The following is a 109,311-nucleotide window of genomic DNA, read 5'->3' on the forward strand; positions in this document are numbered from 1 at the left end:
ACCTATGGAGACTGTGTATAAAATCTTACACGTTCAGCCGACAAAGTGCAAACACATATTAAGAGCAAAAATATATAAGCAGATGGAAAACCAAAAGCAAATTAGAAACGAAACATTTCAATATCTGGCGCTGCATACCGAGATTTTTTTTATACCAACACAACATTATTTAGATGTGAAAATAAAGATTGATACCTTGAAGCTTTTACAACTCACAGGAACTTTCTTCCCCAATGAGACAATGAATGATAACATATGCATGGCTAAACGAACACCAGGTAGCAGTTTCACATTTTCACAGCCATAAGACAATCCATAACATGGGAAAAATTAATAACTTGTATATTAATAACTAGTTTAAAGACAAAAAGCAGAACCAAAACTTGAAGCGTGCAAAGTGCAAAAGAATACATTTTGAAATTATAGCAGCATAATTTTCTTTAGCCAAGAGAACAAGGAATACTGAGCAAGCAGCACACTTTCTTTCAAGTGGACCAAGTTGTGTTAAACTCACAGACGCAAGCTTCAAAATTACATAAAACTCTATGTCAAGTTGAGTGTTCAAGAAAATAAAAATATTTCTGGTCCAGGTCCTGGTGTTTCAAGGTTTTAATTCCAGATACAAAATCCTATAGCCATGTCTGCCCTACGTTGCATATACACAACAGGGATCTAATGTGTACCCCTGTGGGCTGGGCAGAAATGGGTTAAAAGCAAAATGTTTAAAGGGGCACAAATTAAAATAATAGCCACAAGCACACCATGAGAAGAATGGTCAAGTGGAATAGTTAGAACTTTATATTAATTTTATCCACCCAGACAGTCTCACGACCAGGATGGTCAGCGGGATACTATAAATGAGCTCAGGTATTTGTATTAGGTTTACACCAGAGAAGTGTCTGGATTGGTTCCTTCTTGACAATGATTGTGACAGCACACAAAAGAGTAAAAGAAAAACTCAAATAAACAACTTTGCATCTGAAACATTTCATGTTATATACAAATCTACACAAGTTCAGGAACAAACAAGGAAACGGCAGTTGATTCAACAACTAGTCAGTATAACTTTTGGGTATATTTCATCTACACATTTAATAATTCAGATGAGACCAGTATTATGAAAATTTACTTAATTATAAAAGAGCTTTCAAAATAGTAATAAAAAGATAATGGCACTAACCCAGCAAATGACATTATTTAAAAAAATTAGATCTACAGACTATTAACAATTTTCAAATGACCACTACAGCAGTACAGTAATTGTTTCCAATTCAAATTCCTAGAATTTCCTTTACAATTCAATATGGTTTTAGAACTATTAGATATTTTAGATATTATACATAGATATTACTATATTATACACCTATGCTATCTTTGCATGTATTAGGTCCTGGATATAAATATATACTAGCTGTTTTCTTAATTTATGATTTTTGAGCTTGGGACTTCATGATATATGAATCATGGCTTTCCTCTTTGTCAGCAGTGCCCAACAGGAAGGGAAAGCTTGCCCTTAAGGTGGGAAGCACTGGGTGGTGGCAGGGGATACAGCCCAGTCAGCACTCTGCAAACAGGTAGGAGTGATTAGTTGGGAAGAATTCCTCCGGAAAGAGGGTTGGAAAGAAGTTCCCTGCCTTCTCTCCTGCAGTTCCTGTCAGGCTTGCAGATCTCACTGAAGCTGGGGCCACTAGTCAGTCAGCAGCCACACACTTTCAGGGTGCTTAAAGAGATGACACCCACAGCTCACTGCACCCAACAGTGACTGGTAAAGACGTGCTTTCCTCTCCCTTCTTTATCACCCTGCAGTGGCAGCCATTGATTCTCAGACACCTACCGAACCAGCGGCAACAACTCTTTTTCATACTCATCATTCATAATGCATTAAGGTAACACTTTTTAATCACTGGGAGGCAGCCTTTACCATTTTCTGGAAGGAAACGAGGAGAACGTTCACGCCTGGGGATCAGGTCTGTGGAACTCTTCAATGGCCAAAAGCCACCTGTAGAAGCTCATGCCTGTCTGCCAGTTCAACATAGAGTCAGAAAAATCTCAACCACTTTAGTAACAACTATTACTAAGGACTGATAGTATATTGCCTAAGAACAGGGGTGCCCAAACCCCGGTCCTGGGGCCACTTGTGGCCCTCAAAGACTGTCAGTGCTGCCTTCAGGGTGTTCCCAGTCTCCAATGAGCCTCTGGCACTCCGGATATTTGTTGGAGCCCGCACTGGCCCAATGCAACTGCTCTCAGCATGAGGGCAACTGTTTGACCTCTCGCATGAGCTGTGGGATGAGGGCTCCCTCCACTGCTTGCTGTTTCACATCTGTGATGCAGTAGCAGCAGCAAAGGAAAGGCCTGCCTTGCTTTGTGCAAGGCCTTTTATAGGTCTTGAGCTATTGCAAGACCTTCATTCATTCATATAAGTTCATCTTTAATATATCCATTGTAAATTTATTCAAATTTTAAATGTAAATTAATTCTTTTTTCCCCCGCCCCCCAACACAGTCTCAGGGAAATGATGTAGCCTTCCTGCCAAAAACTTTGGACACCCCTGCCTTAGAATGATGACAAGATGCATCCTAAGAACAACACATTTCTACCCACAGTTTGCCTAAGTTACAAAATTACCAGAAAACTGAAGTTTGTTGGTTTGGTTATATTTCTACAAACTTAAAATTCTTTTGGTTTTGTTTTAAAAAGAAAAATTCAGATATTTGTATACAGGGGTATATAGTCCCTTATGTTCATTTGCTGTGAACTGTATCCATAGAGTAGCACTCATCTCTAAACAATTCATCTAACTCCAGCCCTTACAGAAAAATGAAATCTATTATTTTACATAAAATGTCAGAGTTTGACCGCATTGCTCAAATTGCACGGTAATGATGTTCTCTCAGAGGCATCGCCACTGAAAAACTAACTTCTAGTTGTGGAAATTTTTAGATCCCCTTCCCACACGCATTAGAATACACAGGTAGTACTCGGTTTTCTGGTGCAATTGTGAGAAGAAAACAGATTTAACACATTCCCACTGGCATGTTTATCTCAAAAAAAAGATTATATGAACAACAAGGTGGGCATCAAAAATTATGCTTGAACAACATCAGAGCCATCAGAAAATGCAGTAAGTTTGGTCCTGTGACATTCAAAGTAACGTGCACCGAATGCATAAGCAACAGTGACCTAGCATGCTCAATGGTGCATTGTACATATTTAGTGTGGACCAACATCATTTCTTTAGATATCACTGTCTTTAGACCACATCACACTGACAATGCTATTTTTGGATACGTTCAAGATGGAGAAAATTTTTTTTTTACTATACTGACAGAATCAGTTCATTTAGATGACCAGCCACAAAACTAAGACCAAATTTCAGACACTTCACATATACTTGTCCTACATTAGTGGATTGCCCAGTGAGAGTATTCCACAAGTATCATCTGTAGTGCTTCTATCTCCCAGGATGATCTACATGCCACTTTTTTTCCTACATGTAAGTTTGTGGGGGAGAGTGGATGCATAATTATATGATGCAGCCCTTAATCTCAATGTTTACTTTCTTTACTTAGCATGATTGTAAATGGTACCTCATCAAGAATTGAAAAGGGTGCTATCCAGAAAAAACGTATTTAACAGATTGACAGCACAATCCTAGGCATGTCTACTCAGAAGTAAGTCCCACTGAATTCACTGAATGGTACTTACTCCTAGGTGCTTGTATAGGATTAGCAGTCTTAGGGCCCAATCCTGATCAGTGAGTACCGGCTTACAGCTGGTATGCACTGTTGCAAACGTAACCACCAGCAAACACCAGAACTCTGCCACTGGTCACATGGACTGCTGTGTGGCGGAGAGGTAAGTGGGGGCATGGGGGGAGGTGGGGGGAGGGGGGAGGCAGGCGGAGGGTGGGGAGAGGGCAGGGAGGAGGCGTTCTGGGGGAGAGAGGGAGGTGGGACTGGTGGACCACCGACCCACACGGAGGCTCTTGATTCATTGTCGACCTTTCGATTGGCGGTGAATCAAGTAGCCCCATTGTAGGGCTACTTGCTTTGCCCGGGGGAAGGGGACGAAAGTCCCCCTCTCCCAAGGAGCTGCCAGCAGCTGCCTGGAGTGTGTAGGATGTGGCGGCAGCCATTTTTGGCGCCGCTGCAACCCCACGCACTGGGCAGCTCAAGATTGGGCTGTTAATCTGGTATACAGAGGAGGGGGAAAGACACTTTTGTTTCTTGCAGTGCTTTTGACAATTGCAGCAACACATTTTTCAGTCATCATGCACATGGGAATTACTTCCAGGTAACTGCAGCTATGCGGGTGGACCACACTGAATTAGACTTCTCAGATAAACATGTTCCTGATGACCGTCAGACATATTCTCCACAACTGTAAAGAACATGAGAGACTTGAACCTGCACGCGCCTGCCTGCATGCACCAGTAGCAAGCATGCAAAGGCTTATGTTGAACTATATATGCCTATTTACATATGAAATACAAGCACCGTTTATAGTACATTGGCTTTTGAGTTATTGCTTCCTATAAAGTTTATTGTTGGTTTTTTTGCTTAGGAAAACTCTGGCCACCTATTGAAAAATTAAGACCCAATAAAAAACCCTGAAAAGTAAAATAATTAAGTGGGACCATACCAAAGGCACAATGGCTCCCATAACACACACTGCATATATTGTCCCTAAACAACAAAGTTAGCAATATCACAAGACTACCTGCCCTGCCAATTTTGTTGTGGAAACAACCATTAACCTGAGGGATAGGGAGGGTTACTCCCCACAAGCAAACTGTAGCATTGACAATACCCTTTTAACAGTACAATGTATTTAAAGTATTAAAGTCTACACCATCCTTCAGTTTTGATGTATCTGAACATTATTACAAAAATCAATTCATCAGTCATCTTTCTTTGTAGGTTCAGCAGTTTAGCAGTTCTTAGATTTTATAACCCATTCAGCATTTGGGTTTAGCAGATACAAATCCTTCATGTAAGTATTATCGTCAAGGCAGCGTTCACCTGTTAGGAAAATACATTTATTACTACAGAAAACTACACATTGTAACAGATTTAATTTGCTATGCTACAAATGCAAAATTTGCACATGGGAGGGAAAGCTTCTAACTTAGCCTAGTGTTTGATGTAAGAACATAAGAACAGCACCATTGGATCAGGCCATAGGCCTATCTAGTGCAGCTTCCTGTATCTCACAACGACCCACCAAATGCCCCAGGGAGCACACCAGATAACAAGAGACCTGCATCCTAGCACCCTCCCTTTCATCTAGCATTCTGACATAGCCCATTTCTAAAATCAGGAGGTTGCACATACACATCATGGCTTGTAACTCATAATTCATTTTTCCTCCAGAAATTGGTCCAATTCCCTTTTTAAAGGTATCCAGGCCAGATGCTGTCACCACATACTGTTCCACAGACCAACCACACGCTGAGTAAAGAAATATTTTCTTTTGTCTGTCCTAACTCTCCCAACACTCAGTTTCAGTGGATGTCTCCTGGTTCTGGTGTTATGTGAGAGTGTAAGGAGCATCTCTCTATCCACTCTATCCTTCCCATGCATAATTTATGCTAGCTTTCCACATGCAGGAAAATTCTAACATGGAGGCACTTTAATGTGCATATTCCCCATGTGCATATCCAAGGCAATTCAAACTATACCATGTCCTTCAAAGTACAAATCAGTATCAGGCCTAGAGAGTAAATGAACTTACCAATATTTCCTCCAATTTCATATAAAAACACCTCATCTTTCTTCACAACTTGGACAGTTCCACTGTAAAAAATATGTAACAAAATGATTAGGCACAGTACCAAGTCATTTGAAATCAAAAGCCACTAGATGTGCTTAGGAAATGCTCCCCAACTCAGGAAATTGCCAGTATACTAAAATTATCTTCCCATTTCTATCATTCCCATCTGTTAACTGACTGAAATAAATAGAAACATATCATACTTCTACGGTAAGGGAAAAAGAGGAGCCATACACTACCAATGAATTACATGGAAGCAAAATTATTGGAAGGATTTTCAATATTCATGAAGTGTAATCTTTCTGTCCATCATTATATTGGGTCATATGATTTCCACCATTTGACTGCTTTACATTTCTTTAACTCTGATGCCAACAATTAAATGTTAATGCTCCATTTCATACTTCTAGCAGTGTGGTATACATCACAATCATTACTTTTATGACTTGCACAGATAATTGTGGGGGGGGGGGGGAGAAGAGGACGCTTGAGAACGCCTTCACCTGCAGAGCCTATGCTTTCTTTAGCTCTAATCCTGCCTTCAGCACTGAGATCATAAGAACATACATAAAGTGGAACTGGGGAATGGGGAGATTTTGCTGCAGAAGATACATTCACTGCTGCTCTTACAATATAGAGGTGAACGCCACAACAACAAACATGTTCAACTTCTGGAAAGGAGCAACATCTTTAAATTATGGGGAAAAAATTACGTAAACCAAGGACACCAGCACAGGGACATGACTGACAGAAGTGTTTGCCTCCTTTCTTTAACAGCTAAATGTGCAATAGAAGGAAAGTGTTTAGCTTTGAAGTACAAACACAAACCTTTTCAACTACCAGAATTTGTTTAAGCACAGCTGAGGGAACTTCTGCTTAGAACTAAAGATGCCACATTGTCTAGGTGCCCATGAAAGTTGCACAAGCATTTTACACTCAATGACATTGAAGGGAAGAATTGTCACTAACTAGCTCATTTCAAAGTTGAATGACATGATTCTTGGAATGAATGGAGAGAAGACATCTATATCTTCAACTTCTAAAGAATTAAATAAGTGGGCAGTAATTTATCAAACACATGAGAGGTCTCTATGAATCTTTGCAGGATTCCATTTTGGGATGTGAAGCAATTCTAAGACATGGCAGGCTGTACATGCATGATACTGACCTGAGCTTGCACTGTGATGAAACACTCCCATGCTGTAACCAAAATCCTACTAAAGGAGCAAATTGCTGTTCTGCTTGTGCGTGTGTGCTCCAGTTCCCTCCCCAAGAACTAGCTCCAGAAGTCTAGAGGATCCTCAAGAGCAGCTTCTGTGGACTACTGCAAGTTGGAAAAGATCAGCAGGACCCCTTCTCCTTCAAGCATTTTTGTCTCACGCAAGATCTTTGGCTCCATGCCACTTTAGACCAGGTAGCAAATGAAATATTTGTCAAAAATAAATTATAGGTGCAACCTCCATGGATTTTTTATCTCAGCAAGAATTGGGTGGGGAGAATTCAAAGTTGAACACATCTTTGCCTCCTTTGCCCTGAGCTAGTGTCTTGCTCCATTTCAAGGCAGCTCAAAACACTGCAAAAAGGCTCCGCCTCAAACAGGCAGGGAAATAGCCCTGGAGCCATGGAAGAAGTTCAGGAACAGTAAGACTCCTGGAGCCCCTGAGCCAGCAAAGAGGCTGAAGAGGGGACAGAGGGGGACCTCTGTAGCCAGAACACGTGCAGCAAGGTGGAGCGCTCTCTTTCTCTCTCTCTCTCTCTCTCTCACACACACACACACACGGGCAGGTGCAGTAGTAACAGAGGGGATTGCTTTAAAAAAAACCAGGGAGTGTTTGCTATTCTTTTGTCTGTCCTAACTCTCCCAACACTCAATTTTAGTGGATGTCCCCTGGTTCTGGTGTTTTGTGAGAGTGTAAAGAGCATCTCCCTATCCACTCTATCCTTCCCATGCATAATTTTGTATGTCTCAATCATGTCCCCCCTCAGGCGTCTCTTTTCTAGACTGAAGAGGCCCAAACGCCGTAGCCTTTCCTCATAAGGAAGGTGCCCCAGCCCAGTAATAATTTTAGTTGCTCTCTTTTGCACCTTTCCCATTTCCACTATGTCCTGTTTGAGATGTGGTGACCAGAACTGGACACAATATTCCAGGTGTGGCCTTACCATTGATTTGTACAACGGTATTATATTAGCCATTTTGTTCTCAATGCCTTTTCTAATGATCCCAAGCATAGAATTGGCTTTCTTCACTGCTGCCACACATTGGGTCGACACTTTCATTGACTTGTCCACCACCACCCCAAGATCTCTCTCCTGATCTGTCACAGACAGCTCAGAACCTAGAAGTGCATCTCAGACTAGAAAGTGCATCTTTTTCATGTTTATATGCACAAGAAAAATGTCTTCCATCTTCTTTCTTGTTTCCCACCATGTCCTTTTTCCATCAATGTCACCATTACCATCTGCACAAAATCTGTATATGAAAGCAACTAAGCTTCACAGATGGAATTCCTCAACCAGGCGACAAGTAAGGAATTAATTCCTAACTGTGTCTCAGCCAGGAATGGTCATTAGTAAAAATAAGTTTACGTGATGCACTTTTGTCTTAATGGCAGATGTAGTTAACAATTAGAAAGCCAATGATCTCTTGAGTTGAGCTGGTTATTTTTAATTGCTGCAAAATACATTGAAACAGCCACTTAAAAAATGAAGTGTTTGAGAAACAAAGAGTGAGAGAGGTTTGTACCTTTTTTGGCTGAGAAACCTGGCAACTACATCACTAGCCTTTAGTTCTTCTGTCAGCTGGATTGCCATGGAAACTTTGGAAAGATGAGGCGCTTGCACCCGTATTACTCCCTGAGGAACATCAGCCTGCAAAGTAATAATGAAATTGGAACACAGCAGCTTGCAGCTGGCTTTAAGAAGCTTCTCAAAACACAGTGCAGAATAATTAGTTTGGACAGATCACATTCGGAATACTTAAGTTAAGCATATTGTTCTACTCAGAGCACAGCCACCAATACCCATTATACAGTTTACCAAGTGCTTACAGGCTCTTATCTTTTTCACAAGGATGCAACACATTGCAGGATATGTATTCACAAAAATAACTACGATACATTATAACCAGCACGTTGAGATAGAGTTCCACCACATTATGGGATGGCACATCTGAAATACTACATTTACACATGAATAGGATTCTGTTCAGCATTGAGAAAGAACAAAAACTTGATTTTTTTTTTTTTACAATTGTGCTTAATCTATCGTAACAGCATTTCTGGATCAGTTTAATGTTTAATTTTCTATCCAAATGCGATTTTTCCTTTCAGATATACTACAGACTAATAGACCTTTTATATTACTCTTGGTTGCAAAATGCAAATAAGTGTGCTTTCTCTCAAAATTCCATGAGATATCTCGCATCAAATTATAAAGGAAATTATTTTTTACAAGATAGAGAAGCCTATCCATTTAAAATACAATACACGCTATATGACATTTTACAAAACCGTAACTTATTAGTTATAATCTTTAGGATAACCTTTATAGGTTTTCTGCATCAGCACTAACCAACCTCACCATGCTAGATTTAATAATAGAACAGAGCAAAACATAGTCCTAAAAAAGCCAGTACTATATAAAACCAATGATGGTGGCCATAACAGACTTTTTTGTTTTTTAATTAACCCATTTGTGTAAAAAAAAAAAAAAAAAAAAAAGTACAACAAAAATATTTTTGTTATTACTAGGGCTGTCATTCAAAGAAATCTTACAGCACAATCCTATGCATGTCTATTTAGAGCAAGGGTGCCCAAAGTTTTTGGCAGGAGGGCCACATCATCTCTCTGACACTGTGTTGGGTGCCGGGGGGAAAAAGAATGAATTTAATTTAAAATTTGAATAAATTTACATAAATTAATATACTAGAGGTAGAACTTATATGAATGAATGAAGATCTTGCAATAGCTCAGGGCCTATAAAAGGCCTTGAACAAAGCAAGGCTGGCCTTTCCTTCACTCCTGCTGCATCGCAGATGTGAAACATCAAGCAGTGGAGGGTGCCCTCATTCCACAGCTCACGCAAGCAGTCAAACAGTTGGCCATCACGCTGAGAGCCGTTGCGGCGGGCCAGTGTGGGCTCCAGCAATTTTCCGGAGGGCCAGAGGCTCATTGGAGACGAGGGTCTCCCTGAGGGCCACACTGGAAGTCCTCATGGGCCGCAAGTGGCCCCACGGCTGGGGTTTGGGCACCCCTGATTTAATCTCCATTGCATTCAATGGGACTTACTTCCAGGAAGATGTGGACAGGACTGTAGTCAGGCAGCCCAATCCAAAGCACTGTTAAGGCACATTCCTTCCAACTTGAGAGTTGGGGGAGGATCGGGCCTGGAATGGGGGTTGGATTGGCGGCAGCACACACTGTATCCTAACTCCCAGGTCTTGGAGCCCTACACAGCCTGCTAGAATCTGTGCCACCTAAATAGCTGGTGCAGATCTGAGTAGCCTCATAAGGCAGGCTGGGGTGTTACAAGGGTAAGGGAAAAATACCTCCTGGCCCCAAGATGACTTCCATAGAATATGGTGCAGGCCACTGCAGCCTGGCTGTACCAGCGTAACGTAGGATTGCACCCTTCGTTGTTCAAATGAACTTTACATGGATTAACCAACTAAAATCTACATAACTAAAAACAATACACTTTTGTACATAGTTCATTTGTTTGCAGGTGTGTGTGTGTGTGTGTGTGTGTGTGTGTGTGTGTGTGTGTTAGAGCAAGCACCATCTTAGAAGTGATAGTCTGTACTGCATGAGTGTGAAAGGGTAATGTCTTTAGTGTCATCTAAAGTTTTAATACGTCTTTATTGGAATGAATCCAAAGGTTCCCCTTCATCAATGGCAGATTCTCCTCTTTTGGAAGGAGAACTCCAAAAGTTAGATAATTTTTCAAATAATTAAAAATAATTTTTTTAAAAAATACATTGCTCAGTCTGCAGTGTTTTTTAATTGATTAAAAAGGTTTTAACTCTTAATCCAACCAATCCATCAACAGTTTCAGCTCTAAGGAGATGAGGAAACTGCTCAGGTATGTGAGGATTTACTGGTTTCTCCCACACTTTTAGCAGCCCCCCAAAAGCTGCTTGAGGGTTCCCTAAGCTTCTGGAGAAATATCCCTAAACAAATCTGAACTTTTGAACACACTTAAAAGGAACACTGAAATAGTGGGAAGATAGTAATATTTTAATTTAGAAGTTGCAAACTCTCCACAAGCACCCTTCATTTTAATTTCACCAGATTTGCACTGAATTTGGAGCGGTGGTGTAGACTGTTACCTAGTTATTTTGTATCAGATTTGAGGAACAATGAATGGAAGGTTCAGATTTTATGACTGAGGCTTATAATGGTAAAATATTGTTTTCCCATCACATGCTAATTAACACAGACACCATGTTTTTTATCACTTATACTGTTGTGGTGAAAATCCCTGGTCCTCCCCCCTTTTTGACCCTCTACTTTTCTGGACCTCTCCATCTCTTTTCTGATCCTTCTGTGATGCTACACTATTCTGAAGATGCCAGTTGTGTTGCCCTGTCGTTTATTTTGTCCTTTGTCTTTTTCAGCTGACTGAGTTGGCTCAAAGCCAAGGTTTATGTGAAGCCCGCCTGACTACCAAGAGCAGGGAAGTCAAAAACTAAAATGACCTGCTGTATCTAACCCCACAGGAGTTATTTAGTTTCTTGTTTTGTTGGATAATTTACCAAGACACTAGACACATTATAGGTGCAAACAACAATATGTGTAAGTTGCAATCAACCAACCTTTAGTTTAAATTGTTTAAATATGTTAGAATTAAATAGAGTTTCTCTGTGTTATTTGTTGTACAACAAGAATATATTGGTTGAAATATTGTTTTCCTATTTTATATACTATTCCTAAAATTAAACCAGATAATAAAATCAATTGACAAAGTGCCTCTTACGTTAACTCATCATTCATCTTCATGAAGTCAAAGACACTTTTAAATATTATGGGGTGATGGAACAATAGTATGACAGCAGATACCCGTTTTATTTTTTTTTACCAAAAAAGGGTGGAAAATGTTTTCCTCTGCATCTAATTCATAGGTGACAATATGATGGATTGATTATATGACATCCCTGTGTAGCATTAGAGTTCCAGAGACTTATATTCTAGTTAGAAGTTTCCCTCAAAACTCTTTTACCTTGAAATACAACTGCTCAGCTGTTAGTAGTGCTGTTAACATCTACATTGTTGTTTTAAGGCAAAGGAGATAAATCTCCTGTTGTAAGGCAAAGGATATCAATCTCCTGTTGCATCAAATTACCCTACATACTTTTTCTTGGTTCCAGAAAACACTACTACTAGTACATGGTGTCTTGGACTAATGTAACTCAGGAAAGTACTAAATCGAACACTAAATGCATCCTTGTTATCCTGTCTCACTAAAAAAGGGGGGGAGGCTGCAAGGACCTTAACCTCATTTAGGAACATGGTATCAACAGAGTTGTACACGTTCTGTATTTAAACCCTTTCTCCCCACCATAATGAAAATCACTTCTTGAAGTTAGTGTCTCTCAGGGCAAATATTGCCTCTGGTGCCAACATAGTTTACGTTCTGGGATGAACATCAGCTTTCAAGGCTCAGGATTTTTGGTGGTTTTTTTGTTTGTTTGTTTTTGGCAGTCAAGACTGCAACACAAAAAGATTTAACTTACTCTCCACACTGCAATGATTCCAATTCCAACAAATGCGGCAAATAAGTAAACACCACTGTTACTTCTACTTTGGCCCCAAGATGCCAGTGGATAACAAAGAATTTTTTTAGGCCAGTGTAATTTTACATCCCTCCACAAGATGTCTCTAAATTCATTGAGATTGTGAATATGATTTTAAGCGGATGGGCCCTGTTACACTAATTTAAAGAACTGCATTCAGAACACATTGAAGCCAAACATTTGATGTAATGTCATTCTGTGCCACATTTAAGAACATAAGAACAGCCCCACTGGATCAGGACATAGGCCCATCTGGTCCAGTTTCCTGTATCTCACAGCGGCCCACCAAATGCCCCAGGGAGCACACCCGATAACAAGAGACCTCATTCTGGTGCCCTCCAATTTGTATTATACCAAACATTTGTATTTGTAATTTGTACTATACCAAACATAATATGGTCACATTTATATAATACAATTTTAAAGCCTAATACAATGTCTAGTGCTTGCTCTAATGGAATGAATATATATTGAAATGCATGGGAGTGGATCTTAAAACAGTCCTTGTCCCACAGGAAACTCCTTGCTCCAGAGGGAAGGAAGGGTCCTTCTAGGGAAAATACTCTTTAGGATCCATCCCATGATTTAATGGAAGAATCTATATAATTTTTATCAATCAATAGTTAGTGCTGGCTTACATCATTGACATTTTTTATATCAGAAATGTTTTTGTCTTGCTTCTCATGTTTTTCTCGGTCATAAGCCATTTTTTTCAGCAATTTCTTCACAGCTTTATCCTTTTTCTCCTTTCTTTGACTTTCAGCATTTTGCTTTCTTACTTGGTTCACAAGAAATGTGGGAATCTAAGTAAACATAACATATTGTGTTAGTGGCATTAGTATCACGTCCATGAAGTAGTATAATAAAACACCGGCTTGAACCCTTCAACTGACAAAGTTATCAAATGAAAATGTCAAATGCCAAAATATATAACTGATAATAATGAAATAATCTTATTGAATCTGTCTAAAACAGTGGTTTCCAACCTGTGGTCCATGAGACCCTGAGAAGTAGTCCCCAAGGTCTCAGGAAAAAAAAAAAAGATGATCACCTTTGATTTCAGTGTCTCCCCAAGTGACCACTCCCTCACAGACCAAGGAAGTGTTGGCTGTGGTTGTAGGTAGTCTGTTCTTCACCCTCACTGGTGGTCCAGAGCTTGCTGAAGTGCCAGCTGTGGGATGGTCCATTCTCCACCCTTTCTGGTAGTTTGGAGACACTCAGCGAGATGCTTCCCCATGGACCACTGGAGAGGGCGAACAATGGACTCCCCTCCCCCCCTGCAGCTGGCATTTCCAGTATCTTGCTGAACACTCCCCATGGACTATCAAATTGAATTGTATTTTTAGTGCATGTGGTGGGGATAGAGGGGGTTGCATGTGGTCCAGGACGATTCCAATGTTTGCCTCATTGGTCCGCGGGCTCCTAAAGGTTGGGAACCACTGGAAAACATGCCCACCTTAACTCAGTGTCATTAGATATAAGACAATAGAAATGTGGCATGAAATGTAACCATTTAGAACTTATTCCATGTGGCAGGTCATACTGGTGTGGCTGACTGCCTGACACTAATTTTTTTCAGACTACCACTATCAAAAAAAAGAAGGAACACAATTGTGAATCATTGTCACTCAGTGTGCAGTTCCACATGAATAACTTGCTGCCATCTGAAAGTGTGAATAGGGGCTCAGAAGGATGAAATCAAGCTTTCAATTGTTTTTATAACATACGGAAAAACTTTTGTGGCCACCAATAGTACCAAAGCACAATAATACACCAATTAAAAAACTGCTCAAAATTAGTCATAACTAACATAAGTCCCATTAATTTCGATGGGACTTAATCATGACTTAGATAACTACCCTGTCTTTTTATGAGAAATAAGTTAAACAAAAGTAATACAAAAACTTACAGTCCATAAAAGATTTTGGTATTTAATTAAAAAGAGCATGATATTTGCTGTCCCGGCTGCCATAACAAACTCGCTTTGTTCAGTAGACTTGGAGCCCAAACCATGAAACATGAACAGATTGGGAGCCATAACCATGGCAACATTCTTTAGGGTCATTTTGTTTTTATCCCGATGATCAATTACCCTCTGAAGAAATTCAAGTAGTGCCTGAAATAAGAACACTATTAAATGAGTAGTTGTGGGCAAAAAACATACAAGACAGTGTAGAAACACCATGTTCAAATAGAGTACTTGCAAGATTATTATTGAGAAATGTGTGTACAATATGTTCCACTTCTATCTTCTGTGTTTAAACTGGACAAGTACTTTATCCCAAAAATCAAACTCAGCTTGCATTTACTTTTAGTAAAATCACAGGTAACTTCGCTAATGTGGCCAAGAGACCACATGGTTGACTAGAGCAGGCACCTGTCAAATTCTCAGGGTTTCCTATATTAATATTTTAACTCTTGTTGGAGCTTTCTTCAGTGGCTATTTTATATCTAGGAAGGCCAAATGTTGTTTGTTAAAAGTAAAGCAGTAGCGTGGGGATTTATAGGAGAGAATCAGTGGGACAGGGAGAGGCACTCAAACTTTTCTTCACCTGCTCTTCCCCAGCCAGCATTCCTAAAAATCAAACTCAGCTGATTCCAGTCAGGTATTTGTGATTGGGAATAACAGTCTGGAACCAAACTTAAGGAGAGAGTACAGGAGAGGGAGTACCAGGGGTTCATAGTGCAACAACTATATGAGTGTGAATTTAATTTAGGCCCAAATCCTACCCAACTTTGCAGCACTTGGATAGCTGTGCCAATGGGCCGTGTGCTTCATCCTGCAATTGGGAGGAGCATTCATGCAGACCTCCTCAAAGCAAGGGAATGTTTTTTCCCTTACCTCGGAGCTGTGTTGGCCTTCTGTCAGTGCTGGAAAGTGGGTTAGGATTGTTAACCCACTCAGAGTGCAATTTTACTCTGCGCTTTCCATCACTGGCATAGCCATGCCAATGGAACGTGTGCTGCATCCTGCAGTTGGCTGTCACTCAAGGAGGCCTCCTCAAAGTAAGGGAATGTTTGTTTCCTTACCTCAGAGCTGCATTGCCCTTAGGTCAGTGCTGGAAAGCACTGACATAAGGGATTAGGATTGCGCCTTCAGTTAGATTCTTAACCCTTAGTTTCTCACACACACACATTTCCTCCTGGATATGATACATCAATAACCATTTGCAGTGAAGCTTTAGAAAAACAGTCTAACCTTTAGAGTATCTCTATTTCCCTCTGGCAGAAGGAGGACCAAAAGATTCAAGGCTTGCAGCTGATGCTTCTTAGTTGGAAGTTCTATCGGTGAAATGTGCAAATGTCAGCTTTTGCATTTTCCTCAAACATATTAATATACATGAAATTTCCTTAGTGATACTGAACCAATACCATCAATATGCTACACAAGTTTCCAAAACATAAGAGTTGACATATATTCCACTTTATCTTCCTATGTCTTTTCATTACTCAGTTGATATAGGATTAATTATTTCTCAGACAATGGCTTGATTACTTTTTGCTGCTGTGTTTCAATGCAATGTTTCTTAACATAACATAGAAAGAGGAGAAATCCTTCCTGGCTGAAACTGCCATTTATGCATATGAACAGGAAAGGCATTTATGACACTCACTGAAGTGCAATGTTCTTTGCTGAGCAAACGTCTGGTATCAGTGCACAGCAAATAATCTGTGGCGCTGGATGCAGGATGGGAATTCCAAATCTCCATGGAATGTGTATACTATCAGTTAGAGCCAACACCAATAATGTTATCATCAATGTTCAGCAGGTTTGAAAACCTCTCAGTAGATGTTCCCTTAATATTGTTATTCATAACCTAGCCATCAAGGCAAAATACATGCATACTTGAAATTCTAAAACTAGAAACACAGTACGTGCCCACTAGAGCTATGACAAGGAAATCTTCACATATAATAGATACAGCTTTTCGGGTTATGATGATGTTCACATAAATTAACCACTCACCAAAAAAGAAAAGTAGCAAACTAAATAAGGGGGTGGCAGCAAAGACACCTGGTCTTAAAACTAATAAAGATACTTTATGCTCTTTGCTTTCCCCCAAACTTTGCACACTTCTACATCTTCCAGAGCTGTTCAATTCCTCAATATAACATTTCCTATAATATCAGCCAGTTACTGTATATTTTGCCATAATAGTGGAGCTTATATAATAAAATGATGGCAGTGATTTTCAATCTTTTTCATCTCACAGCATACTGACAAGATAGCAAAACCATCTGTTTTTTGGCAATTGACAAGGCATACCATGCTGTTGGGGGGGGGGCTCACATCCTCCAATAATAAATGACCCTCCTCCAAACTCCTGCAGCCACGGCACAGTGGTTGAAAATGGCTAAATTAGAAAGTACAGGCGGCACAGTTTACACTGCCACTAGTTATAAGGTGGTTTTCAATAGGCTGCATTGTTATAAGCCTACATTCTGTTGGCTGCACTTCTTCACTGTTAACTGGGTTAAATCCTATCTTATGAACCAACAGTTCAACAACAATTTGCCAAACAGTATAGGGATTGGGGCGTAAAAAGCAACCTTTATCCATCTAAGCCATTTTATGCCAATTTCTCATCTCAGGACAGCACACGCTTGATTTAAACATGGTTCCTTCTCTTCTTCTTCCTCCTCCTTCCCCTCCTCTTCCCCACAATGGTAGTTGGTGACTCTCCTGTGAGAGGGAAGGGGCACAGTTCATCTTTAAGAAGCATGGCAGGTGGTGTCGGTGATAGCTCTCCGAGCCCTTTCTTCTACTCACCACAGTGGTACGTTATGAATACATTTTCAGAAACATGCAAGGTGATGAACTATTTGCAGAGGAGTGTACAGATGTGCATAGATCAAATGTATCTGCTCCCCCAAACCCCCCCCCAGGGTACACAGCTGTTTAATTTTTCCACATCCTCAACTCTGAGGGAAAACCCATTTTCCTGAACTGTTGAATCAAGTCATGTATACTGCATGTGCTAAACATGCATATTACACAGTTGCCATCCTTAGTTTGAGTCAGAAAGAATTATGCTTACTCTGTACATTCTGGAAGGCTTTGAGATACTCCACAGTTAACAGGGGTTGAGGCAATTCTCGGATAAATAGTTTTAGAAGACTTGCTGCATCATGCTGTTTGACATGTTCCCAGTTGAAAGTACCTTCATAGAATTTTGCTTCTAGCTCTTGACAAAGACTCTGAAAGACAGTGAGGAGAAAACAGCCAGCACAGGAAGCTTTATATATTCTGTATTTTACCATATTTTCTGCTGTAATTTGAAAACTTTTAGAATAAAGCTGCTAAACTTTACCATTCAATACCTACACCAAAATACAATTTATATTAGTTTGTGTTAATCATATTTTTATAGTGTGTGCCCCTATATTGCCATCCCATTTTCATGCACTAAATATTTACATTTTCATTTCCTTCATTTGGCCAAAATATACATTTGACTTTACAATTGCAGTCTTATGCTTTCCTTCTCTTCTTAGTAACATTCAGTTGCACAAAGGGACACTCAAAGGTGCTTCTAGTAACATGTATAAATTGTTTGTGAAATCTACTTTAAATTAACTGCAATGTCTATAAAAATGAAAGTAAACAGATGTTGTAGATAATGATTATCAATTCATTCTGAGTAGCATCAAATAATGTCCTGAGTACACATGCGCAGGACTGTTCTGAAATAAATCCCACTGAGTTCAGTGCGATTTAGGGCCTAATCTTATGGGCCCATAGCTCTGGTGCTGAGCTCCAGTCCTGGTGCTAAGTGTTGTAAATGTGCTTTATGGCAGGGAGTGCTGGATCCAGGAGGAGAGAGCACCAGCACTGGGCCAACACCAATCAGCGCTGGGGGCAACATCAGAAGGACAGGCTGGTGGTGCAGCTGTTTGGGATGGGGGAAGGCGTTTGGGGGTGAGTGGCGAAATGGGGGGGCCGAGGCAGGAGGGGGTGGGACAAGCAGAGGTCTCCTCTGCAAGATCCTATCCTCCATATCAGGTTAAAAAGCGTGTTACAGACACGGAGGTTCTCAAGTCTGTACTTGAGACTGTGAAAATAGCCAGGGCAGACTTGAGTAACACCATTGCAGGGCCTGCACCCTTACTTGGGGAAAGGAAATGCACATCCCCTTCCCCCAAGGAGACCGCCGGCGACCTCTATGGGGCCGCTGAATGCAGCGGTAACCATTTCGGTGCTGCTCCACCTGGTGGCCCATGGGAGGATCAGATTGCTGCCCTTTCCCCATAAGTGCATGCAGTATTGCAGTCTAATGTGATAGATGCATTTAAATTCAATTGTTCTTGAGTCGCATTAGGCTACGTACAACTTCTCTGGCCTTAGCATGCAATTCTTCTCAGACTGCCTTATTTCATTAGAAGTATTTCATTAACTGAATAAAATTTAACATGTCTCTAAATATACAGAGATAGAGATTTGTATCACCTTCAAAACAGTCACATTTATTATTACTATTATTATTATTTTATTTTAGTAATTATACAGTACAATTATACAATTATACAGTAATTATATACCGCTTTTCAACTAAAAGTTCACAAAGCATTTTACAGAGAAAAACAAACTAATGGCTCCCTGTCCCAAAAAGGCTCACAATGCAAAAGAATACCAGCAGACAGTCACTAGAAAAGACACTGCTGGGGTGAGTCATTTCTCCCCTAGTTGTTCTTAGAGTGGCACAGACACAAAGAGCGATTGCTAAGAGTTGCTCATTTAATTTTTTAGCTTGAAAGAAGTACTTTCAGGAGTGGCTGACACATTTCTTTTTCATTAAGCAAGCCGACCACAAAATGTGAATATTCATCATTTTTAGGAAATTTGTTGCCATGGTTTCTTCAGCCTACTGCCAGCAGTCCTATTTACTTCCTACTTAGGATTTTTCTCTCCTTAGAATGATCCCAGCCAACCAAGGATCACACAATGCTACATAACCTGACAGATTTACCTACATACTGACATCACTGGGGGCCTATTCAAACTGAAAACAATTCTCTCAAAATAGGAAAGAGCCCTCACCTTTCTTTTTACAACAATCTTGCAGCAGCAACAGAAACTAGATTAAAAAGTCAACACTGATGGAATGTTTGGAAAAATCTCACATTTCAGCAGGTACGGGAAAATTTCCTCTCTACATATATACTACAGGCACATGAGTTTTGCCTCAAAGCTGCTACTGACCTCTACATTCCCCACCAGAAGAACTGCATAAACTGCACTTTTGATTTCAAAAGACTTGCGATTCAGTTCATCCATTTGACAGGGCATCAAGATCTATACGTAATAATATCTTACAACTAGCTTGTACAGAATGTTAACATACTTCTAAATTCTGTAACTGAACCTGACCTTTAAATTTTTGCTAATTGATGTGCATTTGAGGTGTGAAAGAGAATGATATGCTTTCCTTGGAAAAGCAGTAGATCCACACTCAGAGGGGGTAAGAACAAAGGTTTGTTTAGCCAGGTGGCCAACCAGAATCCAGAGGACACCACAGTGATGAAAAGTCAATACGTAGCAAGAATAGAGCAATTGTTCTGCGCTCTTTCCTTAATTTAATAAAAGGGAGAAATATGTATGCTGACACACACAAAAAGACTGCATTTTTTCAGTCAAGAAAAAACATCTAAAGCCTCAATCCTGCCACAGACTTTTACTCAAACAAATACAAGCCAAATGGTATAAAAACAATTAAAACTGTTTTGAGTAAAATATCTTACAAATGTTTCCAGAACCAAAGTTATGTTACCTTTACTCTTGCTGCAACACCAGGTATTCGAAGAAGCCCTTCTGTATCAAGCTTTCCCTCTTCTATGTAGGAAATTAGCTGTAAATAAAAATGGAATGTGTCTCAGTCTAATAAGTTACAACTAAATTGGTACAACAGTGAAAACTCGTGAGAAAAAATAGATGTGCCTCTCCATTTTACAGAGAATGCTGCATTAGTTAAGGTACTACAAGCCCCTCCAATTACAGGCACAACCTTGGAATCAAGGATACTTACATTAAGTTTGGCTGAAATCCCCAAGAGGTTAGGACAGTAGTTTGGCCAGTGGCCAACTTCCCAGAGTTGTGACCCACCTCGTCCTCCACCGTTTGTTGCAATGCACTGCAAGTCCTTCTTGAAAGGGCCCAGAGGCCTCTCCCGATCATGCCAGACCAGTGACCCACTCGAACGCCCTCCATAGGCCTCTACATGGCCCAAAGAAGCATCTGGAAGTGACTTTTGGTGAAATACGGCTTCATTAGAAGTCATTTCTGAAAGTTTTTGCAGGCCATTCAGTGCCAAATAGTGTGGGTCGCTGGCCCGGTTTCACCCAGGAGAAATTTGACCATAAGTAAGGGGTGGGAGAGCCCAACTCATGATCCATAGTGCACAAGGTCACAACCCACACTTTGGGAAACCCTGGGTTAGGCCATATCAGCCTACAACCTATCTGAGAGGTGCTATGCAAAGTGACACCACAGCAGAAGTGGCACTGCTGAAAGGGCAGCCTGCATGATAACTGGGCTCTCTTTATCTTCCGCATCCCCTGTTGCATTCCTTGTCTTCTGAGGCCTCCTTCCGTCTCCCTTTTCAGAGCCTTGGCAGAAGTGATACTTCTGCCAAGGCATCACTTTGCAGAGCACCTCTCAGGTGCAGTACTGCTAAGTTATGCCTAAGTGCTTATTACTGGCCATCATCTGCTTAATGAAATTACTTCCTGCTTAATGATGTCACATCTGCTCCTCAGCAAGTGCCATGAATATTATTAGGCACACTGTATGAAATGAGTTTGACACCCCTGATGTAGATCATTGTATCCTCTTATACAGCCAACATAAGTGAAGTATGAAATATTAAAATTAGTTCAGATCTGCTCTTCCTGAAAGAACTACTTCTAACAACAACAACAACAACAACAACATGCTACACATATCCTCAACACAGAAAAAGAGCACACATTGGAACATCAAGATATGCTTCTGTTAAGACATGGAGTGCAGAAGGAACAAGAAATGGACTGGCTATGTACACTCACCTTTTGAAAGAATAAAGGTATTCTGGTGCCTGGCATCCTCTTCTGATCTTGTTCAAGCAAAACTGTTAGTGGGACGCCGAAAAGACCAGATTCTGCATAAAGCAAAGAAACACTATTCACTCTTCCAGCTCAATGAAATAAAGACAAAATATTTTCAGAAATAACCTTTCCTCAATACATTCACATTTCTCAAGCTTCTATATAGTCAATTTAGAAAGGCAATTAAGACACCTTCAGCTCAAAGCAAACCAATTTCTCTTCCTCAATCCACAGACGGATTGTCTTGCATTTCCCGCTGTAGTTTGCAACACTCATCAATTCCCACCGTAATTTTAAAAAAGCAACAAGTTAGAAGCTCTATTTTTAAGTGTTATAATACCAACCAAATCTGACCTACTATGAAAGTTAAAAGGTCAGTGACTTCAAAGGACTTGGGAAGTCAAAAATCTGTATTTATCTGTGTATGTATCATAAAACTGTATTATCTTTATCAGATTTATTATAAATCTGTGTATTTGAAGTGCTCACTCCATCAAACTTTTTTACATTTTTTAATCTATACTAGTACTAAATCACATCAAAAACAATAGAATTTAAGTTTGCTTCAGTATTCCTGTAATTGAATATTGTTTTGTACATTTTAAAATTTCTTCCTTGCATAAAAGCAGTGGCAGCATTAAATCTGGCTAGTTTTTTTCTTTTTCTTTTTAAAGCAAATTATTCTTGAAAACACAAAGACAGACTTGCAAACCATTTAATCCTTTGTTCATTTCACCAAAAGGGTAAGGGTATTTTGATGGTTGATTGACACAGCAGTGTGGCTAAGGTCTGTATTCCCAATTCATGTCTCAGCCATAAACACACCAAGTGAAATTAGCAAGCCACTATTATCACATCCTTAGTTTTTCGTCAGTGGTATGGGACCAATATGGGTCTTACTTTATATGGCAAGGGTAAAGAGAACTTTTACATAGAAACAAGGAACTTGCAGGGACCCACTATTTCTCAGGATGAAACACAGCTTTCATTTCTCCAAAGTTGAAACAATATCTCCAATTCAAAAAGTACTGGAATAGCTTCAGTATTTGGCAGGGTGACCAGATGCAATAGAGGACAGAGTGCCTATAATGGTTAAAGGTAGAGTGCCTATACCTTTAACCATTATATAGAAAGGGGAATTTTGGCAGGTGCAGCTCAACAAGGAAGAGCTTACAAAGCTGCACCTGCCAAAATTCTCTCTTCCATACAGTGGTTATAGGCACTCTGTCCCCCTTTTTATCTGGAATCCCTGATATATGGATTCAACCATACATATCATTTCAAAAATATGAAAACATATAAATACTGTATGGAATGGGAGAGGGGGTCAAGGTTCCAGAAACCTTATGTAGCTGATTCTGCCCTGGAAGAAGTTGTTTTCTGAACTGTGAAATGAAGATAGCATTCAGAGCACTCAGTTGTACACTACAGTACACTCTTATCACTCACTATTGCTTTCAATTATTTAGCTACTGCACTGTCATCTCTGCTGAACCTTGACTGCAAGTTTTGGGCCAGGAAGTAATGTGATTAACCAGTAACATGTATCAAGCCCTTGTAAAACATTAAAGAGGTCAGAAATACAGACTACTAACAAAATGATAATATTTTCTGCAGATTGAAGCCCATTGGTTTGGATATTCTATAATTAAAAACCATTTTTTAATCTAGCTGTTGAGAATTTAGATCAATAGAGTATCTTAGTTTACATCAGTTAATATTTGTACAGTAAGTTGAACATTAGTTTAATGAAGCTTTAAAAAATGTTTTAAATAAATAAAATTGATATATTTCCAGTCTTGCACATTTTTACTAGGACTACTTGCAAAAGCTTGATCGGATAACACACACAAATTCAGTCTGGTCAGTTCTCTTAATATCCAGATATAATTGACAAGTAAAAACCAACCTTCAATGGATAAATTCAATTATGAAGCTTTAATTTACAAGTCCAAAATTGTCCCAAATTCATTCAGTCTTAGACGTCCAATAATTGATCCAATCGAAACTGTACACTTTTGCAAGTTCAGTACTGAGTTTTGGTTTGCAAGTTTGGTTTGCAAGTTTATTTTGCAGGGTGTTCACTGCATTTCACAGTGAACAGTGAATTCATATTTTATACTGGACAGTTTAAACAACATCTTAGAAACGGGCTATGTCAGATGCACCAGGATGCAGGTCTCTTGTTATCTGGTGTGCTCCCTGGGGCATTTGGTGGGCCACTCTGAGATACAGGAAGCTGGACTAGATGGGCCTATGGCCTGATCCAGTGGGGCTGTTCTTATGTTCTTATCTCAAAATAAATGTAACTTTTGGTCTCTCTCTCTTTCTCTCTCCTTCCCCTGCCCGATATGATGATCTCTAACATACATTCTACCTTCTCAGAATCATCCCAGATGCCCAAATCTATTATATCTTGGGTCTGAGGAAAGAAGTTAAGAGCTTATGCAGCAATACAAAATGTTTTACAGAAAGTAATAGTCTGAACAAAATGTTAGGTAGAAGATAACTAAGGAAGTGCAGCCATGGTATAATTTTAATTTGATGAGGAACTGATTTCGATCCGGAAATGAGACAGCCATCCACTAAAGACAAAACAAAACCCACAGTCTCAAAACTGAAGCAAAATATCATGCCAAAATAAAAACCATGAGCATCACAAAGCTGCAGTTTCCTAGAGTGCTGGTTCAAAAATAAGAGCATTGTAATTACACTGTTCTGGAACATAAATTAAAATCTTGTTGAAAGTCTTCAAGTAACATTCTGTCATTTATTACTGAAGCATAGCCTAAAAACATCATCCAGTATAGACGGCATGACACAAACAAAAATAAATTAAGGTGGAGACCTATCAAGCTCCTAAAGACTGAAGGTGGTTTAAAAGAGAAGCAAGAGAAAGTTCAAGCAGTGAAACATCAACACCAAAGAGAGACTGAAAGAATGAAGTGTAAAGGGCAAGCACAGTTGAGAGATAAAAAATAAAGCAGCCAAACAGGTTAGAAAAAAGAGTTACTGACATGTCCATAGACAAATGGTAGAAGACAAGTCACATAATGGAGACATGCACACATTCTAGTATCACTGTTTAGCTGCCTCTATAATCCATTTTCCAATCCTTTCTCTCTAGATGTTACAACCTTTCATTCTACATAGCACAATCCAGCCAGAGTTAATATAGTTAGTTTACACTGACTTTGGCAGGAGAGATTAAGCCCATACTCAACACCACCACTGAAATCTAGGGAGTGAAAAAAGTATTTCACTTAGGGTTGCACAGTGTCCATCCTAGAAGTTTACCTACATACTTGTAACTGACCAGGAAATACTCCAGAATCATTCACAATGAAATAAACCATTCACAGACTGTTGAAATCCAATGCATGTAGATGATCCCTAGATCCCGAGCAACAAACTGGGCAAAACATCCTATTATTTTTTTTAATCCTCAAAGCATATCATAGGTCCTAATTAGCTTCCCATATTGTTGCTCTTGCATACAGTATTCATGTGTAGCTAAAGTAGACCCCAAAAGCCACTGGTTGAATTAAAAAATGACACCTCAACTCAACACACACATAAGAGTATCGCTGCAGATAAAAGCAACTTACCTTTAGTTTTAATTTTAATTGTTTTTTGAGGCTTAACTTCTGCTCCAAATATATCAAAGATAGCAGTCAACTCAATCAATGCTAAAGACCGAACTTTCTTCATATCCTGAGGTGCAAGGTCCCCAATCTTTGTTGTACCTGTTTTGTTCTTTGGCAATCTGAAATCCTAATCACATAATTTAGATCATAGCATAAGATCCTAATTTTAACAAGTTACAAAAAGGCGTACATAGGTCCTGCACCTCCTGCAGTTCAGCTTACATAACTGCAAATCAGTGCAGTAGGCAAATGCTAACCACAAATTCTAAATTACCATTCAGTGGTATACAGTTCATATATCAATGTTATATGTGAAAGGTTATATATTTTGAGGGAAGTGTACATCAGAAAAAGAGACAAGATCCTTCTGGACAGGATGGAATCTCTCTTCTATTCTCCAAGACTGGTACACTTTTGAGGTTACAACTACACTGAGAATTTGCAAGTTGTTTACAGTCAGCTACCAAACTGGATGCCATAAAACACATTGGGCTGGATATTTGTAAGTTAACTAAACTTTAGGATGTGTTCTACATACTTTGCAATCGATAAAGGATTCACCTTGCTCATTGACTTTATGATATAGGTAGATGAAAATTTTTGCTGACAAGGGCTTGTTGCATCTTCCTTAGGATAAAGGAATGACAGATCAAGTATCCACCAGAGTAAATAATAAGTTAATATAGTATACAGTAACACAGTATTAATAAAAGTACTTTCAGCCCTAGAAAAGGATCCAAGGTCGTATTAATTTTTTTTTAAAAGCAAGCAGTTGAAGTGGTCAAACTGTTTCTAGACTCTACCTCTTCCAGACCAAAACATAAATAAAATTACTACATACTGAAAACTAGCATTTCAGGTTGAAGGCTAGATTAGAACTCTTCCCTGGACACCAGTTTTCTATGTGCAGAGTGTCTGAATACTCTTCTACCAACAGTCTCAAATGGTACAGCCAGGACCAGTTTTACTATCTCATCTGCTATTTGCAGAGACAAATAACAATACATAGCATTATCAGGTCTTTCTCACTACAAAAAGTCATGCACAGTTTTGCAAGTATGGAAGGAAATGTATGAAAATTGTATAATTAAAAGATGTTGGAAAGGGAAAGCAGAAATGCTTACAGGAGTCAGCGTGTCATCATCTTTGTCCCTTGCAACTTTGCCTGCTGGATTATCACTGAGGGTAGCTGCTTGTTCAGAGAAGGATATTTCCACATTGATGTCAGAGTCAGACGCTGGCACAGCATGTCTCAGGCTGCTATCACCAATATGGTGATTACATGCTGGATCTGGTGAAAAAGAAGAGGGGAAAAATTAGCCATTAAATTAAAAAAAAATACTTTTTCCATTTCCAATTCATACAAAATATGATTTATCACCACCTTCCCTTCCAAAGCAGTTTTTATGACTAAATAACAAAGATAATTTCTCTTAGTTTCAAAGGAATTGTCACTTCATGATATTCGGCCCCTTTAAAACTAAATTTCATAGGGAATTAGAAGTCTACCATGATGCCTACCTTATGTTTTCTTCCTTGAAGAACCACCTTACATTGGGTCTATAAATGCAGTTGCATGCAATGGTAAACATTTAGCTGAAGGTTGGAGATACCATTTTTGAATATACCTCTAGGCTAAAAAAAAATACCACTCCTATGCTATGCCCAGCAAAGTAGACAAAAGAGCTGGGCTAGAGCATCTAGAACCCTTAAAATATTTGTAATTTGAAGCAATAAAGTGTGATCACCTCACCCTGCTACATGAGTCAGTCTCATGCCTGAGAGCAGATGCCTGTTTTAAATACTGTAGTGTCTGAAGTATAAAGATACACCACCTTGTGAAACGGTCTTATAAATTTGACATAAGATACATGCTAGTTCCCTTCGCATGATATGACTTCAGTGCACTTTATGTCTATTTTAAACATCATACATGGCTTTAAGAAGCTGTGCAGGCCCTATAAATAACTATCTGCCAAGAAATACTTCTACTGTGCAGTCCTGACCCATCCCCTAAGGTCATTTGGGTGCCCTACTTGTGCCTGTTGCCTCTGGTAGAGGCCACATTGATGCCAGATTGATTGTGGCAACGCCTTTATTATATAACTCCCCTTCCTGTAGGCATAAGATCTGGCCCGTCTATGCATAGAGCTGATGACTAAGGGCTGAAAACTTTCCTTATCTGCAGGTTCAGAAGCCATGGATTTGAGTCACCGCAGGTTCCAAACCCACATGTTCCAGTTTTGCCTGAGAGGCTTTCAGAGGCCATGTGCCTTAGAAAGTCCCCTCAGAGGTAAAAGGCACTTCCAGTTTTCAGAAGGTGTTCCGAGATACCTCTGGATGGCAGGTGCTTTCGGTCACGTCAGGAGGACAGGTAAAGGCCCAAACGCAGAGATTCTGTTATCTGCAGATTTCGGCATCTGCAGGGGTTCTGGGAACAGGCCCCCTACAGATGCCAAGGGATAACCGCATTATTCTTTATTATTTTTATGATTAGTGCACTTACATTTCATTCCTATTTTGGCATCTTACTATTTTCTTAACACTCCATCTATTTGGAAGGAAAGGAAAGGCAGGACATAAATCATTTAAATACGTTCCCATGTACTTAGTGGGGCATAGTCTCATGTTAGTATGCACAGAATTGCAACCTTATAGTGCAAGTCTATGTATATTTACTAAGTCCCACTATGTTCAATGTGGTTCACTTCCTAGTACAAGTGTCAAGGATTGCGGCCAAGGATGCCCAACTATCACAGTGAAATGTATAGCTTTCAGTTGGCTTTTGGTTAGGTCTCTAGGTTTTTTGGCATTCCCCCAGGTCATTACAAATTATCAAACCAAACCAAATGTTTGGTTGCTGCCAGTCTACTGGTTATTGATTTATTTACTTGCTTATAGCTTTATTTTAGATTAATCATTTTAATGATTAATTTTACTATTATTTTCAAAATTATAAACTGCTATATGTATTATAATGTTTTAATTTTTGTCAGCCACTCTGAGTTACCCAACAGGGTTAAGAAAAGCAGTGGATAAAAACTCCAAGTAAATACCCTCTCTCCAAGTCATTAGAAGAGTTAACAAGTGCAGGCATGCCCCCATATCTGTGGAGGTTCCGTTCTGGAACCCCCCCCCCCAGTTACCTGAAACCATGGGTATAGGCAAAATGCCTCCCATCCTCCAGGGCTTCCCTGGGTCTCCTAATGCCTTATAAGGTATTACAAACATCACTTCCAGTTTCTCCATGAGAACAGTCACATGTTTAGAGCTGCTGAGCTCAGTCTGAGCCCAGCAGATGCTGTGAACAGATGGCCATGGCCTCTGCTGGGATCAGAGGATCTTCCAGAAGCAAGGAGAGGTCCTCTGGATGGAGTGCATGTCGAGGAGGCCTGCAGACCCAATCCGCAGATACTGAAACGACAGATACAGGGGCCACTCTGTAATGCTATCATAATGTAATTCTGAAATGGAGCGTGTGATGATTACAAGCAGATTTAAGTCCCCTCCCCCTTTTCTAAATATTAGTTAACACATTGTCAGAGATGAGTGGATTTCATTTCTATTTTTTTTTCTTTTTTTTGGCTCACTTCCTAAAGCACTCAACAATCCCCTTTTAAAGGCGTCCAGGCCAGACGCCATCACCACATCCTGTGACAAGGAGTTCCACAGACCAACCACACGCTGAGTAAAGAAATATTTTCTCTTGTCTGTTCTAACTCTCCCAACACTCAATTTTAGTGGATGTCCCCTGGTTCTGGTGTCATGTGAGAGTGTAAAGAGCATCTCTCTATCCACTCTGTCCATCCCCTGCATAATTTTGTATGTTTCAATCATGTCCCCTCTCAGGCGCCTCTTTTCTAGGCTGAAGAGGCTCAAACGGCGTAGCCTTTCCTCATAAGGAAGGTGCCCCAGCCCAGTAATCATCTTAGTCGCTCTCTTTTGCACCTTTTCCATTTCCACTATGTCTTTTTTGAGATGCAGCGACCAGAACTGGACACAATACTCCAGCTGTGGCCTTACCTTTGATTTGTACAACGGCATTATAATATTAGCCATTTTGTTCTCAATACCTTTTCTAATGATCCCAAGCACAGAATTGGCCTTCTTTACCGCCGCCATATATTGAGTCGACACTTTCATCGACCTGTCCACCACCACCCCAAGATCTCTCTCCTGATCTGTCACAGACAGCTCAGAACCCATCAGCCTATATGTGAAGTTTTGATTTTTTGCCCCAATTTGCATGACCTTACACTTACTGACATTGAAGCACATCTGCCATTTTGCTGCCCATTCTGCCAGTCTGGAGAGATCCTTCTGGAGCTCCTCACAATCACTTCTGGTCTTCACCACTTGCAAAAGTTTGGTGTTGTCTGTAAACTTTGCAACCTCACTGCTCAACCCTGTCTCCAGGTCATTTATGAAGAGGTTGAAAAGCACCGGTCCCAGGACAGATCCTTGGGGCACACCACTTTTCACCTCTCTCCATTGTGAAAATTGCCCATTGACACTCACTCTCTGTTTCCTGGCCTTCAACCAGTTCTCAATCCATGAGAGGACCTGTCCTCTAATTCCCTGACTGTGGAGTTTTTTCAGTAGCCTTTGGTGAGGGACCGTGTCAAACGCCTTCTGAAAGTCCAGATATATAATGTCTATGGGTTCTCCCGCATCCACATGCCTCTTGACCTTTTCAAAGAATTCTATAAGGTTCGTGAGCCAAGACTTACCCTGAAAGAAACCAAGCTGATTCTTCCTCAGCAAGGCTTGTTCGTCTATGTTTTTTGAGATTCTATCTTTGATGAGGCATTCCACCATCTTACCCAGTATAGATGTTAGGCTGACTGGCCTATAGTTTCCCGGGTCCCCTCTCTTTCCCTTTTTAAAGATAAGCGTGACATTTGCTATCCTCCAATCTTGAGGGACAAGCTGCATATCTTAGTCAAGAGATCAGCAACTTCATTCTTCAATTCCTTAATAACTCTTGGGTGGATGCCATCAGGGCCCGGTGACTTACTGATCTTTAATTTATCAATGAGGTCTGAAACATCTTCTCTTTTAACCTCTGAATTAATATTGCTTTTTGACCAATTGAATATATGAAAATAAGATCTTTACATAAAATCTGGCAATTAGGGGATCCATAATAATCATTCAGAAGGAATGCTGAACTGTGTTGTGCTCTGCTAGGAGCAGAGCTTTTTTTCTAATAGAACGCACCGGAACGGTGTTCCGGCACCTTTTAGATAGGACTACAATCTACTGCCTGCAGCAATCAAGATCAGGCAGGACTACAAGGAGAGAGAAGAGGCGTGTGATCTGCCCTGCAATGCTCTCCCCACGAGGTACTCAAATTCCATGGAGGGCGGTGCTTCTCATGGACACACCCATTTCCTCTCTCAGCCAATCAGAGCCCTGGGGTTTGCAGGGCGGCTGGGAGGTTGAAATTCGGCTCTAGGTTAAGGGAGGCAGGGCAGGGTGAGCCAATCACAGTGCTTTATGAGTCAGAAACGGTTGCGGGGCAACGGGACTTCCCTCAACACAGCTGCTCCTGGGACAGTCCCGCAGTGGGACAGCGGGACATCGTAGATCCCGCTTGCCCCCCCATGCCACTTTCACCCCTCTTTCCATTATACTCAGCGTAGGGACCAGCAGCCGCTGCACAGCCATGAGCAGCGAGCAGATGAGAGGAGGGTGGAGGGGGGCAGTCTTCAGAGGGACTCATCCTGCCAGCTCAGCCCCTCCCATCAGAGTCTCTGCCTCCTGCATGAGTTGCCAGCCAAGTCCTAGGCATGTCTACTCAGAAGTAAGTCCCATTAGTCAATGGGGCTTACTCCCAGGAAAGTGAGGATAGGATTGCAGCCTTAGAGCCCCATCCTATGCATACCTACTCAGAAGTAAGTCCCATTAGAGTCAATGGGGCTTACTCCCAGGAAAGTGTGGCTAGGATCACAGCTTGAAGCCCCAGTGCCCCACACTTACTGGTCAACCAGTTGCCACTGTGAACTAGCCAGCAAAACCGACCTGCTGCTAGTGTGCAAAGCTTTAGCAGCAGGTTGATATGCAGAAATCCAGCTGCTGAAGCTTACCCTGCTGATAAACACCACTGGAGTAAGAGCTGGTGGAAAAAGTTGGCAGTCTAATCCCAAGGGAACTCAGGCTACAATCCTGTCCACACTTCCCTGGGAGTAAGCCCCATTTAATATAATGGGACTTCCTTCTGAGTAGGTATGCATAGGCTTGGGCACTCAGACTACAATCCTATCCACACTTTCCTGCGAGTAAGCCCCATTGGCTATAATGGGACTTACTTCTGAGTATACATGCATAGGATAAATAAATAAAAGATTAACAAGTTATGAGTTCCTGTACTTTTTTTTTTTTTTTAAACAAAAAAAGCACTGGCTAGGAGAATCAGAATTCCTGAAGCCACAGATGTGTATATGGAAATTCCAAACATTAAGATAATGTCTGGCAGCTTCATTGTGTTCTGAACTTGCCAAAGACAGTCAGATGATGTGCATATATCCACTTCCAGTCTGAGAAATAGGAGAACTTCAAGAATAAGGAAGTTTTTGCATACAAATATTGTTAGGAATTATATCTGAAAGGCTCAAACCTGCATTCTTCATACTTTTCCCTACCCCCCCCCCATACACCAGCTCACAGTTAATCATAATTTATTACTACATCAAAACCTGGGAAAACTGATTTGCAAAAACCATCATTTACTCGCAAACCAGAATTAGAACCCACAAAGAATCTCTGAACAAACTATGATAGCATTTCACGTGAACTGGCCACTAATGTAAGTATTTTATATTGTTCTCAATTTTAAGAAAGTTTAAGTTGAAATGCTAGCCACATTTACCTGGGTGTAAGTCCCACTGTGTTCATCAACTCTGGCAAGTATGAGGATCTCAGAGATTAGACAGCCTAGCTGCTGTGCAACAATCTACAACACTGTTGTGAACGGTGGGGAATACCTGTAACAGACCTTCACAGGGAACCATTCACTTTTGTTGCCATCTCTCCTGACAAGAACTTGTTAAACTATGCTAACAACATTGCCAGCCATATTGCACAGCAAATATTCCTCGAGTTTGTTAGGGCTCAGATGACCGCGTTGGTGAGGAACTCTGAAAAGCCTGCCCAAGTGCAGAGGAAAAACTGCTGTGCTGTTATTCCTTTATTTGTTGATTAGTGTACCTATATCAACCCCTCATTGGATTGATTGAAAAGTTAATAGGAAATCTTACATAGATCATACTGCCACACAATCACATTCAGGTAAAAAAATTTAAAATATACCTGAAAGAAAAAACAGGTAATAGTTATGTACTATTTGTTCCTGGGCACAGACTAAAGAGTCACAATGCAAAATCCACAGGTGCAGAGTTTGTTTGGTTCTTTAGAGTCATTTTAAGAACTTGCATCCACAAGTTTTTTGGGCATGCTTAAAGGACCTCTCTGTATTGAAGCTCATATTAAGATTTTTATTTAGTGTATTTTCAAGGCATGAACTTCTTTTGCAATATTTCTTGTTAAACCATCTCAAAGTAAATACAACAGTACAGAAAACCTGTACATACCCTCTTCTGTTTCCTCCTGCGTTTCAGTTTTGTTTTCTGCTGTTTTTACACCATCAGTTGCCTAAAATGACAAAGTAAGACATTCTAAAACTCAACTAACTTTTGCTCCTATCCAATCTTAGAAGTTCCACAAATAAACCAGCAATTCATTGTCATCTTTATAATTTATGCCTTTGCAAAAGTATCTCACAAGTAAAAATAAAACTCATATTGAACACAGAATGCAGCGCAGTCACTAGGTACACAGAAGAGTCCCAAGAAAACTAGAAATGACCACGAAGTATAGCAATAAATCTAGTGTATGCTGCTTCATGTATACAGTATATATATATATATAGCGCTAGTGTGAGTTTCAATTAGCGTTGACGGCATAATTCAGCTTCAGAAGCAGACAAAAGTTATCTCACAGAGAACCACTTAATGAGCAAGTTTTACAAATAGTGATGGTGCCAGGGGTCAAACTTGGCAAGGTACTAGCCAAGGGCCCATGCACAACAGATGGTCCACCTGGCCAGGTCAGCTCCTGAACCCTCATTATCAGTAGCAGTTCTAGTGCCCAACACATCATAGGGGCAACCTAAGTCTAGCAATGACCTCAGTCAGCCCTCTCATTAAAATCCATGACCTATGTTCATACAGCCAGTACAATTAATAGCTGTGATTAAAACACACACACACACACACACACACACACACACACACACACACACACACCAGATCATCACACCAGTTGCGAATTATTTTAAAGGCACAATCTGTTCTAGAGTGGATGTAAAGAAGGTGTATTTTAGCAGGTGTCTCCAGAAAAGAATACTTGTTCTAGTTCTGCCATGCTGGAAACAAAACACAATTCTGATTTCATCAACAAGATGTTCAGTGTGCAAGAAACATTTTTAGTTCTTACACTATTTGAATAACCAGCAGTATTGGACTGTATCAGCAGTAGCAGATAAGCACTGTATGCACTTTTAAGCCTCCAAGTACTTCAGTTAACATAATGAAAGACTCCTGTGAAAACAGACCCTGTACCCAAACTACAAAGAAACAAATCAATGGTATTCTTTTACATGTGCTGTATTTAAAAAAATGTTAAAGAAACCATAGGCAAAGCACCTACTCCATATCTATACATTTTCCCAGCTGTGTTTTGCTCTTGCCCCACTCCATGACATTTTACGAACCTTGAGAATTTGCCCTTGCACAATATTTTCATAAATATGAAATAAATCTTTCATAGTAAAGAGATGCACAGTCTGAACCTGAAAGGTCATCAGTCTGGGAACATCCAGAAAACCCTGAACTAAGGGAGCTTTTAGATGTACTTTGTGTTTGACATTTTAGTTGTGATTACATGCTTCTTTCTGTGAATACTAGAATTGGTTTCTACAGTGCAAGGCAGCCTGCTCATTAATCCAAGGACAAGTTCACATGAGTAGGCTACTGCATCTGCAAACGTGTAACTTGCTGTTGACCCTCCTCATGTGGTTGAAAATATGTATGGAAATCCTTTTCATTTCAGTAAGTCAGCACTCCCTCCCAGTGACTGAATTATGTGAAGAGAGATGGAGAGCCTTTATTGAAACTCCCAAGTTCACTCCAGAGTCTCTTTAGTTTACCAATGGGAGGGGAAACACATGACATATAATTTGGCTTCGTATTCCAAACAGTAACTAAGGGGCTCATCACAACAGGTAGGATGCAAAGTTCCCCTAGCGCTCTAGGATGGGGTGCCAAACTCGTTTCATACAGCGAATTGAATAGCATTCATGATGCCTGCTGTGGGTCAGAAGTGACATCATCAAGCAGGTGATGACCAGAAATAAGCACTTTGCTCTCAACTAGGAACTCATTAGCTGCAAATGACAAAAGAGAAAATGCAGTTAGCCCTCGCCACCTGCAGATTTGTGACCCATGGATCTGTTTATCCATGGGGAGCATGATTCCACTTGCCTTGCTGTATTCACAGTCTGTTTTCTGCAGCACTGTGAAGGTCTCTACTGCATTCAGAATGCCAGCAGAGAACTTCAGAATGCAGTGGAGATCTTCACAATGGTAACCAAGAACAGTAGAGTTCAGTAACAGTAACAGTACAGTACATAGCTTTATAATGACCCTGGTAAACTTTAAAATGGTTTTGGGAAGCTTCTGAAGGTCTCCGATGACAATCTGACACCTAGCTAATAATAACAGAGGGTTTAATAGACAGGCTAGGTGAGAAGGGAAGCTTGCAATCTCTGGGGATGCAAACAAGAGCACGATCCCAAACCAGATCCCAAAGTTTTCAAGCAGGCCTCTGTGGCTACCAGTTCAGTAGTAGGCTTCATAGGTGCTACAGCATACCAGGTCCCGTTCTTCCCGGCCTGTACAGCAATACTCAGGTTTGCCTTTGCTCCGTCTCTTCCACAGACCTTCTCCTAGATTGTGGTTCTTTGCCTCTCCCTCTATTCGTCATATTCCCTCCTTTCCTCTCTTCCCTTCTGAATGTGTCAATATTTTCAATATGTACATTCTTTCATTCCGAATTTCCTACGCAGAAAATAAGTTTTACAGATTTGCCTATGAATTCGGTTCAGATTTTATGAAATGTTTATGAAATGCCTTCTTCACAACTGCAAGCAGTACAGAGTATTGCAAACTTCCCCATGTAGTAAAAGATCCTTATTTAACTTCTGAATCACATATCTGTGCAACTCAGCAAGTCAAAATGTCAGCTCCCCTCCATGCATTTTTAAAGAGGCACAAAAAGCTAGCGGCAAGAACACACGCCATCACACCCTGGACTCTGCTGCTTGAATTTTTCACCTCACAGTTCATGAAGGCCAGGCATGTTTTCAGAAGCCAAAGGATTCTCTTGCACAACAGTCCTTACAAAACATGCTTAAGGTCTTATTTTAATGGATAGAAAACATCCTTATGCTAGCAAATGTGGACAGTGTATTACATGCAACATACCAAACAGCTGTTACAAAATGCACTGTGTTGAGCTTATTGTTCATGTGCAGCTCACTTATTCCTAATATCCTACTTTGCTATACAGCTTTTTATAGAGTTAATCCAAACCAAAACCACAAACCAGGAACTTACTTTTTGCTCTGAATCATTTTGCTGCTTGAATATATCTCTCACATCAGGAACTTGGTATTGTTTGTTCTTCTTCCTCATGGTCTGTGTGACAGTTTCCACCCGCTTCTGTACTGCTGCAGACTGAGTACGGGTTAGCGTAGCCAAAACCACCATACTTTCTTGAGAGTCACCAGCAGCCTCTCCAAAGAGGTTTGACAAACCTGCTTCTTTTAACCACTCTTCTTCCAGTTCTCCCTCTGGTGCAGATGAAAAGAGAAAAGGATTAAAAAAGACCATCTATTCAACACTGGTGAGACAACTACACAAAAAGAAAGAAAGAAATGCTTCATACAGGTGTATAACAGGAGGAAGAAACTGACTGCAACAATTCAGTGAAAACAAAATCCACCTCCACAACTGTGCCTGTACGTCCTTTATTGTTTCCCATACAAGGCCAAAAGAATCCATAAATTTGTATGAGAGAATATAAGAGGTTTTTTTAAAAAAAGTGTAGGAGATATTTTTTCACAGTTCTGGACTCTGATGATGACAATTCACTGGAGGGGGAAGTTTGTCCTTACTTTAGTCTTCCTTCATTGCAGTTTTATAAACCTTTTCTCTAGAAGCTAGCAAGAATTATTAACTTTTAAGGGAAAGAGAGTGGGTGTGGACAAGAATTGCAAGAGATCCTGTGGAAGGTACTCTGTGCATATAAAGTCATAGTCGCTCCTGCTCTAAAATCTCCCTGCAACTCAGGACTTCTAGTGCAAGTGGCCCTTTAATGAGAAAGGAAGATACACCACACTTGAATTCCAGAGTAGCCAGGAGCTTATACAATTATCACATTTAGGATGCAATCCTATCCCCTTATGTCAGTGCTTTCCAGTACTGACATAAGGGCAATGCAGCTCTGAGTTAAGGGGAGTAAACATTCTCTCACACTGAAGAGGCCTCCATGAGTGCCACCCAACTACAGGATGCAGCACACGTCCCATTGGCACTGCTATGCCAGTGCTGGAAAGCACTGACATAAGGGGTTAGGATTGCACCCTCAGTTTGTTTGCATTCCACTTTCTCTAGTTCCAGATCTATTTTCCCTTTTCTGCTAGTGCAATTCTTCATTAGTTTAATCTAACCCAGTGATTTTCAACAACTTGCCATGGCACATTGGTGTGCCACGAATGGTCTGTAGGTACACCATTGGACTTTGGGGGAGAATCATTTATTAGTAGGGCCATTGGAGGGATGTGAGCCCTCCATCAGCACAACGATGCGTCCTGTCAATTGTCAAAAATCTGACTGTGTTCCTTGACCATTTTAGCTCCTTGTCAGTGCGCTGTGAGATGAAAAAGATTGAAAATCGCTGATCAAATCGGAGGTTATCAAGGCTTATAGAAATCTTAATGCAAGTGTGTATGTCTGTATTATGGGATTGGATTGTCTTTGCTAATGTATTCTCTATTCCTTACTGTTTTTTTCAGCAAAATGATTTCCCTATTGTTTTTAACTGGCAAAACAAAGCAGTTCCTGAAGACAAACTATACGAGGAAATAACAGGATGTCTCAATAAAATGTGCACACATTTTATAGTTTCAAATTTATTATGCTATAATTTGCACATATACTATATGTGGTGTTCACAAAAACAGTTGCTTGACACAGGTACAATTAGATCAAGTGCTCAAAATGTTCCCCATTGGCATCTATACACCAATGAAATCATTATCCAAGAGAAATGCAGACATCCACCAACGTGTATGCTGAGATTCTAGGGCCCAATCTTATCCATTTTTCCAGTGCTGATACAACTGAAATGCAGCCCTGAGTTAAGGAATCAAATGTTCCCTCACCTTGAGCAAGCCTCTATGACTGCCACCCGATCACAGGATGAAGCGCAAAGCCCATTGGCACAGCTGCATTGGAGCCGGAAAGCTTAATAGGATTGGGCCCTTTACTGTTTCAGTATTGCAGGTTTTCTACAATGATGCATGTATGAATTAGAGCTTATTAAAATGTGTGTATATTTTTTGAGACACCCTATATTTATTAGAATATAGGCCTACATTTTAATGTTCTTCATGTACTTACCATACACCTGTGGTTTTCAAACTGTCCGGGAGTTTAAAATCCACAGTAAGTCTTTGCGGGGATGGGGGGGAGGCAGCAGGGGCAGGGGGAAGGCAGCGACGCAATCACCAGGATCACGTCGCTCAGGGGGCTGCAGGGACTGGGGTGCACTCACCAGTCCCTGCAGCAGCTATCCCTGTGTGTGGGGAGCCCTGCGCGAGCGCCTGCAGAGCGCCCCAGGTCCGGGACAGGTCTGCTCTGCCTCCACAAAAGTGGAAGCGGAGCACGATTGCCCGCTTTTGTGGAGGCAGAGCAGACCTGTCCCGGACCTGACGGGGCTGCAGGGACTGGGGTACACTCACCAGTCCCTGCAGTAGCCATCCTTGTGTGCAGGGAGCCCTGCGCGGGCATCTTTCTCTGACCTGGGGAGCCCTGCAGACGCCCGCGCAGGGCTCCCTGCACACAAGGACGGCTACTGCAGGGACTGGTGAGTGCACCCCAGTCCCTGCAGCCCCGTCAGAAGGGAAAGCGGAGCGATCATGCTCTGCTTCCGGTTTTGTAGAGCAGGGCATGATCGCTCCATTTTCACTTTTCCTGACCTGAGGAGCCCTGCCGAAGGTTGCACAGGACTCCCCGCACCCCCGGGAGGCTGCAGGAGGCTTGGGCAAGCGCATCCAAGCCCCTGTAGCCCCCCTGAGCAACGCAATCCTGTGGATTGCGCCGTTGCCTTCCTCCTGTCTCCTGGCTGCCACCGCCCCTTAAGGGGGGGGCAGAGACCAGGACCCACAGGCTGGGGCGTCGTGACACCCCAGTTTGAATACCACTGCCATACACAATGAAGTTACACCAGCATCACTTATATCTAAGACAAAATTACTTTGGTGATGTTCTGTTTCAAATTCCATGATGTTAACTTAGATCTAAATCATTTTCTTCCTTTATCTGAACACCTTTATCTGAATTGCAGCATTTATTGTTTTGGTTGAAACATTATCAAACTCTAGAAGACAATCCTAGCATCTAACAGAAAGAGCAATTATCAGAAGCAAACTTTACCTTGTTCTCTAGGGCATAACCAATAAATCACCACAGCTTTAGCACTCTAAGTGGAGATGAGATATGAAAACATCCTATTCAGAACTTACTTATATGGCCAGAGTTCTGCCATTTTGGAATCCTTTTCAACTAGCTTGCATTGCTGTTTTGTACAGCAAAGATACTCTAATCTTCAAATAAAGTTCTAGATAGCATAATCTGAAAGTGATGATATCTTTGTGATTTGCTATAAATAGCTGAAGAATATGTACCAGACTGCTTCTAAGAAAACCTTTTGAAAGCAACTGCTAGATGTTGCACCACAGGTAGTATGGACTGAGCACTCACAATCATTTCTTTAGAAGAAAAAGAAGAGCCATTTCCTGTTACCACTAACAAGGCGATGGCCCTAATCCAATAACTGCAGCTTAACAACTGTAAAAATATAAGTGAAGAAAGAGGAAGAAGTTATTCCTCAGTGCAGAACAACATTTTTTTCTGCAAACACTACCCATTGCGCCATGCAAATCAAGCGAGAGAAGAAATTAAGAAAATTTATACATAGCTTTTCAACACACATATTCACAAAGTGGTTTACATCACAACATAAATAAATGGTTCCCTGCCCTGAAAAGACTCATAAACGGAAAACCAGTAGACTTGTTCAATAGGAATTTACGGACTTATTAGACCAAGTCATTACTCAATGCCCTGAAGAAGAAGAGCACACATACTGCTCAAAGAAAATCTGATTTTTTTTTTAAAGTTCTTGAAATGATGGGACATTGATACAAAAGAAGAGAAAGACTTCCACTACCACGTAGCCCTTTAATTGTAAATATTCACCCAACAAAATATGAGGATATGCAGAAACACTTTACCCACTTTTTTTTTAAGTTACAACAACAACAAACTATTAAAAGCTTTAAAACTGTTGTGAGCATGGAGAAAAGAGGAAAAAGCATACTGCCAGTAAGCAGTCATATAGCAGGCATAGATGTCCACAAAACCAGACAAATGGTTTCTAACAAATTTAACTTTGATTACCATCAGGCTCCTTCACCACAACCTCTTGTTCTCGATTGCTGTTGCTGGCTTCGTGGATGTTTTCAATTTCTTTCCAGTAGTCATCCAAGGATAATTCATCAAGTGAGTCCTGTGAACCTGAACGGTTGTAAGGGGGCTTCCCTGAAGGCTTCTTTGAATTATCATGGTTCATTGAATATTGACCAGATCTTCGACTGCAAGATTTACACACCAAAAAGCAAGACTTAATAATGCAAAGCATCATTTACACAGATAGAAATAAAACCAATAAAGAAATGCAGGTCAGGTGGTCATAGTGAAAAACATTGTGTCACATTTATTTATTTTAAATTTTAAAAACTGCAACAATTTCTTGAATTTTAAGCACCACTAAAATTTGTATGGACTTGCACTCTGGAAAGAAGGGATAGGGGTCCAATTCCTTAAAATCTGGTTTTGCCTTTTGCTTTACTTTCTATTCATTTAATCAAAATTGAAGTTCAATCAATGTTCATAGAGGAAAGAGAATTTCATTTTCCCAGGGCTGACCAATAATTGAATAATATATCACTTTGTAGATGCATTTAGAGAATATGAATACACTCTCATGGGACGTGCTGAAACAAACAAACAAAAAAAAACAAGTTGCATATGGTGGAGTTAGCAAGCCAATTCTGGTGATCAAATCTGAGGCAGGGATTTAGTGTATGTAGTCCCCACTAAAGAATGTAACTTTTTAATGACCCTTATTAAAACTTGGCAGAAGATCAGTTGGAAGTTTCATTAATGTCTTGAATTTTGACTCTGGATTTTTGAGGAAAAAATGCACCATCTTTCTTATGTAAATGCCATTTCCATGTTACATTTCTGTTCTCCATAGACTTTTACATTCACCACTATCAATATAATTTAAGTATTATTTCAGATTTCTAGGCATGAGTAATGAACTTCAGGCATCAAGCTAATCACATACCTGAAATGTTTGCAACCTCCGTTCAAGCAGAACCATCAAGGACACAAAAAATCAGAGTTAAGCACTTCCAATGAAAATGCTTAACTCCAATTAGATTGTGCCCTAGACACATCACTAATTGTATATTGTATTATTGAGAATTCTGTTTTCTGTTTACATTGAGGTGCACTATCAACATCTCCTTAGCTTCATGAGTGCTACTTTTAAGTGAATTGCTCCTGAACAGTGTTCGTGACCAATCCATCTGAACAATGTTATACTGTTCCCATCTATATGCTCCAATATATAGATAGATTTCATGACAAGGCCACCAATTAGCTCCAACATTATAAATTACCTTTTTTGTATATATCTTTTATCTATAGGGAGTAAGTTACCAGCAATACATAATTCTATAAAGGTAATTTTTAAGACTGATACAAGAAATCTTTGGAGAAAGATTTTTTGCAGGTTTTTCCTACTTAGGGAAAATATCATTTTTTTCCTTACATAGTAAAACACTGCAGAGAAATGTGAATCCTTCATGTCACTGAAGGATAAGACAAGCAATCTTTCTGCACACACAAAGGAGTTGTAGGACTAAGGTTTCATGTGAGAGAAAAAGTAATGTTTGAAATTAAAGTGATTCTAAGAAACACTCAGAAGCCACATGACACACATCCTTGGTACTGTTTTCAGCACAAGCACTGAACCTCCAAGAAAACTGGGAGATCACACACTGTTGTGACTTGTTCCTTTGCCATTTCACATTGTGAAATAAAGGCACACCATTATGCTCCATTTACAGAACACATTTTTTTAATGTTCTCAGAATTATGGCTTTACAACAAGGCACACCTAGTAACTCAAGTATGATTGGATAAAATGTCACACATTTGGATTTGACATTTATCCACCAATAAAGCCAGAGGTCACATGAAAGAAATGCTGCAAAAGAGCACTGTCAAGCAAGCATGGTATACAATTTTGCATCTCCTAGTATGCCTACATCATATTTGCATCCCCTCTTGCAAAGCAGGAGTGCCAGTTGAACATGCAAATATAACATGCGTTTCGCATCTTGGACCCACGTTAAAAATGTGATGTGCAGATTCTATGTACATTGATATTGCTGTCAAAAATCAGCTTTTTTCCCCTCAGAGCTTCATCAGTTTATTATATATTTTGTTTCCTGGATTTTTGTTACTAATATAGAAGATGAAAATAGAGAATTATACAACAGCAAAATTAGCAAGCTCTACAAACGGCAATTCAGCTACATCACAGCAAAAGCAAAAACATGTTTATTAGAACAAACATTTTTATTGCTCAGATTAATTATAAAAGCTATAGGTTAAAATTATTCCTCCCATATGACATTTAGGAATTTAAAAAAAGATAACACAGAATAATCATCTTACAAGATAACAAAAACAAAAACCCAGAGATTGATCATACAGTCAAACCAGGGGTATCAAACAAAAGGCCAGCAGGCCAGATTTGGCCCATGGAGGTCTTATACAACCCACGTGATAATTGGGCTAACCCAGCACTGCACTTTCAGTAGTGCCATTTCTGCTGAGACTTTGGGTGGGAGAGACAGAAGGAAGCCTCAGAAGGCAAGAAACCCTAGGGGAGAGGGCCCGACCAAGTGGGGTGAAAGAGGGAGAAGCACAGCAGCTGAAACGTTGGCACACATGATAACTGGCCTCTCCCAGTTCTTGAAAATATGATCAAGATTTGCATATTAAGTCTTCTGCCATTTGAAACTAATGAGTTCCTACATGAGAACAAAATGCTTATTTCTGGCTATCATCTGCTCAATGACATCACTTCCTGCTTACTGATGTCACTTCTGGCCCTTAGCAGACTCCATAAATGTTATATGAATGTTATTTGGCCTGCAGTATGAAACAACTTTGATACCCTTGGTCTAAACCAGGGACTGCTAAACTGCAGCCTGCAGTGTGGCAAGATGATTCTGGGCGCAGCAGGGCAATGTGAAGCCTTATTGTCCCACCACACCATCAGCAGTTTTCATGCCCAAATGTTGCTGATTCTACTCCCCTGCACTAGAATCAGCAATGTTTAAGCACGAAAACTGCTGGTGGCATGGCAAAACAGTAAGTCTTCACCACCGCCATGCTGGGAATCATTATTCTGGAGCACTGTATCTGGCCTGCGGGCCACATTTTGGTGACCCATGGTCTGAACCAATTCCTGAACACTACCCCCATCAAAAAACATTTATTCTGGATTGTTTCTGAAGGAGTATGTGCAGAAACAAGGTGGCATTTTGAACTATTGCATGTGTAGTTGAACATGTACGTGCAGAAGAAATTGCACAACAATTTTATGTGCAACATGTGAAACTCATTACAGAAAGTGCAAAGCGAACTCAGGATTCCACTTGGATTTGCGCATGCAAGAACCCTGCACTGTCACTTTCATGTGTGCAAGCCACCTAAGTATGCATAACAACAACTTGGGATATAACCCTCTGTTATTTGCAAACTTACATCTGCACATTTATATCAAAACATGAACTGGACTTTAAGCTTGTGAACAGGACAGGACTAAAGTTTTATAGTACTTTATAAATAATATCACTGATCTGTAAAGTGCCTGACTGCTTTCTACCTACTGTATACTGACCCTACCTTCTTCGTAACAAAACATACCCGTAGCACAGGGCCACCTGCTGACATGAGGTGAGATGAACTGGCTAATGGGGGAACAAGTGGGGAATAGGCAGAGGCAGCACCCAACAGCTGTTACCACCTCTGCCTGATTTGACCTGCTTATGTCTTCTTTCCTGCTCTGGGTTATAGAGCAGCAGAGCAGGACCAGGACAAGGAAGTGGAGAGAATGAAGTATTGTCCTTTCTCCCCCCCCCCTCCAAAAAGAGATGACAGGGTTCTTCTCAGTTCCCAGTACGTTCTGTTGCTCTATTTCAAAACACATAGCAGCAGAGTGAAGAGGGGGGAAAAGTTAAGAAGGGAAGAGAAGGTGGAAGGGACAGTGGGTGGGCTATCCAGTGACTTTACAGTCAAGGGTCACCGTGCCTCACACCCAGGACTTGCTTCCAGTATTGCCAAAGATTGTGGTGGCAGAGACAGAGGAGGTCACCACAGAAACCCTGTCCCCCAATTATTCATCCATTCAATTTTTATCCCGCCTTTCTTCCCAAAGGGCATCCAAAGCAGCTAATTAGAAAGAGAGTGAAGAGCTCACCACTGTTGCCTAGTCTTCCACTTTTAAACTGGAAGTGGGTGAGCAGGGAGGATACTAGGAGTGGAATAAAAATAAATAAAATAAATCCACCACCACCACCACCTGTTGCAGGGTAGAATGAAGGCAACTCAAGTAATCTCGGTACACAGGAGTGAAAGTTTGCAGGCTTTATTTCATTGCAAGCAATGGGCATCTCAAGGGACTCATGTCACAAAGCACTGAGAGTGATTTCCCAATATTAACTGGACCCTTTATAGCATTCTGGGTTCTTTGTTTGAAAATTTAGACTTCCCATTGGCTGAAGTTTGACATCATAGATGGGGCTGATGCTTAATAGGCTACAGATAACTTTAGAGACACCTGATAGGCTTGTTTCAGGTTACAGTTCCCATAATAGGTAAAATTAAACAACATATTGAAATACAAAGTTTTCAAAAACCAGTAGAGTATGCTATAACATCATCTATCCAGTGTTGACCCGTTGTTGACCCTTTTTCACATTTATCATTCCAATTAGAAATTAATTGACAAGTCCTCTCACTAGCCTCATTAAAAGAGAACACAAAAACACTTAAACACAGGTGTGAAGACCTCATCTTTGGCAGAACTTCAGACTCACTTCTTGGCATTCATCCCCTTCAGACTCATCCTAATTAGGAAGGCCTTGTTTGAGTGACCTATCTTATCTCTTTCCCTTTTGTTAATCCAAACATTGAACACCTGTGAAGCCTCTCTGCAAAACTAAAGCTTCTCTGTCTTTTCTTAAGACTTTTCTAAAATCAAGCAACGCTTTGGTTCCTTAAGACCTACTTCTAAAGACTACTTCTAAAGACTACTATATCTTAATTCTATATAACTATTGTGACCTTTTACTTTGGGTACGTACTTTGGTTTGGTATCAAGGGTCACTTGGTCACCATATGTATACTTTTGCTCCTAAAGCATTACAGTTAAAGCTACAGGGATACAGGCATTTAATTAGTGAGAGAATGTTTTCCAAGACATCTCTGTCTCTGCCAAGGTCATCTGCCAGAAACTGGCATTTGCTTATCTGAGTTACATTCCAGACCCTGAGGCCCAAGCATCTTTAGTCAAGCTAACCTTATTTCTTTTAATAAAATCAAGCAGCTCTTTACCATTCTGTGTGTTTCCATGCTTTAGTCAGACTTTTTAAATGATTCTTTCTTTGCTTATACTGGGCTATCCAGTGATTGGGCTAGATATGGGCTATCCTGTGACTTTAGGGTCAAGGGTCACCGTGCCTCACATCCAGTCAATGAAAAAGAAGCTGCTGCAGGAGCAGCAGCATGAGGGTGTGTGTACACCAAACACAGAATTTGAACACCACCTCAAACACCAGTTTGGCTTGGGGCAGGTTTGTCCTGATTTGTACAAGGGTGAAACTGGGAAACTGACTTAGAACTTTACATCTACGCAACCAGCTTTCATTCTGAAATAGCAAAATATGTTTAGTCCTTAAAACAAGTGAGGGAATAACTATGAAATGGTTGGCAACCTTCAGTCTCTGGTACAAGCCTACAGCACCCCGGTATTCCCAGGCGGTCATCCCATCCAAGTACTAACCAGGCCTGACCCTGCTTAGCTTCCAAGATCAGACAAGATCAGACATGTGCAGGGTAACAGAAGGTTTTTAGAAAATACAGGTGGGACTGAGCACCTGAGAGGAGACTCCATTGCCCTCTACAGTTTCTTGTTTCTCTACGAGTAATATTTCCTTATCCCTACTCCTCATCTTAATACTTGGTGAAAATATTCCATATCCTTTGACAATCAATTAACTGCAAAAAGCAAAAATGTTTGAGCAACCAACCATCAGAATATATTAAAAGTGTTCAAACACTCAAAGGTCAGACAGAAGAGAGTGATATGATCACAGATGTGGGTGACACAGGTCAACGGACACAAATGCGAATAAAGCCAAGAAGAGCACAGAAGGCAAACTTCTCAAGTCTGTAAGCTCCAAGGATTTAGTTGCACGTCATAATATTATCAAACCAATTGCATTTCATAAGAACAAAGGGAAGAAAAGTGGGGCAACTCAATAACTAATTTTTTTCTTTTAACATTTCACACACTGAAACTCTCCTCAATGGCTTGCTATAAAACATCAGACGCCATTTGAGCTTGACGTCTGTATGCATGTCACACTTCTGTTCTTATCAAAAGCAAACAACATGAAGTAAGTTTATCTATCAGGGAGATCAGCGTATTCTGCCAGAAATCGCTTGATTATAGGCAGCAACAATCCCAGTCAACCCTGTAAACTGTTGTACAAGAAGTCTAATCTTGTTAGTCACACTACTACCCATCATTGCCTATGTAAACAGTTTCACTGCAGTGTCATGTATCAAAGGTTAAATAAGGTTAAATAAATAAAAAGGCTAGTTTTCTAAACTCCTTCCCTTAAATACATAGGCCAGATTTAGGATTTGCACTGCTTTACAGATATTCCTTTTAGGAGCGACAGAATTTGCGACTCTGATAACTTTTTTATGACAGTGCAAAAAGTGAACTTTGTTTCTAGTTCAGTGGTTCCCAAACTTTGTATTACTGGGACCCACTTTTAAAAATTACACTCTATCGCAGTGTTTTTCAAACTGTGGGTTGGGAACCACTAGGTGGCTTGCAAGCCAATTTCAGGTGAGTCCCCATTCATTTCAATATGTATTTTACTTTTAATATATTAGACTTGATGCTACCATGGTATGTGACCGCAACTGGAGAAATGTTACACATTGTAATTTTAACAGGCTACTACATATATGCTTTTAACAATTGGGCTTTACTCCCATGTAAAAGCGGATAGGATTGCAGCTTTAGGGATGTTTGGGGAATTTTTTAAAACAGATCAGCAACTGCTTGGGAGGGTTAAGAGGGTTCCTCTTTATTTTAAATAAATTTTTAAAAGTATACTTATTGCAAACTTTTAATTTACCGTATTTTTTGCTCCATAAGACACACCTGACCATAAGACGCACCTAGTTTTTAGAGGAGGAAAACAAGGAAAAAAATATTCTGAACCAAATAGTGTAATAAAATATTTAATAAACTATAACAGAATAACATTTGAACCATGTAAAGTGAACAGCAGTCAACAGTGGCATTAAGAACCATTATCACTGTCATTAACAAATAGAGAGACTTAAAGGTTTGAGTACTCTAGTTTTCTGGAAACCCCAAGAACTCATCATCGCTAGAGTCAGAATTTATGAAGCTCACAAAAGCAGGTGCACGCAAATAGGGGATCACATTATCTTTCTGCTACAATGATGTTCTGCCAAATTCCAAACCACTTGGCCTTGTGCCCGCTTAAGGCTGATCAGTCCCCCTTGTGCAACTCACCAGTGCAGCAAGCAAAAGTGAGTCCAGTTCCAGTCCACAGATGCCAAGTAAATCAGTCCCATCAATCAGAGTTACCAAATCAGAGTCCAGAGCCAATAAGCCAAATTACAGTCCAAGGTCAGGTTCCAGGTAGGTCAGTCAAATCCATCAGGGTATCCAAGTCCAGTCAGATTCCAAATTCAATAAACCCAGTCAGTCTCCTCTCCTACCTCCAACCTGCACTCCTTCAAAACCCACAAACCCTTTCTGCCTCTGGTACTCCTTATATCCCTGAGGGCCCTATTGCCTTCCAGTGGCTGCAGCTGTGCAGCACACTCTGCTGGATGCCCAGGCCTTACCCTTAAAGGGGCCACTGCTGACACCACATCTACCTCCTCACCAGATCTTCCTGGATTCCAATACGGGGGAGGGGGGGAAGCAGATCTCTGTACAGACCAGTGCAAAAACAGGGGAAAGGTGCGGGGAAGGGAAGATCTCTGTATAGACATCACAGCAAGACCAGTGCAAAACCCCTTGCACACAGAACCAACAGATGAAATTGGGGGAGGGGACAGATCTCCATACATACCAGTGCAAAAGCAGGGGAAAGGTGTGGGGAAGGGAAGATCTCTGTATAGACATCACAGCAAGACCAGTGCAAAACTCCTTGCACACAGAACCACACAGAACCGTCAGGTGCTCACTCCCTGGGCTCCCTGGACTCACTCCCTAGGCTCCCTCCCTGGGCTCACAAGCCTGCCAGGGGCTCACTCCTAGGGATGCTTGGACGGGAGAGAAGCCTGCGATTGACTCATTTCGCCTGGAGATCGACTGGTAGCTCTCAATCGACATAATGAGCACCCCTGCTCTAGGGGCTTGCTCAGCAAGACCGCCACCCCACCCACGCTTTCCTGGGAGTGAGCCCCAGTGACTCTGAGACTTACTTCTGAGTAGACAGGAGGGCTTGCTCAGCAAGACTGCCATCCCACCCACGCTTTCCTGGGAGTGAGCCCCAGTGACGCTGAGACTTACTTCTGAGTAGACAGGAGGGCTTGCTCAGCAAGACTGCCATCCCACCCACACTTTCCTGGGAAGGCGAGCAGAGCGGGCAGGGGGCGGAGTTTTTTGTGTTTTTTTGCAGTATTCGCTCCATAAGAACATAAGAACATAAGAACAGCCCCACTGGATCAGGCCATAGGCCCATCTAGTCCAGCTTCCTGTATCTCACAGCGGCCCACCAAATGCCCCAGGGAGCACACCAGATAACAAGAGACCTCGTCCTGGTGCTCTCCCCTACATCTGGCATTCTGACTTAACCCATTCCTAAAATCAGGAGGTTGCGCATACACATAATGGCTTGTACCCCATAATGGATTTTTCCTCCAGAAACTCGTCCAATCCCCTTTTAAAGGCGTCTAGGCTAGACGCCAGCACCACATCCTGTGGCAAGGAGTTCCACAGACTGACCACGCGCTGAGTAAAGAAATATTTTCTTTTGTCTGTCCTAACCCGCCCAACACTCAATTTTAGTGGATGTCCCCTGGTTCTGGTGTTATGTGAGAGTGTAAAGAGCATCTCCCTATCCACTCTGTCCATCCCCTGCATAATTTTGTATGTCTCAATCATGTCCCCCCTCAAGCGTCTCTTTTCTAGGCTGAAGAGGCCCAAACGCCGTAGCCTTTCCTCATAAGGAAGGTGCCCCAGCCCCGTAATCAGCTTAGTCGCTCTCTTTTGCACCTTTTCCATTTCCACTATGTCTTTTTTGAGATGCGGCGACCAGAACTGGACACAATACTCCAGGTGTGGCCTTACCATCGATTTGTACAACAGCATTATAATATTAGCCGTTTTGTTCTCAATACCCTTCCTAATGATCCCAAGCATAGAATTGGCCTTCTTCACTGCTGCCGCACATTGGGTCGACACTTTCATCGACCTGTCCACCACCACCCCAAGATCTCTCTCCTGATCTGTCACAGACAGCTCAGAACCCATCAGCCTATATCTAAAGTTTTGATTTTTTGCCCCAATGTGCATGACTTTACACTTACTGACATTGAAGCGCATCTGCCATTTTGCTGCCCATTCTGCCAGTTTGGAGAGATCCTTCTGGAGCTCCTCACAATCACTTCTGGTCTTTACCACTCGGAAAAGTTTGGTGTCGTCTGCAAACTTAGCCACTTCACTGCTCAACCCTGTCTCCAGGTCATTTATGAAGAGGTTGAAAAGCACCGGTCCCAGGACAGATCCTTGGGGCACACCGCTTTTCACCTCTCTCCATTGTGAAAATTGCCCATTGACACCCACTCTCTGCTTCCTGGCCTCCAACCAGTTCTCAATCCATGAGAGGACCTGTCCTCTAATTCCCTGACTGTGGAGTTTTTTCAGTAGCCTTTGGTGAGGGACCGTGTCAAATGCCTTCTGAAAGTCCAGATATATAATGTCCACGGGTTCTCCCGCATCCACATGCCTGTTGACCTTTTCAAAGAATTCTATAAGGTTTGTGAGGCAAGACTTACCCTTACAGAAGCCATGCTGACTCTCCCTCAGCAAGGCCTGTTCGTCTATGTGTTTTGAGATCCTATCTTTGATGAGGCATTCCACCATCTTACCCGGTATGGATGTTAGGCTGACCGGCCTATAGTTTCCCGGGTCCCCCCTCTTTCCCTTTTTAAAAATAGGCGTGACATTTGCTATCCTCCAATCTTCTGGTACTGTGGCTGTTTTGAGGGACAAGTTGCATACCTTAGTCAAGAGATCTGCAACTTCATTCTTCAATTCCTTAATAACCCTTGGGTGTATGCCATCAGGGCCCGGTGACTTATTGATCTTTAATTTATCAATGAGGTCTGAAACATCTTCTCTTTTAACCTCTATCTGACTTAACTCCTCGGTTAGGAGGGGCCGTTCGGGCAGCGGTATCTGCCCGAGGTCTTCTGCCGTGAAGACAGATGCAAAGAACTCATTTAATTTCTCTGCCATCTCTAAGTCTCCTTTTATCTCCCCTTTCCCTCCCTCACCATCCAGAGGGCCAACCGCTTCTCTGGCGGGTTTCCTGCTTCTAACATATTTGAAGAAGCTTTTATTATTCCCCTTAATGTTGCTGGCCATGCGTTCCTCATAGTCTCGCTTGGCCTCCCCTATCACCTTCTTACATTTCTTTTGCCACAGTTTATGTTCCTTTTTATTCTCTTCATTAGGGCAAGACTTCCATTTACGGAAGGAAGCTTCCTTGCCCTTCACAGCCTCTCTAACTTGGCTGGTTAGCCATGCAGGCACTCTCCTGGATTTAGTGGAACTCTTCTTTCTTTGCGGTATACACCTCTGCTGGGCCTCTATTACTGTTGTTTTAAGCAGCCTCCATGCACTCTGGAGAGACTGGACTCTTTTTACCCTCCCTTTCAACCTCCTTCTAACCAGCCTCCTCATTTGAGGGAAGTCCGCCCGTCGGAAGTCAAGGGTTTTTGTTAGAGATTTGCCTGGTATTCTTCCCCCAACGTGCACGTCAAAACGGATCGCAGCATGATCACTGTTCCCCAATGGCTCAGTAACGTTTACATCTCTAACCAGGTCCTGCGTACCGCACAAAATTAAATCCAGAGTCACCTGTCCTCTGGTGGGCTCCTTGACTAGCTGATCTAAGCCACAGTCATTTAGCACGTCAAGAAATCCAGTTTCCTTATCGTGACCAGAACACAAATTGACCCAGTCAATATGAGGATAATTGAAGTCCCCCATGATTACAACCCTGTCCTTCCTTGTCACCTCCCTGATCTGTTTCCTCATTTCAAGGTCCCCATCAGATTTCTGGTCTGGAGGACGATAGCACACCCCCAGTATTACATCGCTGCACAAGCCTGGTAATTTAACCCACAGAGATTCTACGGTGGAGTCGGACCCACCTTCAATCTCTACTTTGCTGGATTCTATCCCTTCCTTAACATAAAGGGCCACCCCACCTCCAACACGCCCCTGCCTGTCCCTCCTGTAGAGTTTATAGCCCGGGATTGCGGTATCCCACTGATTCTCCGCATTCCACCAGGTTTCCGTTATGCCCACTATGTCAATATTTTCCCTTGTCACCAGACATTCCAGTTCTCCCACCTTTGCTCGTAGACTTCGGGCATTCGCATAAAAGCATTTATACACGGAATGCCCCAGGATGGGCTGCTTATTCGCTCCTTTGTCCCCGCATCCTCTCACTGTGCCAAACCGTCTATCACATCCCATCACCCTACCTTTCCCAATTTCTTCTCCTACCCTGCCTTTGTCTTGTTGTTCTCTAACCTCCCCATCCTCATCCCATAGGGATGAGGAGTCCCGAACCGGATGCCCCTCGGCTCCTGTCGGCCTTCCCCCAGGGATCAGTTTAAAAGCTGCTCTGCCACCTTTTTAATGTTATGCGCCAGCAGTCTGGTTCCATTCTGGTTCAAATGGAGCCCGTCCCTCTTGTACAGGCCCCGCTTGTCCCAAAACGTTCCCCAGTGCCTAACGAATCTAAACCCCTCCTCCCTACACCACCGTCTCATCCACGCATTGAGACCCCTGATCTCCGCCTGCCTAGCTGGCCCTGCGCGTGGAACAGGTAGCACTTCAGAGAACGCTACCTTTGAGGTCCTGGCTTTCAGCTTCCTGCCTAAAAGCCTAAATTTGGCCTCCAGGACCTCCCAGCTACACTTGCCCACGTCGTTGGTGCCGACATGCACCACAGCCGCTACCTCTCCCCCAGTACTGTCTACTAGCCTGTCTAGACGAGAAGTGATGTCCGCAACCTTCGCACCAGGCAGGCAAGTCACCATGCGGTCCTCACATCCGTCGCAAACCCCCCTCTCTATGTTTCTAATAATCGAATCCCCCACTACAAGAAGCCCCCGACCCCCCTCCCACCGAGGAGTATCCCGAGTGCGCTCGGATATGGGCCCATCCCCTGGAGAAGGGATCCCCCCTAGGGGATTGTTTCCCTCCTCTCCAGGATGACGTCCTCCAGTCCCGAGACTTCCCACCCGGGCAGCCGAGGAGCTGCACGCCTGAGGTTGGGACGAAGCCTGATCGTCCCCGGAAGTCTCCCCACGGTCCTCCTCTGGCTGCCTGCGCTTCTCCAGGTCGGCCACCAAGGCTTCAAGGGAGCGGACGCGTTCCCTGAGAGCCTGGAGCTCCTTGCACCGAGGACACACCCATGACTTATGCCCAAGAGGCATATAATCATACATGTGGCACTCGATGCAGAACACTGGATAGCCCCCACCCTGCTGCTGGCTGTCTGACTGCATAGCTTTTTTGTTGTTGTTGTTGTTTTATTTATGGGTCCTTTTAAAAACCGTACACTGGATAGCAGCCCTCTTCTCAAGGGAAGAGGAAGGGCAGTGTATGGGGCCCTGGCCTCCTCGCCCTGCTGCTGAACTCGCCCAGATGCTAAACTCTTGTGCCTTACCTGGCACTTAGTTCCCAGAGGCACTGGGTTCCCAGAGGCCACACGCGTCTGCAGAGAGCCTCACGCGATGGCCCGCCTAGCTTTATACTCCTGGCTGGCTCCTCCCCCCTCCTTCCTTCCTGATTGAAAGGGGGCTGGCCTTCCCAGGTGAGTTTACAAAAGCTCAGGAAGGCAAATGGCTGCTGATGGGCGTGACCTACTCTGCAGGCTCCTGAATGGACTGCTTGGATTAGCCTAATGGGGCTCTTAATGGGTTGGGAATTGGCCCTTCCTAGGTCCTTTCCCTCCTAGTTCTGTTCTCTTAGGCTGGACTGTTTTTGTAACCGCAAGCTAGTTTTTATTTGGGTTTGTTTAATTATTTATTGCTCTCTAGATCCTGTGTCCCAATTTACTGACCTGTTTAGGTTATGTTCTAACTTAGATTAGGTTTAACCTGGGTTAAGTATAGGTTTAATTTAAACAAGTAGAAAAACCTGCTTTCCAATTTATCCTCCTCCCTTCCTTCGATTAAGTGCTACCTTAGGTGCAGCTAACTTTCAACTTTGATTTAAATGCCTGACCCTTGGGCTCTTACTCACGAGTAGGACTCTGCTCTTACTCACGAGTAGGACTCTGCTCTTACTCACAAGTAGCCCTATGTACCTCCCTTAGGTGCTAACTTTCAATTTTGATTTAAGGTTGCTTTAAAGGTAAGATTAAGGTTAGAAGACAGGGAGTTAGAAAGACAAAGCGTTAGAATGAGTACACTTACCTCCTCCTCCTGCTCCTCCTCCTCTCCTTCTCCAAAACTCAGAGGTCTCCTTGCCTTCTCCTCGCCCAGATGCTAAACTCTTGTGCCTTACCTGGCACTTAGTTCCCAGAGGCACTTGGTTCCCAGAGGCCACACGCGTCTGCATAAGACGCACACACTTTCCCCCCCACTTTTGGGGGGGGAAGTGCATCTTATGGAGCGAAAAATACGGTACTTAATTTGATTTTGTCGTAAAGGGGGTGTTAATGTTCTTGCTTGCTGATGTCACTTCCAGTCATGATATCACTTCTAGGTTAATGACATCACTGCTGGTGGTTCCAACAGATGGTCATTCTAAAAAGTGGCCCCAATGCTAAAAAGTTTGAGAAGCACTGCTCAGTTAGGACCTACCTAGCTCTACCAGACAAAAAAAAAATTCACCTTATGAGATTCTCAAGCTCTGTTTTTATCCTTTTAACTATGGTGGAGGGGCACCTTCCAGTGCATTTGCTAAGCTCCAAATTCACTTGATTGGGACCATTCTGGTGGCCTTGAGCTCACCTTTACCTGGACTTCAATAGGATAAATTGATTCACAAGTAAATGCACACATGTGGCTCAGTTTCACTTTCCACAGGACATAATGCATTTTCCCTGCCAGTTTTGTGGGGGGGAGACGACTTCCTTCTTGACTGCTTTTTAGGGCCTGTGTTCATCGGATTAGGACCATTCTATTGGTGCTGCATTCCTCTCAGCCTGCCCTTCAAAGTGGACTGAGACATGTTTGCCTAACCACAAATAAAGACACACTTGTGGCTCAGTTTCACTTTCCATAGGCTCAATGCGTTTTCCTTGCCAGCTACCACCTTGTCAGTTTCACGACCCACCAAAAATCAGGTCCCAACCTACAGTTTGAAAAACTGTCTAGTTCATTTATACATGTAAATAACATCAATTAAACATGATGTAAATATCATTAATTGCCTTTTCTTAAAGCTGTGCATACAACAGAGGGCTGTTGCATAACAGAAAGTTATCATAACTTCTACTTCAGATAAGTCACCACCATGATCTTTAAAGAAAAAAATAGAAATTTATTATTCAAAACTAAACCGCACATTGTTATGTGCTTCCCACTTCCTCAAGTGGTGAGATGTTCCACAGACAGTGTAACCAAGGCTTTACGGAAAAGATTACTGAAAGATTGTAGTAATATTTGGCTGTTTACCAATATGTAAGCTGAGCATCTGGTAGAGGCAACGGTACATGTACTCCTACAAGTTCCAAACAGGTAACCATTCCTAGAAAGACACCCTGTGGCTCAGAAGGCCCTTATTGCCTTCACTCACTTAATTTTCCCGTTCAGTTTCTCTTTCTAAGTCTCACACATAAGCACCGGTTTCTTTATATGCTGACACACCAGCTCTTCCTCCTCCCAATTAGACTGGATAGCATCTCTTCCAAGCTTTGCTTTTTTCACCTTCAGAAATCTCTCTAGATCAGTGTTTTTCAATCTTGGGGTTGTGACCCCAATGGGATTGCTAAATCTCAGTTGTGGGGTTGCAGCAATTTATGGGAATGAAAAAGGTTGAAGACCACTAGACTAGAACACCACCAGGTAAAGGGAGAGGCATCTGCTGTACCCCTTCAAGTACCCAGAGATGATGTCCCACTCCTGCTGGGGCTCTCAGCAATTGTGCTAAAATAGTTTTCACTAGTGCCAAGCTTCATGGTAACTTTTTCTGCTCTTTCTAATAAGAACAAAGTCATGTGCCACTTAATGACGGAGATTGGAACCACGATCCCCATCGTCAAGCAGCGCTTGATGCAATCTAAACCCTCCACAGGGATGCTCTGCTCCCCTCCCCTCCCCTCCGAGCGCTGCCTCTGCAAGGCTCAGACTGAGGGAAATTGCATCTCTCGCGCGACTTCTGGTTTCACAGAGACAGCTGGAAATGGTGTGAGACGTGATTTCCCTCAGTCTGAGCCTTGCAGTGGCAGCGCTCAGACATGCCCTGCCTCTGGGAGGCACAGACAACCCTCCAGAGACAAGCCAAGCTCCCCTTGCATTCAGAGGGTAGAGGTGTGCATCCCCCATGACCACTTGACCACACGTGGTTGTCACATATGCGATCCCAGCGTTAGCTGGAACGTCACTAAGGGGTGCTCACCTGTATTTTGTTACAGTGCTGGGAGGGCATTACGAGGGTGGGGAATCAGCTGCGGTGGGGATGGGTGGATAGGGTACTGGAAAAGGGTGCAGGTTTGACAACAGGGTCCCCAGTCTCACACTATTTATATACTGTGGTCGTAGCATGAAAAAGGTTGAAAACCACTGCTCTTGATCAAGCATTCAGGGACACTCACTGACCTCCTGGACTAGTAATCTCCCTATGAAAGGAATGGTCAACCAGTCTTTATAACAGTATTTTGCAATTAACCACAAGATAAAAAGCTGATTAAGACTTTGGACCTCATCCAGTAAACCTCAACTGCAACAAGATAAGACCCTACTGCTGGACTTGCAATAAGAGCGGGACAACCAAAGCCCCTCATAATATCAAAAGTGTAAAAAGCTGGGCAAAGACCCCCATTCTTGCCAAATCAGTCTAGGAGCCCTCCTTCCATTATGTTTTATTATAATCCATGAACAGATTCAAAGCGTGTTTACTTAAAATGCACTGTTCCTGCTCCAGCATCTAGATGCAATGTTGCATAGATTCCTACTGTAGGTAGGAATGGAACATACAATCATTCTACCCCATGGTTTTAAGGAATAAAACTGAAAACTGTAGTCTACAGGCATAGAAATACACTGACATAAATCATGTTTAGACATTATTGCAAATGTGGGGTACATTACCTAGTGAGTGGAATTCAACTACTGTATACCATCACATGCTCAGTACATATATTTTGGGAATAAGAACCACAGGTCTCAAAACATGACTTCATACATCCTATTTGATCGCTAGGGATTTCAACCTTCCAAATGCATTTTACTCTTGTTCACACTGTAAACAAGAGCCCTTTCCTCATCTTCTGCACACACATTTCAAAAGGTTTGTGGATCTGCAGCACAGATGCTTACAACCACACATGCCTTATTTCCTGAGGATGTGTAAGTCATCATAAGTTTAAAGGAAACAGGAACATTTGCTCTAGACAATGCCTTAAAAAGGATATAATCAAAATGTCCTTATGCGACACCTATTTTAGGATATTTCTGTATATGATAAATAAGTTCCATACTAAAACACCAGCAACAATAGAATCACTAGACCAAAGCATTCCTGTTCCAAAAGGTGAAAAAAAGGCATTTTAGATAACACAACTTGCAATGCCCATCAACAGCTGTGTATAGAACTTGTTCAGGATGCAGCAGTTCACTCTGAAATAAGATCTGAGTTCTCTGCTCTAGCCCACAGCAATTAGACAAATACTGCCTAAAGCAGGGTCTTGTTCCCTTTACAGTAAAGAAACAAGAGCTACCTAGTTGGCGTTATTTGTCTGAGTGCCGGAGATGGAGTGGAGAAAGTTGAAGTCTTTGTTCAGAATTGGAAGACACTGGCATTATGAATTTGGCCATTCTGCTATGGGGGGGGGAGCACATGTGTCCTCACTACCAGCCAAGCACGTTCTTACAATACATACACCAATATCTGAAGATACGTGCAAGGCAAAAAATTTAATATACACAACAGTGTGAGAAAAGACCTTGGAAATACCATCTAGGAAGTACCATGCTATTCTATATGAATTTTCCCATGACCTGGGCATTGTCTATATCAGGGGTGCTCAATAGGTGGATCGCGATCTACCGGTAGATCGCGAGGCAAAATGAGTAGATCGCGGAACCCTGTCTCTCCAAACTGTTAATATGTCAGTTTCGTCTAGTGACTAGACGAAACTGACATATTTAGCTGACACTCAACTGACACTGAAACTGACACTTTAGCTGCTCTTCAGGCATGCAGCAACAAAACTGACGAAACTGACTAGACTCCAGCAGGGGCTCCATACATTAAAGGGGGTGTCTGTCAGACGCTTCCTTCCCCCCTGGTAGATCTCCGGGCCTTGCTGGGTTTCAAAGTAGCTCTCGAGCCAAAAAAGTGTGAGCACCCCTGGTCTATATCTTTCAGAAACTCCTCCCATGTCAAGACTGTGAGATAGGAGGCCAAAACAGAAAATGGACAAAAGCGTATTAAGGTCATGGGATTTGGTAAATACCACATTAGTTCCAAGTTGTGTTTAAAATAAGAAGAAACCAGACCCCTTACAGAACACTTGTCTGAGAGATTGCAGTCAATGGAAATGTTTGGGGAGGAACACTCATCTTCTTCTGGCTAATAGTTCCTGATCAAAGCAGCCCTCTCCCAAATCAAGGTGGACATTGGTGTGGAAGTGAGAAGTAACAAGTGGGGAAAGAACTTGACATAGAAATAACAAAAGCCTGAAAAGTTCAGCAGGATAAAGAGAAGGGAGCTGGAGCTAACACAACACATCTTGTTTTCCAAGCCACATTCCTTATGCTATTCAATCTGTATCTGCCATGTTTGTCTCAAAATGGGAAGAAAAAGAGGGAACTAAGCTGCAGGAGGGGACTAAGTAGGGAATGAGACTGGAGAATGGGGCTTGTGGTTCAGAACTATGCATTTTCCCCTCCCCCTCCCCCACAATGTTGCACACAATGTGCAGGTCATGTCTCCTCACCCACTCATTTGGGACCCGTGGATTTGACCCAATGAAGTCCCAACTAGGAGGTCAACCTGTACCTCCTGGATGCAACCAGAAGATTCTTCCAACTGCACCCAGGAGGTGGTCTGAGACCCCTGGAAGGACAGAAGTGTACTTCTCATTTTTGGAAAAAACCAGAAGTGCACTTCAAAGCCTTCTGGGGGTCTTCAGAAGCCTTCTGAGACCTGGAGAGGCCACACAAATGGTTTTCAACATCTGCAGAGGTTCTAGGAATGGAACGCCCTCCCCGATGTGGAGGTTGGACTGTATTATGGTAAGGATCTATCACATGCAACATTATGCCAAACTATCCAACATACTCAGGCCTCAACATGGATTACAACCTATTGTCAGGGATCACACTTCCATTACGTCAGTACTGACATAGTAATGGTAGGCTGATCAAAGGGGAACAGTGCCTGATGGCGAATGCACCCTTCCTGCTCTCCACTTGCTTTTTCTACTGGGTTAGCAGCTAAACAGGGGGGGAGACCAGTAATTTCTATTGACTGCCACTATCCCAGGTTACAGAGACCAGCAGAGGGGGGTCATCTGGGAAAAGCCAATCCTCCAAGGCAAGCACTGAACCCTAAGGGTTCTTATTAAAAATCAAAACCATAACAGAGTCTGAGAGCAATCAAACATGACAACCCAATGTGTTACCTGTGCACACAGACTAGGTAGGCAAAAGTCAAACTAGTAAAATCCAAAGGAAAGGGGAGGAAGTACAAGCAGGTTGAAAGGAAATGCCTAAACTCAGCTAGACAGACATAGACAAGTTTGACAAAATTAGGCACAATAACCAGTAACATTCAATAGGTGGAACAGGGATGCTACTCAAAAATAAAGCACACAACCCTCCATTCCCCAATGCATCATATTAATACAGGCTAGTTTGAATTGAAAAAAGCAAAGCAAAATAATTCCACAGCGCATCTAACTAGAATTACAGTCCCTATCCTAAGCTTCTCACATTGTCCAGGAATCCTGGTCCCTGCACTTAACTAGATAATAAGTAGGTACACTTTTCACAAACCAAAACAGAATTCAGAACAGATCTGGCAAAACACAGATGAGCTTCCTTGTGTGCTAACTTAAGTAACTGAGGTTTTATAAGGCCATACAACTACCTGATAGGAGGAGTGGAGCCCACCTGGCCACTCTATCCCACCCCTTCTCCTAGACCAGGAGTGTCCAAAATTTTTGGCAGGAGGGCCACATCATCTCTGCTACTGTGTCGGGGGCCAGGGAAAAAAAGAATTAATTTACATTTAAAATTTGAATTTACATAAACATTAGAGATGAACTTCTATGAATGAATGAAGGTCTTGCAATAGCTCAAGGCCTATAAAAGGCCTTGCACAAAGCAAGGCTCGCCTTTCCTTTGCTGCCGCTGCTGCATCACAGACATGAAACAACAAGCAGTGAAGGGAGCCCTCATCGCACAGCTCACGCGAGAAGTCAAACAGTCGCCCTCATGCTGAACAGTTGCATCGAGCCAGTGTGGGCTCCAGCAAATCTCCAGAGGGCCAGAGGCTCATCGGAGACTGGGGGCTCCCTGAGGGCTGCACTGAGAGGCCTCGAGGGCCACAAGTGGCCCCCAGGGCCGGGGTTCGCGCACCCCTGTCCTAGACAGATAGGTTTGGCTGCCCAATCAGTGAGGCTTTGCTATTCCAGACAGGGAAGAATGATTCAAATCCACAAATGTACATGGTGGGCTGATAATAGTGTTTTACATAAAGTAAAAACTGTTGTAGGAGGATCTCCCAGCAGTTTTTTTGATTACTGAACCTGTCAGGAGCTTCTGGGGAGCTTTTAGGAGCTTCAGATGCATCCTAAAAAAAGAAAAAAAGACCAAAGATAGAGAAGGAAACAGCACTCATTCACAGCTATAAGCAGTTCACACACCAGTCCCAAGGATGGTCACATTAGCATCACTGCCCTCACCATTCTCTCTTTTCCCTTTACACATTTAAAAAGACTACAGAGAAAAATGAGAAGTGGTTTATTCTGTGGAGGAGAACAAAATGTAAGTATTTTCTATCAGTGGTTTGCCATCACAGAGATGGAATCAATGTTACATTTCTAAGAAGAGAGGAGCTGGGGCTTCAATCTGTCAGGGAGATAGATCACCACTTTGTAAACTCTGCTTCTTAATCCTAAGTGTATTGTGAGAGGGAAGCGCAATTTCTCAGTATAAAGCTGAAAGCATTTTCCCATTTTTTCCTAAACTGTACATTCTGTGCCACATAATTAGTAACGGGCTACTCAATTACAGCTGTGCCTCAGTGTTCCTAAGCTGCAAATTGGGGCCAATGTGCTTTGAACAGTATAACTGGAAAGTAGTGTGCATGTTATATGATTTGCCATGTAATATGTGACTTCTGTCATACTGCTCTAGTCATATGACATCAACAGCTGGTATACATTTTCAATACCTGCTTCCAATGACCAGTTTATACACCATTTCAGCAGGGATTAGGCTGGCCCCACCATTGTCCAGCAGGCTGCTAGACTCTGCCACTAACCCCACTTCATAAGAACATAAGAACAGCCCCACTGGATCAGGCCATAGGCCCATCTAGTCCAGCTTCCTGTATCTCACAGCGGCCCACCAAATGCCCCAGGAAGCACACCAGATAACAAGAGACCTCATCCTGGTGCCCTCCCTTGCATCTGGCATTCTGACATAACCCATTTCTAAAATCAGGAGGTTGCGCATACACATCATGGCTTGTACCCCATAATGGATTTTTCCTCCAGAAACTTGTCCAATCCCCTTTTAAAGGCGTCTAGGCTAGACGCCATCACCACATCCTGTGGCAAGGAGTTCCACAGACCGACCACACGCTGAGTAAAGAAATATTTTCTTTTGTCTGTCCTAACCTGCCCAACACTCAATTTTAGTGGATGTCCCCTGGTTCTGGTATTATGTGAGAGTGTAAAGAGCATCTCCCTATCCACTCTGTCCATCCCCTGCATAATTTTGTATGTCTCAATCATGTCCCCCCTCAGGCGTCTCTTTTCTAGGCTGAAGAGGCCCAAACACCGCAGCCTTTCCTCATAAGGAAGGTGCCCCAGCCCCGTAATCATCTTAGTCGCTCTCTTTTGCACCTTTTCCATTTCCACTATGTCTTTTTTGAGATGCGGCGACCAGAACTGGACACAATACTCCAGGTGTGGCCTTACCATCGATTTGTACAACGGCATTATAATACTAGCCGTTTTGTTCTCAATACCCTTCCTAATGATCCCAAGCATAGAATTGGCCTTCTTCACTGCCGCCGCACATTGGGTCGACACTTTCATCGACCTGTCCACCACCACCCCAAGATCTCTCTCCTGATCTGTCACAGAGAAGCTCAGAACCCATCAGCCTATATCTAAAGTTTTGATTTTTTGTCCTAATGTGCATGACTTTACATTTACTGACATTGAAGCGCATCTGCCACTTTGCTGCCCATTCTGCCAGTCTGGAGAGATCCTTCTGGAGCTCCTCACAATCACTTCTGGTCTTCACCACTCGGAAAAGTTTGGTGTCGTCTGCAAACTTAGCCACTTCACTGCTCAACCCTGTCTCCAGGTCATTTATGAAGAGGTTGAAAAGCACCGGTCCCAGGACAGATCCTTGGGGCACACCGCTTTTCACCTCTCTCCATTGTGAAAATTGCCCATTGACACCCACTCTCTGCTTCCTGGCCTCCAACCAGTTCTCAGTCCACGAGAGGACCTGTCCTCTAATTCCCTGACTGTGGAGTTTTTTCAGTAGCCTTTGGTGAGGGACCGTGTCAAACGCCTTCTGAAAGTCCAGATATATAATGTCCACGGGTTCTCCCGCATCCACATGCCTGTTGACCTTTTCAAAGAATTCTATAAGGTTCGTGAGGCAAGACTTACCCTTACAGAAGCCATGCTGACTCTCCCTCAGCAAGGCCTGTTCGTCTATGTGTTTTGAGATCCTATCTTTGATGAGGCATTCCACCATCTTACCCGGTATGGATGTTAGGCTGACCGGCCTATAGTTTCCCGGGTCCCCCCTCTTTCCCTTTTTAAAAATAGGCGTGACATTTGCTATCCTCCAATCTTCTGGCACCATGGCCGTTTTGAGGGACAAGTTGCATACCTTAGTCAAGAGGTCTGCAACTTCATTCTTCAATTCCTTAATAACTCTTGGGTGGATGCCATCAGGGCCCGGTGACTTATTGATCTTTAATTTATCAATGAGGTCTGAAACATCTTCTCTTTTAACCTCTATCTGACTTAACTCCTCGGTCAGGAGGGGCCGTTCCGGCAGCGGTATCTGCCTCACACACAAGATTAACCTGCTAACTGCTCTTGATCTGTTGCTGACTTGATTATCTCTGTTATGGTTCTGTCTTTCTGCTATTTGTTTTTATGTTTCTGTTTTCTGTTGTAAGCCACCTTGGGCTATCCATAAAGAAAGGAAGGGTAGAATAAGATTTTTTAAAATAAGTAAGCATGCTTATTTTTTCTGTGAAATGCTGGAGAGTATCTTGACAATTATACATACATAATATACACAGCAGACTTTATTCTGCATTGGATTCTGAGGTGTTCTTGTGTGAATGGAAGACAGTCCCAATTGCTTAAGGGAAGAAATTTCTCATCTAATATCCTCTTCCTTTTGCAACTCCATATACTTTCTGTAACAGAAGGGACCCTCAACTCCCAGGAGTGGATCTTCAAGATGCAAGAGGACTGCCAAAAGAAACAGATGTCCACAAGCGCAGCTCCACTCAGGGAAGTTACAAGCCATTAGATTCCCAGAGCCATCACTAACGCTAATAGGAACAGAACTATTTGCGATTTATTTTGATGCAAATAGAATCTCAAGTCTTACATTATTTGCTAGGACTCCTCTTGGCCTATAATCCACAAACCACTTCCCTCTGGAACTGTTAATTCAATACATTTGGTACGATTTCAAGACTGAAGCCTTGGTGATGTTCCACAATAAATCATCTGCCTCATATCAAAAAACTGCTACAAGCATATTCCACCAGGCTTTGATGTAACCCTTGCTTATCTCAGAGGCACTTAGTGGATAATGCTTGCGACTTACAAGTAAACATTTATATATAAAGACACACATTTTTAATTTTCTGCCCCCTGTACAGTAACAGAGTTAAAGGTCCCAATCTAAAAAAAGAAGGTGGAAGGAAATTTAATTCTGAGTAAATTTTTCAAAAAGAAAATTGCTTGAATGGATGGAGGCTGTTTTTGTTTGCACTAGCAGTAGAAAAACTATTGTTAGAATAGTTCTGCCTTTGTAATAGGCAATTTTTACATTTTCATGCAGAGATAATGAGCTTCCTTACATTCTAATGCAATCTCCCTCACAAAGCCAAACAACTGGAAAGTGAGTTTGTTATGCTAGCCAATAATATGCACAAATCACAGGGCAGTTTTTGTCTCTGGTACAGAGTGCCCTAACAAGCTTCTTAATCAACTGAACAAAGTTCAAGGAAAAGGAAGTATTAATGCTTTGTTAACCATTTTAAAGGAGGTGGCACTAGGCTGCAGTAATACTGTTCTTAAAGGAGCTGGAATCCTCCTGCCTCAGAATGAACCCCACTGAAGTCTGTGGAAATTTTGTGTAAGTATATGACAAAACCTTTCCCATCAGGATACTTTTTTCATTTTTATTTATTTATTTTTAATTAACACACACAAACATACAAACATATAACATACATTTAGGAGTGCTAAATACCATATACCATTACTCATTAATCATACTGTATCTCCTAATCTACTACTCATCTACTTCTGCCTCTTATTAGTTTATTCATTTATTTATAAAATATATACTAAATTTTCCCTAATGCCCTGTACTATATTTTCTAAATTTTCACTTTCTATCTAACCAACTTACTTCAATTACTCATTAATATTAAAACAAAATAATCTAATTACCAAAATATAACATATAAAACAGTTCTTCCATCTACTTCTAACTCTTCTACTCAGTTATATATTTCTTATATCAAATAAAAATAGATTTTTCCTAATTCCCTATAATGTATTTTCTAAATATTCACTTTTTATCATTTAACATAATAACCACCTATAAAACAATTCATCCACACGCTAACATTTCCAGCTATTTTTTCTAATTCATTCTAATTCATATATATCAATTTCATATATATTTATTTTTTAAGTAAATTTAAACCAGTTATTAACTACATAAAATCCTCCAATTTTCTTTAACCCTCAGGTTTCTTTTTCTTTCTTTCCTTCCATTTTTTCTCCTGTAATATCTTTAATAATTTATCTCCATAACAGAATCCAATAAGCCCACCCTTTCTTGTATAAGGTATGTTCATTCTTCCAATTAACTGGGATATGTTTTCTTCTTCTTGTTCCAACAAATTTTGTATTTTGTGCACCCATGTTACTCTGTCCATCTTCTCTATTTCAATCTCCATCAGCATCCCCTCTAGATCCTGTTGATTTTCCCTCTTCTAATTTCTGCATCCACTCTTCTGATGATACTTTCATCCCTCACCATCATCTTTTCCGCTTTCTCCTTCTGTGTATCTTCTACTTGTTTCTTCACATCTTCCAACTGCTCCTTGCACACATCTATCTGTTGAGAGAGAGTCTTTAAAGTGACCTGAATCTGCAAGGACCAACTCAACTGCTGTCTTCTCATTGTGAGCAATTTTTCCAAATTTTTAAGGATCATTTGAGTCCAAATATCTGGAACAGGCTCCATCTTGCAATTTCTCTCTAACCCACAAGATGTCCACAGCATATTATTCTCCTTATTTCCACCACAAGTTTTTTCAGTCAAGCAATCCTCGAATTTTTCCTTCAGATAACAGTGTGGTTAATGGAGAAAAACAAAAGGAAAGAAACAGCCTCAGGAAGACAAAACTCTTTCAAGTCTAATGAAAATTATGTCCACAAGCAACTCTGGATTTTAGTCCACACACCAAATTATATTTATAGTTATAATCCACAACCAATTTATTCCAATACAAAGATAAAGAGCACTTTCAACATCCTTAAAAAGTTTCACATTAATGCCTTCAGTGTATCCAGGGCTTTTAGCCAAATCAGTCAATCAAAGCCGGAGACAATATTAACACATACTTGTCTTAAATTTCCAACTTAAACTTTACGCTTCATGCTTTTTCTTCCATATGGTATCTTGGCACGGAGCCAGCAGCTTGATTGCAGACACTGCATCTCCCCCAGTACTGTCCCCGACAATTAGGTTTCCAAGAAGAAAGCCCCTCCCCAACGCGGTCGGGCTTTCAAAATTTCAGATACCTGCACCGTGGAAAGATCTTATCTCTCCTGATAAAGATCTTCAGATCCTCTTCAGACCTGCAGTTTTTGGGGGAAAACAGACTGTCTCTCAGGAGCCCCTGGAGACATGTCTGTTCATCCACTGTTGGCTCCTCCCCCCATCAGGATACTGTGATTGTAAGTGCTCTCTATCAACAATGAGCATTCAAGAATTAAGATCTCATCAGAATGATTACATTTACTCTAGTTTTCAGTGTCCTCTGAGACTTGAGTTATGCAAGTTGACCTCCCTTTTGATTACAGAGATATTAATTTGGCACATTTGAACAAACTGTTTATAAATGTGGAGTTTGGGAAGAAATATTTTAAGTATTTTCAGCATAATAGTCAATTAAGCATGCCAAGATTTATTCTGGTTTGATTATTTTTCAAATACCACTGCTTGCTGCAATCTTCAGAGAGGCAAGTAGATTTTATTCTCATGACCCACCTTAGAAAGGCTGCCTTGTATAGCCTTTGTATCAAGACAAAGGCAGATACCAAAATTGTTTATGTAACATACCATATGAAATTACATACAGCCAAAATTAAGCAACCTATATTTGCTTAATATAGGTTCTTCCTTAATATATGGTTCATCCTGTGAAAAAATATGAAAACTATAGGCCAAAGCAAAATTCCATTATTCCAGAATTAAGGGTCACTTTTTTTTTTTTAGGTAATTAGTTACAATTTCCACAACAGATTTGGAGGGAAGAATGATGAAGCATAAAAAAAAATGATAATGGAAAATTACAGTTCAGTCTAATCACTTAGATTTTCACTGAACTGATTCATTTCATAGGGAGGTCTTTCCTGCAAGACAACTAGAGATGGATACACTACCAAATTACCTATGCATTGGATCCACACAAAGAAAGCAGGTGTCCTACCCTATTCTCCCCAAAAGTTGTCCCTTGTGATTCATGAGGATGGGGGCATCAGAAACAGAGTCAGCATGGACGGTTATAGCCTCCGTTCTCCTACAAGAACGTATTTTCACACTATTTTCAAAAGTTCCTGGGTTTCAAAAAGTGATTTTGGGAAGTTACAAATGAGGGTTAGGAAAATTTATGTGCACACATTTCTACAGACACAAGGCCTGTTTCCATTTCATATGGTAAACATCCCAGTTCAGCTAAGGAGATCTGTACACATATCACATGTTAGATCAGCCCCAGCATAAACCAGATGAGCATCTAAATGCATTGCTTAAAGTTGAATGCACACTCAATTGTATATATGAACGTGCATCTCCATTATATCTTAACAACAAATCTTGCAAGCTTTTCTAGAGAACTGAGACAGCTTTGTTAGGAACAGGAGTTGTGAACAGCTGACTAACCTAGATCGAAAATGAAAAGTTATTAAACTAGAGAAAATGAGTAGGCAAACCATGTAAAGCTAATTCGCAACAGTCTGTAAGAGGAAACTGTCCAGAATCCTGAAGATCCACAAAAAAATTTTGCATAAGAATTTTCAGCAGCTTGATGATCACTCAAGTACAGTATTAGCAGATCAGAAATCTTAACAGTTAGTAGTTATGAAAACTATCTATACATTCAGAGCTAGCATAGTGGGCCAACTAGTTAAGGTCAATCATTATCAAAAGCCCCCCCCCCCGATGCCAAGAAGACCACTGTGCAGGGCGCAGTTTATGTTAAAATCGAATTCATTGTGAAATTATTTGATGGCAAGGACAAGAGTGAAGAATGCTTGTTCCCCCCCCCCCCCCAGCTTCACAGAAGTCAAGGATTCTGGGCCACCTCCAGGGCTGGGGCACCTCCCTTATGGCTGGGGCATCTCCCTTATGAAGAAAGGCTACAGCATTTGGGCCTCTTCAGGCTAAAAAAGAGGCATCTGAAGGGGGACATGATTGAGACATACAAAATCATGCAGGGAATAGACAGAGTGGATAGAGAGACGCTCTTTTCCCTCTCGCATAACACCAGAACCAGGGGACATCCATGCAAGTTGAGTGTTGGGAGAGTTAGGACAGACAGGAGAAAACATCTCTTTACCCAGCATGTAATTAGTTTGTGGAACACTTTGCCACAAGAAGTAGTTATGGCATTTTGCCTGGATGCTTTTAAGAGGGGATTATAGAAATTTCTGGAGGAGAAGTTCATTACAAGTCAAAGCAGGTAAGTGCAAGCTCTCTGTTTTAGAGGCAGGCTGCCTCTGATTGCCAGATGCAGGGGAGAGCACCAGGCCACAGGTTGTGTCTGTTGTCTTGTGTGCTTCCTGGGGCAATTGTTGGCATTTCTAAACAGCAACACAAGCCATCATCAGTGGCAAAGGCAAATGCATTTTTTAAAAATCTTAACTATACTCTCACCCTGATGTTTAGGATAAAAGCAGAAGAGGAAAACTGTTCAGTAAATCATATTTATAGAATTTCAGTAAATCATATTTATAGAATACTTACCTAGCATTGTTAAAAAGTAATTATAATACATTTAAAGTTATAGTGAAACAAATAAACAAATTTGTTTTTGAGATTATCAAAATATGTAGTAGTAGTAGTAGTAACCTTTAATGGCATTAATTATCAAAATATTAAACTGAATGATTAAAGAACTTTTTTCCTAAAAAAAAAAATGCTTTAAAAATACTTTACAAAGATTTGACCACTCAGTTGCACAAGCCCAGCTGCAACAGCCATTAGCTTTTACCCACTATATTGGCTTCTGTTGTTAACTGTGTTTGGCTATCAAATAGAGAGGATTTCAACCCAAAGGCCAGTCTTAGTCTTTCCCAAATAATACTGTAAACTGTTTCCTATTCTTTTCTATCAGTCTTGTTGCTAATTTGTCTACTTACCATAATTTTGCATTTTTTGCATCTGCAGAGGAAAAAATGCTGCATTGGAAAGAGCTCAAAGAGGGCCAGTGTAAAAGAAATGTTCTGTGCTGCTCTTAAATAGAGCAAAGTGTGGTTTACACAGGAGCCCTAAAGACAACTCCGATAAGAAGAGGCAGTGTTTACCTGGGGGGTGGAGGGGGAGGAACCACTTCTGTTTACCTGGGGGGTGGAAGGGAAGGAGCCACCTTTGAGAAGCCACCTCAGGACCTGCAGTGGCAGCAAAATGTAACAGTCCAAGTTCTGGTTTGTTTTGCTGTGTGAAAACACAGTAGGTGATGGGGAATACACTCAGAGAAAAATCACAAGGCTTCCCCCAGCAGGATGATCAGAGGCAGGTTACAGAATCAGTTGCAGAGATGCAACACCTGCACTGAGATCTGAAAAATCTCTGCGTTCAATGCATCAGAACAAAAATCAGCATTCTATGCATACCACTGAAGAGCACAGTTCTCTGAGTCACGACAACCTCTTGGCCAATCTAACTGTAAAGAAAATCTGTTTTCCAGAGATCAAGTTCAGAATTTACTGGTCACAATATATCTCTGTTACATCTGTGTATAAATTGTACACAGTTCAAATTAGAATGACTGAAAATTTCAAGACAATACAAGACAGGGCCTAATCCTATTCAACTTTCCAGGGCCAATGAGGCTGCAACACAATCCCAAGGGAACAAATGTTCCCTTACCTTGAGGTGGCCTTTGGGACTGCTCCCACCCCACCCCAGACTGCAGTGCACACACCATTGGCAGAGCCATCAGTTATTTGATTTTTTCTATAAACCGCTTTGTGAACGATTTGTTGAAAAGCTGTATATAAATACTGTTAACAATAGCTGCATCGGCGCTGGAAAGGTGGATAGGATTGGGCCCTCAAAGACAGGTTACTGCAAACATGAATAAGCATTGTTTGTTGAGTATCACACAGCCCAAGCACACCTCCCAATCCCTAAACTACAATATGAGAAACCTTCACCTTCTGAATATTAAAACACAAGCATTTTGTATAAACCTTTTGACTTAAACATCATATTTATTATCAGTCCAAGTAAGCATTTTGACAACAATTAAAAAAACTTTAAGGAAAACCCAACAAACATTTGCTCTTCCTTCTCCTTCCATGTCTATCTTGATCATTTAACAACAATCAACGTTTCACTATCCAAGTATATTTCAACCAGCATACACTGCACATTACCATTTCTCCCTCAATTTCATGGCCAATTCTATTATCATCTTGCCTACCTCAAGGAGTGGTCCAGATACATTTGATGTGTCAATTGGCATACATCTGCCATACCTGCCAGTGTACAAATGCGCCACACCAGGAATTCCCCCCCTTTTACTCACACTTGGTTGCCTACTCCTCACCTGCCCAGCAGTTTAGGGAAGCAACTAGGCTTCAGAGGGGACAGCAACTGTTCCCAAGCTGGATGGAATCAAGTCGCAGGAGGAGATTGCAGATTGGATGACTTCAAGGTGAAAAGAAAGAAGAGGGGGGCTCTGCATTTGCGCCATCTCCGTTTTGACAGTCTGACCTTCTTGCTGGGCAGGTAATCAGAAGGCAGTTCTGATCTATGAGTGATCAAAATAGGAAAACGATTAACCTGATTCTTCTTGCAGCACCACTGTTGCCATTGCTCCTGGCTGTGGTGCTGAAGGAAGGGTGGGCTGCCATTGCCCTGATCTTTCACTTACTCACTTCCAGCAAGCAAGGTGCTTAAAGAATTATAAACAGTGGAATTTACTAACAAATATGCATAGGACTGCAGCCATAAAGTAGACTTCTTTCCTAGAACCCTGGCATTTAACTTCTTTCTTAGCTTGTAAGAATGTTGTTTCTACAAGTACAAATGAAGATTAAAGGAGTGCTCAATTTGTATTGATATTCAAATCAGGAATGCCATAGTCAAACCATTTACTCCAAACTAGCTCTGCTAAATTCCAAAGCAACTTAAGAATCTTCAGTCCACAACTGTCTGTGTAAGGAAGAAAAGGGATTCAGTACCCTGAAACAGAGCTTGACCCATGTTTTGTTCAAAGATTCATTTTTATCTCATACCATCATCTCCAGTTAATATAGTGTTTTACATTCTTAAAGATCTGCAGCTTGCAATAACAGTTTTGTGATAATTACAGTACTAGCAAGTTATTGCCCTCCCCCCCTTGTGCAAAAGGACACACAAGTTTGGGGAAGCAATGAGGATAATCTCTTTACAAATGAGAATGTGATCGATAGGTATCAAATTGCTACCTTACAGGCCTATGGCATTCCTTAGCACCTTCATATCTCCTTTTTAATCTAATGGTTACTAAAAGACAACCTATCACTGTAACCTTTGACAAAACAGATAAAGAGAAGCCCTTCAGTCTATAGAACATTTCACCTGATTTGTCCCTACTATTCTTCTAGAGACCAAGTCGATGGCACTGCTCCACAGAAGAGTAGAAAACAGGGCCTACAAGGTTGAAATAGCAAGATAGATACAAACACAGCTGCAGGGGAGCCCTATTCAGATCAGGTCCACACAAGGCACCCTAATGCTTGAGGCTGCATACCAAATGCTCCCCTCCTTTCCCAAAGATGTGCCAGCTTCTGCTCTTCCCATTCTCCAGTATTCTAGCTTAGCATTTTCCTAGCTCAGCACTCTAATCCCCTCCACATTTTCTCTTCCTCCCAGTCGCCTCTTTCTTTTCTAACTGCAGGAGTGGAAGGAGCAGTAGGTAGACAAAGATGGGCACCTCACCACCAATCTGTCCTCTGAAGGACTGCTTCAGTTGGCCTCATGGATGAGCCAGTCCTGGGTCAACACAACAAGGAAAATGGAGGGAACAGCCCTCTGCCCAATGCTATTCTTTCATTATCCCCTGGAGGGCAAAACATACAAGTACTCAATACTCAGATGTTCTACCAAAGGTGCTTTTAACCAATCAGGGATTCTGCACAGGCTCTTCTGCACAGAAAGCATGGCCTGAACTTTTGTCCCACAGCTTAAGAGCATATGAATGTCACTATATGTTTGGAGACCTCTATTGCTCTACACAATGCCAAACCACAGCAGTTTCTCCTGTTTTGGGAATTCTCATTTGGAAACACTGAATGCAACAATTTGCACTCATTACTCTTACACTAATCTTTGTGCCTCCTCCAACTTCATTCCATTTGTTTCGTGAATAGGGTAGGAACCTGATTAATTATGTTAAAGGAACAGCAAATACAAGATGACATCTGAATCCATACTGCATGTCCTTCATACAACAGACACAAAGCATTTCCACAGGTTATCATTAAAATGAATGCTAAGCTTTAAAATAAAACAATCATGTCTCTTCTTGTCACCTCACAATGACATCTGGTTGCATCTTTTTATAACTTATACTTGTGAATAGGGCAACACAAATAGGGCGACCAAGAGTGGAAAATATTTCCTTGGAAGGAAGTCAAATTAAGCACATCTGGAGTGGGGGAGGGTTAGAAACCAGAAGTAACAGTTCAAGAGGAAGCCTACATTCTCCACTTCCTTCCCAGCCTCCAGAAGTGCTAGTGACATTATGACAAGGCTGGCAGAAGATCCTTATCATGTGGTAAGGATGCTCAACCTGGCAACAGAAATGCTGACTCCATCAGCATAAGAGTTATTTGTGGTCACTTCCTCGATACACCAATTCTGTCTCCAAAACAAAGAACTGATGCACAGTGGTGAGGTAGGGTGGAAGTCACAGTTATACTAAGAAAGATTCTAATGCTGCACAAGGCTCTAGACCAGGGGTGCTCAATAGGTGGATCGTGATCTACCGGTAGATCGCGAGGCAAAATGAGTAGATCAAGGAGCCCTGTCTCTCCAAACAGTTAATATGTCAGTTTCGTCTAGTGACTAGATGAAACTGACATATTTAGCTGACACTAAACTGACACTGAAACTGACACTTTAGCTGCTCTTCAGACATGCAGCAAAAAACTGACGAAACTGACTAGACTCCAGCAGGGGCTCCATACATTAAAGGGGGTGTCTGTCAGACGCTTCCTTCCCCCCTGGTAGATCTCCGGGCCTTGCTGGGTTTCAAAGTAGCTTTTGAACCAAAAAAGTGTGAGCACCCCTGCTCTAGACAGAAATATTTACTACCCATTAGAACATTGCAACAGAAATGTGGTGAACTGAATCAACAATACAACTCCTCATTCCCTAAACATATTCTATTCTATTTGTGTGTGTGTGGAGGGGGTGGAATACAGATGTTGGCAATATGAGGAAAAAACTGTAAAAAAAAATGTTGCTTATATAAATAATGTATGCTGGAATTCTGTGCACATCTACTGGGAAATAAGTTTCATTGAACAGTTGATTTCTTAGCAAGCATGCTTATAGCAGCGTCCTACACATGTTTCTCAGAATTAAGCTATATTCAAAGGACTTTAGTCTCTTGTAAGTGGGTATAGGATTGTAGCCCTAAGGCTGAAACATGTAAATGTGCTCTTGCAGGCACATGCAGCTACATCATCAGTGCAGAAGGCACAAGGTTCAGCTTCAAAACAAGAATAATCAGAGTTGCAAGGGACAACAGCAAACATTTTTACCAGTATATCTTCAAATAAATCTCTGTTGCCATTTAGACTAGATATTTACTTTTTAAAACAGAAGACAGAGCAGATTATAGGTATTGAACAAACTTTGGCCTGCATACCAACGTAATGTTAGAAATTATTAATGTCTACAGAGTACTGTCCACTGACTTTCAATACATTTGGTTGAAAATTAGAACTTTTTCACATACAGAGAAACATCCAAAAAGGATGTGGGAATGAACCACTTGACTATGCACACCACTAACATACATCTTGGGATTCTGACTTTTCTTCTGGAACATCAGGGACCATTAAAACTACAGTGAGTGGATACAGTGCAGGTGTAAAAAGAAGTTCAATTGGATGTGTTTTCTTTCAAATTCAGGGTCTAAGTAATTGCCAGATGTGATGTCAGGAAGAAGAAATTCAGCATGGCTATACTGGTGGGTTTGCATGTGACCCTGGACAATCAACTTACAGCCTTACTTTCCTCAGAAGGCTGCCTTACACTGTCTTGGGGCTTCCTAATGGAAGAGCAGGATTAAATTAATTGGCTTAATTGTACGAGATGTATAAATCATCTGTGGAATGAATACTCTCCCCCTTTGTCCTTGCTCTCTGTGAGTGACACACTGTTTTCCAGGGCATGTAAACTTATACCCAAATCCCAGGCATATTTCCATGTAGGAAAGTCATATTGATTTCAGTGGAGCAAGTCCAAAGTCCAGCTGAAATGTCTGCGTGACTTCCTCTTTGCCGACGATGCAGCTATCACTACCCACTCTGCCAAAGATCTCCAGCAGCTCATGGATCGTTTTAGCAAGGCCTGCCAAGATTTTGGACTGACAAACAGCCTGAAGAAAACACAGGTCATGGTTCAGGATGTGGACTCACCTCCCTGCATTACAATCTCTGCGCATGAACTGGAGGTTGTCCATGACTTTGTGTACCTTGGCTCAACGATCTCCGACACTCTTTCTCTCGATACCGAGCTAAACAAACGCATCGGTAAAGCAGCTACCACATTTTCCAGACTCACAAAGAGAGTCTGGTCCAACAAGAAGCTGACGGAACATACCAAGATCCAGGTCTACAGAGCTTGCGTCCTGAGTACACTTCTGTACTGCAGCAAGTCATGGACTCTTCACTCACAACAGGAGAGGAAACTGAATGCTTTCCACATGCGCTGCCTCCGACGTATTCTCGGCATCACCTGGCAGGACAAAGTTCCAAACAACACAGTCCTGGAACGTGCTGGAATCCCTAGCATGTATGCACTACTGAAACAGAGACGCCTGCGTTGGCTCGGTCATGTCGTGAGAATGGATGATGGCCGGATCCCAAAGGATCTCCTCTATGGAGAACTCGTGCAAGGAAAGCGCCCTACGGGTAGACCACAGCTGCAATACAAGGACATCTGCAAGAGGGATCTGAAGGCCTTAGGAGTGGACCTCAACAAGTGGGAAACCCTGGCCTCTGAGCGGCCCGCTTGGAGGCAGGCTGTGCAACATGGCCTTTCCCAGTTTGAAGAGACACTTGGCCAACAGTCTGAGGCTAAGAGGCAAAGAAGGAAGGCCCATAGCCAGGGAGACAGGCCAGGGACAGACTGCACTTGCTCCCAGTGTGGAAGAGATTGTCACTCCCGAATCGGCCTTTTCAGCCACACTAGACGCTGTTCCAGAACCACCTTTCAGAGCGCGATACCATAGTCTTTCGAGACTGAAGGTTGCCAACTGTCTCCAAGCAGAGGCTGAAGTGCAGTGGAGGATCCTGCCTTTAAAGCAGGAGGCAACTACATTTGTTTCAATTATTGTCTGTTCCTTTCTCCACACAAGACCTGTAGGTTCATATCAGCCAGCCTCACCTCTGTATGGGACAGCATTCACATTACCTGGAAAAAGTATTACAGCTGCAATCCTATGACACTAACTTAGGGGCAAACCCCATCAAACATAGGGTTTCCTAAAAAAATATGCACAGGACTGAGTTATATGTAATATGTGGCAACTTAGGGTCCAATCCTATCCAACTTTCCAGCACTGGTGCAACCAAAACGCAGCCCCGAGGTAAGGGAACAAGTGTCCCTGTATCTTGAGGAGACCTCTGTGACTGCCCACCACAAGATGCAGTGCATGCCCCACTGGCATGGCTGCACCCACTCTGGAAAACTGGATAGGACTGGGCCCTTAGGGGTTTATCCTGCAATGCAAAAGAGAACCTTAGTCCTGTCTCATTAAGTCTTCTCTATGCATCTTTACATATACATAAACACACACACCCAACTATTTTAATGTCACATATTTTATACATTGAAAGGAAATGCAAGACATGGTAAAAACATATTGTAGAGATCCATTATCATTATTAAGAATGATATTTCTGCCACAGAGAAAACCAGATGTGCACCAATCCTGCTGCAGCCAAGTTCACACATTGCTTCATGCATATGGCCAAGCAAAGATGCTGCAGCTGCCAAGGATTGTGCTTATTTATTTTCAGCTGGAAAGCAAGTTCTCATATTTGGCTTCTTTGTTGCATGCAATCAGTATTTTCATGCATACACACACCCACACAGGCAGTAAAAGAGAAGTACTGAGGTCATTGGGGGGGGGGAAAGCAAAGTACACATTCCAGGAAAGACTATGCACAGATCTGTGACCTATGGAAGAGATTTTTTGCACTTGGAAAAAAACTACAGATCGACCTATTGGCCACGCTATTTACAACTGGAAACAAAGTTTATTCTTTTAAAACAATTTAATCCCCTGGAAAACAAAAGCAAACCATGCTTGCTTTTCCCTTTATAAAGATCTCTAGCCAGTGTGGCTCTACAGAGGTTTACTTGTGTGCATATTATTTACTACCACATCCCCCGCCATCTACATTTGTGCTAACATACACCTGTCACACGCTCCACCGCCGCACCCAGCAAGGTGCACAACGCACCTCTGGCGGCTGTGAGCATTTTTTTTTCCCGACATTTAACTTTGGTCATATGATCTTTAAGGCAACAAGCCTGCTGTGGCTGGCTCCAATCCGCGTGCCTGAGCCAACAGGGAGCCAGAGAGAGCTAAGTCCCCTTTTCTTCCCCCCACCCCCCCCCGTGCTCGCGCCTGGTGAGCACGAGCTATGGCTTTGCACTGCGCCCTTACCTTAAGGGGGACGTGCCCGCTGCGTTCTCTTTGGCATTGCTGCTGCTTGGGTGATAGGCTGTGAGGACAACTCCCTGGGAAGCACTGGCAGACCACAGGCTCATGGTGATGTGAGCGCGGGCATAATCATTGCTAGAGCAGCAGCTTCTGGAGCGAAGCAACGAAGTTCCTGCCTCGCCCGGCAACTTGGTTCATTAGCATCCCAGCGAACCGCCCCTTCGAGGCAGGCGCTTCAGACAAGGGCGAGGAGGTGGAGTTCTGCGCTCTCGTCCTTCCTGCCTTCTTCCAATTGGATTCCGTGACTCAGGACGGGCAGGCATTGTGTGTTACGAACCCTCTAGTTCTTTCCTCCCCCACCACTTTCCTTGTTCACAGCTCTATTCTTTAAGCATCTCACAGCCCAATTCTATCCACACTTTCCTGGGAGTAAGTCCCATTGATTCAAATGGGACTTACTTCTGAGTAGACATGTATAGGATTGGGCTGTGAAGCTGCTGCAGTCCTCTGCAAACTGTCCTAAGCCCCACTGAGTACAGTAGGATGTAAATGCGCGCACGCACAGAGTCATCTCTGAAAGTGGCCGTGTGGGTGCCAGTCTTCTGCATAAACAACAACTAACCTCTTATTCATATGTTGTATACACAACAACTAACCTTGCAACCGGTTGCAAGGAAACCGCCCGGCTGCAAGGAAAATAAGAGCCCACTCCTATGCATGTCTTCTCAGAAGTAAGTCCCATTAGGGTCAATGGGGCTTACTTTCAGGAAAGTGTGGATAGGATTGCAGCCTAACTTTCCCACGACTCCACCTTGCTGTTTTTTGCTTCTCTGGGGCTCCCCCTCCCCCATTACTTATCCGGTGTAATGCAGCATTGGTGGCAACATTTCGTAACCTTTTGTTACAGGTTTGCACAAGGTTTTCTTAAAGCCGGAGGCTCTCAGCTCAGTCTAATAAACAGGAAAAGTGACCCACAAGAGATTAGTAAAGGGATCCCCCAGCACCAGTATACGGTAATCGCGCATATGCAGTCTGATACTAGAATTCTTTTCGGGGGAAATAAATCCTATTGAGAGAGCTGGTGCTTTAATATGTTTGCAGAAGCACTCCATTTTGAGTGCTTCTGTAAATAAAACAATTTTCTTTAGCACCTTCTGAGTTTCACCTCATTGCCTGTTAGTATGGAAACAGGAAGATTTTTTTCTTTCCTTGCTATGCAGCACCTCCCATCAACCTGTACTTGACAAGTAATATTATGTTTTGAATTTTCCAGCTCCTTGTGTAGTCAGCTGGCCTTACAGGTGTAGTCGGTTTCAGTGTGCCTTTTTAATCCTGTCATCAAAGGATGTCTGCAGTCAGCAGGAACAGATAAAACACAATGCAAACTTGCCTACTGCTCTTCAGCCCAAACTGGTTTATTTAAAATGTCAGTGTGGTGCAGTTGATGAAGCAGTAGGCTAAGGGCCCAATCCTAAACAGTGCGCACCAGCTCACTGCCGGCACACACTGTCTCAAACATGCCATAAAGCACATTTGTGAGCCCTCAGCGCTGGCCCAGTGCTGGGCTAGCACCGGTGGAAAGCCACTGTTCCACCACTTGGCGGTCGCCTGAACCACCAAGTAGCAGAGAGATAGGTGGGGGAATGGGGGAAGGGTGGGGAGGAAGCGTGCTGGGAAGGGGAGCGGGGTGGGAGGAAGGCAGGACCAGTGGAACTGAGCTCCACTGGATCCTGAGCTCTGTGGGGGGGGGGGGCAGCCATGGCCCAACATGGAGCTCTCCAATTCTGCAGCAGTTCTAGAGCTGCCATAGAATCAAGTAGTCCCTTTGCGGGACTACCTCCTTTACTCAGGGACATAAAGGAGGTGGCGGTGGCTGCCTGGATGCATTGGATGCTATGGCAGCTGTTTTCACCACCACGGCAACCCTGCACTCTGGGCAGCTCAGGATTGGGCTGTAACAGTGCAATCCTATGACTATCCTATGACTGTAACAGTGCAATCCTATGACTTCTTTACTGAGAAGTCATTGAGGCTTAAAGCACAATCTTATGCACATCTACTCAATAGGGCTTACTCCCAGGAAATTGTGCATAGGATTGCAGCCTTACTCTCAGGTGTGTATAGGATTCCAGCTTCACAGAGCACTCCTAAGTACATTTATTCAAAGCACCGTAATTCCCATTGAGTTTCAACAGAATGTTTTCATCAGAAACTGTGTTTAGGTTTAGCTTTCAACTGGGGCAAACCCATGTACAAATCAAACCTCTACCACCAACATGAAGCTCAGGGTGACTATGGCCAGTTGCTCTCAGCTTTCCTTTTGGTGTGAGAATTAACTGAAGCAGAGCTGTAAGTTGCCCTGAACTCCTTGAAGGAACTTTGGCACGAACTAAATTGTGTAAATGTGTGCTTCTACTCAAAGAGCTGCCTGGTGAAATCAGAAAGCTTTTCTTCTCTTTTAATGATAATGTTGATTCCAAATGGTATCATTTTACAATCAATGGAATCCATATTCATTGAAATCAATGGGAATATTGTCTATGATTTTCAGTGGGATGCAGCCTGCATCTTTTTCTGAGATGAGCTTTAGAAACAACTGTTTCCTAACCAGTCACCCAATCCTATGTACAGGCAGCTCTCAATTAATGTGGGGGTTACACTCCTGGAAAATGTAATGTATATCAAAAATGCAAAAATGTAAACCAGCTTTCCCATAGGAAAAAATGGGTTAGGGGAAAGTCAGGAAGCACTCACATGGATGACCAGCAATTATTGAGGAAGCCTACTCGAAGTGGGAGAGCAAGGCTGCCAATGGCTCACATAGTTAATTGTTTCAGGGTGTTTTTGAGAAGTATGATAACAGTGTTTGTGTGGCTTTCATTTTTCCCCACTGCAAGATCTCTTGGTAACACTGTATAACCAAGTTCACATTTTTGCTCACTTCGAAGCTACATTTGCTATTTGGATCATCTAAGATAGTAAAAATCTTGCTTAAATTGAATACCTGTTTCAATCACTTGGGTGTCAGACTTTGCACAACATCAACCTCCTCTTTACTCTCTGCCCCTTTCTGAAACTCAAGCAAATTTTGGGGCAAACACTCTTGTTTGTGAGACTCTAATAACTCCTGCATATCTTCTAACTCCACCTTATCAAGACCCACTTTCTTAGCCAAGCTCACAATATTCTCTCTTATCTTGTTTTAATTGTTTTCAAGTGTTTTGTATTTTTAATGTTTATCTGTATTTTTTAACTTGATTGTTAGTCGCCTTGGGTGCCCTTCGGGGAGAAAGGCAGAATACAAATCCAATAAATAAATAAATAAATAAATTCTCTCTGGTTGTCAGTTTCAACACTGAAGCCTCAAGAGTCACACACTAGCTACGACACAGTTTTCTCGAAACCCCATTCATACATGAATGAATAACAGCCTCCGATGGCTCACTGACAAGCATGAAATAGGGCACAGTCCTAACCAATTTTCCACCACTGGCATAGCTGTGCTAGTGGAGCATGTGCTGCATCCTGCAGTTGGGGGGCAGACATGGAGGCCTCCTCTAGATAAGGCAATGTTAGTTCCCTTACCTCCGAGTTGCATTGCCCTTAAGTCATTGCTGGAAAATTGGTTAAGATTGCTTTTGGCCATAGTCTCTGATGTTAATTTCCAAAACTCTTTAACAGTCTTACACCCATAATCAGCAGCCATCACTACAGCATCAAAAGGGTTCTTGAGGTAATAAGCCTTAAATGTGCTAATCACAGCCTGATCTATTAATTGATGAGGAAGGGGGGGAATGTAGACAACTTGGATGGTTTCACAAAGATCTTGAATGGGGCTGGTATTGCCAGAAGCATTACTAACTAAGAGTAAGATCTTAAGGGACAGATTCTTCCCTTCACAATAACACAACTCATCCTTGAGTTTAGACACAAGGTAATCACAGAAAATATGAATGGTAACCCACCCCAAGCTATTAGCAAATCCTTAGCAAATTATGAGCAAACAAGCCTTAGCAAATCAAAGTTCTGGTCTTAAGTTGTAGGTTGTGCTATTTCAGAAACATGCAAATTAAAACCATGTAAATCAAGAGCTATCAGTATAGCTGAATGTACTAAGCCTACTAACTTGTGCATAAGAGCTTTTCAAAATATTCTTTACAGCTGCTATAATACAGTGGTGCCTCGCATAACGAAATTAATCCGTTCCGCGAGTCCTTTCGTTTTGCGAAGTGCGTTTTCCCATAGGAATGCATTGAAATTTAATTAATGCATTCCTATGGGCAAGAAAAGTCAGAACAAAGTCAAATTTGGTTTACAAAGTGTTTATTAAGTGCTCTTTAAAGGCATACATACTGTACAGAGGATTTCAAAAAGGGGGGATGCTGAGTGGGGAGTTTGAAGGCTGTAATCCTGTGCACACTTTCCTGGGAGCAAGCTGACATGAAGATCCGCCCCTTACTAGGGTGAACGGGATCATAAAGGGACATGAAGATCCCCCCCTTAAGACAAACCAGGACAATAAAAAAAAAATTTGTTATGTGAAGCATAAGTCATAAAAATTCGTTATGCGAGTTGCCAAACTTCGCACACCGCTTTCGTTCTGCGGGTTTTTCGCTGCGCGGGGCATTTGTTATGCGAGGTACCACTGTATACCCTTTCCCATGCCAGAGAATTCTATTTAGTCTACAATAAGAGCCTGCTCACATATGTTTGTATGATGCACCAAACACCTTTCACACCTTCCATGAAACATACAGAGGTTAAGTGCAGGTTATGGAATGAGATTCCATTCCTCCCCTCTACACATTCAGGAAGAATACCCAGGGCTCATTTGTGAACCTTCTCTTAGACTTGGGCTCTGGTCAGATGTGAATTTTTGCCCTCTTTCTCTGATATACTGTGGTGACTTGACTACCTCCCTGGACTCATTGGTTCCCCATTGGCTCAGTGAGTTCTTTTCTCTTTTTCCCTTAAATTTTTTGCTCTGTTTTTGATATTGTTTTTCACCAAGCAATGTTAAAATTAATGTTTTAATGTCTTGTTCGATGTTTTTTATTTGTTGTGATACTTTGTACTTGGTTATAAAGCTTTGTAAGCCTCTTTGAGCACTTGAGCACTTTGAACATGGGAAAGGCAAGGTATAAATTTCTTAAATCAATAAAAATAAATAAATGTGTTGCTAAACCATGATTCAATCAGAATTTCCTGGCTTATTCACAAACTATGGTTAGAACAAGGCAGGATTGGCCAAGTTTGACCACAATGACCAATACTAGTTTGTTTTAAACCAGAAACAGAAATAGGAAATGACCTCCCTTCAGGAGCAAAGAATTCTCCTACTCTGTGTGCATGCATAGTTTTTTAGAAAAGAAGACTGCATCCATTGTAACATGGCATGGGAACTGCAACTCACTGGCAAATCTGTAAAATGCTCCTTTCACTTTCCCCTCCCATATGCAAGGAAAAGTCCCTTTTCCTGTTCATGGGGATTTTCAGTGTTCTCCACCAAACATACTGACAGTTTACTCTGAACATTTTTTAGTCTTTAAAAAATCCTCGTGTCATTAATACTCATTTAGGCGGCTGCAAGGAATCACATCTTGAGAACAGTTACTATAAAGAGATTTATCAAGGGTAAAGTTCCTTTTCTAAAGATCTTAGTGTCACTTAAGACATAAATCACAAAACTGGCCATTAAACTACAGCTAGTGGAAAGGTACAAACCATCAGGACTGACCGGGTCATGTAGTCTTGTAAACAGTTTGCTGGGTTTTATAGTACTAAGTCTTGTTTTTCCTGTATCACTGCTCAAGGCCACTTGCCTCATTTTCTTTAATTTTGTTATGTGTAAGCATGAGCATTTGTTGCTTTCCTGAGGAAATGAAATGCATTTATGCATAGAGTGTTTTTCTGAAAGCTGAAAGAATTCAATAAAAATTGTGCTATTTATTTTAGTTCATACCATTTTCATTTGCGTGTAGGGTCAAACAACCATCTCTTAACTAAATTCAATATTTATTTAAGCAGTAAATTTACACTGTTACTTTAAGAAAACTAAATCTGATTTCTCCTGGCAGTTAAACAGAGGTACTGCAGTCAAGTGTGTTTGTGGGGAGGGCCTGACCTAGCTGATGCAATTCAGTATTATAAGCTTAAGCCCCATCACGTGAAATACATTTTGTTCTCTTAAAGCAGGGGTCTCCAAACCCCCGGCCTGGGGGCCAGATGCAGCCTGTGGTCAGCCTCTGATCCCCTAAGAGACTCTGGCCCAATTGCCCAAACACAACCAGTGTTATGCTTTCGGGGTAGGGGAATGGGGGTCAATTTGAGTGTGTGCTTTATTTCTTAGGCTGTGTTGGTGCTTGGAGAAATCCTGGGCATTTGCACCCATTCATTTATTCATTCATCTAAGTTTCATCTCTAATGTATTTATTTAAATTTTATTATTTAATTTTTTTTCCCAGCCCTCGACACAAATACCAGATATTTGATGCTACCCTTTAGCTGAAAAGTTTAGAGACCTCTGTCTTAAAAAAAGACTAGTGATGGTGGTAGGAATGGACAGCTGCAATGTATATTTCACACACCAGTTATAGTACCACTTTAACATCATTACAATGTTCTGGGGAAAAAAATGTGGTCTGTTTTTTTCACTTCTATAAAATACAGATATATGCAGGACATCTCAAGAAAATGTACACACACTTTATCATGTCAAATTATGGTATAAATCACACATATATTGCATACTGTGTAAACAGAAGCAGTTGCTTAAACCAGTTAACTAGTTAACGCAGTGGTTTGTGGGTTGGTGACCCACCAGTTCATGTAAAGCTTTCCCTGTCCCTTTAAGGGGTAGGTTGGTGGGAGGCAGCAGTGCAATCCCAGGATCACTCACTAAGGGAGGCAACTGAGGTGCTTTTACTTACTGTGAGCTTGGGCAAGCAGCAGGAGATTCAGGGATCCTCCCACAGCCCTTTCTTTCCCCTCCCCTTCTTTTTCAAGTGTTTCTGCCTTGGAATCTTACTCTAGGGTAGATTCTGGTCCTACTATCTCCTCAGACTTAAGCTGTAATTCTATACAGAATCTGTTCCCTAGGCTTCACCTGCCCAATTTCTGCCTTGCTCCTTTTACATGTATGTATGTATTTTTATCTGTTTCCCTCACCTAGCTCCTATGCCATCTGCTCCAATAACTAGACCTTCACATTCTGCCCTTAAGGTAGATTAATTAAAGTTAGAAATTAATTAAAGTTAGAAGTTAAACTTAAGTTTAAAGCAGACTTAAAGTTTTGTTTAAGTTAGATTAAAGTTATTAGACAAATTAGAAAGTATCCTTACCTTCTCCTAACAGACACTTAACTCACTGTGGCCCAAATCCTAACCCACTTTCCAGCACTGGCATAGCAGTGCCAATGGGACGTGTGCTGCATCTTGCAGTTGGGTGGCACTCATGGAGGCTTCCTCAAAGTAAGGGAATGTTTGTTCCCTTACCTCAGAGCTGCATTGCTCTTATGTCGGTGCTGGAAAGTGGGTTAGGATTGCACCCAGTGTCTTCTACACTTCATCCATTTCTGGAGGAAAAATCCATTACGGGTTACAAGCCATGATGTGTATGCGCAACCTCCTGATTTTAGGAATGGGTTAAGTCAGAATGCCAGATGTAGGGGAGAGCACCAGGACGAGGTCTCTTGTTATCTGGTGTGCTCCCTGGGGCATTTGGTGGGCCGCTGTGAGATACAGGAAGCTGGACTAGATGGGCCTATGGCCTGATCCAGTGGGGCTGTTCTTATGTTCTTATGTTCTTATCCTGATGAGATATTTGGACCCAGGAAGTACACTTGCTGCTTGTGGCAACAGCACATGATTCGTAGCCATTGATAGATCTGCCCTTCATGCTTTAAATTATTTTTAAAAGTGAACATATTTCTCTTAAACAAGAGTTGTTTTTTTTAGGTTTCTCCCTTTGCCCTACAATTTGCTTAAAAAAAAAGTATGTTGGTGCACTCTGGTGGTTGTTTTTGAAACTATTTTAGTAAGCTAATAACAGGATGGTAAATGAATAGTAGACATTTGGAGGATATCTTTATTGAAAACAAAGGGGCATTTGAACGTACACTCAACTAGCAGAACAATCCTTATGTTTTGAAAGAATTGAGACTTACTTCCAAGTAATGTTAAGTTCACCATGAAATATAGCAGGGAGAGTGCTTATTATATAACTAAGAGAGCAATCCTCAAGTGTAGTCAAGCTTCTGGGTGTCACAAACACACCATAAAGCACATTTGCACCACTGTGGGAGGCAGAGGCTGGTGCAAGGATGCACGCCGGCCTCCCTGCGCTGGATCCAGCCCCAGCAGAGGCAAGTTCACATTGGTGGAGGGCCGCATGCATGGGGGTTTGAGAAGGTCAGAACTGGGGCGTTCTAGGGTGGGGGAGGGTTTGATGGTGAATAGGGCAAGCCCAGGAGGGGGCTGGGACCAGCCTCCAGCACTTTGGTCAGATTCTAATCCCCTCCCAAGCAGCCTGGACTTACACCAGACTGCTCGGATCTGTGCCAGCAATTTAGTTGGCACAGATCCAAGTAGTCCCATTGAGGTGGCTGTGACATTACTCAGAGTAAGGGGACCTAAGTTCCCTTACTTCAAGTTGCACCAGATCCACATCCAACCATGCACTGGATACAGTGCAAGATAGTCAGCCTGCCTCTTCCAGCACAGGTTGGGATGAGTTGTCCCAGTTTCTACAACAGCAGTTGCCAAATTAGCGACCGCTGTGTAGCTTAAAGATAGTTCCTGTTCAAACCTGCACTTACCGTTCTGCCATGTGGCTCACAAGAAGCCCCTCTGATCTCTACTGTACAATGCTATGGGCAGTCACATCTGTCCTAGCAGGCTTTGCACCTGAATTTCCAGGCAGACATGACTACGCAGAGGGTTGTTCAATGGAGATCAGAGGGGCTTCTTGTGGGCAACATGGCGGAACAGCAAGCGCTGCTTACAGTGGGGAGAAATTGAGTGTTGTGTTGGATCCAGCCCGCAGGCCATGGTTTTGCAAATGCTGTTCAAGAGGAACAGCTATGTTAGGGCCATATCCTATCCAAATCTCCGGCACTGATGTAGCTGTGTCAATGGGGTGTGTGCAGCATCCTGCTGTGGGGGAAAACTCATGGAGGCCTCCACAAGGTAAGAGAGCGTTTGTTCACTTACCTCAGGGCTGCACTGAGGCTGCATTGGTGCTGGAAAGTTGGATAGGATTGCGCTATTAAGTCTGTTGCAGCAAAGACAGATGTTCCTAGTCTAACCTGGGTCTTCCTGGTCCAAGACTACTATACTACACTGGCTCTCATAAGAACAGCCCCACTGGATCAGGCCATAGGCCCATTTAGTCCAGCTTCCTGTATGTCACAGCGGCCCACCAAATGCCCCAAGGAGCACACCAGCTAACAAGAGACCTGCATCCTGGTGCCCTCCCTTGCATCTGGGCAGGAGTCTGGTCTAGAGGATAGAGCCTCCGTTTGCCTGAAGATAACATCTGCAGGTCACTAGTTCGAGGCCACCGGCACCGTGCGACCTTGAAGCAGCTGACAAGCTGAGCCGAGTTATTCCATCTGCTCTGAGCATGGGAGGATGGAGGCCAGAATGCAATACCAAATCAGAAAGAAACATCTGAAATGTTGTGGTTCTTAAAAGATAGAACCTTCTTTCAATTGTAAAAATCCCTACAGATTTTAATCCAGATTTAAATAGCCTGCCTATGTAAACCGCCTTGAATAAAGTCTGAGGAGAAATCTGACAACCAAGAAAGGCAGTATATAAATACCTGTATTATTATTTTATTATCAGGAGGTTGCACATACCCATCATGGCTTGTAACCCGTTATGGATTTTTCCTCCAGAAATTTGTCCAATCCCCTTTTAAAGGCATCCAGGCCAGATGCCATCACCACATCCTGTGGCAAGGAGTTCCACAGACCAACCATACACTGAGTAAAGAAATATTTTCTTTTGTCTGTCCTAACTCTCCCAACACTCAATTTTAGTGGATGTCCCCTGCTTCTGGTGTTATGTGAAAGTGTAAAGAGCATCTCTCTATCCATTCTGTCCATCCCCTGCATGATTTTGTGTCCTGATCATGTCCCCCTTCAGGCGCCTCTTTTCTAGGCTGAAGAGGCCCATAGCCTCTCCTCATTAGGAAGGTGCGCCAGCTCAATAATCATCTTAGTTGCACTCTTTTGCACCTTTTCCATTTCCACTATGTCCTTTTTGAGATGTGGCGACCAAAACTGGACGCAATACTTCAGGTGTGGCATTACCATTGATTTGTAATATGGCATTATAATATTAGCTGTTTTGTTCTCAGTACCTTTTCTAATGATCCCAAGCAAAGAATTGGCGTTCTTCACTGCCACTGCGCACTGGGTCAACACTTTCATCGAGTTGTCCACCCCCCCAAGATCTCTCTCCTGATCTGTCACAGACAGATCAGAACCCATTAGCCTATATGTGAAGTTTTGATTTTTTTGCCCCAATGTGCATGACTTTATACTTACTTACATTGAAACGCATCTGCCATTTTGCTGTCCATTCTGCCAGTTTGGAGAGATCCTTCTGGAAAGAGTTCGCAGCTCGAAAGAGTTTGCAGCAGTCACTTTAAACTGGTTGTTTGCCATCTGCTAGTTGAAATATAATGGTGCTCCCATGCAAAAGTGTTTCTAGAAGTTTGTTAAAGTTGTCTAAAGTCTCAAGAACATACTTTCATTTAGTTGGCCCTTGCATCACAAGTCAGCTTAACAACCAAGCACACCACACTCTCCTACCTCTTTATTGCTTGCTTACTTGCTTTCTTAGTAAATTTAACCAGTCCACTGGTTTGTGGATCTATTTTATCTGAGCACCTCAGGAGAATTAGGTAGGTCTACAAATCATGCTTCCTTTTAGGAAGCTTTCTAAATCAGGGTTTTTGAACAGGATGCTTTCAAATCCAGGGGCCATCTCTGTCTCATCAGGGTACTCCTCTTTTTATCAGAAATAAACATAACCTAGACCCAAGCACAATCCTATCCAAGTACCATCCCCCTTGCCAACACATGCATGCCAAGGAGGCATGCACTGCATCCTAGTGGGGGGGCGAGATGTGGCACATGGTGTGCTGCAGCGTGGCCATCCTCGATCTAAGTCATGGTTCCCAGACTTTTGCCTACTGCAGCCCACCTTGTCCTCCATGGTGGGTCTGACCCTATACTCAATGCTCTGCCGCAAAGCCTTTCTGGCTTCCATTGGCCTCTGCAGGTCCCACAATGCCTCACAGTAGTGATCAGAAACTACTTTTGGTTCATGGAAGTGACATCTGGTTTACTTCTGGGTTGCAACTTCTGATTGCTTCCAGGAAGCAATTTTTTTACTATTTAAACAGTAAAGTATCAATTTTGTCTCCTGTTCTTCAAAATGTCTAAAAATAACTCAGTCTTGGCCGCTGCTAAAATTTTAAGAGGAACTAGTAATTTTTGCTTATGTAACTACTACCTTGTTCTTATGTGTGTAAAAATAGACAAACCAAAAAAATTTTTTTGGGCTGCAGTCCCATGCACATTTACATGAAAGATGTTCCATTAAACTCAATAACTGCTGAGGAGAAAATGCATAGTATTACACTGCCATTCACTTAAATCTGGTACTATCTGATATATTCACTAAATAAATTCATTTTTATTCTCTATTTTATAGTGTTATTTCTCTTTTATAGTCTTTTATGGAAGATTTAGGTATTTTAATTGCTGTTAGTCGCCTTGGGTGCCCTTGGGGGAGGAAGGTGGGTTACAAATCAATCTATCAATACAACCACAATGTTTTGTGAAAATTACACATTACACTGCACTGTGTAATGAGTATATAAACAACTCATAAATGTTAGCTCTATAATTAGCTTTTCACAATTATCTGCTACACTAACCATAAATGTAATGAGGAACAAATTTCTTTAATCTGATTCTAAAATGTTTTTCAAAGGTTTCCAGGTGGAAAGAGTTTGCAGCAGTATCTTTAAACTGGTTGTTTGCCATCTGCTGGTTGAAATATAATGCTGCTCCCATGCAAAAGTGTTTCCAGGAGTTTGTTAAAGTCATCTAAGACAAAGCATGTACTAGTATCTGTGAGCTAAGTGGTTTTTTTTTAGAGGTTATTCAAGTCCAACTGAATAACCTCAGTTCTGGCAGGTGGTTGGTGTCTTCAGGACCACCTGCTGTAATTTACTAGTCAGATTTGCAAAGTAGTACCATTGTTAAATGAGAAGTGGACAGGGCCTTCTCAGCAGGCATTCTGCAAATTTGAAACTCCCTCTCTAGGATCACCAAGAAATGAGAGAAGGCACTCCTAGGCATGTATTTTGAGGTATGGAGCAGTTGATGTCACCAGGCTGTTAATTTTTGCTGTTGATACTGTGTGCTATTTGATTGGTTTAAATATTGTATTGCTTAGTAAACTAATTTGTTTTAAATACTTGGTTTTTATTAATACAATTTTGTTAATGTCCCTGAGGATCATGAAGCCATCAAGTAGGATGAAAATATGAAATTCTAAGGTGAACTCATGAAACTCAGAGTTCTGCCTGCCTAGGTACCTACTGAATTTGCCAGGTCTATGAGAAATTCTGTCTTTTAAATAATTCCACAGCCAAGGAAAAGGGAGGAGGCCAGTACTGATTTCTCCCCGCTCCCATCAGAAGGTCCTGTTGTCCATTCTCAGCACCTTTCTTTTAAGGAAACCATAACACCTATGAGATGATGGGTGATAGGACCTTAATACATCAAGTTCTGGTTCCCAGAGGCAATATCAGAAATTTAAACACACAATGTACAATTTGTACCGGTGTGTCAGTATGATGGCCCAATCAGCTCAGTATTGTGAACTCAAACAGTTCTGTAAATTCTGAGGAAGAGGTATTTTCCAGGCTTGCACAGCCATTGCCTCCAAAATTGGCTCCTTTTGGAGCATTATGAGGCTGAGGGTAGACAGGAGGGCTGATTTCATGGCATTTACCACACATCTGAGTTGCGCACTGTCACCCCCTCAGTGGAGATGGCGGGAAATCGCCACATACCCTCCCAGCCCAGACACAGCTATGCCATTGCAGAGAGTAGATGCAGAGGGTAGACCTCCAAGTCACGAGGACTCCAAGGGAGGGCCTTGTCACAGCAACCCCAGCAAAGCAATGGCCCTCCTTCCCCATGTCAAACTGGGAACTTCAGTGCTTTTGCCAGTATGTTACACTGGTTATCTTGCATTGTCCTGCAGTGTACCAGTGGCCTTTTAGGGTATAATCTCATGCACATTTACCTGAGAGTATGCTCTGCTGAACACAATAGAACTTACCTCTAAGTAAACATGCATAGTCTTCTTAACTGCAACCCTATACATCGGGGGTGGCTAAATTTACTTAATGCAAGAGCCACATACAATAAACTTCTGATGTTTGAGATATGCAATATTTAAGAAGCATTTAAATTCTTAAATATATTTACTCACCATGATAATTTACGTTTTAATCCAGTGGACTCTTGGTTTATACCATATTTTAATTTCGGGATCCAAGTCTTGTTGTGTTTTATTGTTTTTAATTGTCTTATTTTTATACTTATTTATATATTTTATGTTTTTCATATGATTTTATTTGTGAGCCGCCTTGAGTGCCCTTTGCTGGGATAGAAAGGCGGGATATAAATTCTATAAATAAATAAATAAATATAAAGCTTGAAAAATTTTTATTTACCTTTTATATTAATTGTGATGCAAAAAGAAACTCAGCCAACATATTTCTGTGAACTCCACATTAGCTGCATGCAGCTTGAGAGCTGCAGTTTGGCCTCCCCTGCTATACATGTTTACTAAGAAGCAAGTCCCATTGTACTCAGTGGGTCTTACTCTCAGGTAAGTGGGTTCAAGTTTGCATTTGGGCAGTCCAATCTTACCTAACTCCCCGAGTGGCAGTATATCAATGCACATATTGCACTCCACAGGGAGTTTTGAACTGTGAAAGTTTTCTCAAGGTAAGGGAACGTTTGTTCAATTGACCCAGGGAAAGCCCTTGCTGTCCCACTGGTTCTACTTGCAGCAAGTCTGAACCAAGTCCAAGTGGACCTGGGAAGGCGGATCAAAGCTATCATTAGCACCACTGCCACCAATATCACCCCTTTCTTGGTCTCATCCTCCCTACCCTGATCTCTGCCTTGTTCCTCCCCCCCCCCCTTCCAACCTCCATGCTAACTTACTGTCAGCAGGGGCTCCTTCCAGCAGCGGCCAAGCGATGCTGAATGGAGTGTTGCACTTTGTGATAGCCATAAAAGACATTTATACTGCCACAACGCTAATTCTGGCAGCATAAAGCCCTATTAGGATTGGGCCTAGTCTTCTCAGTATCTCTGATGAGCCAAGGTGTGTACTGATGAGAGCTCATGATATAATTAACTAGTCTGTGTGAGGTTTCATGCTGCCTTCATCCTGACCAAGCACTGTGTTACAAGTGTCAGGGCTCTGGTGTACACATGACATTTTACTGATAGGAACTAGTTTTTGTTTTCTATAAGAAATAACTTGACAACTTTTTTGATATGAAAATATGAATCAATCCCTGACAAACCATCACTACAGTTGTCACTAATCATTACTGCTCAGTTTACTAGTTTGATTTAAAATTAAGTGCCTATTATAAAAAATGTGTGCACAATTTCTTTTTATACAATAAATGTCTCCTGTGCAAATATTTAAATAGGAGCTTGTTTAATCCACTGTCTTAACAAGCCAGTGATAAAAAAATATTTTCTGTATTGTGTAGTCTGACCTGTTGTGAAGAGATTATTTAGATATTTGCCATTTTTTTCTTAGTTGACATATTTCTAATCAAGATTTAACATTGTTTGGACACTTATCTGAAGTTCACAGGCATGTTTTAAATTAGAACTCAAGAGTTTTTATGATTCTGGTGAGTTTTCAGCGTTATCTAAATTTCAGTGAATTTGCTATTACCATAGCAAACATCCCTTGAATTTGGATGCAAATGAAAGAAATGTTAATGTGCCCAAGATGTCCTGTGATACAATACCTCATTCTTGTCTGACAATAGCATGACAGATTTGATAAGCAGGGGAAAATGTGTTGCTTCATTAGTCAAACATGTGGTCAGAAAACAAAAAAATGATTCTGGTTGCTAAGCAGTGAGTCACCATTTGTGTTATATTCTGTTGGTATGTTTTTGCTGTACATATTCAGAGACTAAATTACATAAATCTATATTCTTGTGTTGTTCATATGTCCTATTATCATTTGTCCTATTAGGACAAATGATCATATGTCTTATTCTGCAGGAACTTTCTAAGGTGTTGATAGTGCATACATGGAGTATAATCCAACAAAGTTAAGCAATCTTTATTGCCCAATCCTATCCCCTCTATGCTCTGGTGGAGAGTGTGCTCCACCCTGCTGACACAGACTGTCACAAATGTGCCAAAAAGCATGTTGCGACAGCACAGAAGTTAGTGGTGCCAGTGGAAAGGCCTGTGCCAGATCCAGAAGGAGCACATGCCTGGCAGGTAAGGGCTGCTCTGAGCAGCAGGGGAAGGGAGGGCAGAATGGGGTGGAGGAGAGTGGCGACAGGGGGTGGGATCCAGCCCAGAATCAATGGGAGCAGTGGCAAAGGTGTACGCTATAACCTATCCCCCTTCCTAAGCCAGATACATGAGGCAATGTGGGCTTGTGCCAGTTATTTAGCAAGTGAAAGTTTGAGTTGCCGCATTGCAGCAGCTGGTGCTTACCCTGGGTCAAGGAGACAAATGTCCTTTTACCACCAGGAGCCCGCTAGCACTGCAATTTCCCTCCCATGATAAAGCGGAGCCTGCACTGGTCCTGTTGCATCAGTGTGGGGGAGGTTGGATTGGATGGGGCTGTTGGCAATGCTGATTTTAACATGAGACATTTTTAGTACATGCTTAATTTTTACATTGAAATCAGTGGGGCAATCTGTGAAGTGAAATGAACAAGGAATATTTTTACAAAATATTTTCTTGAAATAATGGTTCTGTATAGGAAATAAGAACCATTCAATTGTCTTAGGAGTAAAATGGTTATTCAGCATGAAAGATCCATTCTATCCGCATGATCCTTTTCTATTTCCTGGACCCCCCACCTTGATTCTTAGGTAGGAAAGCCTAAGCTCCCTACATAGAAGGCAGCCTCCCATAGAACATTCAATTTATCTGACTTTATATCCCTATGTTACTTAACAAAGAATAGAACTGTGAAGTAATAGTTTTATGAACTTTTGAATTGGTGTAATGATAGAGGAAGATGGGTATTATCATAATTTTAGCAAAAAGAGCAGCAGAAGCACAAACCTCCTAAGGTCAGGTGTGATCACCATCATTGAACCAGTAATGATTCATTTAATTCATTAAGGGTGCAATCCTGCCCTTGACTTGGGCCGGTGCAAGCCGTAAGGCATGTTGGCACCTCCTCAGGAGGAAGCCGGGGCGGCTGGTTTTTCCTCAGCCTGTGTTTCTACTGTTGAGGAACTGGGTGGTTAAAGACTTTGCTATCTGGAAGAAATAATTGTAAACAAATTCTATATTGTAATTAAATTCTATATTGTAATTTAAAAAAAAACCCACTTAATAAATGAATAGCTCTTTGAAATAATTCAACATTATTAAAGCTATATATGTATGTGTATATATAAATATGAGCCTCTGGCCCACCAGAGACTTGCTGGAGCCCATGCTAGCCTGACTCAACTGCTCTCAGTGTGAGGATGACTGTTCAACGTCTCATGTGAGCTGTGGGACGTGGGCTCCCTCCACTACTTGCTGTTTCACATCTGTGATGCAGCAGTGGCAGTGAAGGAAAGGCCTTCATTCAGTCATATAAGTTCCATCTCTAATAAATTCATTTATGTAAATTAATTCAAATCGTAAATGTAAATTAATTCTTTATTTTCCTAGCCCCCGACACAGTGTCAGAGAGATGATGTGACCCTCCTGTCAAAATGTTTGGACACCCCTGATTTAGAATAAAAATTGCCCCCCATTTCAAAATATGTACTTCAGTGTTGTGTCTCTGATGACGGTGCCATTTTGTTCCAAGTCAATGTATTGAAACTCAGAAAAGTACAGTCACACGCTATTATTAATTGATATATTACATAATGTACTATACAAATCTCTTTTGTATCACTCAGTGGCCACTTTGCTCATGAATACTGTCTTTTTTTTTATTGGTCTGCTGCATCTTTGTCTTGCTCTGTTTGTTCACTGTGCCTCATATTAGTCATTTGGGTCTGTTCAACCCCTTTCTGTCTCCTTTGTTTGTTGTTCTTAAGTATTTTTTCACATTTGGTCTGAATTTAAATAGGGTATAATATTTCTCTCAACAGGGAAGTATGTATATTGCTTTCCTTGTACTATTTCTATAATTTCACATAACAACCTGTGTATAAGCATTACTATTTGAATATTGGGAAATGAGTTTATACCTTTACTGTACACCTACAATACATATTAACTGGCAGCTGGAGAATTTCTTGCACAAAGAAGTGTCAACAAAGTTTCATCATTTAAGCAGTGCTTTCACATGTCTTTTCCTAGAAGTTATAGCAGCCCAAATAATCAGTCTTCCAGTGCATTAGTGTACCCATTCTGTTGTCCTGAATAGACTTGTTCCTTGGCTAGCCAGAGTTACCACAGTTTCTAATTGGAAAGTGTGAAGGCACATATGGAGAAAGAACCAGAACCATTACTTTCAGTGGCTGTGATTAATGTCAGTGAAATGTGAACTTGTTTCATCAAAGTGCATTCCTGTCCTACTGGTTTGTATAATAAATATATTTTTGTCCCTACCTAGGTTTCCCCCTGAGAAAGAGAGCATCCTTGAGATCCTTGCAAGCCCTGCCTTTGATAACCTAACCATATCATGCCCACTTAATGACAGGGATACCTTCTCTGATCCCTGTTGTTATGCAGTTAGGTCACTAAATGAACATTCAGCCCAATCTAGTGCCTTTGTTGTGTAAACAGACACTCTCTGCCAGACACTAACTGGCTGCACAGGCTACTGGAGACCGATTGCCTCTTTTTTTGCATTAAGAGCCTCTCTGTTGTGTAAACAGAACCTCTGCTGCAGGCTACGGGAGATGCAACTGCCTCATTAAGAGCATCTTTACTGTGCTTTGACCACCATCATATATGCGGTATGTCAATAAGCAGAGGTTGTTAAGCGGTGCATGCCCGTATTAGCCTAGTGTGTCTGTGTGTGAGAAAGAGACAGAGAGAGAGAAACATTACCGTTATGTATGTCATAGAATTAAAATGTATTTAAGGACATGATTCCCTAGAGCCAAGAAAAGAATGACTTCTAATTATAAAACAAAAATAATTTGTTTTTAAATCTATTACCATAATTTAAATAAGCCCATGATATACAGACAAAACTGGTTTTGTGAGCTAACAAGATCCTACTTGTGCGATTATTAACAGTTTGCATGCAGAAGGAAGTTTGTCCTTGTATTTCTAATATCAGTGTTGGGAACTCGAGTCAGTGACTCGGACTCAAATCATGAAAATGCATGCATGAATCACATGCGTGGAAGACTGGAAAAGACTCGAGGCAGGGCCTCTAGGACACTTGTCCCCATGCATGCTGACTCAAGTGCCTGTGTCTGGGGGTGTTTGCTTACTGTTTTCACCATGTGGAAAACCTCATGGGCCAGCATTCTGATAGTGAGCAGCAGGGAGTTCCAGCCAGGAGGCAGGAAAGGGTTAATGCGAGCAGGAGAGGGGAGGTTCAACTGGACTTTCTTTTTCTATCTCTGATAGGAAGGGAGGAACAGATAATAATTGGACAACGGACAGGCATTCTCATATTTCCATTGGTTGAGGGAGGGCAGGAGGAGGAGCAACCCTCATGATGGGACTACTTGTGAGTAGGGCTGCCAAGGTTTGGGTCGTCCTGGTAAACCTCCCAGGTGTTGCTTGTCTCTCCTCCCTCTCGCTGCTTCTTTCCTGGCTCTCACTCAGTCCCTCCTGCCCTGTTACAGATGTAAGGGGGCAGCAGGGGAGTGAGTAAAGAGAATTCTGAGACAGACAGACACACACACACACACACACACAGAGCCTGGAAGCAGCCTCGTTTTTCCCATGGGGACAACTCTGCCCCTTTTTCAAGGGGACAACTCTGCCCAGTAAGAGAGAGGAGGCAGGGGAGCAATTATGCTTTGCAGGCATGGCTCTGTTGTTACTTGAGAGGGAGCGCTCACTGAATGAGCGGCTGAAGAGGGTCTACTTCTGAGTAGAGCTGCAAGGATAAACTGGTAAACTGGATAAACTGGTCATCCTGGTAAGCCATGCAGCTGCTTCTCGTGACCCTCTCGCTGCTTCTGTCCCAGATCTCTCACAGTCCCTTCCACCTCTCCTGCCCTCATTACAGATGGGTGGGTACAGCAGGGAGGTGTTCAAAAACAGCTCCAACACTAAAGGAGTCTTTTTAAAGAAGGGGTGATTTGACTCAAGTCCATCAGAGTCACTAAAGGATGACTCAGTGACTCGGAAAGTGCCCTGGTTATGACTTTTTTTCAAGTCGAGTCATGGGGGGCAGTGACTCAGCAACTCCAGTCAAGTCATGCTGGGTTTGCCCAACACTGTCTAATATTTAATAGCTGGATTCTAACATCTTTTTTATGTAGAGGGCTCTGAATGTTCTTCAGCCACTTTTCCAGGGATGGGTATAGCACGATGCTTAGTCAATTTGTTGCATCATTGCCTAGAATAAAGTTAATATTACTCGTCTTGCTTTTAAAGAATTGGTTTAATTAGTAGTAATTTGATGTTCCAAGAAACAGCAATAATTTACAGCACAAATACATTACTTATATCACACACATTTTTACTTCTCATTATCAATACTTGTCAAGCAACTATAAGCTTCTCAAATATGGCATGAGGACAGAGGGAAAATAATGTCAGTATCAATTTTTTGTAAGGGATACAGTTTGCTGTTAAATAGATTAGAAATGGCCATTACAGTCAGCCTAATATTCCACTGGCTGAAGAACCTATACCTAAATGCATCTGCTACCCAATCAATCCAACTGTTTTCTTATGTGACCTGTTTTTTCTGGATGGATCCAAAAGACAGGGACAGTCTTTCACTCTTTAAAAGATCCCATTTGGATCCACTATGTTCCTTCACTATAAATCTAAGCAGGAGCTAAACAAACAGAATGTGGATGTGAGGGCATGGGTGGGTCTGCCTGAAGTCATACAGAACCTGATGATTGAATATAAATAGATCGGTGGTTCTGGAGGCTGGGAAGAGCAACAAACAAACAAAAAAGCCTATTTTTTGATGGAAATAGAAATAGTGGGACATAGTATGAAAGACTTTGGATACCCAATGGCCTGCAAATGTGTCAGTGCATTAGAGTGACTCAAATCTTCTTTATCGGCTTTGGAAACAGAAAATGAAGAACAGTACTAAGGCCAGCTGCTGGATATCCACATGTACATTTGTTCAGTATACATCCCTTATCCCACATCCTTCCCTGCTCTGTACTTTCAAACCAGGTGACAACAGTTGAAGTACACACTGCACAGCTTTCCTTGTTGTAGTGGCACCAGTGAGGAAGGCAATACCATGCATGGAATGGAATGCAAACATTTGTAACCTGCCTCTTCACACTCATAGAGCCCAGTCCTATGCATGTCTACTCAGAAGTAAGTCCCATTATAGTCAATAGGGCTTACTGCCAGGTAAGCGTGGATAGGACTGCAGCCTTAAATTAACATCAAACAAGGGATTCAGATTTGCAGTACAAGAACATGTATACTCTGGGGTCAATTGTGGGTGGCAGAATGAGTGGTTAGAGAAGTGCCAGTGAATACCAGGAACATATTGTACGCTTGCAGATCCTTCATTTAACAATTCTACCTTATTACCAGGCATAACAATGATTTTTATATGAAAAATTATGAATGGTGTCATTTGCACTGTTTAGTGAGTTCTTCTTGCACACTTGTTTATTTTAATCTGTCTACCCAAGGCAAAAGCAACCCAAATCACAACTTGGCATGGATTCACCAACTGACAATGCATTTAGAAACTGATTGCTACAGATAAGATCCATCCCAACTGACTCCTAGTAGCATATGGTATAATACCTCTTGTGTTTTTCCCTGGGCTGGCAAATAATAGCTATGGGTAGATTTTAATCAGCAAAATGATAAGGGGAAATATTTAAATCCCCTGTTAACCTAGTGCTGTAGTCCAGGACCCATTTCCATCTGTCCCCACATCTACTGCTAGTTTAAAACACACACACACACACACACTCCACACTCTCTCTCTCTCTGCAGGAATTGTGATGGAGGATGACAGGTGCCAGTCAAATGTTGAGTGCTGTCTGTCAGTGTGAAGGTGTGTATTGGAAACAGAGGACTTGTGAGGAGTTGCAAGTGTGCTAAGTGAAGGGGCAAGTATGATGGTGCACTTTCAGAGCCTTGCATGTTGGTGTGCTTGTAGCCTAGGGCCACTGATCTGCCGCTAAGCCCAGAGCAGCCAACCGGCTGGGCTGCGTGACACTGTCTGTTGACACAGGAGAGCGGGAGAGCTACATGTCTGCGTGTTGTGTGCCAGAGGCGGACTCGTGTGTCTGTCTGTCTGTGGATGGCTGAAGAAATGTGCAAGATGACTTGGAGCCCAGTCCTACCCAACTTCCAGCACTGATGCAGCTGTGCCAACAGGGCATGCGCTGGGGCGCAGGGGCAGACCCTCAAGGCAAGGGACCTTTTGCTCCTTTATCTCAGGGCAGCAGTGAGGCTGCACTGGCGCTGGACAGTTGGGCAGGGCGGGGCCCTTGGCCTCTTGCGAGGAGTGAGCGGGTGCAGCATGCCCGGGGGGCGCGGGACGTGCTGGGAGGGAGAGCGCAGGCTCAGCCAGGGAGACCGGCGGGCGCCAGCGCCTTACCTGAGGTGCAGGTAGTGCACCAGCTTGGCCACCATGGTCACCATCTTGGCGGCGTCCACCTTCTCAGCCTGAGGAGTGGCGGGAGGAGAGAGAGAGAGAGTCGCCGAAGGAGGAGGTCCGAGGCTCGGTGGAAGGACGAGGCGCGAGGGGGCGGCTCTGCTCGGAGCCTGTTAGCTGCACGGCATGCTGCGCGCCCAAGAGCTGAGGGAGGAGAGGCGGGCGCCCCAGACTGAGCTCCCGCGCGGCTGCAAAGAGGAGCTCTGCAGCTTAAGCGCGCGCGGGGCGCTGGGCAAGCCGCCAGCTGTCGTCGCCTAATCACCCTCAGGCGGCGTCATGCCTGGGACCTCCTGCAAAGCAGGGGAGGGAGAACGTGCCTGCCTGAAGATGCGCTTGGGGGCGGGCGGGCCACGGGGGCAGCTTTCCCCTCCTCCCTCTTGGTCTGGTGCACGGATGCCTGCCTGTCCTTGAAGGCGGAGGATGCTGGCGCTGTCACCGTGCAAGTGCATGGACAGTCCCAGTGCGCAATGACTGGCAGCAGCCTGTGAAAAGCAAGGGCTGTCGGGGCACCAGCGCGCTGCCCTTGGGAAGCTCCTCGGCTAGGAGACCTGCTTGGAAATTCGACTGCAGGCGGACCTTGGCGCCTGCCCTGCCCTGCCGCTAGCTCGCCCACTTGAGGGATCTGCCTTTTCTTCTGCGTGCAGGTTTCTGCCTGCTCTCAGCGGAGGGCCCAGCTAGCTGTTTCCCAGGAACAGAAGGTGAGACTTTGCACGCCACCGCAGTGCAGGAGCAAGGGCATCATCCTGGGCACTCTTGGAAAGAAAGCAGCTCAGGAGAGGAAGAAAGCACAAAACCCACATGTGATCACCTCCAACATCTCCTCCTCTTCTCACTCCCTAGGTGGGAAAAGGAAGTCTAGAGGGAAGGAAAGTGGGGGGCTAAAATCTCTTGGGGTGTCCTCTTCTAATCCTTCCCCCTCTTCCTTTTCCAATCCAGGGAGTTGAAGGAGGAAATGCTGGCCCATGACCAACATTTGGCAAGCCACCTCAGGTGCTAGGAGGTCTGGAGCTGGCCCTGATATTCAGTGTGCATTGTCACAGCATTTTTGGAAGGGACTGGATTACAACCCTTGTAACTACTCTCATTAGCCCACTAGGTTTGCCAGTTTCTTTTCTGAACAGGTTATGTGCCTTTAACTAACAGAGACCAAAGAAATTAAGCCGATGAATGTTTTCCTGACATAAACAGGTTTCAGTTCACATGGTGCTGTTCTCAGTTCCACATACTCATGAGCCAATGAAGATCATATCAGGGAGGGGGGATGATAAAGGTAAAGGTTCCCCCTGGCGTTAAGCCTGGTCATGTCCAACTCTAGGGGTGGTGCTCATCTCTGTTTCTAAGCCGAAGAGACGGCATTTGTCCGTAGACAGTTTCCATGGAGTGTATGAATGACGTTCACATAGCTTTCTTCCATTTTTACACACAGCCCAATCCTAACCTACTTTCCAGCACTGATGCAGCTGCAATGCAGCCCCGAGGTAAGAGAACAAATGTTCCCTTAACCTTGAGGAGGCCTCCATGACTGCCCTCACCACCACATAATGCAGCACATGCCCCATTGGCACAGCTGCATCAGTGCTGGAAAGTTAGATAGGATTGGGCTGACAGTGTGGATTCTGGGCGAAGTGGGAAATATTTCTCTTAGCGCAGTGGTTCCCAAACTTTTTCGACTGACATTTCCCTTGACCTACTGGGCTTTTGGCCATGGCTTTCCATTAGGGCTACAATTCTATACATTGTATAGTGTGGCAGGTTTTTTGCAAGGATTCCGCGCTCTCCCGGCTCACAGTTTGAAAACTACTGCCTTAGCTGAACAGTATTGTGTAAAAGTGCTGCTGTTAAAGCGTGCTCAAACTTATCCCTTAAAGCAGTGATTTTCAGCCACTGTGCCATGGCACACAGGTATGCTGTGGATGGTCCACAGGTGTGCTGTGGGACTTTGAGGAAGGTCATTTATTAGAAGGGCAATTGGGGGATTTGAGCCCCCTACCAGCAGCATGGTATGCCTTGTCAAAAATCTGATGGTGTGCTTTGACCGTTTTAGCACCTTGTCAGTGTGCCATTAGATGAAAAAGGTTGGAAATCGCTGCCTTAAAGGAAGCTTCTAGAATTAAAAAAAAGTATAAAGAAGGCTGAACATATATTATCACACTTCTACAGTCATCAAGATGCCCAATGAAAGGATATGGTATAGAAAGCCAGTATGCACATGTCTAGAGCTGTGATTAGCTAACAAAAAGGAGAGATTAAAGCCTTAGACGTTACCTGAGCAGATGGGACCCTAATCTGAGAAGTAAATTGACTAATTAAATGAAATTTAGAAAGATATAAAAATATCAAGATTAATCTTTAAGAGTTGATTCCTGATTGACAATTTAATTTTATGGTGCATTCTGCATTATAGGCAATAATATATGCGATGCCACATAAAGATTCTCTAAACACCCAAATAAAAATTACTTAGTAGCCCAATCCTATGCAGGTCTACTCAGGAGTAAGTTCCATTATAGTCAGTAGGGCTTACACCCAGATAAATGTGGATAGAATTGCAGCCTTATTCGAAATGGGAAGTTCTGAAAGATAAACATTCACTCATTTGTGTTATTTCAATATGTGCTGAAAGAAAAAGGTTGAACATTTCTCCTTTTCTCATGGTACCAGAGCCAGGGGTTCTCCAATGAAACTGACAGGCAGGAAATTTAGGATGGGCAAAAGGAGATACAGTCATGAGACTCAACCTGTATTCAGTAGTCCTACGTCACAGAGAATCAGTCTGTGGAATTTGTTGCCACATGATGTGATGGCCACTGGCTTGGATGGTGTTAAAAGGAGATTGGACACATTCATGGAGGGCAGGTCTATCAATGGTTACTAGTCATGATGGTGACATGCTACCTCCAAACCCAGCAGAAGTAGGTCTCTGCATACCAGTTGTGGGGAGCAATGCTGGGAGAGAAGAATGTTTTTTCTCTGCTGCTTGTGGGCTTTATTATTGAGACTGATGTGACCATAAATAAACTGGAACTCAAGATTTTGTATTTTGGAATTTGACTGCGGTAATCGTTTTTCAGACTGGCTTTTGACTCAGCTTAAGGCAGAAAGTCAGAAATGGCCAGGGGGGAGTGTGACCCACTTGACAACACTTGATACTGTTAATGATTCTGAGTTGGTTTTCCATGATGGGACACTGTTTTGCTGTGGTTCTGAACCTTCCAAGATCACAGAAAGTGGTACTGAAGGACTGCTGCTACACCCATGGCCTATATATTGCAGGTACTGTGAAGATCTGTCTCGCTTCCCACATTAATATCTACATGAAACCACTGGGAAAGGTGGTCTAGAGATTTGGAGTACAGTATCATCTGAATGCTCTAAGTGTTGGGTTGTTAGTATCTGCAGTGCCCTTACCTAGAGCTTTGGACAACCCCCCTTCCCCCTTGGGGGACCATTATGACAGACAGGGTAAGGCAGATCCAGTCAGGTCATCCTTGTTTATGGTAGAAATATGCTTTATGATTCTCTGAGTTAAACCCATACTAACTTCATTTGGGATAATTTACTTTATTCATTCCCTCCATGAATGCTCAGTCATTTATGTAGTTCAGTGGTTTTCAAACTCTCTGGAGAGTTTGAGAGCCACTAAGTGTTTGCTGCAGGCAGCGGGGGTGGGGGATGGCTTTCACAATCGCAAATCCAAAAGTTGTCGCAATCGTCTTCTGGAGGGCTCTGCGCTGCATGGCTCCCCCAACCCCTGGGAGGCTGCTGCAGGCAGGGATGAGTGGCAGCGCACCCCTGCACCCAGATCAGAGGTGCAATGCTGGGCTCTCTATGTTCCCCTGCCCTACCCTTAAGGGAGAACTACCCAGGGCTCTCAGGCTGGGGCGTCGTGACACCCCAGTCTGAAAACTACTGATGTAGTTCTGTGCAACTGTATCAATTTGTAAAATGCACTGTAATTTATCTGAGCTTCTGGATATGAATATCCTATTTTTTGACACTACTTACTTCATTGTGTAGATGTAATACTATACACACAATTAAGACGGTTTGCACTCTGAAACTAAATTACACGGTCAGAATAAAGCATGAAGTAAAAGTACTTGCTTATATTTACTTATGCAGTGTCATTTGTATTTTCTTCTAAAGTATAAGTTTTCAAAGCACTACTGACAAGTTCTACGATGATTAAAGTAGGAAAAGTATGAAGACTCAGAAAAAATTGGGGACCTGGGAAAGTCTCCAAAAAGCTATGAAGAAGGGATATGGAGTGATGCAGGATACCTGCTGTTTTGCTTAGCTACACTTTTCTGAGATTGACTAAGGCTGTGTTCCTATGGTTTCAAGAGTAGTAATAAGAGTTAGAGTTGTGTTGACAAAGGGTGCAATCCTAAGGCGCCCTTGGGCCAGCACAAGTCCCTTGCGTCAGCCCAGGAGGGTTGCAAAAGTGCTGTAAGGCACATTTGTGCCTCCTTGTGAGTTGGTTAGGCCGGCACCCAGAGGCGCCAGAGGCTGAGGCGCCAAGGGACGGACCAAGCCTTGTGTCGGCTGAGCTCACAAGGCTCTGGGTGGGAAGAAGGCATTCCGGGGCAGGGGGAGGGCGGGTGGTGGGCAGCCCCAGGGATGGGTGGGGAGGTGGCGCAAGTCCGAGGAGACCCATAGGGGCTTCACTGGTTTTCCTGGGGGTAAGGGGAAGAGTTTCCCCTTATCTTCGGCTGAACCACTTTGTAGCCCTGTCTTGTGCTGCATACAGCACAAGCCTCCTGGCTTGCCTGTTCCAGCACAAGATAGGACTGTGCTGAAAGAGTCTGAAAACATCAACTTTCTAAATTTTCTACCAATGTCAAATTTCATGCTAGAATCTCATTCTTCCAAATATGCAGTATACATAGTATGCAGACTGCAATCCACTAACCTGTGAAAGCTCTTGCTGTTGCAACTGGCTCTGAAGGCAAAGAGGAGGGGCCACTTTACACCAGCAGTCAGACACCTGAAGAAACTTGGTGTTTTGCCCCCCACTCCAAGAACACCAGTGAAAGCAGTAGAAACTAAATGATTTTATAACTATCATGTCTTAAAATAAAGACCCACATATAACACAGAGCAACAGGATAAACTGAGTTGGTTGAATTCTGGACTGTTTGATTTCAGACTGTAGGCAGAGAGTCATATTTTAGATCTTTCCCCATGCAAAAACATGCAGTGAATATAGTGAGCACATGTGGAGAAAGGTTTAGCACAGACCTCTCTCTGATTTGCTTGTATATTACAGGTAGGAATTGTTTCTGCATGGCAGAGGATTAAAAAATATGATTCTCCATCTTTGTTCTGAAGTAGGACAGTCCCGAATTCAACTACTTCAGCTTACCACCTTACTCCGAGTAATATGTAAATTGGATCTTAACCAGTGGGTTGTTGACTATACACAAGTGGCTTTTTATCAGCTAAACTCTAAGGCCACATCATTTCTCATGTGAACTTGGAAGCTAATACAAGGGTTTGAGAGAATTAAAATAAAAGATTGAATAACGTGACTTCATGGAGTAACATTACCAAAGCTTTTGCTGTATCAACAGCCTTAAAATAAAAGGTTCTCTGTTAAAAATAGATACCTGCTTCACCGATGGATTAACTTGAGTCTTAATCCACTAAAGCCCTGAGCCATAAAGATATACTAGGTATATAGTACTTTCAAACTGTCACACAAATAGTTTTCAGCCAATACAGTTATATACGTACATTTCTTTACAATTCTGCTTATTGTCCTCTGTTTTATATTAGCATCAAGGTCTGAAGCAAATTCCCTCAAAAGGCAGTACCCATCAGTTATAATGGATCCAAAGTTTAAACACTAAAAACATGCTTATCTCACCTAATCTGAATTATTCTTTGTTTTCTGGGTGTGCCTTTGCTCTCTCAGTATTACACACAAATATATATTCCTTAATCCAGAGTTCCATATGTGCTCTGATTGGCATACATAACTCTTGCATGTGCGACTACCTCCAACTTGTAATGCTCCCACAAACTGGTAGGCCCTCTTCAGCCTAGAAAAGAGACTCTTGAGGGGGGACATGATTGAGACATACAAAATTATGCATGGGAAGGATAAAGTGGATAGAGAGATGCTCTTTACACTCTCACATAACACCATAACCAGGGGACATCCACTAAAATTGAGTGTTGGGAGAGTTAGGACAGACAAAAGAAAATATTTCTTTACTCAGCGTGTGATTGGTGTGTGATTGCCACAGGATGTGGTGATGGCATCTGACCTGGACACCTTTAAAAGGGAATTGGACAAATTTCTGGAGGAAAAATCCATTATGGGTTACAAGCCATGATGCGTATGTGCAACCTCCTGATTTTAGAAATGGGCTATGTCAGAATGCCAGATCAGTGGCATCGCTAGGGGGTGCAGGGGGGTGCGGGCCACACCCAGTGACACGCACAGGAGGGTGACACGCACTGGGGAAGGTGACACGCTAAAATCGCGGTGGTTAGGAGTAACCCCATCATATTATATACCGTTGGATGTGGAATTTTGAGTGGAATGCAACACAACAAACCAGAGCGAAATATCTCCTTTCTATCAAAAGTTATTGCCAAAAAACCGGAGAACAAAAAATGCAAGGATCCCTATGGAAAGTGAAAGTGAGCTGTATCGCGCGTTTACCCGTGAATAGGCAAACCTGCCTTAGTGCATCTGAAAGGGCAGGCTGCGAGGAATCCAACAACACCTGAATGGTCCTGATTCAATGAATGCAGCCCCCAAAAACACCTGAGAAGGAAGTCCCTCCCTCCAAGCAGATGCACCCTATGGAAAGCGAAACTAAGCCTCATGGTCACGTTTACTCGTGAGTAAGCAAACATGCCTTGTTGATGTGGAAGATCTGGTGAAGGAAAGTGCAAGGCTACCAGAATGGTCCTGATCCTATGCACCTGGAGTTAAACAAGTACTCCAGAAGGCAGCCTGCCTCCCCCCCCCACTAAAAATGATCAAAACAGAGGTTTCAGCTGATGAGGTAAACCTTTTTGAGACTCGAAAAGCCAGGTGGATCCTGACAGTGATCTGATTTAAACAGAAGTTGTTAAAGTGAACTGGGCACTGGGTGGGACTGAAAACCTTACTGATTTTGGAGGGGGGGGTCTTATTGCAGGCAGGTTACAGAGGAAATTCACAAGGTGGAACAGGGCTGGCTTCTGCTTATTTAATTATTTGTTTTACTTTAATTATTTATACTTATTTATTTTAATTTGCCTGATGATGTTACTTCTACCATGACATCACTTCTGGTGCATCTTGGACAGATTGTCATTCTAAAAAGTGGGTCCCAGTGCTAAAAGTTTGAGAACTGCTGCAATAAGGTGTTAGTAAGTTGACACCCTTGGGGGGTGACACCACTAGTGATCAAAATCACTAAAATCACAGTTTGGAGGAATAATACCAGCATGTTATATATCAATCAATGTGTACTTTCATGCAGTATGTGTTCTGTCTTTGTTCTATCAAAAGGTACAGCCAAAAAACCAGTGGAGGCGGAGTGATGGTACATCACCACGCCCACCACCTGGGGTGTTGCCCCCCACTGCATGGGGGTGATGCACTGGCATTCCACTCCGGGTAACGCGAACCCTAGTGACGCCACTGTGCCAGATGCAAGGGAGGGCACCAGAAGCCAGGTCTCTTGTTATCTGGTGTGCTCCCTGGGGTATTTGGTGGGCCGCTGTGAGATACAGGAAGCTGGAGTAGATGGGCCTATGGCCTGATCCAGTGGGGCTGTTCTTATGTTCTTATGATTGCTTTTTTGATTAATTAGTTGTCACTCAATTCTATATACTCACATTAATACTGTACCCTTTGTTTCCTGACCTGTTAAAATGCATTTGTGCATAGTGCATTTGCCCGTTTCCTACATACAAAATATATTGGTTGCTAGATAAACAACTAACAGCCCAATCCTAACTAAATCCCACCGCAATAATGCAGTGGCACTGACATATCGTCCTGGGGTGATTTTTGGCTGCTGGAGGTTTTCTCAGGGTAAGGGGACATTGTTCCCTTGCCCTAGGGTAAACCCCAACAGCCACAATATTGCTGGCACCAGTCCAAACCGATCTGTGCAGGCACCACTGTCTAATTCACCCCCTCCCGGGCCCAATCTACCCACTCCCTGCCCCATCTCCTCCCCATTTTGCCCCCCCCCCGACCTGTTCTGCCCTCTGTGCTAGGCTTACCTGGTCTGGTGGGCCTCTGTCACTCCACCAGCATGGAGGGGAAGACTCCGGCCTTCCCACTAATGTGCCAGCTCCTGCTGTAAAGTGCTTTACGGTACATTTGCAGCAGCCTGCACAAGGCCACTAGCACAGGCCTTGGATTGGACCATTGGTCTGAGATGAGGATAGAATTGGTGAAATACTTATGGATGTTACAAAGGCACTGATGGCACCCTAAAGCAAGGTAAAGCGTGTAGCTCATGGTTAAGAACCATTTGGAAAGCTCTTTCCCAAGTTAAAAGTTTCAGATTCCCCAAACACACGGTCCAATTCTATTTGTCAGTGGAAGTGACATTCCACTAGTAAGCCCAACAAGGTTGCCAGCACAATGGTTAGCAGCTGCATGTGAAGTCTGGTGGAGAGGTCACTGTCCACTGGCACTGCTGAGTTGTCGGTGGGAGTGGGCAGTGGAAGGAACGGGCATTTCTGAGTAGGGATTGGGAAGGAACTAGGGCAGGGAGGAGGTGGGAGGGGGTGAAACTAGTGGCAATAGTGTACACAGGATCTTATCCCCTCTTTTAAAAATCTCCCCTTCCCTTTCCTCTCTTCAGATATACACCACCAGAATAGGAGGTGACAGGGCAAAATGGTTATAGAAATGGGATGCCCGCTATATCCAAGCTCAGGGTGACCAGGTGTCCTTTTTTCCATGATGTCTTCTTTTTTAGCTTCATGTCCTGGAAAAGAACTTAAATGTCTTCCTTTTACCTGTGAGCAGGCCCCTGCAGGCAGCACATAGCTTTCTTGTAATTAATTATTTGTAGTATAGTTTTAAACTTAATAATAAGCAATATAATGTTTAAATTAACCACATGAAATCAAATTGAGTGTTTTTGGCTTTTATTTTATCATGCCCTACATTTTTCTTGGATGTCCTACATTTTGGGGTGCCTTGTCCTCTTTTGCGGTTATGACATCTCGTCATCCTATCCAAGCACCTTTCCCAAACCCAATCCTCGGGCACAAAATGACTAGTGCCAATGATTTTGTTGGTGCAGATCTTAATCAGCCCAGCCATGCCTAAGAGGCATTTTTTCCTTTACCCAGAGCAGACATTCGCAACTGCCTGTAGGATGCAATGCAAGCGGTTTTGGTGTGGCTGCATCTGCAGGGCGTGGTGGTGGTGGTGTAGGGGGATAGGATTGGACCCTTAGGCCCAAATCCTTCCAGTACTGGGATAGCTGTGCCAGTGGGGTGTGTGCTCCATCCTGCAGTTGGGTGGCAGTCATGGAGACCTCCTCAAAGGAAGGGAATGTTTGTTCCCTTACCTCAGAGCTGCATTGCCCTTAAGTCAGTGCTGGAAAGTGGGTTAGGATTGTGCCCTTAGTCTTTTACATTTATTTCCCTTTCACCTTTCCAATGGAACCTGTCCTATCCATGTCAACATAGTGGTTCAGAAGAAGGCAGGCAAATAAAGCAATTGTTATAAAATTCAGGGAGCCTCTATGAACAGGAGGGAGGAAGAGAAAAATTCTGTATCTCTGTCAATGTTACCATCCCCATCAGGTTTGGCTAAAATTAAGGAAAATCCAAGCCTTATGAATTAATTATAAATTTTAGTATATTTTATTATTTTATGTAATTATTTTTTCATTACATAAAATTATTCTATGTAATGATTTTAATGGCATAATCCAGAATTGTCTGCCTCAGTGGCCCAGGCTGGACTTAGATGATGTATTGATGAATCAGTTCAGGCACAAGCCTGTAAATATAGAAGAATTTTATTTAAAGAAGAGAAATACGGTTTCAAGTTCTGAAAGAAATGTAATTACTTGAGAGGATAAATACATACACAATGCTAAAACAATAAGCTAAGCTCCTAGAATAACTGACAGCACAATCTAAACTGCTGCCGGAGCCAGTGCAGCCGTTTCTGCACCAGATCAGTGTCATATGCTGTAAAGCATGTTTGCGGCTATTCATGAGCCAGCAGCACCCACGTGAGATCCACTGTAGAGCAGGAGGTTTATGGAGGGGTGAGGGGATTTAAATCCCCCTTCCATTTCATAGCCACCTGATCTGCCTTCCTTCCCCCTCTGCTGGATACAGCATGCTTTTTTGGGACGTGGCTGCACTAGCGGGCAGAGGGGAGGATAGGATTGGGCCATAAATTAAGTTTAGATTAATATCCCTCCAAATGCATAAACATTAGAAACACTGTTCTATAAAGGCACCATAACAAATTAGTGCATTTAGATAAGATCCTGGATCTAATGATCTTGTATCTATGCTTCTAAAAAAATTAGTGAAGTGTCACCTTCATATGTCTGGTCCTTCATACGTATATTAACTATGCAATCCCATGCAGGTTTACTCAGAAGTAAGTCCCACTGTGTTCAGTGGGGCTTATTTATTCATTTAATCTAAAAAATTTATACCCTACCTTTCCTAAAGCTTACGGGAAAGTGTGCATAGGATTGATTGGCAAATTGACTATGATACTACTGAGTTATGGATCCTCTGTTTTGGCCATTCATAAAATTAATCTCAAATATTACTTGATGATGCAACTTCATTGCTAATTTTAAACATGGAGGATGTGATTAAACATTAACACACCCTCACCCACCGAAAAGGT

The 109,311-nt window shown here is 42.3% G+C and overlaps 1 protein-coding gene across 1 annotated transcript; it reads right to left on the bottom strand.

Annotated features, from left to right (window-relative positions):
• Nucleotides 1-687: 687 nt before the first annotated feature.
• Nucleotides 688-76,482, bottom strand: ARHGAP18 (Rho GTPase activating protein 18). Its single transcript, XM_066611195.1, has 15 exons — nucleotides 76,402-76,482; nucleotides 40,098-40,291; nucleotides 35,970-36,205; nucleotides 32,886-32,946; nucleotides 26,418-26,584; nucleotides 25,255-25,420; nucleotides 21,608-21,699; nucleotides 20,335-20,412; nucleotides 17,605-17,764; nucleotides 15,765-15,847; nucleotides 14,475-14,681; nucleotides 13,204-13,368; nucleotides 8,519-8,643; nucleotides 5,737-5,798; nucleotides 688-5,024 (listed from the first exon to the last, which is right to left on the bottom strand). The coding sequence occupies exons 2-15, from the start codon at nucleotides 40,267-40,269 to the stop codon at nucleotides 4,933-4,935; spliced, it is 1,866 nt and encodes a 621-aa protein (XP_066467292.1). The 5' UTR covers nucleotides 40,270-40,291; nucleotides 76,402-76,482; the 3' UTR covers nucleotides 688-4,932.
• Between the last annotated feature and the right edge of the window lie 32,829 nt (nucleotides 76,483-109,311).

The sequence above is a fragment of the Tiliqua scincoides genome, chromosome 1, assembly GCF_035046505.1.
Source record: "Tiliqua scincoides isolate rTilSci1 chromosome 1, rTilSci1.hap2, whole genome shotgun sequence".
Taxonomy (NCBI): Eukaryota; Metazoa; Chordata; class Lepidosauria; order Squamata; family Scincidae; genus Tiliqua; species Tiliqua scincoides.

Bases quoted from the DNA above. Each gene is read 5' to 3' on its own strand.
- ARHGAP18 (XM_066611195.1), bottom strand. From the start codon at position 40,269: ATGAACCATGATAATTCAAAGAAGCCTTCAGGGAAGCCCCCTTACAAC. The intron at 13,369-14,474 runs GTAAGTTTTTGT...ATGTTTACTTAG, and splicing joins ACCAAAATCTTTTATGGACT to ATTCCCACATTTCTTGTGAA. The intron at 5,799-8,518 runs GTACAAACCTCT...TATTTTTTACAG, and splicing joins AGGTTTCTCAGCCAAAAAAG to TGGAACTGTCCAAGTTGTGA.